Source organism: Momordica charantia, assembly GCF_013281855.1.
Source record: "Momordica charantia cultivar OHB3-1 chromosome 5 unlocalized genomic scaffold, Mcharantia_2.0 BLBB01000005.1, whole genome shotgun sequence".
NCBI lineage: Eukaryota > Viridiplantae > Streptophyta > Magnoliopsida > Cucurbitales > Cucurbitaceae > Momordica > Momordica charantia.
This window is the reverse complement of record NW_028275163.1, coordinates 10150690-10294868: the sequence shown is the minus strand read 5'-3', so window position 1 is coordinate 10294868 and position 144179 is coordinate 10150690. Positions and strand designations below refer to the sequence as shown.

General features: G+C 34.6%; 5 protein-coding genes, 3 long non-coding RNA genes and 2 pseudogenes across 17 annotated transcripts; 5 read left to right on the top strand and 5 right to left on the bottom strand.

Annotated features, from left to right (window-relative positions):
- Positions 1-5969: 5969 nt before the first annotated feature.
- Positions 5970-7043, bottom strand: LOC148211283 (uncharacterized; annotated as a pseudogene).
- Positions 7044-30553: 23510 nt separating this feature from the next.
- LOC148211282 (uncharacterized) lies at positions 30554-30985 on the top strand. Its single transcript, XM_088124356.1, has one exon. The coding sequence runs from the start codon at positions 30554-30556 to the stop codon at positions 30983-30985; it is 432 nt and encodes a 143-aa protein (XP_087980482.1).
- Positions 30986-50577: 19592 nt separating this feature from the next.
- On the top strand, positions 50578-57213 carry LOC111020147 (heparan-alpha-glucosaminide N-acetyltransferase-like protein (DUF1624)). Its single transcript, XM_022296716.2, has 13 exons — positions 50578-51135; positions 53565-53702; positions 54032-54113; positions 54349-54425; positions 54566-54672; positions 55172-55295; positions 55399-55515; positions 55604-55695; positions 55878-55944; positions 56250-56328; positions 56415-56506; positions 56600-56743; positions 56833-57213. The coding sequence occupies exons 1-13, from the start codon at positions 50809-50811 to the stop codon at positions 56857-56859; spliced, it is 1473 nt and encodes a 490-aa protein (XP_022152408.1). The 5' UTR covers positions 50578-50808; the 3' UTR covers positions 56860-57213.
- A 9419-nt stretch (positions 57214-66632) lies between these two features.
- LOC148211281 (uncharacterized) lies at positions 66633-68187 on the bottom strand. The gene is made up of 3 exons (XR_015791058.1): positions 68032-68187; positions 67903-67961; positions 66633-66814 (listed from the first exon to the last, which is right to left on the bottom strand). It is a non-coding gene; the product is annotated as an uncharacterized LOC148211281 (long non-coding RNA).
- Positions 68188-71009: 2822 nt separating this feature from the next.
- Positions 71010-72309, bottom strand: LOC148211280 (xyloglucan endotransglucosylase protein 2). The gene has a single exon (XM_088124161.1). It carries the CDS (start codon positions 72193-72195, stop codon positions 71314-71316), a length of 882 nt encoding a protein of 293 aa, XP_087980287.1. The 5' UTR covers positions 72196-72309; the 3' UTR covers positions 71010-71313.
- A 16541-nt stretch (positions 72310-88850) lies between these two features.
- On the top strand, positions 88851-89507 carry LOC148211279 (uncharacterized). Its single transcript, XR_015791035.1, has 2 exons — positions 88851-89140; positions 89250-89507. It is a non-coding gene; the product is annotated as an uncharacterized LOC148211279 (long non-coding RNA).
- An 818-nt stretch (positions 89508-90325) lies between these two features.
- LOC111020129 (uncharacterized) lies at positions 90326-99083 on the top strand. Of its 9 annotated transcripts, none has more exons than XR_015791034.1 (9): positions 90326-93380; positions 94000-94132; positions 94245-94332; positions 94434-94490; positions 97184-97348; positions 97426-97625; positions 97724-97813; positions 97885-97981; positions 98358-99082. It is a non-coding gene; the product is annotated as an uncharacterized LOC111020129 (long non-coding RNA). The 9 variants fall into 9 exon arrangements; XR_015791033.1 differs by having other exon boundaries at positions 94431-94490; XR_015791029.1 differs by having other exon boundaries at positions 94434-97348; positions 98358-99083.
- A 15947-nt stretch (positions 99084-115030) lies between these two features.
- Positions 115031-115804, bottom strand: LOC111020140 (pentatricopeptide repeat-containing protein At3g16610-like). Its single transcript, XM_022296711.1, has one exon. The coding sequence runs from the start codon at positions 115802-115804 to the stop codon at positions 115031-115033; it is 774 nt and encodes a 257-aa protein (XP_022152403.1).
- A 2310-nt stretch (positions 115805-118114) lies between these two features.
- On the bottom strand, positions 118115-118755 carry LOC148211278 (uncharacterized; annotated as a pseudogene).
- An 18865-nt stretch (positions 118756-137620) lies between these two features.
- LOC111020153 (Tetratricopeptide repeat (TPR)-like superfamily protein) lies at positions 137621-144168 on the top strand. Of its 2 annotated transcripts, XM_022296725.2 has the most exons (4): positions 137621-137936; positions 139833-139961; positions 141097-141133; positions 141789-144168. In XM_022296725.2, exon 4 carries the CDS (start codon positions 141792-141794, stop codon positions 143967-143969), a length of 2178 nt encoding a protein of 725 aa, XP_022152417.1. In that variant the 5' UTR covers positions 137621-137936; positions 139833-139961; positions 141097-141133; positions 141789-141791; the 3' UTR covers positions 143970-144168. The 2 variants fall into 2 exon arrangements, with proteins under 2 accessions (XP_022152417.1, XP_022152416.1); XM_022296724.2 differs by lacking the exon at positions 139833-139961.
- The last annotated feature ends 11 nt before the right edge of the window (positions 144169-144179 follow it).

Sequence of the window (144179 nt, the reverse complement as noted above, 5' to 3'; positions counted from 1 at the left end):
TCCGATCAGAGAATTCCGTCTTGTTCCCAATGGGATCGAAATGGAGAAAAAATCTCCAACGGGACGGGAATGCCCCGAGTCACGCCCTGTTACCATCCCTAATTACAAGGAAAGAGAATCTAACAATGATAAAATCAGAGAGGCAGGGGAAGGACTAAGGAGTAGGTTGATTATTGGGGTTTCCAAGAAGGTTTTCCTCTTAATTTAATTTCTTCTTTTTGTTTGGTTGTTATAGAAAGGTGTAAAACCTTTTTCTCTCTCTCTTTTCAGAGTTCTATTTATATGGGAACACAAAACGAGGGCCAATTAAAGCTTCTCCAGTCAAGCCAGAAGCTGGCCTTTTCTGTCATTTTGTTCCAAGTTGAGTCCTCATAAAAAGTTGTCTTTTTTACATGCTACTTTCTTTTTGCAAACACATAGTACAATCTTTCTTCAACACACTTTATCAATCGTTTCTTATAGCAGACATATACTGCAATAATTAATTTCTTTTGTAAAATTAATCGAAGTACGTACAAATTGATTTCGATATTTTTTGGAGTACAACATGTGAGAGTGTGGATCGAACTCACAATCTCTTAGTTGAAGATATATACCAATTACCATTGATTTATGCTCATTTTGACAAAATAAGGTGGTATAGAATTTAAAAACTATTTTATATTTTCAGTAACATTAAAAACATGGGATATTTAAAACGCGAGAAATTTTGAAAATAGAATTTGGAGGTACAATCACAAACTGAAACCAAAATTTTGAAAATGCGTAATGTCGATGTAGAAATTTGGCCTCCTAGGATCTCGCCAAACTCGCACTAATCTTCTATAACAAAAGGATCGACGAGACCTGAGAATTGGAGGAGTCGAATATAGAGTGTAGGGTATTGTGAGCATAGCAAACAGTAGAGATTTGTAACATACCTGTATTTTCCTTCTATTTATAGAGGGAAAAACCTACTAGAATATCTTATCTGAATCTAGGAAGAATCTTAAGGTCATCAAGAGATATTCTTCTTTTGAATATATGATATGTTCTATTGAAGCTTAAGGAGTCAAGATATTTTCCCCTCTTGAATCCTTAAATAAAGGCAATTTGAATTGTAGAAAATAAGGATTTTCTCACCCTTATAGCTCCCACTTCAAAGTTGAAGATACAAGTCTCCTGCTTTGAGAACCTATTTGACTTCTACAGGTTTTTTACCCTGAGTTTAATCAATACCTTTGGGTTTCTAACCTATTTTGGCTGACATTTTTGCTTTCTGTTTTAACATTTCTGAGCTTGTACGCATGCCTTTCATCACCTTTGGGATTCTCTTCTCCGGTTTCACTAACTGACTTTTAGCTTATCGCCTGCTTCTAGGTTTGTCCCAATTCGAGTTCTTTGACCAGCTATTGATTAACTTACCTAGGATCTGTCCCGGAATTTGTTGATTCGTTTGTTCTGGGTCTTGCCTAAAAACTTATTGATTTGTTTTTCCCTGGGCTACCTCAGGTAGGGGCAGCCTTCGAGTTGTATGACATTCGTCGTCAAAGAGTTGTTTTCAGTCTCCAGAATCCATGTTGATTTGTTTTTCCCAAGATCTCTTCGGATTCGAGTAGTTCTCGGTCAACTAGTTGTCAATCGTCTTGACTTTTAGATCTTAGTCGTCCCCACAGACGACACCAATTGTTGATGCAGAAATTTGGCCTCTTGGGATTCGCCAAACTTGCACCAATCTTCTACAATAAAGGGATCGACGAGATCTACAAAATATAATAGCACTATTTTTAATTTTTAAAAGTATTTTACTAAAATTTTAAATTTTAAAAAATTAATAGATTTTAAGAATGTTGTCATGCTTGATCTATTATATCAATATTATGTAGCAAGACTATATTGCAACTATTATTATTATTGTTATAGTAAAAGACTCTAATACATAGGATTATAATATAACTCATTTTATATTTTATAAAAGTAAAATAATATATTATGCTATAAGTGGTATGATATTTGTAATTATGTAATTAAATAAATTTTATAATTCAAAAAATAATAATATATTTATTAATAAAACTTTAAGCCCAATCAAAACGATTACGTGACCTATTTTATTTTCATTGTTGCGAGTACATTACCAAACACAAATTTTGCTATGGGTAAAGTAAAACAAGACCAAGAATACAATTTGAATGATTAAACCATGACAAGCCAAAGCTTAAATATCAAGTAGTCACCTGAGAATTCAAAAGTCAAGACACAAGAAGCAGACTTGGCCCAAGGACCAAGGCCAAGTCCATGGACCAACTGGTTGGCTTGACCAAGTCGTGATCGACCTTGATCGAGTCAACTGCAAGGCCGACCAACCAAGGTCGACTTAACCACCACAAGGCTGACCAATCGTGCCCACAACCCTTTCAAAGGAAATCAGTCTTCTCAAGAAGAAAGTCACAGTCACACTGTTGGTCAGCTCGACCAAGTCTAGAGGTTGACCAACCTTTGGTTGGCTGGTTGGCTCAACAAAGCCACAAGGTCGATCAACCTTGGCCAGTTGGTCGGCTCAACCTGGCCACAAGGCCCACTAACCTTGGTTGGCTGGTCGGCTTGGCCAACTACGCTAGCTCGGCCTGTCACTCGATCAACCATTCCCTGGTTAGTCACTATTGGGAAATTAATGGCCCTGCATAATTTCTCATTCCACAGAAATATCCAAACACACACCACAATATGCAAATAAGGAAGAAACTGTAAAACACAAGAATGCGACACATCAAAATTATATTGGTTTACCACTCACTAAGGGCTACGTCCAGTCTTCAACTCATTTTTGGGTAATTGACTAATATTGTCAACGATTGGATTACAATAACTCTCCCCCAAAATATCCCGAGAGGTCCCAATAAAAGTCCTCTAGCTTCTAAGTATTTTAAACCCAATAATACTTAGGTACAAGAATGAAAAATACTCACTAAACTCACGGGAGATAGACTTCTAATTTTCAACACTATCCACAACCACTCAAGTCTCTTTTATTTGGATTTCGTACAAATGAAACCTTAACATAGGGGCTCTATTTATAAGATGTCAAATATCCTAATTCTTATGTGAAAACAGTATTGTAATCCTTATAAGACAATAATATCCTACTAGCTGTTTATAGGAATTGGTAGTAGTGTTAAAAATTCTTTTTCTTCATAGGACATGAGTTTTCCGTTTTGGCTTTATTACCCCAACAGTCATAGATCGAGACAATTAGCCCAGACTCGGCTTGAACTTGTCTGACCTTGATAGCCTCCCAGTACATTGCAGAATAAACCCACCATAGTAGAAGATCCAGAGATCTAAAGAATTGAAATTGCAAGGAAATCAAATTGCCCATACCTAAAGATTTCAAATTTTCATTATCTAAGGAATTCAAAATACTTTTTTTTTTCGTATGATCTCAATAATTCAAAAGGAGAAGATATCCCCTTACTCTAGCTTTTTTCTCAAATACATAAAAGGATAAACCTCCAAAACTGCAAAACCGTAATTCTTACCACACTTAACTAAAATCCCAATTTTGAGTTAAGTATTTGAGTGTATGTGGCTAGTGTGTTACAATCTCAATTTGCTGAGACTCGCGAAGAGAGTATGTGGCACTTGCTTTCGCCCACAAGCAAGTCAACCAATTAAAAATCGGATAGTTGGTGTCATAATGACTATATACTGCAACATCCACCCCCGTTCTCGAGAAAACATTTTTGGAAAATGGGGTTACAGAAAATTTTTTTGGAAAACATTTGAAAGCAAGAGAATAGATAGAGGCAAGACAAAAATACTACTATTTGTAGGAAGGTGACTAGATGTACCCGTGGTACATTTTGGAGCATTTTGCTATGGCAGACTTGAACGTAATAAGTGGCGATCACTCACCACCAAAGTTACATGGAAAAAAAAAATAAGCATGCAAACTAAATATAAAATAAGAAAGTATATGGAATGAGGTTGTCATATGGGCATGCAGTCGGGCAACATGCGTGGGACAAGCATGAGTATGGCAGCTAGCACTAGAGCATCGGTCAGTAGGGATCCGTTTTTGCCGACCCCGATGTCGAAAATCGATATCGTCGGTTTCAAAATAGGGAAATCAACGATTTACCTACAGCAATTGGTGCCGAATGAACCGACTCTCGATTTGGTCGGCTAGTTTGTCGGAGACCGATAAAGTTGTATTTTTTCAATTTTATTTTTTAATTTATTCCCATCTTTTTCATTACTTCTATTCAATTTCTCTTGTATATATTGTTTTTCATTATTATTTACATTCAAGTTCAAATTCTATTCCACCTTAACTGACTTAAGTGATAATGTTTGTTCCCTTTGTGCAGATTTTCATTCACATAACTCGTTCCAAATAGCTTGGCCATACCCGTCCCTTTATTTGACTCTTGGATGGAAAATAGTTTCCAAGAATTTAGCTTTATATTTCGAAATTTAGCTAATGAAAAATTAAGAAGCAGAAAGTTTGAAAAGAATAATCAGGTTTTTGCTCTACTTTATTTAGTTGCATGTGCTGTGTTCATGTAGCCTAACAATGATTAATGGAGTCGACAAATAAAGGAAAAATTGGAACGAATATTTTTTTTTCGCTTTATATAAATTAAACTAAAGGGTGGGCACCGTAAATTCCTTTTTTTTTTTTTTTTTTTTTTTTTCATTTTTTATGCTTTGGATCCACTGATCCCATTGCCTCCCTTGTCGCTGTCGGTCCACCTGTCATATTTTTGCTTTTTATTTTTTTTTATTTTTATAATTATTCCGCTTCATACTTAATTTTCTAATATGCTTATTTGGATCCACATACCTTTTCTTATGCCTACTATAAATAAATATTATTAATTATTTAATGCAATATACCGTTTTCATCCTTCTATTTTTAATCATTTTTCACTATTTTAAAATTATGATGGGTTATCCGTACCATAGTTAATATTAATTTTTTTTATTTTGAATTAAATTATAAAAATTGTAGGTCAAAGAGTCTTGACACTGATAATTATTTGAGGGCTAAATTTCAAAAACTATAATATTATGTATGATAGATCTCCAACCTATAAATGTTTAAACATGTCTCTGAACTTTTAATTTTGTTTCCAATATAAATTTCTAAATCTTCAATTTTGCGACCAATAGATCTACGTCATACTAGATATTTTCAAAATCCAAGAACTTAGTAGACAAAAAAAAATAATTGAAAGTTCAAAGACTAATTAATTAGACACTTTTTAAAAATTTAGTTACTTATTGAAGGTAACATTAAAAGTTTAGAGGCTATTAGATATCTTAGAAATGCGTACCCGAAAATTTTCGGGGATAAGCACTAAAATGATTGAATATATCTTCCGTTCTCCTTCCTTACCTAAAAAAGTAGAATAAAAAAAAAAAAAAAAAAGGGGCAAGAAAGTGTATACTAACTAGGCACTGTAAACTTCATGTGATCAGAAAGGAGAGAGAATGGGCATTGGAATGGGACAGTGGATGAGTTGAGAAACACATGGGGAAAGTTATTTATTAATTAAAATTTGGTAGCTTTGGTGTGGCATTACATTCTACAATTTTAACTTTCCATTTTCATCTGTCTTCAAATTCCATCCTTTGTCAATTTGTGTGTGGTGGACTAGAGTAGACTAGAATCTCACATCTCACTCTTCTTTTGTGTGCCTAATTGATCACAACCATTACTTCCTAACAACTCATTTCCACCATCCCTTTTCATCTACCTATTCTCTTTCTAAAGTTCTATGTCCTTTTCTTTTGACTCAAAACTTTAGGTTAAAAATCATATCGCATGATTTTTTGTCGCGATAAACGCGTAAAATATAGTAAATATACCACAGATGAAAAAGTAAATCCAAATATTTTTTCTAACTCTTAAATTTTTTGTTTCTTTTTTTTTTTATAAAAAAATGTACATATTAACTCCAAAATAATAATAAAAAAAAAATCTATCATTCAAATGGTGCCCAAATTTGATCTGTCGTCTCTTACTCGAGTCATTCGCCTTAAATAATGAGTTACATCTACCTCAATTAGACTACTCTATTCTGACAAACTTTGTAAATCTTCAACGATCATTGATTCATTGCTATAGTCATTAAAGAGATCATCTTCATGATCATTTAGTCTAAAATAATTGTGAAGAGTATAACCTGCTATTGGTATATATTTTTGTGTATCAACTGGGTAAGGAGACATTTGTTTAAGAATAGGAAATCAAGCTTTCAACACGCCAAAAACATTTCGTAGTGAAAAATGTTGATAGTTAAACACCTCTTCCATACCTCGAGCATGCTACCGCCTTTCTAGATGGGTATCTTTGACTGCGATATGGTGCTAGAAACCTAGGCATATTTGTATACTCCAGAATCAACAAAATAGTATTTTTCTACATGATAATAGAAACTTATGATAACCCAAACGTTGGATTAAACCATAACAAACACATATAATTATATATCTTCTTTAGCCATAAGAAATTTATTCTCAAGATGCCTTATATATTCCAGAAGTATGCGAGAATCATTGGCCGATCCTTCCCAACTAGACATGACGACGTAGGTGAATAGTATAGACACTGTATCTGGTCCGGATTCATTTTAATTTTAATTTTAATTATTTAATTCTTATTTTATTAAGTTTTATTTTGATTATTTTAGTTTGAAATAGTATAAGATTACTTTATATTGGTTATAAGCTAAGGTTTAAATTAAATTAAAAAAATATATAGATTTTGTTTTAAAGAATTTGATTTAATATTAAAATAAAAGAAATAAAAAGATTTGATTTTAATTAAATAATTTTGTTTTAAATAAAGGTTTTTTTTAATTAAAAAAATTAGATTATGTTTTTGGTTAAAAATAAACATTTTGTTTCTCCTCCTATTTTTCCTTCGTTATTTTTTTCTCGTATTTAAGGGGGCAATAGACGGAACACAGAGGGGAGGGGCAGAGAGTTAGAAACTCATCACCGTATCTTCTTCTCTTCATCTCTCTTATCCCACCATCACCACTTTTCTCTTTCATACCCACGACCTCCGACAACGCAAGGGAACGGTGCGAACGACAGCAGCAACAACTTTCTTCACAGCTTCTTTCAAGCCCACTGGCACTCCGACGATCTCCTTCCCGGTGGTGCGTTTTAAGTAAGTATCAAATACGTTGGAAATAACTTTTTTTTTTAAATAAGGGAAAATTGTTTTTGGAAATCATGCTTTTAATTTGAAACATATTCTTTTGTTTCTATAAAAAAAATATATTTTTCTTAGAAAAAATGTTTTTTTAAGAAAAAGTTTTTTTTTTTTACTTTTTTTAAAAAGAAAATGCTTTTAATAAGAAACTTTTTTTTAAGATACAAAAAAAAGTCTTCTAAATTAATTTTAAATAAGTTTTTGAAAATAAAATAAGGATTTTGATATTTTAAAATTTGTTTTAAAATAAAAAGGTTTTTTTTTTCTAATAAAGAAGAGTTTTTTTTAATGAAATAAATATAAACTTAATTTATTTTAATAAAAGATTTTACTTTAAAATTTTGGTTAAAATGCATTGAAAAAAATAGGAGTTTTATAAAATAAATCTTGTTTAAAAAAAAAATTTGGATTCTTTTAAATTTGGATTCAAAGTTTAAGAGACAGTTTTTATTTAAAAGGAATTTTTTTTAACAAGGTTTACTTTTTTTGGTGTCAACTTTGTTTTATTTTTTCATTAAAAAAAGAATCTTCTGCTGTAGGATTTAAAAAAAAAAGAGATAAAAACAGAGTCTTTTAGAATAAAATCTATTTTTTTAAAAAAATTCTTTTAATGGTTTGGTGGGGTTTTGAAAAAAATCTTAAAAAAAATCAATTTTTTAGCAAATAAGTTTTTGTTAAAGTAAATTTGACTTTATTTTTAAATAAAAATTTTTTTCTTTTAAATAATCTCATTAATTTCGAAATAAATAAAAAAGTTATTTATTTTTTATTTTAATTTAACAAAATTCGTAATTTTTTTTAATTTAAAAAAAGTAAATTAAAGCTTTTGTTTGTGTAAAAGAATACAATGTTTACATCTTAAAATGTTGGCATAGTGGTAAGAGGTTTGATTTTTAATATACATGACCCAAATTCGAGTCTTTGAATGCCTCATTTTATCATTGTTTTTACTAAATAATTATTTTAAATAAAAGTTTTCATTTAGAGTTTTTTTTAAAACAAAATTCAAAAATACAAAATATGTACTTTAAAAAGGATCATAACTTATATCTCAAAGTGGTGGCACGTTGGTGTGATGCTTTAGTGTCAACACTCATGTCGCAAATTCAAGTCTTGATGTTCCATAAAATTTAAATGATTTTTATTGATTTTTTTTCTAAATAATTATTTCAAAAACTCCAATGACGGGAATTGGAGCCTTGTATTCTCGAGGTGCTTAATTTTCCTAATGACCTTCATGCCACTCATACCTATTAATTCATATCTTCAAAATGTGAATTAATATAATATGAGACATTTAAAATAAAATAAAAACATTTTTTTGGACAAAATAAAATAATAGGATAATTTTTGACAAAATGTGGTACCATTTTCAAACGGGTGTCGTAGGGTGCTAACACCTCCCTACGCTCAGTCGACTCCCGAACCAACAATCTGTTTTCGCAGACATTGTCTTTATTTTTAGGTGACCAATCACACCTCGTAGATGATTGGTGACGACTCCAAACCCTTATCTCGAAAGAGACCCTTCAGGGGATGACGTCGGCGGCTCCGCATCGCGATGACGTTGCGACAAATAGCATATCAAACGAATAGGCACACATTATAACATCGTGTTAGTATTTCTACCACGGAATGAAAATTTTTCACTTTGTGGAATGCATGCAACAATATGAGCATCATTAATCGTACCAATACAATACTAAAAAATAAGCATAAGCATAGGCATATTATTCAAAAAATTATTTATTCAAAATATTTGTGGGGGAAAAAAATGTAATTCATTACCTTAAAGAAAAGATAATATTTAGGCTTAGATATGATATCCATGATACAATAGTTGGGTGGACAAATAATTTCTACCACAAGCTTGCAAAAACCTTCTTTAAAACATGGTTGAAGAATCGAGAGATATTTCTGCTACCATAAAATTCCTTTCAATATGTGATATGATCAACAAAAAAAAAAAATGCAACTTGCTCTGCAACGGCAAGATTCATAGATGCTTTCAAATTTGTCTTAGCTTTTAATTCTTCGCAAAATGCCATGAATGTATCTTTTTTCATTCTAAAACAATCAAAATATCTTGTGCCATTGTCATTTAACAACTCAATCACATAATCATGACCTTTGAGTGAAGAAGTTCTACATTGTTGTTTAGAGGATTGCATCTTGTAGACGTCAACGCACAATAAACCTATAAAGATGTATAAAAACTCATCATCTTCATCCTAATAATCCTCAAAGTCATAATCTCCAATCAAATCTTTCCCGTTTTGTTGAAATAGTTCCCAACTTCTCTACACAAGATAGGAGTAAAAGCAACTTTCAAAACATAAATAAATAAAAGTGAGGAAAATAAAAATAAATCAAATTCGAAATATTTATCTTATAAACCAAAAATGATAACTACATCGTTCGAACTTTGAGTTTCAATTAAAAGAAAATAACAAAACCACAGAAGCTAACCACAAATTCAATCTTTGAGTTTCAATCAGAATAAAAGTAAGTGACATCTAAATACTACGAATGAAGTCTTTCCTTCTTGACTCAGGTATGAGTAAAAACATTTTTCTTCAAGCGATATCTCCATACAAAAGTTTCAATACTTTAGTATAAGTTTATCTATCAATATCTTCCATTGCATTTAAAACTTGGAAGCATTCCATCAACTTTTCATTCATAGAATCACTACAAGAAATTTCAGATTTGGCGATGGAAGGAATTGTTGCTAAAGGTCAAAAAATTGTCGGCAAAAGGTTTTGGCGACGAATTTTTTTCGTTACCATCATCGTCGCTATAGCCCTGTCACAAAATGTCTATGGCGACGAAATCAGAACTGCAGGACAGCCATACACAATTCCAAAACAAACCATGACATTAAATTTTTTAGACAAAACTTTTTTAGACATTAAATGTAATATTCGTCGCCCTAGGGTACTTTTGGCGACAATATGTAATTTTCGTCGCCAAAAGTACCATATGGTGACCAAATTTCTATTTGTCGCTAAAAGTTCCGTCGCCAAAAAATAAAATTCTTGTAGTGAATCTGTTATAGGAAGATAAAACGAGATCAGATTGGACAAGTAGAAGACAAGAGTTGGGCCGGATGGGGAGCGAGCTCACTAGGTAAGGAGGCTGAAACCTGGGGTCGGCGCCGAGACCTTCTCAGCTCGAGGAGTTCTCAGCCCCCCGACTGAGAAACCCGATGGTTCTCTCCCGACCCTCGTGCAACTTACCTTGTCTCTGTTGGATGTGTTGCCCTAAACTCGTAGTTTGTATTTATGTAAAAACAAATTTATATTCAATAAATTTGTTGTTGAATTCGTTGCAATTATCTAATCTAATAAACTAAACATCCAAGGTTATTGTCATATAATCGGGACTATATATATACTAGGTATATATTTAATATACCATCGATATACAAGTGGATAATGTCCCGAGAATAACCTAAAGGGTTTATAGTATATGGATAAGTTGGGTCTCTTATCCTGTTTGTAAATGTTACGGACGACTCGATCCAGATCGTTCGTATAGAGACATGAGAGTGGGGGTATCCTATACAATGAGTTTGTATAAAATTGGATTACGAAATAGTTAATCTTTAGATATAACACCGTTGACTAATAGATTACTATTTCATAAGGATGATCAGACAACTTGATATGGAACCCTAGAAAATTGCAGATAAAAACCGTTCCACCTAAGGAGGATCCTTAACTGTCAATTTCAAAAAAACCCCAGGTCAAATAGCACAATCCCAAGAGAAGATTAGATGAGGATTACCTTGATGATCGAAGACCAAGAGGTAAGAAGAACTGGTTCCCTACTCAAGGTTGAACACTCCACAAGAAGGTTGATTAAACCTAACTTGAATGTTCCGTGTTTGCAACCTAGATCAAGAATTGCAAAGTTGATGAACCCTTAGTCATCACGATAAAACACTCCAAATTCATTCTGTGAAAAATTGATCGTTCTGTTCACAAGATTAAATTCCTAATCTCAAAGGAAGTTAAAAGACTATACTACCCCTAATTAAATGTGACATAGTTAAATTAAAAAAAAAAACACCTAAAAATTGATAAATTAAATGCACACATCATTGTGCTAAAAATATAAAAGGCCTACAAATGAGATAGATAACCATTTAAAATAATAATAATAATAATAAATAATTAATAACTTTGTAAAGTTCCGTCATCTTCTTTTCGTGTCTTCATTTGGCTTCATCTTCGTCTCGTATATTCATTTGGCACCATGAATAAAGTTTTGTCCTATCTTTATCCTCTTGATGTCCATTAGTGGAGCTCACTACTGCTTGGATGTGAGAATCAAATGCTAGCTGTAACTGTTTGGACCTTGAACGAGTGATTGGTCCTGGCGGCAAGGCTAATGCATCTTGGTTCATATCATCTTCTCCCCCTTTTGAAGGATTCGTCCTCAAATCAAAATCATCACCTACATCAAAAGGAGTCAAGTCAGACACATTAAAAGTAGCACTCACGCCATACTTACCTTGGAGGTCAATTTGATAGGCATTGTCATTGATTTGCTTCGACACTTGGAAAGGTCCATCTCCCCTTGGGTTTAACTTAGACTCTCGCTGATGTGGGAATCGCTCCTTTCGAAAGTGAACCCAGACCCAATCTCCCTCTTTGAATACAATAGGCTTTCGGTGTTGATTGACTCTCGCTGCTACTTTGGTGTTTTGTTTCTCAATCCTTTCCTTAACCTCTTTATGTAGCTCCCGAATGGTTGTTGCATTTTTGTCAGCTTGAAAATTCACAACCTCGTTAGAAGGCCAAGGTAATAAATCAAGTGGTGATAAAGGATTAAATCCATAAACAATCTCAAAAGGAGTACATCTAGTGACACTATGCACAACCCTATTATATGCGAATTCAATGAATGGTAAACAATCCTCCCAAGTTTTGAGGTTTCTATCAATTATAGCCCTAAGCATTGTCACCATTGTTCTATTAACTACCTCAGTTTGTCCATCAGTTTGAGGATGACATGTAGTGGAGTAGACTAATTTAGTGCCTAGTTTTCCCCACAGTATTCTCCAAAAGTGACTTAAAAACTTAACATCCCTATCACTAACAATACTTTTAGGAATGCCATGTAATTTAACTACATCCTTGAAGAACAAGTCAGCCACATGTTTAGCATCATTAGTTTTATTACATGGAATGAAATGTGTCATCTTGCTAAACCTGTCAACTACTACGGATATGCTATCCTTTCCTTTTTTAGATCGTGGTAAGCCAAGTACAAAATCAATTGAAATATCTAACCATGGTCCGCTAGGAGTTGGTAAAGGCAAATAAAATCCATGTGGTTTTGACCTAGACTTCGCTTCCTTGCATGCAATGCATCTCTTACACTCCTTATGTATGTCATGTCTCATTTTAGGCCAATAGAAATGTTCAGTCAACATGTCATATGTTTTGCTACCCCAAAATGCCCCATTAAACCTCCTCCATGAGCTTCTTTAACTAGCAATTCACGAATAGAACAAGTAGGAATGCAAAGTTTATCCTTTCTATACAGGAAACCATCAAATAACATAAAATCATTTACCACACGTTTTTGCAGAAGAGATTCAACAATAGGTGCAAAATGAGTGTCTTGAGAATACAAGGTCTTAATATGTTCAAAGCCAAGCAATTTAGTTTGAAGGGAGTTCAGTAAAACATACCTCCGAGATAGTGCATCGGCTACCACATTTTCCTTACCTTTCTTATATCGTATCATGTAGGGAAAAGTTTCTATAAACTCCAACCATTTGGCATGCCTTTTATTTAGCTTTTGTTGGCCCTTCAAATGCTGTAAGCTTTGGTGGTTAGTGTGAATAACAAATTCCTTTGGCCACAAATAGTGCTGCCACGGTTGCAGTGCTCTCACCAAGGCATAAAGCTCTTTGTCATATGTAGAGTACTTCAGAGTTGCACCACTCAACTTTTCACTGAAGTACATAATGGCCTTTGGTTCTGCATTAAAACAGCTCCAATCCCTATTCCACTTGCATCACACTCAATTTCAAACGTTAGTTCAAAGTTAGGTAAGACAAGTAAAGGTGCATTACATAATTTATCTTTCAACTCATTGAATGCACAGTCTTGAGCTTTACCCCACTTAAATTTCATATTTTTCTTAATAAGCTCATTAAGTGGTGCAGCTATGGAACTAAAGTCTCTAATGAACCGCCTATAGAAACCAGCTAGTCCATGAAAGCTCCTAATTTCACTAGCATTCTTAGGTGTGGGCCACTCCCTAATGGCTTTAACCTTCTCAGTATCAACTTCCACTCCCTGTTTAGATATAACAAATCCTAGGAAGTTTATCCTTTCCATACCAAAATTACACTTTTTAAGATTAGCATAAAGTTTTTCTTTTCGAAGTGCAATCAGAACATACCTAACATGCTTAACATGATCCTCTAGTGTCCTAGAATATATCAGAATGTCATCAAAATAAACCACAACAAACTCTCCCAAAAAGTCACGCAATACATGGTTCATAAGTCGCATAAAAGTACTAGGTGCATTGGTCAAGCCAAATGGCATAACCAACCATTCATATAATCCATGTTTAGTTTTAAATGCAGTTTTCCATTCATCTCCCACATTCATCCTAATTTGATGGTACCTAGATTTTAAATCAATTTTTGTAAACAGGCTACATCCATATAATTCATCAAGCATGTCATCCAACCTAGGAATAGGGTGTCTATACTTAATGGTAATTTTGTTTATAACCCTACAATCTACGCACATTCTCCAAGACCCATCTTTTTTAGGTGCCAGCAAGACAGGAACACTACAAGGACTCAAACTTTCTCGTACGTACCCTTGGGCAAGCAACTCGTCTATTTGCCTTTGAATCTCTTTAGCCTCTTGTGGATTTGTCCGGTATGCTGGTCGATTTGGAATTTGAGCACCGGGGATGAAGTCAATCTTGTGTTCTATGCCTCGCAAAGGTGGTAGCTCCTTAGGCAACTCCTCGGGAAATACACTTTTGAATTCCTGCAAAAGAGACACGAAAACACTAGGCAAAGAGGATTCAAGCTCCTCGGTTAGTAAGTTAACTTCTTTAAACATAACCATGAGTATGGTTCGTTTTGAAAACATAGCTTTTCTAACCTCACAAGTTCTAGCACTCCAGCTAATTATTTTTTTCTCTTTTTTCTCATTAGGTCGCGAGTTATGCCCTTGCTTTTCTCTCAAACTCTCATTTTCTCTCGAGCTATCTTTTTGTTTTCTTTTCTCTTTTTTGTTTCCTTCATTTGCTTTTGCTGAGACCTCGACCTTTCTTTTCTCTAATTTTTCTTGATCAATAAGTACTTCTTTGGGGGATAGGGGAACAAGTACAATTTTCTTACCATTGTGTGTGAATGTGTAACGATTAAGAAAACCATCATGATGAACTCTCCTGTCAAACTGCCAAGGCCTACCAAGGAGCATATCACCTGCATGCATCGGTAACACATCACATAGTACCTCGTCCTCGTATCTTCCAATGGCAAAAAGAATTTTCATCTGCTTAGTCACCCTGAGTTCACCACAATCATTAAGCCACTGTAGTTTATAAGGTTGTGGGTGGGGTTTAGTATCTAGGCTCAGTCGTGAGACCAAGCTAGAATTTACTACATTCGTACAACTCCCACTATCAATCACTACACTACAGGGTATGGTTTGCACAAGGCAACGTGTATGAAATAAGTTCTCCCTTTGATCCTCCAAGTTATCTTCCCTCATGTGAGTACTGAGAGCCCTCCTAGTGACTAAGGATAAGTATGTAGTATCCTCCACTTCTTCCTCACTCCCTAGGTCATTCATGGACTCATCCCTTTCTTCATCTACCTCGCTTGCATCTGTTACTATCTCTTCTTCTCTAAGGATCATAGTTCTCTTATTAGGGCATTCCCGACTTATATGTCCCACCCCATGGAATTTCCAACATTTAAGATCTCGACTCCTACCTGTGGGTGTGTCAGTTTTAGGTTTGGGTTTGGATGAAGTTTCCCCCTTATCTTTAGGTTTTTCACTACCCACTTTAAATTTAGAGTCAGTTGATTTGCCATCCTTTTTCCAAGACGAAGTTGAGTTTGAAAAAGGTTTCTTAGTAGCGTACCTCAACTTACGCCTTTGAATTTGCTTTTCAATTTTCACCGAAAAGTGCACCAACTCCTCCATATCCTCATACATCTGCAAATCAACACGATCGGCCACTTCTATGTTTAACCCATTCATAAATCGTGCCATGGTGTTCTCCTCATTCTCATCAATGTCTAATCTTTCCATCAATGTTTCCATCTCTTTATAATATTCTTCAACACTCTTGTTTCCTTGGCGAAGAGCTTGAAGCTTCTGTGCACAATCTCTCAAGAAGTGTGGTGGTATGAACCGCCTCCTCATAAGCTCCTTCAGTTCCAACCAAGTTTCCACTCGACCTTCTTGTCGTCTCCTTCTCCTAGAACACACCTTATCCCACCAAGTCTGTGCATAACTCTTAAAATGCGTAACAGAGATAGTTACATTTTTCTCTTCTGTGAGGTTGTTGCCATAAAATATATGCTCAGCTTCTTGTTCCCATTCTAAATAATCTTCTGGGTTGGAAGTGCCATGGAACTTGGGAAATTTAACCTTAATGTTTCCAAAGCCCCGATCTACATGGTTGTCTTCTCTCCTCCCTTGTTGCCTTCTATTATGGAGACCTCCTCTTCCTCTCACTCCTCGGCGTTCTCCTCTTCTAGGTACTGCAACCTCCGGCTCCTCATCTTCATCTTCTTGCCCTAAGTCTTCTTCCTCCTCCAAAACTTCTTCAGGCTGCCTTCTTCCTTGAGGTCTATCCCTAGCTTGAAGTCTTTGCTCCATCCTATCTATTTGATCCATCCTATCTAACCTCTCATTGATCATGGTCTCCACATTTTGCATGACTCTCGCAAGGAGTTGTTCTTGTGGTTCCATCCCTTCTACATCTCCATTAGTAGGTCTATCTCCTAAGTTTGACATTGCTGCAAAAGAGAAAACAATTAAAGAAAAAGTGGACCTCACAATTCACTCTCTCACGTGTTCACTCAATTGATGTGGTTCGCTCGTGTTTACGCTCAAAATGATGCTCTCTCACAAGGATACAATCTCTTTCAAGTACAGGGTGATGATCCAAGCGTTTGCAACCAATAAGCTAATGAAGCAAACAAATAACAATTCAAATAGGAATGATTGTAAAGTGTCAAACTTAAGTAAGAAACAAGTAGAACCCACGAAATAAGAAAACTAAGAATCAAGAACCTAATATTCAAGATCCAACAAACTAGAATAGAGAACAATGAAAATAAGATATATGGAATTAAGAATCAAAGACTCAAAATCCAAAGAATTATGCAAGATGAACAAAAAAAAAACAAACAACTAGACAAGAATATTAAGGTAAAATTAACAAAGAAACAATGAAAATTTAAGAAGCAACAAAACTCACAAATTCTCCCCGACTAAAAGAAATTGGCCAAGATAAAACTTGAATGATTGGTAGAGCTTTATTTTGCAAATTAACTGGCTTAATTCCATGGAGTTGCTTCAGCTACCTCAATAATATCCCTTCACCAAAAATCACTGCAAAAACCAATTCATCTCATTCAAACAAATTTGACCACCCTGCTACATTTAATGATCATCTGCTTGTTTGACACATCTTTTGTCAATATCCATCATGAATTTATCAAAAACAAAGAACAAAACAATTCTCTTCCTTAATTATAAATTAACCTGCATGCTCCAATAATAAAATTAAGCTGTTTGCTTAATTTAATTTTCAGCTGCTTCAATTCACAATTAATGTCTTCGATTTTCACAACCAAATCTGCCGCTCCTTGCACAGATTGAACTCCTTTTGTTTTTTTTTTCTTCAATTCAAATTCAACCGACAACACTTCTCCCGCATTAAGTAGCCACCGTAGAAACTCAAACCACAGTCATCGCACTGAATTTTTTTCCCCTCTTCTCTGATACCACGCCGCAGATCACAATATTTTCCCTTTTTTTTTGCTGCAGATCACAATATTTTCCACGCTGCAGAGCACAATATTTCCCTTTTTTTTTCCACAAATTACAGAACCAATTAATTCCTATTTGTGCTAGACTCAACCAGAAAAAGGAAACAATAATATAAAAATCAAAGTCACAGATATACCCAATCTAGAGCCTATGCTCTGATACCAAATGATATGGAACCCTAGAAAATTGCAGATAAAAACCGTTCCACCTAAGGAGGACCCTTAACTGTCAATTTCAAAAAAACCCCAGGTCAAATAGCACAATCCCAAGGGAAGATTAGACGAGGATTACCTTGATGATCGAAGACCAAGAGGTAAGGAGAACTGGTTCCCTACTCAAGGTTGAACACTCCACAAGAAGGTTGATCAAACCTAACTTGAATGTTCCGTGTTTGCAACCTAGATCAAGAATTGCAAAGTTGATGAACCCTTAGTCATCACGATAAAACACTCCAAATTCATTCTGTGAAAAATTGATCGTTCTGTTCACAAGATTAAATCCCGAATCTCAAAGGAAGTTAAAAGACTATACTACCCCCAATTAAATGTGACATAGTTAAATTAAAAAAAACACCTAAAAATTGATAAATTAAATGCCCACATCATTGTGCTAAAAATATAAAAGGCCTACAAATGAGATAGATAACCATTTAAAATAATAATAATAATAATAATAATTAATAATTAATAACTTTGTAAAGTTCCGTCATCTTCTTTTCGTGTCTTCATTTGGCTTCATCTTCGTCTCGTGTATTCATTTGGCACCATGAATAAAGTTTTGTCCCATCTTTATCCTCTTGATGTCCATTAGTGGAGCTCACTACTGCTTGGATGTGAGAATCAAATGCTAGCTGTAACTGTTTGGCCCTTGGCGGCAAGGCTAATGCATCTTGGTTCATATCACAACTCATTCTCAATCTTGAGTGAATTATGGATTTTTGCCCATAAGGGCTCGTCCTTTGATCTATATGGGTGAGAGTGGCCCAAGTCGCCGACTCAACATTCCTACCATTTTGGAGACGAGACGGGAGCTGGAAACATAACTTCACAAGATGGAATTCACTCCTCCCCAACTTTAGGGGAGTAGATGAGTGTTCTCTTAAATGCCGACTTTGTGACTTGAACAAGGGCTCCACTCTCTCACTGGCCCGAGAGGAACTTCTGATTATTGGTCGGATCATAACTGGGTTGTTCATTACAGGAGCAGTGGTATTTAAGGAGCAAGATATAACTCAGGGGTAAAACAGTAATTTCACCCAGCTTGAGTTACAAGCACACGTGAATGATTAACTTGTCATTAATGGTCGTATATCCGTGGACATGAAAACATTCTGCAATGAGAAGAGTGCAGCTGCAGGTCTTTAGTGGAGTGACCCGTAGTTAACGAATGTTGATTAATTTGGTTAATGAGTTTGACCGATTAATCTCGTATCGTTGGAGCTCTGATCTGTAGGTCCATTAGGTCCCCTAGCTAGCTCACAACGGGTAAAACGAGGATCAAGTTTTTGGAAAATTTTGAAATGTTCAAATTGCTCAAGAGAATATATATGTACGTTGATACATTATAATATATATAGTTAATTCTAATTAAAATTATATATTATCAGAGAAATTATTTGAATGAGATTCAAATAAAATTACTATGAATATGATTCATATTAAAATTATAGGTTAAAAATAATGTGCATAAGATGTAGGTTATACGAGAGAAATGCTTTTAGAATATGATTCTATTTTAATAATAAATAATTAAGTGTTAATTATTTATTTAGTTAATATATATATATATATATATTATTTATTAATATTAATTTAATTAATAATAAATAAAATAAAACTCCTCTGCAAAACTCCAAGAGAGTGGGGGAGTTATGTGAGATGGGGTAACTCTCCACGTCTTTCTGCAAAAACAGAACATTCATTCCAAGAAACTCAAAGGCATTCTCTCAAGCTCTCTAGGAAATTAGGATTTATGACTCCTTCGATAATTGATTTCGTATTTATGACCCCTTTTGAAAAAACCTATTTTGTGACACATTTCATTCTAATTTGTGACCCTTTTCCACGTTTTGCCTTTTAAAATTATCAAAATATCTTTATTTTTTAAAGTAAAATTCTCCACCAATCTCTCCCTTTAAACCTCACAATTTCCTTTTAATTTGAATCTAATATGGAAAAAAATATTAACATTTTAATTTAAGAATAGAACCAACAAACAAATCGACCAAAAATCTTCCGTAAATAAACAGAATCCACATAAATTAAAATTATTTTTTATTTCTTTTGTTTCTCAACCCATCTTCCCTTTCTTAAAATTGTTTTAAGGTCTTCAATTTTTAATTGAAGAATAAACAAAATAAGACCTATAAATTGTTTTTCCATTACCCATAAAAAAATTACATATAGAAAATACCCACCAAATTCCCAAATTTTTTTTTAATCAAAATCTAACTCATCAACTCAATTTTTATTTTAAGATGGAAGAAGATTTTAATTTAATTTAATGAGGAATGAAGAAGGGAGGAGAAAACAAGAGAAGGAAGGAAGAAGGAAAAAAAAACAAAAGTGGCATCCCGGGTCGGGATTGTTCGGACCGAGATTGATTACCCGGATCAAGGTTAGTATTTTTTAATACCATCCCGGTCCGAGTATGCAATCTCGGTCTGGGACTATGCAATCCTACTCCAAGATCCACGCAGGTTTTTTTTTTCTTCCTTCATTATTGGTCTTCTCTTGCCCTTCTTTTTTCAATTAAATCTTGGAGCATTTAATGTCCGAGATTTATGGAATGTTGACCTTTTTTTAAAATTAAATCCGTACAAATTTTGAGATGTAATTATGTACATTCGATATTCTATATTAAACAATTAAATATTTAATATTCCATTTTGTAATTTCAACTTTTCTTGAATATATTTGTTCCATATTAATTTTATAATTAACTATTTTTTAGTTAGATTTTTTTCAATTCGTAATTTATTTTTCATATTTAAAAGTTAGATTTTAAGTTTGTAATTGATTGTTGTTAGAGATTTGTAGGGGGAATAAAGATGAAAAATAAATTTGTTTTTTTTTAATAATTAAGAGGGAGGGATTGTTGATTTTGAAACATGATCGTACTACAGTAATTTTACATTTAAAAATTATGAAACGGGTTAAAAAATAAGGGAAGTGGGGTCACATATTAGTTTTTTTTCAAAAATTGGTCATAAATCCAAAGTGATTAATGAGAGAGGTCATATATTCAAATTTTCCAAGCTCTCTCTCAATTTCCTCTTAGTTTCCAAAACAAAGCTCCCACAAGCGAGATCACCGTTCCCAGAGGATAGCAAGAAAGATCACTTGGTGGTATTCAGTTGGTGATTACTTGAAGAAAGATTATTCAAAGGTAAAGAAAAACTTTCTCCTATATTTTTCTCTTCGTTTTAGTGGGTTTTTTGTTCCTAAAAATTCAAGAACAAAGATCGTCGTTTCCGCTGCCAGATTTATGTCCCATCAGTCTCAACCCTAGATTCTACATTGGGCCAATTACGAAACACACAAGCATAGAAGTCCACATCTCCTGGACACACTAGGATTCAACTTTGGTAATTCCTGAAGGATTAGGGTTCGACTTCTATAAATAGAAGAGTAAACCAAACTGTAGAGGTATGCTTACAATACCCTACCCTTTATACTGAACTACTCCGATCCTAACTTAAGCATCGGAGCCAGTGTGGCAAGAGTCACGTCGATCTTAGTACTATTCTGTTTTGCAGGTTTCGTTGATCCCATCATTTTAGAAGATTGGTGTGAATTTGGCAAAATCCTAAGAGACCAAATTTCTGCATCAAAATCATTTTCAAAATTTTGAAATTTTAATTTATCAGAATTAAAGGACACAATTTAAATTTATCAGAATTAAAGGACACGATTTAAATTTCCAACTTTGGATTTAAAGACTATGGAGGGACTCATGAACGTCAAAATTATTAATATATATATATTACGGCGAATTTCAAAGAGGTTCACTGTCTCTCGAATGCCGATGCGGTGTCCCGCCTAATACACTCTGATGCTCAAGTCAGTAATTAGAGTCAAGAAAATAAGAGTAGATACCTTAGCATTTAAGTGATAGGTTTTTCACTTACTTGGTGTTGATGAGGGTCTTTCTCTTTTATAGGCACGAGAGGCCGACCAGGAAGGACAACGGTTGCGGTGGCAGAAGTGCGTCAAGTTGTACAAGGCTTTGACAGAGGCACGGACATCCTCGACAAACAGTGGGTGGTGCCTCCATTTTCAGGTCTGCAACCTGCAGCTCGTGGGCCCCAGGTTATAGTCCTCGGCGTCCTCCTCGTACAGTTTTGGTAGCGACGCACCTGCATGCCAACGTAGTATATGGTGGTAACTGTTTGTGGTCTCGCGCCTTACTGTCACTCCCGGAATCCGACGCGTGTCTTGCTCTGATTTATCCACAACAATATATATCTTATACTCACTTGTGTGTTTTTAAATAACGTAATCAAAGACTTTTAACACTCAAAATTCGAATTCACAAGGAAAACATTTCAAGACAGAACTTGAAATCGTGGGGGCGCACAGACAGGGGTTGACTGAAACTCAATAATCAATCAAAATCTTCGAATAACCACATAATAGATGAAAAAAATCAGAAAAATCGTTCAAAGTAAATAAATAGATAGAGAGTTTCGAAAATGAGAAAGGACATGTAATTTGTGTAAGCTCCCCTGAGGTATTTGTATGACAAAATTATAACTTTTCAAAAAATATACGAGTTGGAAAGAATGTGAAATTCATAAAGGATTTGGAAAGAAAAAATAATTACTTTTCGTGACAATTAAAAAAATGTCATAAATATGGTTTGAAAAATAATTTTTCTAAAAAAAAAACAATTATGATATTTCGTGACAGTTAAAAAATGTCATAAATGATCTACAAATGCTTAAAAATAATTATGACATTTCGTGACGTTTATAAAATGTCATAAAATGTAGAAAATTTCATATATCTCTATTTTTTTCCGCCAAAATCGTGTTTCACATTTTAATGACAGTTTAAAACTATCATTGATTTATCAATTCCTTTTTCAATTTTCGTGACAGTTATAAATTGTCATAAATTTTTAAAAAATCCGTAAATCAAGATTTTTTCCTGCCAAATTCGCGCTTGCAGTATTCGTGACAGTTTTTTCTTTCTTTCCAACTTTTGTTACTATTCATAATTGTCATAGAAGTCTAGTTTTCTAGTAGTGTGAACATTTTGGTCCCTAAGATTTTAGAAATAGTTCTATGGTCCCTAAACTTCTTTGACCACTAATATTAAAATTACATGGTCGTTACATTGCTAATTGTGTTTGTTGATTTGGAAAATATATTAATTTAGTAATATATTTTTAGGGGATAAGGACGTTCTCTATTCTTTACTCTTTATCTTTCTCTATCCTCCTTCTCCTCTTCTTATTCTCCAGCGAGCTTCTCGACAAGCCTCGCCATCGTTGTCGTCCCTGATCGTCGTTGGCTAGAATCAGATGCTAGCATACATCAAGATTGGCTTCACAGGAAAAGGTAAAGAGAAAAAGATCATCCAACAAGTATCGATGGAGAAGCTCGTCAAAGAAGAGGGAGTGGAAAAGGAGGAGAGAGAAAGAGAAACAGGAAAAGATAGAGAAAGTCCTAAGCACCAACAAATGTATTTCTTCATGTGTGCAGACTGTTTGTATCCTTAGTAACCTTTCGTTTGCATGAAATCTTTCTTCTTCTTACAATTGCTACCTACTAGTGCTGAATGTTCCTATGAAGTACGCCCTTCACTCTTCAGCCTTATTTCTTTTAACAAGGTTTACTAATAACCTCAGAAAAATTCAAAACTTTTTTCTCGTACATCACGATCGACTTCATGTGTTTATAAGAAGGTGGAAGTGATGAGATGAGCCTGAGTGTCTTACTTCGTCATCTATCTTCACTTCGGTTGACTCTAGCTCAGAGGTGATACTATTGAGAATACACAAATGGTCTGAGATTTTTGTACCTTCCTCCATTCACAACATGTAAAATTGCTCTTTTGGGTACAATCGATTTGAGATGTCCTTTTGCTGATACATCGCTTCGAGCTTCTGTAAAAGTTCTTTGACTATCGAAATTCCATGAACATTTACAACGATATTTTTAATCAAACTTATTCTTATCGCACTTGCAGCCGTCAAATTCATTTCCTCTCAATCTTAATCACTCATGCTAAACTTCTTAGAACTTCTGTTGGAAGCACCGTGGACTCTACTGGACCAGCATTACATCTTAGCTTTTCAGAAGCATTATCACTCGGTCTTCCCACCTTGTGTATCCCAGATTGTGTTAGCAAATCTTTGACTTTCACTTGCCACAAGCCAAAGTTGATCACTTGGATTTGGTTTGTAATGTTTCTTTCATATGTTGCTGGCTTGCTTAGCTATGTTGTTAATGTTGCATTAATGTATCCTGGGATTATTATTATTATTATTATTTTTTTTGTCTAGCTGATCTCCTCAATTGTGACACTTGATCATGTAAATGACTCTACTAAGGACTCTATGTTCTTAATTGTTCTTCTTCCTCTCCCTCTTTTCTTTCGGAATATTTTCTTCTTCTATTGTAGCTTGTTGCACTTGACTAGTCTATTATTTTGATCATTTTTTGAATGGACTTATGTTTCTAGGTGTCTTTTCTGATTATAGTGACCATCATTCATAAAATATAATATTTCTTGATGTATAGCATCTTTCAGTGATAGGATCAATGCACCCCACCATTTTCTTAGACTCAAATACCCACCCTAGGAGACTCAAATCATTGAAGTTCAATCAAGTATGGGTTAAAGACTTTGATTCTCTTAAGATCAAAGCCTCTGAGACAAACAAACAAGATTCAAACACGATAGGAGAAGGGTGCAATAAGGCACTCAACTTAGTTAATAAGAAATAAATATATATACAATTTACAACTTAAAGGCAAGACTTCATATAAGCCTTTCAAAGTAACCTCCCTAGGTGGCCGCATAAATAAACACTAATCTTATCCATAATTGAAGATAAGGAAACATAAGGGAAAGAAACCCTAATTTATGACACGTCCCCAACTAAATAAAAAGACTAAAATGCCCCTATTTAAACATATCTTAGAAGTACAAAATTGAAGTTCTCGTTAGTCATTTCTTGCTGTACAGTATCTTCACTTGGCGACACTTGTAAAGCCAAATTCCATACATCTTCTCACGTAGTTTTGGTAATCACTTGGTCCTCCTTGGCTCAAGTTGACAAGATTGGTCCTTCCATGAATAGTTTATCCTTCATCATTGGTGTGTGGTTGCGAGGGCGCTCTTGATTTATATGAACATTTCGATTGTTTAGTTTAGGGTAAATTTAGTAACGTTTTCGTTTCTTGATTTTTTGTTTTCAATTTAAGCATGTTGGAAACAACAAAAAAACAAATTTCTTATTTATTATTCAGGTCCATGGGTGTTTGGATCACAAAATTCTATTTTTATTTATAAAAAATAAAGAAATAAAAATCAGAAACGGGAACATTACCAAGCCCTAACATTCTCGTTTCTTATTTTATTGAGAAATCTAAGTATTTGGTAACTATTAATTAAGTTTTCTGTTACTCATTTTCTTAAAAGCATTTTCAAAATTGTATAGAATTTTTGAAAATAACAAAATCAATATTCATGAGATTCTACCACAAAACCAATCAATTGGCAATGAGAGGAGTAACAGATGAAATCTCAATTTTGTGAACTGGATGCTTATTTGAGTTTGTTGAGCTCTGATATCATATTAATATTCACGAGGTTCCATCTCAAAACCAATTGACAATGGGAGATCCATTTCTATTATAACTAGGTCATTATCTTTTCAATGTGAGATCCATTTCTTGTTCTCATTTTCAATTCTTTTCAAAAACATAAATAAAAATATTATTTCATCATTTTTTACTTATAAAATGCATAATAAATATTAAAAATTAGTAATAACATAAAACGTTTGAATATTTAATTTAAAATTTTAACTTCTATATAAAATTTTTACTTTTTCAATTTAAAATTTAATGGCTACCCTATTTTTTTTCATAGAAAAAAGATCAAGAAACAAATTCAATAATATTTGTTTTATAAAAAAGAAAAAAAACGAAAAACGAAAAAATGTACGTCTTGGCATTGCTATAAAAACAACTTACATGTACGGCTAAAAGGAAGTAAGAATTATTTATTGCACCATTGTTATAAAAACAATTTACATCGACTAAAAGGGTCTGAATTCGAATTTTCACCTTTAAATTTTCTTTCTTTTGTTCCATTATTAATTCTTCTGTGTTTATCAAAATAACATATAACAAAAGATATGATTTTTTACCAAAAAAATAATAATAAAATATAAAAATTAAATTAAATAATATTAAATCTATTATTTAATATTAAAATATAAAAAGTACATTAAGTTACTAGCTGTTCCTCTACCATTTTCATATTAAATCTATAAAAGAAACCTCCAAACTAAATAAATAAAAAAGCATATATTCTTTAAATCATTACTTTGACTTTTTTATTTTTAAAATTTTAGTTCTAATGTTACCGTTAAATAACAGAGAAATTTGAATGGGAAGCAAACTTTTCTAAAATATTTAGATCGATCCTTACAAAAATAATTACGAATATAGCATATTTCAAATAAATAATTCTAAATAAAATATATTTTAAAAAGAACTTGTTAATTATTGGCTGACTTTAATAATGATAAACACATGTCTTTCTATTAATAACTTAGATATTTATTAACTATAATCTTAACCATCACTGATTAACTTATATATGAATTAATATTTTTTTAATACAACATGTAGAGGTGGGGATTCAAACTCACGACCTATTGGTTGTAGATAGGTATCTTAATCATTTGAGCTATACTTAGGTTGGCATATATCGATTAATGTTAGTTCATTAATCAATGAACATGTTGGAGAGATAAATATAACATGATATGTGGACCAATCAACTTGGCTCAGTATTATCGGACTCGTCCAACTAAGCCAACAGAGAAGAATGACCTATACTAGAGATCGAACTGAAGACTTGAAATCAACCAAGAGAATCACTCAAGTTCTCTTCAACCCACCTGAGAACTCCAACCTGAGGCCCGAAAACCGACGTGGGGTCCGATAGCCATAACCGTCGATCGAAGCTCCACTGGCCTTCCTCCCCTCCTTATAAAACAGACATCCGCCATTTTGCATTTTGCTCTGAGAACAAATTACATAAGCTTGCACCATGCTAACTTGAGCGTCAAAGTGTTTGTTCCTTTTTGTAGGTTCTTCTTGCTTAAAGGTCGCACCTCACTAGTTAACCCCCGTTGCCACGTGGCCGACCTTCGGTAGCTTTGCAAAATCATACATCAACATTTGGCGCAATCTATGGGAACCGACATAATAAAGCTATTGTGCTTTAGAAATGGCTGACAATTCCCAAGGTTCAAGTTACAATCACCTCGGAGGTCTGAATCTACCAAACAATGGCAGACCTAACAAGGAGGCACCCAGACATCCAAAGCCCACGAAGCCGAGAACATGAGCAAATGTTTGAAAGACCAAATCTACACCAGTAGAGGAGGTCTCATCATTTGAGCTACAATCTCAGATAGCTCAAATGCAGGCAAGGATGGACGCCATGGCATAAGCTTTGTTAAATGTCGAGGTTCCTTCCCCCAAACTACCTGAGCCTGAGATCTCACGTGATTCTAGGAGGGCAAGCAAAAGGTGGACAACTACCCTAAAAAGAAGCCGACCTATAAACCTGTTGAGAAGTTGGTACTCGGCGGCAATGACAACCCTCGTCTCGAGAAAGATCTCCGATCAGTGCTCTCTGCCTAACCTTCCCCAAGAGAAAAGGAAAGAAATCTGCGAGATACCACCATCTGGAACCAAGCTCGTAGACAAGAAGAGCTGGAGGGGTCGCAGCTAAAGAGTCAATAGGCAACCTAAGCCTACAAATTCAGTTTGACTAGTTGAGGAAAGAGATGCTTAGTGAACTCAAAGGTGACCTGAAGAATGTCTGCAAGTCGACTTCCGAAGATCTTGAGCTTGAAGACCCACCCTTCATTCAGGTCGTTCTCGACCTCCCGATCCAACCAAAAAGTTGTTTGACGACCTTCAACAAATATGATGGTTTTACCGACCTACTGGACCATACAGAAACCTACAAATCCATAATGGATTTTCATGCATACTCTGATGCAATGAAATGCAGGACATTCTCCATCACTCTGCAAGGCTCCGCCATAAAGTGGTATAGGCAGCTCACACTTTACTCAATAACGACTTAAGAGCAGTTGCGAAAGGCTTTCGTAACTCAGTTCGCAGCTCATCAAGACGCGAAGCATTCCAACACCTATATATTTTCTGTAAGGCATAAACCAAATTAATCTCTCTGAGACTACATCAAGAGGTTCATAACCAAGTATATTAAAGTGGAAAACTGCACCGACTTCCTTGCCCGAACAACTTTTTGTAACGGGGTAACTCACAAAAAGCTGAGTTAGTCGTTGGCAAAGAAATTCGAGCCTACTTTGAAGGGTTGTCTTCAGCAAGTTAGAAAGTTCATCGATGTTGTAGATGTTATCCGATCTAAGACAGACAAGGCCAATAGGTGTAGTCCAACGTCTATATCAAAAGACCGGCACAAAGATAGGAAGGAAAACAAGTCTTACACCTCTCATATACCTGACAACGACCGACGCAATGAGCAACAGCCAGAACAACCTGATAAGCACAACAAATTCACTCCTCTCAACGCACAATCTCTATGATCTTGGCGACTATCCAAGACCTTAAGCTCGACCAGCTCAAAGATTTACCTACTATGTTGGGATCCTGACATAAGAGACCGATCAAAATATTGCCTCTTCCGCCAAGACCACGGCCATCTCACCTGAACTACTATGACCTGAAGGAGCAAATTGAGGGACTTATCCAACAAGGCTACTTTAAGAAATATGTTGGAAAGAAGGATCGAGGTAGCAGCTCGAAAGGGTCCAACGGTAAAAAGGATGAGAAAAGGGAAAGGTCAAGGACCCTCCAAAATGTGATGACCAACCTCGAGTGATCAACACAATCCATGGAGAACTTATTGAGGGCAAATATAGCCACAAGCGCAAAGAGCTTGCTCGTGAAGCTCGACAGGAGATCTGCTCGCTGTAGGCAAGGCCAAAAGCATGCCCCATCACTTTTACAGATGTCGATCTTTAAGGCATCCACCACCCATACAATGACGCCCTCGTCATAGCTTCATAGATAGACCACGTCACAGTTTGGTGTGTCCTAGCCAATCGCGGAGCCTCTGCCAACATCCTCTCATGATCGGCGTACATTTTATTGGATGGGGCATAGCTTAACTGAAGAAGAGTCTGACACCTTTGATCAATTTTGTAGTAGAGAGCACTACTTCTGAATGATGTATCAAACGCCATATTACAGTTGGCGAGAGTGATGCTTGGATCACCCAAGTAGTAAAATTCGTAGTGATCGATGATAGGTCAAGTTATAATGTTATCTTTGGCCGACCTATCCTCCATGCTCTATAGGCCTCAACATATCATAATGTCTTGAAATATCCGATTTCCAAGGGAGTCGAAGTTGTACAAGGGGAACAAACCTCACGGGAGTGCTATGCAACCGCCCTCAAATGATCCTCATCTTGTGCAACCATCTCTGAAGAATCTGAGCTGGATAGAGACGACCTCACCATCAACAGAGGCACGTTGTTGAAGAGCTCGACCTAGTCCCATTGCACAGTCCAAACCGACAAATAAGCATTGGCACCAAGGTGAGGGCTACTTACAGGAACGACCTTATCAACTTCATGAGAGCTAACACCGACGTGTTCGCCTGGTAGCATGAAGGCATTCCAAGCATTGATTCGTGTATCATGGTTCACCGCCTCAACATATAACCCTCTTCTCGACCTATTAAACAGAAATACTAACCTGTAAATAGTGAAATGAGTGCAATTATTGTAGTGAAAGTGAACAAACGTTTATGAGTTGAATGTATTAAAGAAATTCTATAACCTGACTAGCTTTCTAGTGTCGTTTTAGTAGAAAATAATATAAGAGTAAATGGAGGGTGTGTATTGACTTTACGAGCTTAAATAAGTAATGTCTTAAAGATAGTTTTCCTTTATTGCGCATAGATCAACTAGTCGACGCTACAATCGGGCACGAGCTGCTGACCTTCACATGGATGCCTACTCTGGCTACAGCCAAATCAAAATGCACGAGTTCGACCAACCGCATACTTTTTTTCATTATCGATCAAGTGTTTTACTGCTACTAGGTAATGTCTTTGGGGTTGTAGAATGCTTGAGCGACATACCAGCGCATGTTCAGCAAGATGTTCGCCAAACAACTAGGTCACAACTTGGAAGTCTACGTTAACGATATGCTCTTCAAAAGTAAAAAACCAAGCTCTAATATTGTCGGCCTAATGGGAGCCTTTAGTCGTTTGACAATATCAAATTAAGCTCAATCCAGCCAAATGTGTCTTTGGGATATCATCAAGGAAGTTTCTCGATTTGATGATTAATGAACGAGGAATAGAAGCCAACCCAAAAAAGATCCAAGTTGTGCTCGACATGAAACCCCCAAAGAACATTAAGCAATTGTAATGCTTGAATGACCTAATTGCTGCCCTTAATAGGTTTGCTTCTCGCTCACCAGAAAAATGTCTCCCTATCTTTAAGGTGTTGAAGAGCAAAAGGCAATTTGAGTGGACTCTAAAGTGTCAAGCTGCCTTCGACCAGCTCAAAACCTATCTAAGCTCGGCAACCTTGTTATCAAAGCCAATCTAAGGCAACAAACTCTTCCTAAATAACTTGGCCGTCTCAAAGAAGGCAGTGAGGTCGGCCTTAATATGAAGCATGAGAAAGGATGCCATAGTCAATTTACTATACCAGCAAGGCAATGATGGATGCTAAAACTCGGTATTTATGTATTGAGAAGCTCACACTTGCTCTAGTCACCTTAGTTCAGCAACTTCGTCCATACTTCCAAGCTGACTTAGTCACAGCATTGACAAATTTCCCTCTCACCAGATCTTCACAAGCCAGAAACCTTCGCAGATTAATGAAGTAAGCAGTCGAGCTTGGTGAATATAACATTCACTTTTGAGCCTATAATTGTAATTAAAGGTCAAGTCCTTGCAAAATTCATTCCTGAGCTAACATCCCAGACCAAAACTAATCCAGAAGCCCCAGAGCTACGAACCATGTATGTTGACGAATCTGCCAACAACAAAGGATGTGGTGCAGGAGTGTTGCTCACTATACCTGGCGGTCTAAGGTTCAAATACGCGCTACGCTTCAAGTTCCAAGCTTCAAACAACAAAGCAGAGTATGAAGCACTCCTTACCGACCTACAGATGGCAAGGAGCCTTGGAATTCAGCATTTCCTCATCTATAGTGATTCACAACTCATAGTGAATCAAACTACCGAGGAATACCAAGCAAAAGACCCCAAGATGGAGAAGTACCTAAGTAAAGTCAAAGAACTTCTTGTCAAACTAGGCAAGTACGAAATTCATCAAGTCTCGAAGTTCGAGAACACAAATGATGATGCTCTTGTAAAGTTATCATCTGCACACGGAAACGACCTGGTGAGCTTGTTGCCCGTGGAGATTCTCAACCACCATCCATCTTGAAGCCAGACCTCATGGACATAAAAGCTCAATATCTGACTTGGATGGATCCAATCAATGAATTTCTCAAAGGCAACGAACCACAAGGCCGAGCTGAATGACGAAATCTCGAACCAAAAGTAGCTCATTATGTGCTTAGCAATGAGAAGCTCTACAAGTGCGACTTCTCTTTTCCCTTACTTAGATGTATTGCTCTAGATGAGGCACACTATCTTATGCACCAGGTATATGAAGAAGTCTCCAATCTGATGACCAATCTATGGCCATGAAAATAATCAAGTAAGGGTATTATTGGCCGACCTTAAGCCAAGATACCAAAGATTTTGCTTGGAAGTGCGACAGGTGCCAGAAGTTCTCTAGTGTGCTCCTTCAGCTGCTTGAGCTACTGACACCTATTGTCGCAATTCAAGACTTTGCTTGGTCTATTACCTCGAGGGTGAGGTCAAACTAAGTTCTCTATTGTCGCTGTTGACTACTTTACCATGGGAAGAGGCTGAGCCACTCACAACCGTGATAGAGGCCAAGGTCACTAACTTTATTTGCCACTTTGGTATTCCATACGCAATCATCACAAATAATGCAAGGCAATTTAACAATGCAAAGTTCACGATTTTTGCGCTAAGCTCGACATAAAACACTTTAGCTCGTCCCTAGCACACCCGCAAGCCAATGGTTAAGTTGAGCTGTCAACAAGATTATTAAGCAAGGGCTAAAGTTAAGGCTCGAAGGTCGCAAAGGCAGGTGAGTGGAAGAGTTGCCTAAGGTCCTTTGGTTGTACCGAACCACACCTCGAGGCTTGATCGATAAGACTTTCTTCTTGCTAGTCTTTGGCTCGAAGGCCGTCACACACGTAGAGATTGGCATGCCTAAAACTTGAGTTGAAGAATTCATTATAGAGGCAAACAATGAAGCTCTTAAGCTCAACCTTGACTTAGTGGAAGAACGGCGAACAACTTCACAGCTCCAGCTCACTAAATACCATAACCGCATAACTTGGTAATACAATTCTAAAGTCAAGCTGTGTAGTTTCAAAGTAGACGATCTAGTTCTTCAAAAGGTTCAATAACATGTTGGGGTCCTTAAGCCGACCTGGGAAGGCCCTACCAAGTAAAGGATATCATACGCCTAGGCACGGGCCAACCGCAAGGTAAGCTACTACCTCATCCGTAGAATGTAGAACACTTATGATTTTACTTTCACTAAGTGTAAAATCCCTTTCTCTAAAGGAAGTGTATTTGTAATTCTTTCTACAAAAATAATAAAAGCACGACTTATTTGAGCACAACGTCACATGGTCCAAACTGAGCTGAGCTCAAATGAGGGCCAAGGTGCATGCTTACTACCAAACTCTCTTGTTCATATTTTACTGAGCTACGAGCTCCCTTTCTAGCTTATGGTTGAGCTTCGAGTTCTCTTTTAAATAAGTTAATTGTTTTGTGAATGTTCTACTTCACCGATCTATCGCGAAATGTAAAAATAATGTACGTTAAACATCCAAATCCAACCTAAAATAGCTAAGTTATCAAAATTGCTAATAAGGAAAAAAGGGTAAGTACATTGGAACCGACCTCAAAGTTAAAAGTTCTCAAGCTTTTAATTGATAAGGGTTGAAGTTCGACTTAAATTTTAAACACAGAACGAGCTTAGCAACATGAAGTCAACACTTAGAAAAATAATAACTTTATTAATTCAATAGGTCGAAGTGCATAGGCCCCAGCCTACAAAATATTATATTTAAAATTCATAAGTATAAGCAAAATAAGGTGCAATGAAAGGGCTGGGAGGCCTATCGTAAGGCTAAGTTGGGTTATCTTGGGAGCTCGTCTCAAGGATGCCAACATCTTCTTCTTCGGAGTTCAGCTCAGCGGCGTAGGACTTAATGACAACATCAGAGACCTTGGACCCATTAGGCCAAGTGGTCCAGTCTTCAACTTGTTGGGTTTTATGCCTTAAACTCGTGGTTTGTAAACATAAAACAAATATTTATTCAATAAAGTTTTTATTGATGTTTCATTTAAAATTGCATTAACCCAAATCCAATAAACTAACATTCGAGGTTATGTCATGTAACGGGAACAGTATACAACATATATACAGTATATATTTAATAAACAGCGTATATATTAGATATACAGGTGGATAATGTTCTGGTAATAACCTAAAGGGTCTATAGTATATGGGTAAGGTTGGGTACCTTATCTTGGTAACATTATGGATACAACCCACTTTATAATAGTTACGAATGACTTGATCTAGGTCGTTCGTGTGGAGACATGTTAGTGGGGGTATCCTATATAATGAGTTTGTCTAAACCAGACCGCGAAATAATTAATCTTTAGTTGTAACACCGTTAGCTAATAGATTACTATTTTAATAAGATGACCAGGTAACTCAACCTCAATCTAGAGTGAGTTATGGACTCCTACCTGCTAGGGCTCGTCCATTGATTTGTATGGGTGAGAGTGGCCCGAGTCACCAACTCAATATTTCTACCATTTTGGGGACAAGACCGAATAGGGAGTTGGGAACATAACTACACAAGATGAAATTCACTACTTCTCGAATTTAGGTTAAGTAGATGAGTGTTCTCTTAAATGCTGATTCTGGGACTTGAACAAGGGGCCCTACCCTCTCACTGGCCCGAAAGGGACTTTCGGTTATTAGTCGGACCATAACCGGGTTGTTCATTAGAGGATCAGTGGTACTTAAGGTACAAGATGTAACACAGGGGTAAAACGATAATTTGACCCAGCTGTGGTTACGAACACTCATGAAGGATTAACTTGCCATTAATGGTCAATATCCATGGACACAAAATATTCTACAGTGAGAAGAGTCCAACTGTGGGTCTTTAGTGGAGTGACCGACAGTTAACGAATGTTGATTAATATGGTAATTTGTTTAGTCAATTAATCTCGTATTGTTGGAGCTTCCGATCTATAGGTCCATTAGGTCCCCTTGCTAGCTCATAAATGATAGTTAAGAATATTTAGTGTTGAAAATAATTTAAATTGTTCAAATTTGTTAAAGAGAATTAAAGTTAATTGTATGAGATACAATTAATATAATGTATGTTGATACATTATAATAGAAAGTTAATTTTGAATTGGATTCAAAATTATGAGAGATGGATAATAGAATTTGATTCTAATATGGTTGATTAATTTAAGTTTAATTTAATTAAATTGATTAAATTAATGGGATATGTTAATTTGGTTAAATTAAATTATTTAATTAAATTTTTTTAATTAAATAAAAGAAGAACAAAATGGGAGATAACCTCCCACCATTAAAATTAATGGGAGTTTTTCCTACTTCCCACCATTGAGTGGGGAAGTGGTAACTTCCCTCACTCCTCCTCCCTTTAAAAAGGGAGGTTCTCCCCTTCCCTTTTTGGTCGGTCGAATGAGTTTCTGAAACTCTAGCAAAAAACCACTCTCCCAATCTCTCGATCTCCCTCTCAGTTTTAAGACGGTTCCCACAAACCGATTTCTTTACATCTAGAGGAGTTCGAGGAAGGCTTTTTGGTGGCGTTTGTGTCTACATTGAAGAAGTGTCTTCAAAGATATGTTTCACTACTTATGTCTTTTCTTTGTTGTAATTCCAAAACAAGATCGAAGCACACGCGTTCACGGGCTTCCGATGCATGATTCGATCTCTTCACAAGTATGACCTCTTCAGGTCAATTAGATTGACCTGTGGATGACTCTTCTTCAACTTACTCAGAACAAACTTGAACCCACTGTCCAGTCCTTAGGAAAGGACGAGAAGGTTGAGGTATTCCTCAAAGTTTCCTCCATAAAAGCTTCATCCTCGAGCTTTCTCTGAAGAGTTGTGAGCTCCTGCTTTGAAGCCTCTAGCTAAACCTCGAAATCTCGAGTTCTTTCTTCGTGACCTCCGAGCTCTCTTTCAGCTCTTCACAGGCCTTAGTAAGTCAGTTGAAATCTTGGAGCTTCTCCATGACCTCTTTGAGCATCTGCTCGTAGCTCACAATTTACTACGACGATTCGACCAAGGTTTCATTAGACGCTTTCAATTTGTCCTTCACTTTCACTAGCTCATCTCGCGTCACCTTAGCATTAAGCACCGCAGTCTTGCAAGACTCCTTCTCGGTGTGGAGCATCTCGTCATGCCAATCAAGTTCAAGCTTAGTCTGCATGACAGCCTAACAGACAGTCATATATACCTGAAAGCGAAAATCATCAGCTCGGGCATATTAATAACCAATAAGTATAAAGTTAAAGCTACTCACATCGACAGCCATGACGATCGCCCTTTGTAGATTACTTGCAGCATGCATCATGGCAAGGTTTTGTAGCTGAACTGACCTCTCAAGGCTTCCCTTTACGACCTTCTCAACAGCCTCTTTAATCCCTTCATCAACTGTTTTAGCTCAAAAGTGTAGCTTGAAGTCCGAGCGGGCTTCAATCCGAGCTTTCTTTGAGGCAAGCTCCATTTGCTCGACCTCGACAGTCGTAGCCTCCGACTCTCGTTGCTTCTTCTTCTCCTTCATCTTCTTATCCTTCTTAGAAGAACTGTCAGTCACTACCTGAAAAGGAGGTTCAATCGCGACCTCATCCTCAATGACCATGGTCTCAAGCACCAAGCTTAAGACCATAAGAGGTGGTGTCGAGCTGAACTCCTTGGGCTCCTTTCTCTTCACCTTAGAAAAGATATTAGGCAACATCTCTAAAAAGGAACCAAGTGTTAGAAACCAACTTGAAAAGATATAATTAAGCAAATGAAGTTAGAGTTATACATTGCTTGATGGTTTGATCCTCTAAATCCGAGAAGTCTTCTATGAATTCGTGCAAGAGGTGAATCAGTGAGCAACAACTTCACCATGCGCGTCTTCACTAGAAAAGCTTGAATGAATTTAAGGTATGCCTTCATCAGCTTGGTCGCCTTTGGCGTCAGCTTCAGCAGAACTGCAAGCAAAGTCAATTAAAAACTACCGAGCTGCAATTGAAACCAAGCTAAAAAAAGACGACTTTACCTAAATTGCTGAAGCTAGGCGGCACGGTATGGATGTGTTCTCCACTCCTACAAGCCAGTCTCCATATACTTTAAAACCACTAGGTCTTCTAGTCTTTGATCGAGGAAGAACCCTTAATGACCAGCCCTATCCCTTTTCAAGTACAAATGAAGTGCCTAGACTCGATCTTAAGGATGGACTTGACGGTATGAGTCTCGAGTAGTTGATCCACATTTAAGAGCTTGATGTGGCTCTTGCCCTCACGCTCTCTCCTCTCACTTTCCTCCACTAAAGGCAATAACACCAGTACAAAGTGCCCCACTTATTGGGAGCAAGCTGTGCGGGCACTATGGTTATCTTGTTTAGGAATTCGTGAACGAAGGCAGGATGTAGGAGACGCACGTCGAACTCGAACATCTACAAATAAAAGTCGACGTGTCCAGCGGGTGGCTCCTCCAACTTCTCACCCTTCTCAGGGTATCTCATGCCTATGCAAAAGGGTACCTCGTACTTAGCCTGATAAAGTCTCATTACCCCCTTTTTAGCTTCAACGGACAGTCTACTTTCCTAAGAGTCTCCTTCCGACCTGTGGGAAGAAGAGCTGAATCTAAACTAGAATATGGCTCGACGACGAGCAACCACTGGACCTACCGTTCTCCAAGCTACTCTTACTACTATTAGCCCTAGACATGACTACTAAAGCAACTAAAGAAAAGAAAAAGCAAAAAAAGAGAAAACTAACATCTAAGAGGGGAGCACCCAGTAGCTCAGCTCGGCTTGAGAGCAAAATGTCCGAAAGCGTGAGAAATGAAGACCTAAAAGGGTGCCTTATATGTAGAACCCATGATTCAATCGCTACCGTCCATGTATCACCAAAAAAACGGCCCATATTGCACTGTAGATCGACGGTTCATTACTCGAGTGCACCGCCTTGTCAGAGCAACGTTCCATCTTCTGTCAGAAGGTTGAATTTACAAGTCAACTCAGTGTGCCGCAATTTGACTAAATCAGAATTCTATTCCATCAGTATCCTCTGCTATGTTGGAGCTCAAACCTACCAGAGAATGAGCCAATGTTGGAGGGAAAAATACAACATGACACGTGGACCAATCAACTCAATTCGGTATTATCGAATCCATCCAACTAAGCCAACGAAGAAGACCGACCTATACTCGAGATCAAGCTGGAGACCTGACACTACAAGAAAAATGAGCTTTTCTGATATTTTTTCCCGACACAACCACAGTCTTTGGGCAAACATCTTGTTCCCAACTGGATAAAAAAAAAGTCGAGACTTTAGCAGATGGTTTCTTAAAATAGTCGAAAAAGGTATGCATCTCGCGACTATTTTAAGAAATCGTCGGGCCATATTGTCCTTTAATATTTTTTTACATAATGTAACTCCCGACTATGTTCATGAACTCAACCAAGAGAATCACTCAAGTTCTCTTCGACCGACCTAAGAACTCGGCCTCAAGCTCGACAATCGACCTAGGGGTCCGACAGCCATAACCGGCAACTACCTATAAAAGGGACACTACGCCACTTTGCTCAGGTATGCAATTCTCCCTCCTGAAATAACTTACCTAAGCTCACGCCATACTAACTTGAGCGTTAGAGTATTTGTTCATTTTTGTAGGTCCTTTTTGCTTAAAGATCGAACATTGCTAGCTCCTCCCTATTACCACGTGGCCAACCTTCGATAATTTAGCAGAATCTTGCATCTAACACAACATATTACCTACATGTTGATTAATTTTACTATTGATTTTCATTAACCTACCTATTGATTAAACCGTCCTCATTAATATAGGTGTGTTTTAACTTTTACATTAATATTTTAGTTACTGCTTTTATAATAACAAAAAATCAATTTCTTTTTTCTGGTTTCCATTTAGAGTTTCTTCCAAACGATAAATAAATACATTACTTTATCATTCTTACTTATAAAATTCATAATAAATATATTAAAATATAATATAAATTTTTTAATTTTTTAATTTTTTAATTTAAAATTTTTAATCTCATATAATTTTTTTAGTTTAAAATCACAGAGAAAGAAAAACATGTCCATAGTTACCCTCAATAATATTGGTCATTTCCCAGAAAATGCAACTGAGTTTTGTTTGGAAAATTACATCTTTTTATTGTTATGAATATTCTTCAACTAATTATTAAAGGTATGTTTGATCCTGTCAATTAAAATTTGTAGTTCAACTGCTTTTGGTTGTCAGCCAATTAAAAGACGCAAGTTGTTTGAAAAAGTTGGAAATTTTGAAAATTCCGCTATGCCCAACTCCAACTCACATCTTGTATATAAATTTTCTTTTTTCTATACAAATTCACATCATAATAAATCAAGCCTTCGAAAAATCTTCGTGAATATTGGAGATTTTGTTGACATCTCCATTATATTTAATATGATTTTGAAAAAGTCTCTTTTTTTTTCCATAATGTTTTAAATGTATTTTGAGATTGTCTTTTCAAATAATATCCATTCAATGTCGGTTGAATTTTGTGTCACAACATTAGGAAAAAAGAGATTAATTTTCTTTCGGAAAAAACAAAGATCAAAAGATAATTAACTCCTAATATTCGTCAATTTTTGCGTTATAAAAGATTTCTCTAGATAAAAAAATAAAGTAACATTTTTTTCCAAATTTAGAATGAATATATAATACTTAAAAATTCCCTTTATGTTCTCTATTAAAGTTGCTAGAGGTGAAATTACCCTATCAAATCTCTATGAATGGAAGTTAGGAAAATGAGATGGGTCGAGCTATTCAAGCTAGACAGTGATCAAACCAGACTTGAGCTAATCGAACTCGATTGAGCTGGTCCATCTGAATCAATTCAAGGAGACTCCCTTTATAAATAAGATGATCAGAGACCCGACACGAGGTATGCTCTCATATCCTGATTTTTTGTTTCTCAACGAAATCATTTGCTAATTAGACGTTGGAGTGTGTTTGGTGTAGAACCACACCTGGTATGCATATTTCTTTGTTTGCAAGTTTTCATTGAACCTATGGATCCAGAGAGGAACAAATTCCTACATCAACAAAAGTAATATAAATAGGTATAGATAGATTTTTAAGAAGCTTTATTACCAAGACAGTTATTTAACTCCTACTTATACATTTATATATTTGTAGAGGGATAGATAGAAGCCCAGTCAAGATTTTAAATGTTTTTTTCCTAATGTCAAGATTTTAAATGTTGGCAAAAAGTGTCGTCTTCACCGGTGACCACACCCCACTCTCTATTTCATACATTGGTACGATCTCTTTCTTTATCATTTCGTTCTGGCAATGTTCTTCATCTCAATGATGCTATATTGGTTCCTAAAGTCAGTCTCTCAAAAAATAGGATCGGTTGGACAACTTTGTGATGATCGCCAAAGCTATGCGCCATCTTTACTCCGACTTCCTCTGTGTTGTCACTTTTTTTTGAGAAAAGGTATGAAATGCATTGAATAGATATCTTCATTTTTATATTCATTATTCGGATTAATGAACTAAATCAGATAGTTATATGAGTGAAAGAAAACACCCGAGATGCTCACAACGTCAGTCAGTGCTTCTGCCGCTGCCATAAGAAATGCTACTTAGACTAATACTGCGAATATTACCGAGCTCTGGCGGCAGGAGCTTTAATAATTGAATATCAAGTGAAGGGGACTCTATCATGATCTTACGAATCTAAAGATCTCAAAATAGAAGAACGAGCTCTTTTGCTCGCCCCTATCTCTAAAGGGGCGTAAGCACTTCACTGCAATATGATGAGAGGCTATTCTACCCGGAACAAAAGGATCAAACCGGGGGCAGAGTTTTGCCTTCCACCGAATATAAAAAACCTTACAACTGCCTAACCTGCTGACATCCCGACAAAGAGAGTCATTATTTGTGTCACATCCTCTCATTTGGGAGAAGGATTTCCAGTTATCTCTCTCGCTGCCATCGCTTCGATCCACCCCCTCGGTGAAAAACCGTACTACGTCCTGAGGAATTCCTACCAGCAGACTTTCCTGTACTCAAAGTGAATTGTCTAAGTGCTCTCCCCGTGCGATAAAAATGTTGAGATCTTAATGTTATGGAAATATCGATGTTGATAAATATTCCTAAAAGAATTATAAAAATAAAAAAAATTTAACCAATATTTAAAATAATAAATATTATGTTTACATTTTTATATTTTATCAAACTTTTTCCCTGAAAATATATATTCACCCCAAGAGACATAATGGGAATTTCAATTCACGTACAAGTCAAACATGTTTAAATTGGGACATTTCAAAGTCTTGTAGTTGCGTTCAGACTTGGCATCTCAAAGCTGACGTGGTTTGAAATTTGCTTGGAAGTTGACGCGGTTTGAAATTTTCTTGGTTGGGGAGGAGATAAGCTAAATTCTTAAAAGATTGAATAAATAATTTAGAAACTTTTTATTTTTTATTTTTGAAAACCATGAGTGTTTAATAACAATTGATGTTTCTCATTTGTGAAACTGTTTCTACAATTTTCAATATTGGAAAGAAACAAGATTAAAGTTTTTGTTTCTTATTTTTGTTTCTAATTCTTTTCCAAAACCATAAGTAAGATTGTTATTTTAATTCTTTGACTTTTAAAATTCATCATAAAAATTAAAAATATATATATATAACATAAAAATTAAATATTTAATTTTAGAATTAATTCTTATATCAAAGTATTTTTTTAATTTAAAAATTTAGAGAACGGAAACGAGAAATTGTTATCCAACATATTTTTAATTTATATTTCAATTAAAAATAAGAAACTTTTACCAAACGTAGTTCTATTTTTATTTATTAAAAAAGATGAAACGAGAAACACAAAATAGAAATACAAAAAAAAAAAAAAATAAGCAACAAGGATGTCAAAAAATTGATCCTTGAGGGCTTATTTGGTAACGTTCTCGTTTCTAATTTCTTGTTTCCAATTTTCTGAAGAAATATAAGTATTTTAAACTAACTTTGTTTCTTGTTCCTCTTTTGCTGGAAACATTCTCACAGTTTTATAGAAATTTTGGAAACAACCAAAATAAGTTTCTCCTTTGTTCCCACGCTACAGGAGAATTTGTCTTTCGCGTTTGTAGAAAGTGTTGCAACAATAGTATAGGTCACCACAACTATTGCAACATTTAAAAAATGATTCTAATGATGATATAAATTGTTGCAAAGTAGCAGCGATAAACAAATTGCTACAATAAAGATCAAAAACCGCTGCAAAAATGACAACTATTGCAGCAAATATCTAATGTTCGTTGCGCTTCTACAATCGCTGCATGGTACCAGTCGTCTATGAAGTGCTACTAAATGGTCTAAAAAAGTGTTGCTACATGATCATAAAGTGTTGCTATAATATAAACAATTGTAGCAGTTATAATAGAGTTCCAGCAGTTAATAAATTGTTGTTCAACTTCCAATAGCGATTGTGAAAAGTGTTGTCGTAAATGAAACAAAATGTTGCAATAGGGAATTCTATGCTAGTGGTTATTGAGAGGCACTTTCAACGGTTGTAAAAACTGTTGTGATAGCGCTTGTAACACTGGTTCTGCCAGCGGTTTGTAGACCGCTGTGAAAAATGTTGCAGCAGTTAAAAACCGCCACTATAGACCAATATAACCGCTGCAATAGACCCACCTTCCTGTAGGGTCATTTCTAATTTATTCCAAAACATAAATAAAAAGATTGTTTTATCTTATTTGAATTCTTAGATATTGGAACCATGTAATACATTTTTTCTTATTAAAAAACAATAAACATAAACGTTTACCAAACAGGCCCTTGATTTCTCCGACTAGCTAATTATCTTTGTGTATTTTGTTAATTTATACTCTTCATTGCCAACACTTCTTTTAAATTGATCTCATGTAAAATTTTAAGCAGTCTATTGGAAATTTGAATTTTGTCAAATAAAGAATCTTATATTCATTTGTAAGATCTCGATCGAGTATATTATTATTTAAAGAATAAGAAAGGTTGAAAATATCATGCTTTTGAGTTTTATCTCTGGAAGTTTTTTATAAGCAGAACATGATGCTACACTAAAAAAAGAAAGAAAAACTTCATACCTTGGTACATGTTTCTGTCTCTGTCTCATTTGTTTGTTTTGTTTTTATCTATTTATCATTATTATAGGAGTAGGGGATTCAAACTCATGACCTCTTGGTCAAAAGTAGGTATCAAATTACTACTAAACTCATAGCTACTATTAATTAGTTGTTTGTTACTTATTAAATTAATTTTAATTTTGATGTTTGGTCGACTAAAGATGTTCGATGGAGAGACTAATCCTCTTTGTTGTTTTTTCTTCTCTCAAAGTTATATATTCCTTCTCAAATATATACGGTGTGTAAGAGATTTTATTTTAATGTCAAAATCACTACTGTTGATGCGTGAATTATGCTCCCCAATTCCTTTCCAGGTTCGCACCAAACTTGATAATCAGGGAACAGAGAACCTGCAAAACCAATCAAACCTAAACCAGTGTGACTCTAGTCACACGGGCTCCGATGCCTAAGTTAGCAAGGAGAGTAGATGGATAATGGAGTCAGAGTGTAGAGAGTAGGGTGTTTTGACATACCTCTAGGGTTTGGCTCCCCCCTCCATTTATAGAAGTTGAGTTCTAATCCCCTTAGGGTTTACCCCAGTCGAATTCCCATACATCTCAATATTCAGGCCCGCTCGTTCGTTGTGGGCTTTAGGTCAAATCGAGAATCAAGGCGGGATACTTCGAGTGGGACTGCGAAACGGTCCTGAGAACTGCTCGGCGCCAAGGCCTGGTCGGCTAGGGGCCGGCCCAAGTCGTCAGGTGCCGGCCCCCCTTTTCTGGTTCGTGCTTTCTCTCGGGTTTCCTCCGACTCCCGTCGCTTGGTCTATTCTTCTTTTATCTCCCTATAACAGTAGCCTCCACTCTCAAAATAGAAGGCAAGAGCATGCTAAGGCTTCTATATTGAGAGTATTTGTTATCTTGCGTGGATGACTACTTTTGTGGATAGCCCTATTTTAGTCATGTTGATTGTTGTCTCAATTAAACTGACTTTCGTAGCCCCTATTCTCTTTTGTTGTAGTTGTCTACCATCAAGTCTCTTAACATTGAGAGTACTTGTCGTTGTCAGTTGTCGCTTTTTATGGGCTGGCCTGTTGTAGCCCCCATACCCTTTTGTCGTAGTTGGCCGTAGTCAAGTCACTTGGTTTACTCTTGGGTTTCCAACTTACTTGGCGTTTGCCAATGGTTTTGTACCCTGAGTCCAATCAATATCCTTTTGTTGTTGTCGGTTGTGGTTTTATGGGCTGCATGTCATAGCTCCATTATCCTCTGTTGTAGTTGGCTGAATCAAGTCTCTTAGGCACTACTATACGGTTAGTTTTAACCGTTAGATTCTGGCCTTGGGATCTAACTTCCAACAGGGCCAGTAGTACTTCCTTTGGGTTTCTAACCTCTTTAGCTTTTGCCGCTTTTTTACCCCCAAATTAAATCAACACCCCTGGGTTTCTAATTTATTTTGGCTTTTGCCACATGGTTTTTTACCCATGGATTTCATTGATTGGTTAGGCTTGCTTTCTTTCTGTTGTAACCTTGTTGGGCCTGTACGCATGTCTTTTTCAGCACCTCGGGATTCTTTTCCCTGGTTTCACTGATTGGCTTTTAGCTTATCGGCCTACTTCTAGGTCTGTCCCTGTTTGAGTTCCTTGACCAGCTATTGACTAATCTACTCATGCCCCCACTTGAAGAGTTTTCATGTAGAACAAAGATAAATGCTCAAGTAGTAAAGAATTAATCAAATATCATATGCTAGAACCAAAAGCAAGTAAATATTTTCTGAAATGTAGGGTCAAATGCGATTTGAAACGAAGTAAACGATAACTTATATAAGCAATTGTCAAAAAATTAAGTCTAAACTATTAACCAGGAAAAAAGGAAAAAAATATTGTCCTGTGCGATTAGGTCGTCACGCGTCATCTTGAGATGGCGTAGTAGCATCAGTCCAAGAGTCACTGCTCTCTCCCGATTCTTGCTCGGGTGAGTCTGTCGTTGGAGTAAATTTCTCCAAAGGGTCTCGTTGATACAACCGATCTTGAGTTTTGTCAAGATCCCGTTTTGAATGGAGTAGTTCTTCTGTGCTCATATATTTTTGAGCTCGAGTCAATGTTTCTGAGAAGGTTGTTGGAGCTCTCTTTCTAAAAGAGAATGACAGTTCTTTATCTCTTATGCCAGATAAGAAAGCGAGTAGTGATATTCCGTCGGTAAGATCTTTGACTAGTAGTCTTTTCTCGTTGAAGCGAACCACATATTCTCTGAGGCTCTTAGTTGATTCTTGCTTTATGGCCAGGAGGTAAGTCACAGGTTGGCTCATATTCTGCCATCCAACGAATTACGTGACAAATGCTTCGGCCAGTTTTTTGAAGGGGAAGATTGATTTTCTTCTTAATTGTCGAAACCAGACACGAGCAGTGCCCGTTAACGTGAAAGAGAACACTCTGCACTTGATTGTTTGTGTCATCCCGTAGAGATCCATCCATTCTCTATACACGTCCAAATGGTCAAAAGGTTCTGTTGAGCCGTCATATTGTTTTATAGTAGGGAGTTTGAACTTTGGAGGGATCTTTTCTCTCATTATTTCTTCCACGAATGGGGAATCTGTTTGCTCTATAATCTCCTCAAGATCGTATCTTCTGTCTTTTCGTTTTTTACTGCCTTTTGTGATCTTTCTGTATGCTCATGTCGACTAAGCGATATTTCTTTATGTAGTGTGGTGTTCTTGAGGCTTGGTCGGGTTTCCCGTCGACGGTAAGTATCATTTTGTGATTTGTCGTTCCCTCCCATTAACAGTTTACTCCGTGCCAATGGGCTGTTCGTCGACTCCTTCGCGTCTCCACTTGTGGGAGCTTTGCCCTTTCGTGGATCTCATACCAGTGTTGGTGGACTCTCCTCTTATTGCTCAAGTCTCTCAAGAATGAGAGACGTGTTTCGGTTCACTCCTGCAATCTTCTTTTCTAAAGTAGCCCACTTGTTCTCCTGTAGTTCAGGAATTCCTGTCTGTTGCTCTTTCTGCCTTGGAACCTGTCGCCTTGTATCATATAGGGACTGCTCGGAAAATTGTCGACCTGTTTCACCCTCGGCTGTCTCGGGTAAAGGCAATCTCCTAGTTGAATGACGTTCGTTGCCCGCATGTTGTGGTCTATTTCCAGAATTCATGTCGATTTACTTTTCTCAGGATCTGTCCTAGATTTTGTCGATTCATTCACCCTGACCTTCTCGGATCCTGAGCAGCTCTCGGTCGATTTGTTGATCGTCTCGACTTCTAGACTTGAATTGTCCCTTCTCGAATCCGAGCAGTTCTCGGTCTACTTGTCGATCGTCTCAACTTTTGGATCTGAATCGTCCCTTCTGGATCCGAAGAGTTCTCAGTTGACTTCATATCATTTAATAAAGTAATTCGTGGGTCAATTACTTGGGAGGTGATTCTAAGTGATTTTTTAAAAAAAGAAATTATAGGAAATTAGTTTTTTAAATGATTATTATTTTAAATTTCAAATTTGTCTTTGTATTTCATCTTATTTTTACCTTGAGATTTGAAAATTTTTAATTTTCTTATTTCTAAAATTTAGTGGCTCTCTAACTTTGGTTATCTTTTAATTTTGTTTATTTTTTCCCTAAATTTTTTTGTCTCCCCCTCTAAAATTTTTCTCTAAGATTTTTCTCATCTCTAACTTTTCTCTCTCTAAAATTTTTGCCAAATTCTCTATTTAAAGTTCAAATATTGATCATTCAAAATGCATTTTTAAGTGTGTAACTAAATCATTATATAAAAATCATTTTCACAAAATAAATTATCATTAAACCTCTTTTGCTAAAATCGCTCATTTTAAAATCATTACCAAGGAGGCACCTAACTTGTGGCTAGTTAGGACCTGTTTGGTAATCATAATGTTTATTGTTTCTCATTTCCAATTTTCTTAAGAAATCTAAAACATTTTGCAACTAACTATGCTTCTTGATTCTCCTTTTTTTTGAACATTTTCAAAGTTATATTGTACAGAGATTTTAGAAAGAATCAAAACAATTTTCTTCTTTCTTATTTTCATTTCTAATTTATTCCAAAATATAAATAAAATAATTATTTTATTATAATTGAATTCATGGATGTTGGAGTCATACAATTCATTTTCTCTTTATAAAAAAATGAAGAAACAAGAACGTGACGATACAAATCCTTAGTTTCTAAGAAGGCAACTACGCTCCTACTATTGTCGGGCTATTACTTGGCTTTTGGTTTTAGTATTATTTCTCCTAGTTGAGGCAAACTTTTTGAATTTTTAAACTACTTTCCTTTCGTTGGTTGATAGAGATGACGAAGATATTGAAACTCCACCATAATGGTCATGACTATGAAATTAAAATAATGTTGTAGAATGTGTCAATATCACTTTTAAGAACCTTTTCAATGGGTTAACATTTGTTTAGAATAAAGTGTTGCTTGTATTAGCATAGATAATAAATAAACAATTTGGAGGATAAAATGGCATGTCTGTGGAATGGGAAAATTGGTAGCAGACAGATCATGCATGTGAAGAAGGTGAATAAATTAATAAAATAGAGCCTCTAGAGAGAGAGGTGCATGGGAATGAGATATTGGAATATATGGTAAAGAGATAAGTCGGTAGGTTGTAATTTTGTGGCCAAATTTAGTGGGTTTGGTCGAGCCATTAACATAAAAAAATGGTTTAACAAATCATAAATAATACTAATAAGGCTGCCGAACCGAACATAACTCAAGTGGTTATGGTTAAGACACGTATCTCTGATTAGTATTAGTGCATCGAATGAGAGAGAGCTGTGATTGACGTGAAAGGACATATTAAGCATCGCACCAAAACCAACGGTTGGATGTTAAATAAGTCTCATCAACGGATTTGCAATTGATGTCAACTTGTATTATAGTATGCTGTTTTCGATCAAGCAGATTACGAAGTTCTCAAAAATTGTGGAAGGAAGACATTAGTAACTGTTACATAAATATTTTTTCTGTTTTTGTTCTCTTTCGCAGATTCAATCGTGTACGATTACGAGGAGCACATAAAATGGCGGGATAACAACACAACTAAACGTTTTTAAGCACCTAATTATATTGATGTCTAAAAACTTTAATATTTACAGATTTATCAAAGATAGAGGTCCGTTTATGATGAGTCATGTGAAACTTATCAAGCTATCTATATTCATATATTTTTAATAAATAAATAAAGTTATAAATCTTGAAATCCTAAGCCCTCCCCCAATTGAGACAATTTCTCTGTTTAATAATGAAATAAAACCCTAAATCCTAAATCTCAAACCTTAAAACCTTAAAAATATATATGCCGGAAAATTTAGAGAAGAACCTTAGGAAGGTTAAGCAAGAATGAGTGCGTCGAAGAGTTACTATATTTATTTAATTATTTATTTAAATATCATTAATGTAAGTGTTTACATTAAATGACCCTAAATTCTCTTTTTTTTAAGGAAAATCGAAAATAATAAATTTTAAAATATAATGATATTTACAGAAGACAAATTTAAAAAATAAAAAAGACTTATTTAAATCTTGAAAATGTAGATTAGACATTTGTAAAATATGGGCTCGTTTAGTAACATTCTCGTTTCTTGTTTCTCGTGTACAATTTTCTTAAGAAATCTAAGTATTTTTCAATTAACTTTGTTTATTGTTTCTCCCATCTTGGAACATTCTATTTTAGAAACAATCAAAACTAGTTCTCTTTTACTGTTCTCATTTTTAATTTGTTCCAAAACATAAATAAAAAGATTGTCTTATTGAATTCTTAAAAGTTGAAACCATGCAATATATAAAATAGAAACAAGAAACAGAACGATACCAAACGAGCCCCGAAAGACAATTTCTATAGAATGTTGGAAATGGAATCGAAAACTGAATATGATTATGATCTAATCTAATGGCCTTTGAGAGGCTGCGAATGGGAGCAGTTGATAAAAGAAAAGACAGCATGAAACTTGCAACGCCTTCACAATGAATGTGAATCGTCCCTTTTTCCCCCCTTAAAAGGCTTTTTCTTTTAAATAATGGTTTGGTTTTAAACGAAGGGAAGAGTCAAGAAGGAATGCAATTTGCGCCCCTTAATTTGAAAGGTTATTTTTAATTAAATAATGGTTTGGTTTAAATTAGCTACTCAAAAAAAAAAAAAAAGTTTGGTTTAAATTAGGGCTACGGTGCCTCCTCTAAATTTGTCTTTAATCCAAAAAGTATATATAAAATAGTGATGTATTTTCAAATATAGCCTACATTTTAAAATTTTATAAAAATAGCACAAATTTAAACTCAAATGTAATATTAAACACACCAAGAAAAATTAAATTTATGCTATATTTGGAAACAAAATGACATGTTTAAAAATACCTATTAAATTTATGCTATATAGTGTAATTTCACAAAAAGGAAAAAATATGGAAAATTTAAAATCTTTTAAATATCTGTTTTAGTATTTTAATTTTATATTTTATTATATTTTAAATTTGGATAAAAAAACTATTTTAATTATTGACATTTATTTAGTAATAAATTATTCAGCAAAGATCTAACACATAGATACATGTCCATTTTTTGTTTATATACCTAATTTAGAGTCTCTATCTAGATAAGTGTACGAAGGCACATGCAATAGGTTGTGTGGTATTTCCGCTGTTTGTTTCCTTTTTTAAAATGTTTTTATTAAATGATTAAGGAAAGATTAACGGGAAGAATTAAAGTATTGCTGTAAGATCTTATTTGGTAACAATTTCGTTTTTAGTTTTTTATGGTTAAAAATTATTTGCTTCCACACAATTTCTTTAATAGATTTATCACATTTTAAAAAATAGATATGAATTATTAGCTAAATTTTAAAAGAAAAACAACTTTTTAAATTCTGACTGGTTTGTAGTTTTACATTTTAAAAAACAATAATAGAAGAAAAAGAATAAAAATTTAAACAATACCAAAAAAGTACAAGACAAAAAGAAAAAAGTGAAACAACAAAACTATGATATTGTTGCATAAAGTATATAATTTAAACATCTCTATTGATATTTAATTGTAATTAAGAACAGTCTAATCTTTTACGAAACAATTAAAATAAATATAGATTAGTGATTTTTTCTTTTCTTTTCTGTTTGACATGGAATGGATTGATTCTGTCAGCAAAATAAAATTATATGTATATTTGTTTTGATACAGGAAAATAAAATTATATATGAATTTCTTATTCCATATGAAAGTATATTTTACCAAGCAAATAATTTTACTTTATATGTTTCTAAATTCATTAAAAAAATTTCAAATTATGAATTTAAAATTAAAAATTGTCGGTCTACAACTAAGAATTTTTCTTAACTTGAATGATTGGAAGAGTGAAAGATTACTTTCAACCTTAATAATAATTAGTATTTTATTCACTGAGTTATGTTCCAACTTGCTAGGTTAATCAAACATGTTTTCAAAGCATAGTAAATAAAAAAGTTCATTTTTGTTTTCTATTAAATTTTTGTTGTTTAAAAAAAAATCAAAGGAGCCCAACATTATTTTTAGTTTCCAAATTTTACTTTAGATTTTGAAAACGTTTTAAACAATTAATAAATATATAAAATTGTAGTAGTATTTATAGGATAATCAAATGGATCTAAATTATGCATAAATACAAACCAATTGAACCGATATTTTGGGTCTTGGCTTTGGTACCCCTAAATAAAAATATCAAAATAAGATTTAAGTGCAATGAAATTTAAAGAAAAAGGAAAAGTAAAAAAAAAAAAAGAAAAGAAAAGAAAATATCAAAATAAGATTTAAATGCAAGAGAATTTTAAAAAGAAAATAATAAAAAAGGAAGAGGAAAGAAGAAAAGAAAAGAAAAGGGAGATAAAGGGGAAGTGGAGGGAGGGAGAAGGCGCCGTATCCACCGCCAGTGGTAGATAGGCCAATCGAGAAAACGGACGAATCAACAAGCGCCACGTCAAGCAATCGGAGAACAATTCCCACAAAATAAATAAATTGGCCTTCATTAATGAATTAGTAAATTATAAAATACCAAAACAATACGATAAAAAAATTGAAGGCTTCGTGACAAACGTCTCCTTCAGTTGAAGTGTGAAGGGCAGGGGTCAGAATCAGATGAGGCGTCAGGCGAGAGGATTTTGCCCCCCGCCCCTGCCCGGCTCCTCCATCCCATCACGTGACCCTCACGCCCCCAACAAAATCATGATTATCATAATTAATGCCCCTCAAATCTCACCCCCATCTTTCAGTTTTACTTTTACTTATTATTATTCCCATATTCCTATTCCCACAAATTACACTACTATAAATTTCAACCCATCACGGAAAAGGGAAAAAAGGAGAACATAATAATAATAATAATTATTATTATTATTATAGCTGTACTCTGAGTGGAGTCGACATAATTTTTTTTTTTCTCTCATAAAATGCAATTCCGAAAAAACTTTGCAGTTAGAAAAAGAGGAGATTAGGATATTTTAATTTTTTTAAAAAAATTTAATTTATGTGATATTCGCTTCAGTTTGGTTCCAACTATAAATAAGCAAGAAGGGAGCAGCCAGTCCAATGGAACTTCTTTGAGAGAAAAGGAAGACAAGAAGAAGAAGGAGTTGCAGAAGGAAAGCAAAGTATTTGCAGGGAAAAACTACGGGGGAGGCTTTTTCTTCTCCTCTCCCCTTTTTCCCTTGATCCTTCTCCTTCCACTTCTTTTTCTCTCTTTTTTCCCCTTCCAATCTCTCGATCTCTGCGTTTTTCTGGGCTTCATTCGGTGTATGCTGCGTCTCTAATGGCAATCCGGAAGGAGATGGGGAAGTACGAGCCTGTCAAAGCAACCGACGACTGTGATCTACCCAATGACACTGCTGTTCTCATCAATCCCGGTTCCGTCACTCTTGTTTCGCTCTCCAAGCACTGTAATCGGACTGATGAAGACCTTGAGATGGCTCTTCCCGATTCCCACTCGAGATCTTCTCTCCCGCTCCACAATGCCGCTCCCGCTCCTTCTAAAGTCGATGATGCCCAATTTTCATCCACTGCCAGGCCCATTCATAGATCTCCGGAGCAGTGCCACCGTCTCGTTTCCCTCGACGTCTTTCGCGGCATTACTGTTGCGGTAATCCTTTCTTTTCCCCTACCTGATTGCTTCCGTTATGTGCTTCGTTTGTTAGGTTTTGTTATTCGTGTGGTGTTCTTCGATTGGATGCTAGGATTTGTTTGTTATTCGTGTTATTGGCCATTAGGATTTATCGTAATCACGTATATTATTTCACTGGGGAAAAATATAAAACATTGTTCTCGCTGTGGACTTGTTTTACTATTTTTTGAAAAAAAAAATATATAAGCATTTGACTTGTGGAATTTTACTGCCCTTCGGTGGAGATTGATGAAATAATATCTGTTTGACTTTTAAAATTGAAGTATTTAATGGGGGGTTTCGGTTTTCAGAAAACCCCTCACGCCAGTTTTAATCGCAGTTTTGTTCGTCGAACGATTATATGAGTTCCTTCTTTTGGGGCGGAATTAGGGGAAGGGATGAAGCCTAATTTTGACCATGTTTCCGAATTTTTCAGAATTACAAATCAATTATTTTCTCCAATCTGGTTTCCTTTCAAATAGAAAAAGTTTTTACCATTATTTCTAGTTATTCCCCTCTGATTTGTTTGTTTGTTTTTTTTTATAAAAATAAATAATGTTCTACAATCTATCACCATCCATCTGTCGTCCCTTGTAATTAAACAAAGGATGTTGACTGGTGAAGCACTACTTTGGTAGTGCAGAAACAGGGGGGCCATTGCTTGCGTTAGAGATGGACAATATTATACAAAACCGCGTGCAATTAAGCCATATTATTTCTGTAGGACATGCATAATAGAATTAGAAGGTGTGCATGATGACGCAGCAAGTTTCAATGGCGCCTGCTTTAGAAGGTGTTTGAAGTAGAACTCTTCTGTTTTCTCTTGCTTTCTGTCAGTCAGGCTTTGCCCTGAAGAAATCAAAAAGAAAATCACTGCCTTGCGGCAACTTTACTCTTTATGCACATATTTTAAGACGGACACGCAAAGATCTTTTGCATCTTATGAGTCGACTCTTTGATGTGATTTTTCACCGGTGTCTCTTTTAGGTGTAGGTGTTGTTCAAGACCTGTCTGATGCTTTCAATTATTTTAACATTCCGATTAGGCAAGCTTTCTTTTTATCGGTTAGGTTATTTGTCCAACCTTCCGTTGATGGCTGACATGCTTGGACTCTTTACATGTTGCCATGCCCAACTAAGGGGGAACTGATGCTATAGTTGGATTTCTCTGGAAGAAAGTGGTTGGCCTTCAATTTGGGATTTTTGAAATAGCTTATAGAGGGGGTTACACAGACTGCTGAAAGTTTGCGACACTAGCATGGTTTGAGCCAGAAAGAGGGAAATTCTTTTAATATTATAACTTGAAAAATTAGAGAGAATTTTAAAATCTTTTTATTTTTTGGTTAATGTAATTTTGACTTTTTGTGTTTATTTTAGCTTTTTTTTTTTCTAACTTTTGTTCAGCTTTCAATCATTTGGTCCATTTATTTTCATCATTTTGATCTTTTTTTTTCCATCATAATTTTAGCATGACCTGTACTAAATTTCGATAAATTTGATTAAAAAGTTTCAATTGAGTATAAAATTTACATTAAAATTTTGTAAATAGGGATTAAATTGGTACAAGTGGAGTTTTTGAAAGTAGTCAAAGTTGAAAAATACAAGGACGGATAATATTTAAATCTAACATTTTTATATAATATAACTTTTTTAGTGCAAGACGAACTTTTACCATCTTCCCTTCAACCCTGCCCCTAAATATCAGAGTGCCCCCAAAACTTCTGCTGCCTGCCTTTGGCCCATGCGTTTACCACGTCCTCTAATCACACACAGATCATTATGGTTTTGAAAGAACCGAAGTGACATAAGAACATCTTTCCTGTCTGCTTTATTTTTTGTAATACCCGGTAAACAATGGAAGGTAAGAAGATCTGGGGTTGTATGCAGCAACTGAACCGACGTTAGTTTTGTTAAGAGAGATGTTAATGCTAACTAGTAAGTAGCTAAGCTTAGCTTGCCTTCCAACCATTGATAGGAACAAATTGAATAGCTTAGATTCCACGAGTTTTACTTTGTTTTTAAGTATGTTTGTTGAATGAAGCATGGAAATGCTCCGTGGGAAACCAATGTAATTCTTCATTGTGAAGTCTACATGACGACATCACTGAACTTATGATGAGTGTATTATGTTTTGTTTTGATTTCACGTGTAGAAGCCATGTTTCTATTGTATTGTATAATGTATCTCAAGCAGTTACAGGGTTAATGCCTGTTCTGTTGGTCACTATAAAAATTGCCATAACCAAGCGTGATCTGTCTGTGCAGTACAGAGACTTTCAAAGACAAAATATTATGAATGATTGATTATATGAACTTAATTCTATAGATTAATTGGTAGACGCATAAGGACTAAACCACAGTAAAAAAAAAAGAAATTAATCGCTTCAGTTTATCCATCTTTGATTTGCAGCTAATGATAGTGGTGGAATATGCTGGTGGGGTTATGCCTGCAATAAATCATTCACCATGGAATGGGTTAACCCTCGCAGATCTTGTGATGCCATTTTTCCTATTCATTGTTGGAGTTTCACTTGCGCTTGCATACAAGGTATAATCCTTCGTTAATTGACATTTAACTTCTAAGCAATTGAAATACGCACAGCACAATTTTTTTTAAATGGAAAGTATCATGTTTGAAATTTAAATTAGGTTCTTATTTTACATTGGCATATCACAACTAATCCTCTACTAAGGTTCAGAATTTCAAGAACAGTTTTAATGATTTGGAGTATTGTAGCAGGCAACCCACCTGCTACTTCCTCCAAACTATTCCAACTATTTTTTTCCCCAAAATCAAGAGGATTTTATTGTTGTGTTTCCTTTTCCTTTTCCCCCACGTCAAGAAGTTTATTTTTATTTCCCTCTCCCCTTTCCCAGAAAATTCCAAGCCGAGGCATTGCAACTCAGAAGGCCGTGTTGCGGATGTTGAAGCTTTTGTTCTTAGGCCTTTTTTTTCAAGGTAATTTTTGAGAAGTATAATATTTATTCAACTGTTGTCTATGGCTTTTAACACTGCAGAAATTTGAGCATGTGTTCTCTCATCTGGAAGGGAATTGATCAAAACTAGTAAAATTTAAAGTTTACGAAATTGAGATTGCTTTAAATATTCAAATGAGTTAGGTACATTACCTTACATTACCTTACATTACCTTATTCTGTGAGGACTATGGTTAAAAGTACTCTTCTCTGTTCAGGAGGCTTTCTTCATGGCATAAACAATCTAACTTATGGAGTGGATATTCAGAAAATTAGATGGATGGGAATCTTACAGGTAATTACTTTCTCTGACTGGTCTATACTTTCTACGTACTACATTGATGGTTTAACTTTTTCTTCAATTATTTGCTGTTTACTCGTTACTCTTTTCAGTTATTTGATAGCTTTTATTTCTCTTGTCTTCCCCTCCGACAGAGAATTGCAATAGCATATTTTCTTGCAGCACTGTGTGAGATATGGCTAAAGGGAAGTGATTATGTGAATTCTGAAGCTGCATTGCGTAGAAAGTATCAATGGCAGTTGTGAGATTCTTGTCCTCGATTGCCTTTTCTTGTTCCTCATTAAATGAGCTATTCTTCAGCACAATTTGGCTAGTATGTCGTAATTATCAGCATTTCTGATCTTATAATCTCTCTTTAACCATAAAGTTAAAGATATCTCACATTGTAATTGATGAGAAGTCCAAGAGAAATGATATGCTTCTATAGACAATGAGAGGAGAAAGAAAAGTATACTTATTTTCCTTCTCATTTTTTTATCTTTTGATTTGCATTTTTATCCCATAGAGGGAGAAAATTGCACTAACAAATTATTTGACCTTGCATCACCTATTAATTCCTTTGAAAAGTTTGTATAATTTAAGCATTCAACTCATGCTGGTCGGTACTGCTTGATATGTGGGGCAAAAATTGTTTGTTTATACATGCACCGTGGACAAGAGTGAAGATTTTGAATTCAGAATGAAGATTAGTATTGCATTCTGCTTTTTAGTTTTGAATTTTACCAACTTCCTCTCAACAGGTTTGTGGCGGTCTTCCTCACGACGTTATATCTTGTCCTGTCATATGGGCTGTATGTTCCTGATTGGGAATACCAAGTTCCAAGTCAAACTACTACTCATTTGGCTTCTTCAAAGATACTTTATGTAAGCATTAAATCTTTTGGTCATATTATTTTTATTCAACGGCTCAGAATAGTTAAATAATTTGGTGTCTGAATGGCTGATTTATCAAATGCCCCAATTGCAGGTGAAATGTGGCACACGTGGCGACACTGGACCAGCGTGCAATGCTGTCGGAATGATAGATCGTAAGATATTTGGAACTCAGCATCTGTATAAAAGACCTGTTTATGCACGGTCTGAGGTAAATATTTGAGGAGACTATTATCTTTTCCCCCCTAAATGGTGTGCTTATCCTGAAAACTCATGTGTCTTTGTTTGTCTGTTCTTAGCAATGCAGCATTAATTCACCAGACTCTGGTCCACTGCCTCCTGATGCTCCTTCTTGGTGTCAAGCACCTTTTGATCCAGAAGGACTTTTAAGGTAGGTTTCCCCAATGTTGCTTCTGATTCTTTGGAAAGTCATGGCAATGAACTGGAAGTAATGTACAAAATTTATTGTGATTACATTTTGAAGGAATCTTCATTCTCGAACCCATTTCCTATTTCTTGTGGTTTTCTGTTTGTTTGTTTGTTAATCTCATCGCTTCTCGTTGTGTTTTGTAGTTCAGTGATGGCTGTTGTGACTTGCTTGGTCGGCTTGCATTTTGGGCACATCATTGTCCATTTCAAGGTCAGTGATATGGAAAGTGCCGTGGCCTATAGTATTAATAGGAAATTATTAGGAAGGTTATTAGGATATTAGTAGTGACAAAATTTCTTGATAGTTTGCTAGGGTGGGTGATCATAAATAGAAGAGGTCAAGGGAGTTGAGGGTTAGGCATATTTTGGGAAGTTAGCCCGGGGATGGATTGTGGGAGAGATATAGCTCTCTTGAAAAGTTATTGATATTATAATTTCTCTTTGATATGACAATATAATTAGATTACCGTTTGGATCCTAACACCGTACATGTATGTGTAAAATAACTACTTGCAGGATCACCGAGACAGAATGCTTCATTGGATCATTCCTTCTTCTTGTCTAGTTTTGCTGGCCATTGGATTGGACTTCTTAGGTGAGTGAGAATTCTACCCCCAACCATGATTTGGTACAGAGAGAATTAATGAGTACATAATGAACTGAAAACTCATTCATTTGCAGGAATGCATATAAACAAGGTTCTTTATACAGTTAGTTACATGAGTGTCACTGCCGGTGCAGCTGGACTTCTCTTAACCGGGATATACTTGATGGTATAAAACAATCTCCTTGTTGATCTACCCACAATTCGTTTAATAATAACATCTACAAGCACGGTTAATTCTTGGTTGTGTGTGTTTGTGCAGGTCGATGTGTATAGATGGAGGCGGATGTGTGTGGTGATGGAGTGGATGGGAAAGCATGCATTGGTGATATACATTCTTGCTGCCTGCAATGTGCTGCCTGTGGTTCTCCAAGGCTTCTACTGGGGGCAGCCTCAGAACAACATCGTAAGTTTCACACTAAACTAATCTAATCTAATCTGCATTGTTAACAAGTGGGTGATCCTGAGATGTCATATTTTATGGCCTACTTCCAGCTGAGATTCATCGGAATTCAAACATGAAGAGAAGACGACGGTGTTGCAGCGGCCGTATATAGCATTTTGAGAGTGGTAGTCCAAATGCTGCGAAGGTCTGTGGCCTTGGCCTTGGCCTTTGGAATATATATAACACAAAACCACAGCCTAGCCTGTCCATTGGTGGTTGGATCGATATCTTCTATTGGAAAAGGGGAATGAATAATAATAAAATAGAGACGAAACCTATGCTTTGCTCGGTCGCTCAGCTCTGCTCGTCTCGTCTCGTCTTGATAGAGATTAGTTCAGTTTAGTTTAGTTCTGTGTAAAATATTTAGATGGAACGGAATCGAAGTTTATATATTATTTTGGTGCTGCCTGCTTAAACAAACACCACCCTCAGCTCATTGTATACCAAATTCCTACGCCCGCCCTCCCTCCCTCCCGATCCCGTATATACATATACATATATATATATATATTTACAGAAGCAAAACTGAGTGGCCGGATTTAAAAGAAAATGAGATGACCTTTTCAAAATCTTTCCTCTGTTTATGCAAGAAAGCTATATGAATGAATGATATCATTGATTGATTGATTGAATGGATATGAATGAATGATGATTTTTCTTTCGTTTCAATTCCAACATATTTCTGAGTCTCTCTTTAGTTAATGATTAGCTCTCTTTCAGAATAATCCACTTTTCTTTTGGGAGTTGACTCATCTTTCAAGAATCTGATTCACTTTTAAGAAAGTGGAGTACCAAACTCCTTTCTAATCCCTTTTCCCATAATCACACTCCTTCCAAAGCTTGATTAGAAGATGCTTTCAATCTCAAAAAAACAGCCATTCATGTTGCAACATGCCATGTTTTGCTTCCATTGCTGACTTTTTTTTTTTTATTTAAATAAGCAATTTAAGAAATGGGTTCTAGAAAACAAAAAAAGAAACGTGTTTAAAATAGTTTACTAAAATTATATTCTTTCTATTGTCTAATACTAAAATTAGTTAAATTAAAGCCTTTTAAACTATAAGAACTACAATTAAGGAAAAATAAAATCTACAACATATATTTAGTCTAAAAATATGTCTTTTTTCTTCTAGTACAAATTTGCGGACTGCTAAAATATGCTCACTTTGGTTAAAAATATGTCTTTTTCAAGTTCGGATTAAATAATTTATATTTATAAAAAAGTTAATGTGAATCACTAAAATGATCTTTTGTGCTTTTAGTACAATCTAGGGACATGATTGATTGTAGGCTATATGCTCCATTAATGGAATCAACACTCTATAATGACTTAATCATGTGATTGAAAAGAGGGCACTACATGAATGATCAAATCCACAAAGTTGTTGGATTATGAAAGGAATTCTAAGCTTTATCATATAAAGCATATGCGCCAAGAAAATGTCCCAAGCTACTACATACCAAATCTTGTGGTTCTTCTACTTTTACCAGCTCCAAATTCCAAATTAAATTTCTTCTTAATGAAAAAAATACCCCAAATTTTTGTAATCAATCTAAAGATCTCATATAAGTAATAATACCTCCAAATGCTATCAGAAATGGTTGGGTAAAATTATATTTATAATCCAAATATTTGATCCATAAGGTTTGGATTTTGTTTATATTTGGTCAAATGTCATATTTGGTTCTTAAATTTCAAAAGTGACACTTTTGGTCCATAAAATTTGGTTTTTGTTTATATTTGGACCATGAATTGAGTTGTCTATTAATCGACTTAATAGAAAGATGACGTGACAGTTAATATGCTAAGTAAAGTTATGAATGAACGAGGAATTCTTCATCAGCTACAAAGTCATCAACTTCTTTAATGTTCAAATGGGTTGAGAATGACAATGGACAATGTCGTCTCACCCAACCATGGAGTCACATGCCAACTCATGGAAGAGCAAGCTAGACAAGCTCAAGGGAGAATTGAAAAATGAGCGTAGGAACGATCTTCGGGCCCAAACAAAGACGGTCATGGTAGGAACCACCTCGCCAAAAATTGCAAAGGTTCGGTCAAGACCCGTTCACAGACGACATCATGAGCATCCCGCTCCCAGACAAGTTCAAAGCTCCAATGGTGGTCAAATACAACGAGTTAGAGGATCTGATGAAGAGGCTTATTCATGTTGGATGGACCTCCATGGTTTCGACGAAGTTGTTGTCATAGCAACCCTAATGCCTAATCACGTGAGGTTGTAGCAAGTCATAAAAGATTGTCTCCCCAAAGATTGTATCACTATTTTGCTCTAAATTTTAACCTAAGAATTATGTGACTAAATAAAGTATTCTTTTGTTATATACTTGATATTAATGCTGATATACCATTGATATACTTGAATGTTGATAGGTTATGTTTTACCTCAAAAACAAACTTTATTTGGAATTCTGTATTATTACATAGATAAAAATGTTCAAATAATGATCCTTTTGACATTTTCTATATATCCCTCGTAATAAAGAGACGTTCTTCACAATTGTTGGTACATTTAATCAGAGGTGATCTAATGAATGATCAAGTGATACATTTTGCCTTTAACATTCAAGGACATATAGTAAGGTTTGGCCTAAAAGAATTATATTTGATCACTAGTTTAAATAATGGTGAATACCCCAAATTTGATGAGATTTATCGAGAAAATGAAATAACTTTCACATTAGGAACATATATTTCAAGTAGTGTGAATCAATTGATAGAAAGGATATCATAATAGTTTTTAGGGTAAAATACTCCTTTAGTCCCTGAGTTAGTCCATGAGTTACAAGATAGATTTCGATTTGTTCTTAAGTTTCAAAAAGTGAAAATTTGGTACCCGACCTTTAAAAAAAAGTTCTAAATGGTCATTAAGCAAAATTGACTGTTAGTTGACTAACGTAAAAATGACATAACATTGTTAAGTTAACCATTTTAAATGATGTGTCAAGATTTATTATTTTTATACTATCTGTATGTTGTGTGGATATTTTTCCCTCTTGATCTCTTCTCTCCTATCTCGTCCCTCCCCCATTCTTCTTCTCCAGTTCTATTCAGATAGGTATCATAGCCACCTACGGAAGCTCTTGCTGGTTTTAGTTTAAGAGATTTAGACGAGTTCTCCAAATAAGGTGGCTTAGAAATCAAAGATAAATCTTGTGGATTTAGGGTCGTTTGATAACGATCTCGTTTCTTGTTTCTGTTTGTTATTTTTTTAATAAAAAAAATATAATTGCATGACTCCCAACACCCATAGATTCAAGAATGATGAAACAATATATTTATTTATGTTGGAACAAATTGGAAATAGAAACAAGAAACAAGAAACTTGTTTTTGTTGTTTCCGAAATTTCCATAGAATTTTGAGAATATTTCTAAAAAAATGAAAAACAAGAAATATAAGTAATTGTCAAATGCTTAGATTTTTTAATAAATTAGAAACGAGAGACAAGAAACACTAAAGTTACCAAATAGGTCTTTAGAAGCTTTGTATTTCTATCACTACAATTTGATGGGCTTAGAGTACAGAAACCGAAAAAAGTGAAGATGGGTAAGAGGAGAGGTTGCAGGAAGCAACTGAGATGAAGTCATGGGTGCTTCAATTCTAGGGTCTATTCATAATTTTCAGCAAAATTTGTAGCTAATATTCTAAAGGCAAGAAATAAATTGCCACTTTTTGAAATTTAAGGACCAAATAGAAACATATCTTCAAATTCAATAACTAAAAATGTATTATACCCTAACTTTTAGCATGGGTTCTGAAAACCATGAAATGGTGGTGTTGAGGGCAAAAACTGAGCAAGACGAGTGTCCACCTCAGGAGAGGGACGAGACCACATACGATTACAGATCTTATGGGGATGCTACCAAGCAGGACGCGTGCCCCCTGCAAAAGAGTGCGGGACCACACACGGTTATATACCGTGTGAATTGGCAGCATGAGACGTGCATTTCCAATATGGGTGGTGCGTCTCCCAGTTGCAGGCGACAAGCCTCAGAACTGCAGGGGTGGCCTCACCTACCAGTTGTCGGATCGTACACCCTCAACAGTTACGGTACCATGCGGCACGCCCCTGCCACCCTCAACTATTGTCATTCCTAGTCAGCGATGCCCAAGGCTATATAAGGAGGGACCCTCACCTTCGTCAAGTAAGTGAAAAACCTATCACTCACACTTACGGTATTTTTTTTCTTATTTCTCATTTCGATTACTAACTTAACCATCAGAGTGTCTTAGGCAAGACACCACACCGGCGTCGAGTTATTTGTTGCAGGTTCAACTGTTCTCAGGCGAACCTACTCGTCCGTAGGACACGTAGCCTCTTCCCGAAATTCGCCGTCAATAGATGGTACAAATTACCAATTTGATGAACCTTTATGTACTTCCTATTAGGTACATCAAGTATATCGCTAATATGTAATATAAGTTATATCAGTTATAATTGATATACCTTAGTATGTAGTACATCAAGGTATATGAATTAGCTGATATATATTGTATGAAGTATATTATTGATGTCATGTTATTTATCACTTATATACTTTGTATAAGATATGCCAATGATGTACTTAACATGTCTTATACGTTAAGTATATCAAAGTGTATCTATATACCTTAAGATATATTTCATACAAGGTTGATATACCTTGATGTATCTGGTATGAATTAGATTAATAATTGATATAGCTTAGTATGAAGTACATTAAAGTAAATCCGTATAATGATATACCCGAATTGATATATTGTTGATATATCTAAAATTTTGGAAGGTTAAAATCGGATTAATTAAATATTCAAATATCAGATTTAAAGTATTTTGTCATATTTGCAAAACTCAAACGTTGTTGCTATATATATATATATATTCATTTATATTCCTAAATAAACATGTGAGGGTGAGGATCAAACTCACAATCTCTTAGTTTGAGATATATGCAAATTACTGAACTATGCTCGCTTTGACAAGTTGTTGCTATATTTGCACAAACGACGAATATTTTGCTATCGATTACAAATTTCAAAGCACTATTAGATAATGGGCCAACTTAGGGCCCAATTAGATATGGGAAGGGCGATTGAATTTAGAAGCCTTGATAAAATCCGTAAAAAGAGTTTATGGGCATAATTATGAAATTATTGGAGTTAAGAAAAGCTTTTAAATCTTTAAAGGGTATTTTAATCAACTCATTGTAGTTTTGATCTGAATCTTACGTTTAGGGACTTAAAATTCAAGCCCTGGGTTTTTAATTACCATCACACTTTAAAAGTGCTGAAATTTTTTCTCTCCCTCCCACTATAGTAGCTAAAGAAACTCAAAAACCTCTAAGCGGATTGTGCCCATATCCCTTATGGAACTTGGCATGAGCGTGGAGGGGCACCGACCAAAGAACTACTGAGGCAAACTCTTTGAACACAACACTTCAACTCCAAAATCAATTTAATTTTGACCCCAATGAAAGGTTTCGATTCAAATTACCTTAGGGGCTTTTGGTCCACAGGTTCGAAATCAGTAGCCTGAGCGTTTGATATTGGAGTGTTGTATAGTCTGGATTTGGACCGCCTATGTTTGGGATGCAGGGTTGTGTAGACAAACCCTGTGTTTGGGGTGTAGGGTAGCCTTAGTCAATTTTTTTTTTCTTTTTTTTTCTTTCTATTGTTTAGGAAAATGTTTAATACTTATATAATCTAGTTAAATTTATAAACCATCTTCTAGGAGATAATTAATTCATCTATTTTGAATTTTCTATTTCTTAATTTAAATTTATAAACCATCTTCCAGGAGATAATTAATTCATCTATTTTGAATTTTCTATTTTTTAATTTTGTAGGTGTGGATGAGATTAGCCTCAATTGACTCTCTCCTCTCTCCTCTCTCCTCTCTCCTCTCTCCATCCACATTCCCATTAATTTTTTATTTTCTTTATTTCTCGATTTTACTTTTTACCTTATTTGTTTTGTAAAAATAATAATTTAAACAAAATCTTTCCGATTTTTATATTTCGTTTTTTTAATTACTATATTAGATATTTAAATATGTATACTCATATATTTATACTAAAATTATTATTAGTTATAAAAATATTGAAATTATTTCTATAATGTGAAATTATAAAATTATTTCATTTTTTAATAATTTAAAAAATATCAACATAAATTTATAAATTTGAAGATTGAAATGGTTTAATTTTAGTCTAATTCAGCTACAATTAAATTTTCATTTATTAACTAAACAATTTCTATAAGTTTTCGTGATTTTCACAAATGTTCTAAAATTTTTTTATTGGCATTTCGTAAAATTGGAAGTTTAACATTTCCCTCGATATAAACATTTTAAATCTTTCTTAAATATGCCGTTATTATAACTTAAATTTTAGTCTAATTAAGCCACAATTAAACTCTCAATGGTAAATTGAAACAATTTTCACCAATTTTCACATCTCTCTAGGGTTATTTATGGAATTTTTTATGACATCAATATTTCAATATACATATTACTTAAATGCTTAGATATGATGATTAAAAAATTTCACTTATAACCTAATTATACAATTAAACTCTCATTTACTAATTTAAATAATTTATGTTGATTTCCACCGATTACAAGTTTCTTGTTGAAATATTTGTCGATATCGATATTTCCATCGTGCAACATTTCAAATCTCGGTAAGAAAGACATTTAAAAAAATAAATAAATATAAATATATTAAAAAAATAAAGATGTGTGACCATAAGGCTGTTCATGAGGTTAAAAGTAAGAAGCCGTGGATTCCAAACCCATGGACCAAACAAAGAATTGGCTTAGGAGACCAAACTCATCCCAAGGCATCCCATTGAGCCAAACATAATCAGGTAAAAGAAACCAACAACTGAAAATTGAGGTGAGGCTAAAAGGTGAAAAGCATTATTACTTTTATTAATCATCAAAGCCTAAAAATATTAGACTCAATAGAGCTATCTATAGCCATTTAGCTAGCCTACCCCTTTTCCTACCAGGAGTAGGTTTCGTAATTGGCCTACGAAATCCTAATTCAATAATATAATATATTGGAGGTAATTTATCGACTGCGACGTGTCAATATCAAAGATCATCGGTTATTAGGATGATCGGGAGAAGCAGTTAAAAAGATTCGACAAAGGCAAGTTTCATCAGCTCGGCCTTCGAAACAAAGCCGATCTACGGTCTACCTACTGGCCAACTTATGTCAGGTGCGAATCGAAGTTAACGGGTATTTGCAGGGCATCAACTGGCAAACATGTTCTTCGATACGATAGTTCGGTCCTAGGTTGTCAAAAGCCCTATCAGAAGCCTTGTCGGGTGCTCGCCTATATAGATAGAGAACACCACCTCACATAAAGTACGCAAAACTATATTCTATCTCGAGTATAGATCGATTTTGTACTTACTAGAGAGTCAGAGTGCTGGTTTGTAGGTCCTTCCTATGACAGTTACCGAGTTCGAGCTTCACGAGCCTAATCAACTTTGTGATCAAACATAATAGTTAGGGTCCGTTTGGTAACTGTTCAGTTTCTTGTTTCTATTTTCTTCTTTTTAATAAAGAAATAATTGCATAGCTCCAATACACATGGATTCAAGAATGAGTAAACAATATTTTTATTTATGTTTTGGAACAAAAATTATAAACACAAGCAATAAACAATAAACTTGTTTTTTTTGTTGTTTCTAAAATTTTGATATAGTTTTGATCATGTTTCTAAAAAAAAATGAGAAACAAGAAACATAAATAGTTGTCAAATACTTAATTTCTTGATAAAATTGGAAACAAGAAACGAATCTATTAGGACTCGTTTAATAGCGTTCTTGTTTCTTGTTCCCATTCCTTCATTTTTAATAAAGAAAAATGAATTGCATGAACTCAACATCTATGAATTCAAGTATGATTAAAACAATTTTTTACTTATATTTTGAAACAAATTGGAATTGGAATTGGAAACAAGAAACTTGTTTTTATTGTTTCCAAAATTCCTATAGAGAATGTTTGTAAAAAACGAGAAATAAGAAACATTAGATTTCTTAAGAAAATTGAAAACGAGAAAAAAAAAAAGATAGCCCTGATAACAACTTCTTTTTATATCTAAAAGCAGTAAAGAATAAAATTAAGCAGGACTTGCCCGCCATATCAAATAACTAAAATACCCCTACACTCCGAAGGGCAAAATTGGAAAATATTAAAATTGCATTGAAAACTCTTATCTCTCGATTGAAAAGTTTTGGGGTGCAGTTAGATCCCAAAGCTAAATTCCCTCAAGTTATATCTCCAAGAGAGGAAATAAATTGTCAATTTTTTTGGTTCACTTCTTCATCATATTTCTAGCACACGTCTTCTTTTTCTTTTTCTTTTTTTTTTACTTTTATTTATTTATTTCTTTCTTTCTTCCCTCCCTGGGATGATGGCTCGTTCTACATTGTTCATTCTCTCACTAATATACTGTAAGTTCGTCGCAGATGGAGGATATATAACAAAAAAAAATAAAAAATCTCATGAAATTCATCTCACGTGTTTGTCATCCCAAAGATAGGATATAATATAATCTCTATTTTTTGAGAATGTTCTTTTAATTAAAAGTTATCATTAATGTCGTGAGGTCGAATACGATTGGGGTTTCAACACTAACATTTAAAATTGTTATAGGAAGAAAATAGAGATCAGGCTAAGCAACCGAAAAGAGGAAAGAGAGCCGAAGAAGGAGCGCATCCGGAGAGAGGTAAGCGCGTCGGAACCCAACGACCCAGGCCGCCCGTAGCCGACCTGGGGCGGCGTCGAGCAGTGTGATTCCCGACCCCCGTGTAAGCCCAATCCGAGTCGACTTGGTCTTGGCCCTGAATAGTACAGCAGCCACTGCCCGACGAAACAGCGGTTTACAACAGCGCGACCCGAGACATCGAGCGAAGAGCTCCAATGCGCGTATTCGAAGCTACGCGGATGTTGTAGTCGCAGAAGCCGGATCAACATCATGACAACGACATTCTGGAAACTGTTGGGCCAACCACAATTGGTGTAATGTCTGGGTGCGTATGGCGGTACACTGAGAGCACCTTTCAAGTCGGCTGACAAAGAAAGAAAAAAGGGTTTCGTCGTCTTTTTCCCACTTTCACCTTCGATTGCGAAGGGATTTGAGACCGGTTTTCAATTCGCTTCGTGAGGCCCATTCTGTGATCTACTGAGTGCATGAGGATTCGACGAATGTAAACCCTAGGAGGTTACGATTCAACTGACCCTGAAGGGATTAGAGGTCGACCATTATAAATATAAGGATAATCCAAACCCTAGAGCTATGCCTAACAACCTCAATCTTTATACCCGACTACTCCGATACTAACTTAAGCATCGGAGTCTCGGTGTTGCGTCTTTTTGAAACGAGTCCGTTGGGACTAAAGAGACGCATCTAGCTTCACATCTCATCCTAATTTTTATTAAACACCATAATTACAATATTCGTATTAAACAACTTCACTCGCATCTCATTTTAGAGGGATACATACGTTGCCAGTGTTTGTTGAATGGACATCACTACGTTTTTTTTCCTTTTGAATTTATTGTTTTATCGATTTATATTATTTTGTGAGTATTTTAGGTCAAGAGTTTATTACTTTATATTAATAAATATTCAAAATTTAATGACATACTTTTTTAAAAATATTTTCTTTTTTAAATAAATATTTTATTCTTTTATATTAATATGTATTTCATATTCTTATTAACTTAATAATTAAAATTTTTTATAATAAAATCTAAACTCAAACTTCGTAACTAATTTTTAAATTTTCGATTAAATATATTTCATAAATACGAACATCAAAATTCATAAAAAATAAATACATAGTTAAAATTGAAATTGCATGTCTTGAAATTTCATTGATTACAATAAAACAAACCTCAAAATTCTTAGAAAAAAATTAAGACTTAACCTAATTCCTATTCTTGGTCATTTGGATCATCATCAAGGATATTAGCTCCTCTTCGTTGTCGTCTTCTCCTACGATCTGGTATCACTCCTTCAAATTGCATCGATCGATATATTTCGGTAATATTAGATAAATGTATTCTACCGCTATCAATCATATTGGGCATGACATTATGGAAAAAAGATGAAAACAAGTTTAATACGGATAAATAAGGTGGTATAAAAATTTAATAACGTTTTAATATTGAGTCTGTAATAAGTGAGAAAAGCATATTAACGTTTCTAAAAGAGATGAAGATCCAAACTCACAATATTTTAATCGATGATATACGTTTTAATGCTAGGGTTAGATTGGATTCATATATTTACATTTTTTTTGTTGTAGGTTTATCACCATAAATCAATTAATAAGGTTATGTATAATAAATTTTGAAAAGTGATAAAAACAACAAACTTATACTTTCTCTAAAAAAAAAGTTATAAAGTAAATCATCATCCTTCTGTTTTCAATATCATATATATATATATATATATACCATTTTAAATACTATTTTAATTTAGTCCCTAAATACTTTTTTTTTACTATTTTGGTATTAGTAGTTTCAATTTTTGTTCCTTTTAATCTTTAAATTTTTGAAATGTTTGAGAGGTATTTTGAAACTAAAGTATAATATGATATCTTTTACAAATTTCCGAAACTTCTAAAATCTTTAAAACCAAACATAATATTTCAAATATATATAATATCTTTAAAAACAAATCTGTAAAACTTTTTTTATAACCGTATGAATTTATTTTTTTGTCTTTTAACACATACATGCTCCAAAGTAAAAATACTTTTTTTTTAGTTTTCGCTTAAATTTTACAAATGTTTTTAAAAAGTAAATAAACTCACAAACTTACAAAAAAACGTGTGGCACTATATATATTTTTTAATTTTCACTATTTTTTCCCTTTTCATTTATCAAAACCCACGAACCAAAAAAGAAAAAAAAACAATTTCATAATCCATGTTAGTTCTAAAAAACAATGAAATACACGTGCACTTTTGAACTTCAATTACTAAAACAAAAATATGCAAAGACATGCCTCAAATAAAGTTCATATTGAAAAATATTTCCATATCTCAACAATCATATGTAATATTTTAAATATATATAATAAAATAATTAAAGATACCTGTGTTGTAGACAAAATCTCGCTCGAAGTTTGCTATTTCTATTAAATTTGAACGGTTCCTAAACAAAAGAAAATTAATAATGAAACTAAAAATTAAAAAAAATAAACAATAAAATAATTAACAATTACCTTAGAAGAATGATGGTGAAGATAAAATTGAAGGGAAGAAAGGAAGGAAAGAAAAAATGGAAGGGAAGAAGGGAAGGAAACAAAAATAGTATTAGAATGAGAGTGATGGTGAAGATAAAATAAGAGGAAGAATGAGGGAGTGAGAGGAAGAATGGAAACTCACGGAGTTTTGAAGGGAAATAAAATGAAATTTGAAGGGAAATAAAAAAATAAAAAATGGAATACTAGAATCGTGGTGCAGAAGAGGTTTCTTGCAAGGAACCTCTACACCCGCCGAACCGTCGAAAGTGGATTCCCTGCATGTCCTTGTATTTCCAATACGGATGCGTCTTCCCTAGTAACCTCGTCAGAACTCAATTGACGTAGTCTGTTCCGTTACAAAAAGACACAACACCCTAAAAATTCAAATACTTTAAAACTCATCAGTTTTTTTCAATTTACTTTGAAAATGTTTTCAATTTTCAAAAATCCCGGCAAAAGCTACACCGATCTTAGTGTTTACTGTTTTGTAGGTCTCATAAATTCCTTTGTTTTAGAAGATTTGTACGAATTCGACGAGATCCCAATAGGCCAAATTTCTGCACCATCATTTGCTAACAAAATGACAGTAAATGTGATTTAATATCTTAAATGGTTTGAAAAACACTTCTGGTTCTTTTGGTGTTTTTTGTTTTTCCATACTTTTATGAGATCTTGGCAGTAGGATTAGGATATGGATGAGATTCTCAACATAAACATAATTTTTGAACCTCTCGAAAATGTCAGTTGCCTGCTTTTACTCACACATCACATGGATATCTAAAATCGGATAGAACGTGGTATATGCTCATTTCTAGTAACTCTGCACTATATTAGGATTTAAATATTATATTATCTTTTCTCAAATTTAAATAAACAAATGTTACTGTTCACATATTTTTTCTAAGAAAAATTATCCTTCAACCATGGATATTTAAATATATAGATAATGTTCGATGCAGAAATTTAGAAAATTGTTACACAACCTTTGTGTATTTTTTATGTATTCGTAACCTTAACGCTGTGTGGAAACATTTTTCCGGATGTCCCAAAGGGGGATTTTTTAGAATTTCATCAAGTTAAAAAATACTTCACACCCCCCTTCACTTGTGGAGGGAGGGTTCGAACACTGGACTTACTGCTCTAATATCATATTAAGGATGAATAAACTACCACTCAATCTAAAACTAATTGATTTTGGTAAATTTAATTCATATATTAGATATCTAACAAAGTCGAAGGCGCCAACCTCCTTGAATCGGGAACAAGTTCACAAACCCTCGAATCTAAGTTTGCATCCAAGAGAAAGCATAGGAAATTGTAACACTCACAACATAAATATAAATCAAGTACATTAAATTATTTGAGTTTCTCTTCTTACATAAATTCATCATGAACACACGTCATTTTTTCCTGGTAGGAGTTATTTTCGAGTAGCGGGAATTTTGTCTCAATGTCATAAACATAGTTCAATTAGTTAAGATTTTACTTTCCTAAAAATTGGATATTCAAATCTTCAGTCCAATGCAAAAGATTTATCTATGCTAAGAACTTGATGTAAAATAAACATAAAGAATACAATTGAAAATGACATAAATATTAGAGACTAAATTATCCAACTTGATTACCTCTCTTTATTTTGTAAAATGATACAGCTTTTCTTAAGAAGGGTCCCCCCATGTTGTCGTAATTAATTAATGTGTTGAGCTTTTTAAAACGCTAACTTTGGACATAAGTGAAAATTATGATTTATTGAGTGCCATCAACTTTCGCATTTATGAAAACTTAAAAGCAGGATGAGGAGGCAATTAAATTAAATGGATAATTTTACTATTTTAGCGGTTTTGGGCTTCAAAAAGAAGGCAGCAATAATTGAAGGGCAGGGCCTGGGCTATATTAATAAATTATTAAGCCAGATGTCACGTGACACTGCCAATTGCCGTCACATGGTATGGCTCTATTCTGATTCCTGCCATACGTATAACTGCAATATCCAATAACTTTTATTTATAGAAAACAAAAATTATGAGTCTAAATGAAATAAGATTTATTTTTGAAAATTGTTATAAGATTTTATCGTCTAAATAGTAAAAGTACTGAAAACAATTGTGATTTCAATTTGAAATTTAAAACTTTATTAAATTTATTATGCAAAGTACTTGACTTCATCCTAGGGAGAGAGACCATCGTTCAAAAAATTGATAACATCTGAAGATTATTATTAAAAATTTCATAACTCATCATATTTTCCTTTCAAAGAAAAAATTCCATTTTTACTTTATATTTTTCTTTTAGTTTGTTAAATATTTAACTACTTAATAATGGGGTTGGGTTGGGGTACAAATTTCTCCCTTAATGGTTGATAACTCACTAATTTTGATAAAAATCTATATTTTTACATTTGTCTTTTTAGTTGTCAAATATTTAGTGATCATAAGAATAAAATTTCTCATTACACTTACAAAGCCAAGGATTTTTTATTTTTTTTTTATATTCGTGAGTGTTCGGACTAGTTTATGCACATCTCGACTAATCTCGTGATTGTGAATTACTAATGCATAGGATAGGTGTCATCCTGGAATTTAAACTTATTGTCTTAATGAGTACTATTCCTTTGGACCAATGAAGCACCAACAAAGATTTTCCCATCTTTAATAGTGGTTAGAACAAGATTGATTCTCAATGGTAAGGAATGAAATATTTTCCATATATTATTTTATCTTATAAATATATTTCATATTTTCCAAAATTAAACCAGGTAAATTACGAATTAGGTAATATCGCAAAATAATAATGATACAAAATTTACAACATACATGTTAATAAATTAATTAATAATATTATAAATTATACTAAATATTTAATCATTATATACCACTAGTTTATAAATGCATTACAAAACTCACCTTTAACAATTTATTAAACAAAATTTAATTTCCAAATTTGCTGCGAAATAAATATTCTAAAACATAAAATCCAACTCTATTTTATTTTTTTCATATTACACCATAAATATTCAGACTTTTACAAATAAAATTTTCATTTATATATTTTTATAATAATAATAAATTGAAAAGGGAAAAAAAGTGGAAAACGTATTCCAGGATGGGAGGAGCAGGAGGCGACAGCGACAGTGAAGAAAAACATCAAATACACGAGTAAGGATAAAGAAATCGAAGCAAAACGACAAAATACAATTTACCCAGTAGTTTCCCTTTCCGTTTTCCCCACAAATCAAATCACAGCCGTTGGATGAAGTCGGAATCAGATATCCCTATCCCGCTTGCACTCCGGCGGCAGCGTGGGGTAGCGCTTCCGGTCGTTGCAGTAGTTGTAAATGGTGTACTTCTGGCGAACCCAGGCGAGCCTCCGGTACTGCAGCGCGTCCAGGTCCTGGAACTCCTTCTGGTCCCACCAGCGCTTCCCTTGCGTGGCGCAGAACTTGGCCTGCACCGACGACTCGCAGCCGTCGACGTGGAAGCCCTTGTAGGAGGCGACGAAGGGCGCCTTGGACCAGTCCGTCTTCTCGAGGCCCCCCCTGGTGGCCCAGTCGTCGGCGTTCCACAGGCTGGAGTAGATCTTCATGGGCTGGTCGAAGGGGAACTTGACGCCCAAATCCTTGCTGTTCTTGAAGACGCGGATGGGGACGTCGTCGACGAAGAACACGATCATGAACATGTTCCAGAGGACGGAGTAGGAGTGGTAGTCCTTGGAGGGGTCGAACCAGAGGTAGATCCGCTGCTCCCGGTCGCCCTTCCCGCCGGTGAAGACGTTGGTCTGGAGGATCGGCGGCTGCCCGGATCTGTTGCCGAGGAACTCGAAGTCGATCTCGTCGTGCTCGGCGTTCTGGGAGGAGAGGTAGAAGGCGGTGACGACGCCGGCCGAGTCGCCGCCGACGAGCTTCATGCGCATGCTGAAGTGGCCGAAGAGGTAGGAGCCCTTGGACTGGAAGCCGGTGCCGGTGTACTTGTCGAGGACGAGTGCGACCTCGGTGCCGCCGTTGGTGTACTTGATGTGGTCGAAGGCCCACGTGGGGACGTAGTTGCGCCCGAATGGGACGTCCACGGGCCTCCTCGGCACGGCGCCGAAGGCTCCGCAGGCCATGGCCAGGAGGGCTACCAGGGAAATGTGGAGATTGGAGGCCATGTTTGTGTCCTAACTTGTAAGGAGAGAGGGGAGTGGAGAAGGTGCTTTTATAGAGTGGGATTTGGCGCACGGTTTTACGCCAATGACGATTTCGAGAGCCGCAGTTGGGTCAGTAGATGGCGGTGCTGTGGTGAGTGGCTAAACAATAATTAATAATAATAATATTATTATTATTATTATTATCTGTTATTTATTGGCCTTGAATTGTGAGAAAGGCTCTGCGACTCTGCGCGGGTGCACGTTATTCGGGGATTTAAGACGAGGAAATTTCAAACATTTTAAGTTTATAATTTTATTTTAATTGAAGGGTTAAATTAATTTTTGTAAAGGAGGGGTTTTTTCTAGTGAGAGATTCAACCATGATCTTAAAGGTGGTTGCTGTCTTTTCCATTTGAAATAAAAGGTTGAATTCTGTGAAATATGTTTGACCATATAGTTCAAGTGAAAATAGTAATCTTTTTTAATTCAATAATTGTGTAGGTAGAATCATCCAACTTTTAAAATAGTAATATGTATGTTTTATTCTTAGGTTTGACCAAGTGTTATTGTGTTGTAAAAGTTTGGTTAAATTAGGGTCTTAATCAATTTTGTAATTATATTTTCAAGTTTTATATTTATTCTTCTTGCACTTTTAGTTAAAAATTGGCTCTATGATGTGAAACTTTGTTTCCCTTTATTTTATAATATCACATATCACAAATACAAGCTTCACTCTTGAATTATGCCAATAATGCGAGGTTTCCATGCTTATTTTATGAAACTTGTTTCAATAATGCGAGGTTTGACAAGTCATATTAATTTAGAAAAAAATATATATAATTTTATTTGAAAGACAGACCAATAATTCTGTCTTTTGGTACAAGTGGAAATGAAAGGATTCAATTCATAGTGTCTTAACTAGACACAAGTGTCAATTACAGTTGAGTTGAACTGAGTTCATATTGGCATAAACCAATAACTCTTAATGAATAGTGGGCTATAAATAGTATGACAATTTGTCATATTAAAGTATTCCTAATATTTAAAACATCTAGTTAGTTTGGTAATTATATAATATACAAAATGTATATTTGATTATTTAGGTAAAAAGAATAATAATTAAAAGTATTGATATGGTACAACATATAATGACATTGTGACGTCAATAAAAAGAGATGGAAATAAGAAAGTGAAATTGAGAAAGAAAAAAAAAATGTGAATGTTGATTTTGGATGGATGTCTGTCGGCGTGGTGCAAAGCAGCGTGTGTGGGGAAACTGCTGCGAATGGGAAGGGAAATAAGTAGGGAGGTGCGTGGAGGAGTGAGAGATACATAGAATTTGTATATATAATATGGTCCAAAAGTGAGAAATCACAAATGATGGTTGCTTTTAATACTTGATGGGACCAAAACAAATACGACGCAATCCTCTTTGGATATATCTGTAAAATAATGTTACCTTGGAAAGAAAAAGAGAAGATATTTTACGTTTTTAAAATTTTTAAAAAGTGTCAAAATTTTATTGGTAATAAAAATAGATGTGAAAATATATTAAAAAAATCGACGAAACATAATTAGGCTCGTTGATGGGAGAAAAGAGAACGGTGGTTGGATAAAGGGAAAGTGAAAATGAAAAAAAGGAGGGAGGTTGGCCTTTGTGATCATAACACGTGGCTGGTCTCCCAACACTCCTTACCTGAGCACATGGCTTTGAATTTCGCGTTCTACGCGCTCAATCCGCTTTCCGCCCTTTCTTTTTTACTTGTAAATTATAATTATAACATTTAGATTCTTAAGGTAAACTTTCCTGTAAAAATATTGCTTTCTCCGTAGGTTTAGTATAATGTGTAGGGATGGGAGGAATCATCCAACTTACAATTTTATTATTAGAGATATGTGTCAATTACTGCTAAGTTATGTTCATTTTGACTTTCCTTCCTAGATTTGAGGTAAGGCTTCAATTAGTTTCATAATATAAAATATTAGTCGGTATTTCAACATTTTACTTCGACATTTCTATCGATATCGATATTTAAAATATTAGTTAGTTCAAAATCTTTTACCTTTTATTCTCGAGATGTGAGATAAGTTTTTTAAAGACTAAATATAAATATATCTCACACCTTAGGAATCAGTGTAATATTTGAAAATTTAAGGACAAATCAAAAGGGTAAGATTTTGAAAATTTATCTCAAATCTTAAGCCCAAAAGGGTTTTTTTTCCCTTTTTTATTTTATACTCAGTATTCTAAAAATGTTTATTTTAATATTTTAACTTTCAAGTTTAAACATTTTGTTCCATGGATTTTTAAAATAGGAGTGGAGGATTGAATTGTAACATTTATGGAACTTGACTTGTTGAGCTATAATCATATTGGCATTCTTTTCCTATTAATTTTTTAGTAGTTCGGTAATGTGACTTATGTGAACATAACCATATAAATTATCAGAAATGGGACGAGGTATTGAGTGAGTGGTTATTATGAAGTGACGTAATAATTAAAGACAAGAGTGGTTAATTTTTTTAAAAAATTTAGATACTAAAATAAATAACCAAACATGTGTAGTTCAACAATTAAAAGTATTAATTTTAATTGGAGGTTGAAATTCATACCTTTACCTCTGTTGTATTAAATGGAAAAAGAATACTAAAATAGACCCTTTAAATTTTCAAGAAAATCAAATTATAATAAACTAATATGAAATTAAAACTTAGTTATGATTTCAAAAGAGTATTGATTAAAGAGGTAAAGGGCATTATAAGTTATAACCATAAAATAAATAATAACAAAAATGTAGTAAAAAAGGTAACCAAAAAATTTCCACAAACGTCTTCGCAGATTTTTTTTATTTGTTATTTTATTTTTTCTAAGATCGTCTTTGTAGATTGCTCTACTGTCGGCCATTATTTTACCATTCCTCAACATCATCACTGCTAATATAATTAAGTTTGAAAAAAGAGTAATTCCTCTCGACATCATCACATTTCAATCCTTCCTTAAAAAATAAAAGTTGGAATCTTCACTCTATTCTTGTTGAATTCAAGAAGGGAAAAAAAATTTTATATAAAACTTTATTTGTCATTAAAAACAAAAAGAGGGTAAAATAAAGGAAGAGTAATATCAATTTTGAATAAGCAGATCTGCACATCTATTGATGCTATTTTTCGATCGAACTCACACGTCGGTGACGAGCTGACGTAGACAATGTGTCAAGGTACTCACAAGTGAACCTGCACAGGAAACAAACATTCTGACGCCCAAGTCAACGCGAGCTCAAAAGTCTCAGATCGTTCTTAGAGAGAATTGCATACTTGGTTTGTGGGCGGAGTGTCCCTTTTATAGGCAGACTAGGGGACACAGTATTGTTAGTTTGTTACGACATACAATTATGACTATCGGGCCCCCTAGGACGGTGGTCGGATCTGAGGTCGGAGTCCTCAGGTCGGCTAAGTTCATTTCCTCACCTCAGCTCGATAGTGAATGTCGAGCTCCAACGGTTTGTCCGTCATCTACATTGTCTCGAGCTGAGCATATGTCTAAACGTGTCGATTCGATTTTTGACCATCAATAACATCTATACATAATTTTCTACTTCAAATATTTGTAACCACTAAGCATAAGAATGCACTAGTAGAAATTTTGTTTATCGTGACGTTTTTTAAACGTCACAAAAACCTTTCGTGACGTTTTTTACGCCGTTACCTATATGGCCATCACGAAAGGTATACATGACGTTTAAAAAACGTCACGAAAATTAGCACACGTGACGGTTAAAGACCGTCATGCAAAACATAGACTTCCGTGATGTTTGATAAACATCATGAAAATGATTTCGTGACGTTTTAAGACTGTCACGATTAAGACTTTTCGTGATATTTAAAACAAGTCACCGTAAATGAGTAATCGTGACGGCATTTGATTTCGTGACAGTTATATAATGTCACTGAAAGATCTTGAGTAGCGAGGAAAGGTCACGTGACATCCTTTCATGGCCTTTTTTAAACGTCACAAAAAAAAAATTTCATGACGTTCAATAATCGTCTTAGAAACATTTTTGTGACGGTTTAAAACCGTCACGAATGATATTATTTTGTGACGATAGAAAAAAAATCATCGAAAATATATTTGATTTTGCTTGCAGATGTCGCGTAAAAGAAATATCATATAATCAAATTGTAGATCGAAATCGCAAATACATTAATTTAGATAACAAAGTTGAAATATAGTATTCTTAAAGTATTCTCGGACTTGCTAGTACATTATATTAAACATGTTCAAATTCCTACAAACACAAATTACATAATTAAACAAGTCTCACACACCAACTCCAACAAGGAAGCTCATCCATCAATTATTTGCATTCTTAATTGTCGACTTCTTTGGATTTATGAAAGACCTAATGAAAAAACCAATACTCAAGTTAGATAAATGAATAACGAAAGATACATAAGGGAAGAAAGTCACTTCTAAAAGAATGTGTCTATCTATTAAAAATTGAAAAGGATCGTGATCTTTGCAAATAACATTCTTAAATAAGCCTATCATAATAGTAATGTTTGCAAATACATATCCCAACACAACAAAATTGATTAAACAAAAACCAACCTACGTACACTTCTTCTACATTCTTTAGTAATATCGCATAAAATTTAAAAATTTAAACAAGTATCACAATGATTGAAAACGTACATTAATCTTCTACAACACTACAAATAATCAACATTCATAGTCTGTCTTATCAACTTACTCAATAATCTGATAAAATAACCAACATAACGACCAAGCAAAGATAGAAGCGCAATTAAAATAAACAACATGCCTACACTTTTTCTACATCCTTGAATTACATAGCACACAAAATATCAGTATAATCATAAGGTCTGCTCCACCTGTCGTGCACTGCCGCCGATGTGTGGTCGTGGAGGAAGGAGCGACGCCGTGGGACATCAGAACACGAAGTTGTCGCCACTGCTGGAGGTCACACCACCGCACCGGAAGGGAGAACGCTATGGATCTGCTGAAGTTCGTCGCAGAGTTGCTGCTGCAAGCTGTTGGGATGCCGCCGCCGTGGGGATGCTGGAACGTCGGAAAATCTACGCTGCTACTAGTGTAGAAGATGTTGCTGTTTGGATAGTGAGCTGCCGCCGCAAGCCGTGTACCCACGCCGGGATCGTGCTGCAGTTAGCTGCTGTAGGAGGACACCAACCACCGCTCGTGCTGCTTGCTGTCGTTGTCGGAGAAGACACTGGAGGAGGAGACTAGGGTGGGTGTTTGACGGTTGATCAATAGAGAGGGAAAGAGTTGGGGTTGCTAGAATTTTTTTTGTTCTTTTCTTTTCCCTTTTTCTTTTTAAAACATAGTTTTCCAAAATAATAAATAAAATAAGATTTATAATCTTATGAATAAAAGAGGATTTTTTCCTCATCATTTTCCAAAAAGAAAATTTATTTTAAAAATATTTGGAAATTTATTTAATAGATAAACTTAATTTAAAACTCAAAAATAAAATCAAAAGGGAAAAATTAAATTTCCAAACTTTGAATTAAGATTTAATTAAAATCTATTTCCAAAATTTGAAAACTAAATTTATCTTAATCCAACGAAATTAAACTCAAATTCTAATTTACTAGAACTTCAAATTAGAAAAATCCAAGAATTAAAATTATCAGCTTAGGGGAAAAATTCAAAGGCACAATTTAAATCTTAAAATAAAAATAACCAGAAAACTCCGGACGTTACAGTGGTGGTCTGCAGTACTTCGCATGTGGTGGTTAGCAGCAGTTTCAATGCTTACCGATTGAAGCTGCTATCTCGACTTTCACCGACTGAAATGGTAGCTTCGACCCTCACCGACGTTGGATTCAACTGGTAGCGTTCGATTTCACCATCGGAGGCCTTTGATTTGACCGCAGCGCTCGATTCCACACGAGGCGTTTGGTCTGGCGGCATGGAGGTCAAAATCGTGTAAAGGGTGAAGGGAGATTTAGGGATTTAGTGTAAAGAAGATTTTTTTACAAAGGGGTAAAAGATATTTCTAGAGAATACAAAACAATTTTTAAATTCCAACAAATTAGTTTAAAAGATTTTTTAGTTAATTTTAATTTTTCTCATTTATTTTTCTCTATGTTTTGAGATTTATATACTCCATAAAAAATTTCATTTTTTTTTCAAAATTTGCAATATGTAAGCATTCATTAAATCTTTTTGGATGGAAGGAAAAAAATCTATGAAAATTTTGGGTATTAAAATATATAGGTAAAATTGATAAGTAAAAAGAAAAACTGCAATTATTTGGCCCTCAATATTTAAATAATATTATGAATGCAAAATTTCGAATAAATTATAGGCTTTTTGAGGAGTGATGTTTTAAGTTTCATGAAATCTCAAAATTTTATGACCTTTCGTGACGTTTAAAAATCATAATAAAGTACCAAAAATCATGCATCTATAAATATATGTTGTTTCACTATAGTTCAATATTTTACAACATTTTTTAAAATATAATAAAAATTTTAAATTTTATAGTCACTCTAATTCAATATAAATATCTGTTGTTTCATAAATTGATAAAAAAAATTTGTGACGATGAATAGAGATGTACTTTCTTGCTTAAAAACATGGAAGTTTAAAAAATGTCACAAATGACGGCAAATTCGTTAGTCGTCATGTTTTCCCACAGAAAATATCGCTCCACCATGTCATGACGTTTTTTAAACATCACGAAAAGCAATTTTTCCTGACGTTTAATAAAAAGTCACTAAAATATAGTTTTCCAACTTATGGTGACGTATAAACAACGTCACGAAAAGCATTACCTTTTCATGAATAAGCAAAAAATCTTCTTATCGTGATGATTCTAAAACGTCATGAAAAATAATATTCCGTGACGTTTTTTACGTGTCATGAAAAAGCCGGCAATTAAAAGAACTCTGCTTTTCCCGCGAAAAACGTGCCTCTTCATTTCATCACGTTTAATAAACGTCACGAAAAATATATTTACTTTCCAATTTTTGTGACGGTTACAAAAATGTCACAAAAACACGAAATTCGGAACATTTCTGTCATTTCCCGCAAAAAACGTGCCTCAAGTTTTTCGTAACGTTTTTTAAACGTCACGAAAAACTAACTTTTGGTCAACTTATCGTGACAGGTAAACTCGTCACGAAAACACGACAATCCAGAACACTCCGTCATTTCTCGCCAAAAACGCGCCTCCAGTTTTTTGTGACGTTTAAAAAACGTCATGAAAGGCCAAAAACCCGGAACTCTCCGTTTTTCCTCCAAAAATACGTTTTTTTACCTTTCGTGACATATTTAAACAATGTTGAACAGTATTTTACTGTTTTTGAGCGTCACAAAATCTCAATATTCTAGGAGTGATGATAAGTTTTAAGCATAGGAAGAGTGAATGGACTGAAAAATTAACTATGGGAAATGAAGTAAGTTAAAAAATTAAAGATTACTTTTTGATAAAATTGTTGAGTTCATTTCTAGTAATTGTCACCAATTTTTAAGGGTGAAAATTTAGACTTGCATATTAAATTTTGTTAGATGAGAAAGAAAAAGAAAAATTCCCTCCTAAAAATTTATTTTCTTACCATGTTTTTCTCTTTTAAAAATTGTCTCCTCCTCTCTCCATCTCATAATTCTCTAACAAAAAGGCTTCCTTTCTTTTTCAGCTTTTGTCCCTACGGTGATGCACTTTAGTCTCTAAAAATCTTCACGGAGAATTCAATTTCATCGGGTCCATGTCGGAGACAGCGGGACAGTCGTTACACCATTCGTGCAGGTCGCTACGGGAAAGCAGAGGTAGTACTTCGAATGGCGAAGAGAGGCGGCTCGGCAAAGAAGGAATGGGAAATCGTCAAAGATGACTTCTTTGTTGGCGAAACGAAGGGTTAAATAAATCGTCTATTCCTCGAAATTTCAAATATCGATAAAAATGTCAAGATCTAAATTTTATAGGAATGTCGATTGAAATGTCGATGTCAATAAATATTTCTGAAAAGATTATAAAAATAAAAAATTCGTAAAAAAAATATAAATTAACAAGCAAGCATAATTAAAAACGAATTATATCAATTCTATGTCTATATTAGTGATATTTTTCATATATATATTTTTCAATGTTATGGAAATGTTGATTTATTCCTCATATTAATACTGAATCCATGGGTTATATGGAAATATCGATACATCGAAGAATATTTAATTCAGTATTTTTCCTCTCGTTTAACAAGAGGTCTCTTGTACCAAAAGATTAAAAAAAAAAATCACTAAAATGTTCTATATATCTCCCAAATATTGGATCAACTCCAAGAACTTACTATTTTAGGTGAGGAAAAAATCTCTGAGAAGAAAAAGAAAACTTGCATAAAGACAAAGATGGTTGGGTAGTACAAGAGGCAATTAGGTAAATAACATAAAATAAATATGTACTTTTAATTATAACATAAAGTTAAAAATTTTATAAAAATAGCATAATTCAAATTAAAGTTTTTAAATTAAATTTATGCAATGTAGTGTAATTTATTTTCTTGTTTATTACAATAATTTATTTCAGTGAAGGAAAAATATGATTTGTAAGATTTACTAGTTTATTAATTATCTTTTTTTTTTAATTTAATTATCAAATGGCGAAAGGACTAAATTTGTTAAAGAAGGGTGTGATAGAGAGAGAAAAGATCTTTGTTTTTCTAAGTAAGAAGTGTGTTTGAGATAAAATGAGACATCTCCAAGAGGAAGACAGAAACATTTTAGGTTTAATTTTTACCATTAAAAGTTTAGGTTTATTTTTATTCTAAGATGATAATATAAAATATATTTATAAACTTAACTAAAGAACATGAGATAATATAATATATGATAAATCTTTTATTTTATAAAATTTTCATTAAGTTTTGATCGAGATGTGTAATGTCCCAAACAAAAAATTGTGTTAAGTGATATAATTCAGTGAAGAGGATATTAGCATGTTGGGCAACCGAATTTGGGGTTGGGTTGATTTGGAGAAGATTTTATTCCACTAAATTGATTTTATTAAGTGTAATCCTACTAATCAAATGATTAATACAATGATTATAACGCATTCATTTTCCTTCAATAAAAAAATTTGAAACTATTAACAATTAATAAGAATTTACACATAAATTTTAGTTCTATCTATTTTGAGTCTCGGTTCATTTTGGTCCTTATACTTTCAAAATTTTCATTTTGGTCTCTATTTTTGATTCGTTTTAGTCCATATTTGTAAAATTTTAATACAAATTCTACACATAACAAGATTAAAAATAAAATTAAGCGACAAAAATTGTTACCTTTTAAACATACAGGGATCGACATGAATATTAATTTTAATAAGAAGGTCCGGATAAATGTAACACAGAATTCCAGATTGTAGTAAAAAAAAAACGTTGTGGTCTGCGAAGTAGAATAATTAAATACAATAAATTGATTCCCAGATTGGAAAGCAGGATCCATTTTTGCCGTCCCGTTTCTGTATAATGTCAGGCATCGATAAAATTACTGGTATATTTATGGAAGTTGGAATTTGATCTTTAATTTACTCTACTAACATTTTCGATTTCGAGAAATATGTCTGGAGAAATAAAAGTGATTGATAATTGTTTCGATTTTTTATTTTTTATTTTAAAAAACGATTTTTTAAAATTGCGTGGAAATTTTGGAAACAACAAAATTAAATGTCTTATTTCTTCTTTCAGTTTCCAATTTTTTAAAATATAAATAAATGTATTGCTTTATTATTACTTATAAAATTCATAATAAATATTGTAACAAACCTGCCAATTTTTTTAGCAAAAATGGGAGTTTCGGTGCAGCAACATCTTTTTGGTCTTCAAATTACCCTCAGGGCCGTTTGTTTAGTGGGAATCTGAGATTCCTGTGAGACGGACATCTGGATTCACACGTTTGTTTTGTAGTGATGTAAGATATCTGGGTATCTTGAGATGCCCATACGGGAGGCATCTTACGCGTCTTGGATGCCCTTTTGAAATGCGGGTTTCCAAGATTCCCGTGTTGATTGCCCTCCATTTTTTTCTCCATCTATTTTCTTTCATCAATTTTTTTACATTTTTCCTAAAAATTTTCTTTATTTTTATTTTTAAATTTATAATTAAAATAAATTAATATTCTCATCCTCTAATAAATAACTTTATGCAATTAAGTATATTTGTACATTAGATTTACATGTAAAATAAACTACAATTAAATTATATAATATCTCCATTTATTTTTAATATTGTCTAGGAATTACATTATTAATAATATTTATTATCATAAATATATAATTGTAAAGCAAAATTTTTTTTTACCACCAACATATCCATGATATTTTTCCTCTTAAAAAAAATAATATAATGTGATGATAGGATAAATAAATTTTAAACAAGATAACATAAATTATATAATTGTCGTTTTAGAAAACTATTAAAGTTGAAAATGAAACTTACATAAATTAATAGAATTAATTTGTTCTACGAAATAACATATAAAAATACAAATATTAAATTAATTCAAATAAATCTATTATATTAGATGAATTTATAAATTATATGAATATTTGTGAGGCCATTTTAGAACATTCTATCAATTTAATAAAGGATTATAATAAACCCTGCCACACAAACGTGGTTATCCAAATATTCCCCCATATCTTTAAAAATATTCCTACGAAACAAACGTGGTTATTTGAAGATGTCGGACATCTAACATTTCGGGCATCTGAAATTCCGAACATCTCTAGATGCCGATCATCCACATTCCCGAAAAACAAACGGCACCTAAGGACTTTTGGAATGTGTAATGGGAGATTTCCCTTCAATTATTGCCCAAAAAGCTTAATTTAATTTAACTCTATTCCTTTCAACCAAAAAAAAAATGTATTTTCATATAAAAATTTTACTTTCTATATATAACTAAAGTGGTAGAGTACAAAAAGTAATAAATGTTATCAAATAGGTTTTCTTTTTCTTTTTTTTTTATCGTTTTTATTAATAAAAAATCAGAAACAAAACAGTTACCAAATACATTTATATTTTCTTTAATTAAACGAGAAATAAGAAATAGGAAATAGAAAATAAGAAAGAGGAATGTTTCAAACCAGTCCTAATTATCAACATTATTTTGGATTCTTATGGATAGACTCCTTTGCAGTTAAATATGAGTATAACTCAGCAGTTAAAATATCTCGTTCTTTCCCCAAAGATAAAAATTCTTATGGATAGACTCCTTTGCAGTTAAATATGAGTATAACTCAGCAGTTAAAATATCTCGTTCTTTCCCCAAAGATAAAAATTCAATTACATCCCCATCCATTGGTCTATTGAAAGAAGAAAAAAAAACTACCTTTGAAATTCACGACCAATTTTCACTTCTTTCCATCATACTATATATTTTTATAATATTTACTTATCTAAAAATTATGAAGTATATGATCTTTTTTATCAGGGATAAACAAAAAAACTTTAGTCAGTTATAGTTTTAAAAAGTTATTAAACTCTCACTAAAAAAAGCCCTGGTTAAAGTTTAATTAAAAAAATTTAGTAATTAATTAAAAAGATTACTCTAAATAATATTAATTAGATGTATACATTCCACGAGAAATTACATTTTTTTAATATGTTTTTTTGTGTGTGTAGTGTAGTTATTATGATTTAATTTGGTTTCATTTCATTTAGTAGGAGAGATTTCTTTTTTTTTTTTTTTGCTAGATTTACTAAGAGAGAGTTGGGCATTCTTTTTTTTTTTTTTCTAGATTTACTAAGAGAGAGTTGGGCATTCTTTTAGTTTAAAACATTTTAAAAAATATTCTTAGCACACTTTTAATAAAAATAATTTTAATTACATTTATGTGGTTGCTTACATCTCCTTTAAAAATAATTTTAATAATAAATTTATTTGGTTGTACTATATCTATATCTAAAAGTAAAATTACTATGAAATAATTCTCAGTCAATCATTCCAACTCTAAATTGTTTTTTAAAAAGAAAAAAAAACACTAATAATAAGAAATACTAATGATGCAATTTTCATCCAATTTTTTGGTGAATTTTTTTAGTACAATATGTAGGAATAGAGATTTAAACTCACACTTTCTTGGTTGAAAATATATGTCAATTATCATTAATTATGCTTGCTTTAGCAGCTTTTTAGGAGATATTTATTAATGAATAATTTTTTTTTTAATTTACCCAAACATAAAATAAAATAGGAGTTATGTTTAGCAGTTTAGATATTCACATGGAGGAAGATAAGAGAAGACATGTTAAGACTCACATGGAGAGTGATAAAAGATTTGATAAGATGTCTTGAGTTATCATAAATAATAATTAATATTTAGTAGCTCCACGCCCTAGTTTGAGTTGGACAGCAATTTGGTTTAATTAGGTATGTTGGCACACTCAACACTCTTCTATTTTACTACCTAATTCCTATTTATTTTTAGAGCTAATTTAAAATATAAAGATTAATTAATTTAACATAATTAGGACAAAGTTGATTTTTGTATTTATGATATTGTTAACTTTAGACATAAACTGCCAAATCGATTGTAACTCAACTAGTTAAAAGATCTATCTCCAACAAATTGTAGGTTTGAATTCTCACCCGACATGTTTGTACTAAAAAAAACTTTAGGCATAAGCTTCAACAGATTTGTTTTTGAAAGGTTTAAAATTTTCTCCAATAGATATATCGTTCTCTTGTATAGAGACGGTCTTTTTTTTTTTTTTAAATAGATGTGAGATAGACTCCATTTGAGATTGATTTTGAAGGCTTTAGAGTGATTCTCGAAGAATTTTAACCGTTGTTTCTTTTTTAATTTAAATAGAATTACTTTTTTAATTAGGTTGATTTACAAAATTCCGACTCGCTTTTGAAGTTGGGTTTACCTAATATGATGTACTCGCTAACAAACTTTTAAAATTTATTATTTTCTCTATCACACATCAATTTCTTCTACCCTCTTCATCATTTTTCTTTTCTTTGAACTTTTTCGTATTTTTTAAACAATTTGTTCAACACATTTTTTTTTATAACAATTGTTTTTCTTAATCTTTTATCAAAGAACTTAAAATAAACAAATTATAATTTATAATTTATATTATATAAAATTTTAAATAAATATCTTATAAAAACTTTTAAAAATTCAACACCAACACAGCATTATACATAATTAATTTAGTTATTGTAGCTAAATCAACAACTAAATATTAATTTACTAAACACTCAGGCATACTTTTTCATTTTCAAAAAAATTACCAACAATAATTTACTTCACAAAATACCAAAATACCCTAAGTATCAATAAAATGACATTGTTAGTTAGTTTCACCGAAAATGCCTCATACAATTTGAGATAACTGTCCTCATCTATATACTATAGATCACTCTCTTCCTCAACTTTTGCGAGATTTTGTTTGCACACAGCTTTGCAACCCGGTTTAATAGCCCGATTTAATATTTTAAAACACGAGTAACAACAATTATTTAAGTAGCTACATCAAATCCAAACTAAGGTAGATTAATGTGAGAAATAAATATTTGATGAGAGATGGGCAGAAAAAGGCATAATTTGAATAGAGTATTGGATGTTGCAAATCTTGAAGTGGACCTGAGGGTGTCGGAGGTTGCATTAAGGACAGCATGTGGTATATATATAATTGAATTATTATTTGGTTTGGTTGCGTTGGGTATTTATATCATCCTTATAATTAACAACTATGTATTATACACTTGCTAATTAATGAAGTGAAGTGAACACTGCTGGATTTATTGGGTTTCTGTTAGGACTATGCCTAAATCGAAGCTGGAAAATGGATTTGTAGAGCCTAAACACATGTGCCCATTAATGTCTTGACAGCTCTTATCCACCTTACTCATTATTATTGCCCTTCAATTTACTCTCAATATATGCATTTCTTCTCTCAAATGTCAATGAGGAGAATTTTATAATGAGTTAGAATTCATTTCATATCACTTTGCTCTTCTATTTGGCAGATATGTTTGTGGCAATTTTTGGTATAGGTGGGAAGTAGTGGAGGGTGAGGATTGAACTTGGATGTCACTTGGTTAGGACGATCTGTACAAGAGAGACAAGCACTTTGACGCTTAAGTTAGTGGGAGTTTGACCTTTAGTGTAAGACTGAGTTAGATTGTGTACCTGATGCCATAAATTGGGTTCTCTATTTATAGGTTGAGAATTCGAGGGGGCTTTCTGACTATCGGCTGGACTTGTTGGAAAGTTTGTTACCATAGGTCGGCATGTTGGAGTCCGCAAGGTCCGAGTTGGGCTAAACCTTTAACCAAATGGAACTCAGTATCTACCTTTTGACTAAGTGTGTGAAGGTTGGCCATTGGATCACTCTAAGCTTATGTTGTCTTGCCAGCTCCCAACGTTCTCCATGTGGCAAAACTATTTTTATACCCCAACAGGCTAAATTATAAAATAAAAAAAATACCCCTTAACTTTGTCATCTGTTGTTGGGAAAAATATGCCTAATGCGCAATTCACCTAGTCCTCAATAAAAGCAATGCAACAGATTCTAACTAGGATTTTCCCCCTCCCACAGTTATGAGCAAGTCGTAGTCAAACAACACAATAGAGGAATATGAGAGAAATAAAACAACACAAAGATTTATACTAGTTTAGCCCAAGCACGAGCTACATCTAGTATTTCGCGATGTGCGGGTTTTACTATGATTGAGATAATACAATGAGCCTTACAAAACGCTCTATAAAACGTAATTCTCTCTAAATGCCTCAACAATGGCCACATACCTTCTAGGCGCTATAACAATAGGTACTTAGAAATACAAGAGTAAAAAACTCATAATGGACACGAGCACATATTGCCGACGATGCACTACAACCCAAAAGGTCTCGTTCTTCCTCAACACTGCCAAACTGTTGTTGCACCTCTTAATTTTCGCCACTAAACCCTAAACGCTAAAAACAACCCTTTATAATATCACTACATTGCCATGGTGCTTTAGACGTAAAACTGCGTCATGCGCGCACCTGTGCAGCGTCGCGGCACTATGTTGTAGCCGCGGTGCTGCCTCCTCTACCAAGATGGCCTGCTACAGCCCGCTTCAGACTTTTTTTCATTCTTGATTCGTCTCAACTCCATTTTGGCTCCACATTCCCAACAATCTCCCACTTGGAGACAAAACGCAATCTGCCTCCCATTGTAACAATAGTGTCGATTTTCATGGCAAACCACCAACGTTCCACTCCCACTGCAACAACAACTTCTAATCATTTTCTTGACAACAACCAAAGTTCCATATATGCTTGCCCTGAGACTGCGTTGTAGGATCGATATGGCAACACTAGAGGGGGGTAAATAGGGTTGCTAACGAACTTGTAGATTTGAAAAAAATAAATTTAAGAATAACAAAAAATCAAATGAAAATTTAAATGCATAAACTAAAGGGTAGACAGAGAGATGACACCATGAATTTTTATAGTGGTTCGGTAATCTCTACTTCATTTCTTAGGTATTTTACTGCAACGACTCTCTTGCAGGTGAGAACCAAACCGATCGACCCTTTTTGTGTCCTAGGCTAAAGAGAAACCCACGATCATTTTTACTGGTTTAGGATCCAACCAATTGTGTTTTCTCACAACGTGTGCCCACACCTTAATACAAAACCCAAAATATGAAATAAGCAATAAAAATAAAATACCTCGCTAAGGTAGATTTACAAATTTCGCACTAAAGTAATAGCTAAAAAAGCTAGACTCTAATGTATCTGTCACAAATAAATATGGACAAATTTTTGTGTGGAGAGAACCAAATTTGAGAGCACAATAACTTGAAGGGAGAAGATGTTTGCTTTGATAATTGGTGTATGAAGAAAGGTGAATTTGCACTACAACAAAGTTGAGCTGTTTCGACCAACTATGACCAACTATTATCGAAGGTTATTGAAACCCTTTGAAAAACAGTACATTTATCAACAAGTTTTAAAGTATTTGAAAAATATATGATTTTTTATCAAAGGTTTTTAGAAAACATTCGAAAATTGTGCCTTTTATTATCAAAGGTTATTAAAAACCTTAGAAAAAGATACACATTTATCAACAAATTTACAAACCTTTAGAAATTGTTTTATCTTTTACCAAAAGTATATTGAAGACATTCGAAAATTATTATTTCATCAAAGGTTATTCAAAACATTTGAAAAACAATACATTTATTAACAAATATTTAAACAACCTTTGAAAATTATGCAACCTTTTATAAAAAATTATTTAAAACCGTTGAAAAAGATACACATTTATCATTTTAAACAACCTTTGAAAATTATGCAACCTTTTATAAAAAATTATTTAAAACCGTTGAAAAAGATACACATTTATCAATAAGTTTCACAAACCTTTGGAAATTGTGTTTTGAAAACCTTTATAAAATATTTTTATTAATTTCTTTTTATCGAAGGTAACAAAAACCTTAGAACAATATTGAAAACATATTTAAAAATTTATTCCAAATTATTTATTTAGATTTTAATCGAAGGTTTTTAAAACTTTCGAAAAAGATAAGCTTTTATTGAAGGTTATTGAAAACCGTCAAATAAGATCTATAATATTATATTATTATTAAGAATAATATCATTTACTTTAATTAAATAAGTTACGTTTCAACAGACTGAAACGTAAACCCAGACCTAATTCGTACTTTCTGTTGCATTTGCCGTTGAGCCACCGCACCCTACATCATCCCGTCCAGCCGCCACTGTTCGTTTGGTTTTTGAAAATTTTATGGATGATCGCTGGTGGTTTATGGAAATTGTTCGTTCTTCTTGCTTGTTCTAATTTGGATTCAACCGGAAGTTTTATGGAAATCGTTGTTGGATCATGGAAATCGTTCTCTACGATTCATTCCTGTTTGGTTGAGAAACATTTCTCTCTCTTTTGCTCGCGCTGAGGAGCAGAAGGTTTGTCTATTCGCTCTTAATCGAACTTAGTCCAACGAATTTGCATCCATATTCTTCGTCTATTATCGTTTTTTTTCATTTACTCTTATGTTGTACCACTCAAAATTAGTCCAACGAATTATGGTTCGAGCTTTCGCCCTTATTGGGGATATTTAATTGCTGGAGAATGTGAAGTATTCGGGAGATACAATCTTTAACTTGGTGCAAACCATTCTTGTGAGTAGATTGCCATCGCAATTCCCACAATCTGGCAAGTAGGGACAGCCTCTCCATGCTCTATCATCAATAGATTCAACACAAATGTTAATTTCTATTCACAATATCAGTTTCCAACACTAATAGCCTTTTATGGATAAACTTTCCATTATATTATGATCTTTCCCCTATTTTTTATTTTGTTTCAGTCATTATGAGTCAAATAAGTGTATTACCATAATCTAGATATAAACTAGTTTGGTATTGCAGCTTAATGATCATGACTTGTGCTTGTGAATGGAATTAGAGATGCTTAATTTAAATGATATATGGGCTTGTTGGGTAGACTTGTATTTTAGTTTAAACGGACATTGTAAAGACTTTGACCTTCATTCTCAGTTTGTAATAATGTGAATTCATAATAACTTAATTCAGAGATTTACTTGCCTTTCAGGAGTACTTGATAAAGAGGTTTATCTATTTTTGGTACTTTAAAATTATATGTTATTAGGCAAGATGTCACTGAGACTGCTTGATGTGATCATAATTGGCTTCAAGTCATTGGAACTAAGTTGAGCCAAGATGAGAGCATCACCGCACACTCAAACGCAACAAGCGCATACAAACCTCGCATGGATACGCCCTTCGCGGGCGCGCCTACGCTCCGCACACATTCGTGCCCTTGCACGCCTAACCAGACGCAGGAGGCGCATGCCCCACCGCACGCGCATCTCTGCCGCATGACTACGCCACCAGCGGTGGACTAACCTCACAAGACACTGTCTCACGCGCGCCCGCCAGCGTCCAGTCCGAGCACGCCTTCGCCCGCGCCCTCACCTATTGACAGCGCCCACGCGTGCCCTAGCCATGCCAGTGCCTGTGCGCCCCTACCGTGCTAACCTTATAATAGGCAAGTGCCCCCACCAGCACACGTGTACGCCTGATGCCAGCGCTGCCTGCCGCCCACGTCGAATGATCTTGCCGCACGTCCCCGGCGCCCCTGTCCGCATTCAAGCATACAACAAGTTTTCCAAAATGTCTTCAAACGTTTTCCAAATCTTTTTTCTCTAACCCCGTTTTCTAGAGAACGGGGGTGGAGGTTGCGATATATAGCCGTGGTGCCGCCGACTATCTGATTCTCGTTGGCTGATTTGCTCGTGGGCAAGAGCAAGTGCCGCACAATCGCTTCGTGAGTTCTTTGGAAAGTGCGATTGTGACACCACACACACCATGTCAATGCCGCCTTCGCCCAACGCCAACTTCCTTGCGTGCGCACCACAACTCCATGGGCTCCCACCACTTGATGTTGCCACCCTTCATGGGTGCCCCCAACTTGCTTTGCCACCCATTCCATATCTTTTAAGAAAAAGATTTCGGATTATTTTTAGTGGATTTGTTTAGGATTTTATCTTTGATTTATTTGTTTTATTTATCATTTTTAAAATTCAAATTTAGGCAAGTTTTTTACATTTTAAGAATTTATCATTTTTAATTTTCTTTTTAATTTTGTTATTTTCCTTAAAAGGTCATGAGCCTTAGCCTATAAATAGGCTGGTACCCCCTCATTGTAAAACACCTTAGACTTTTCGTGTTTTAACCCTCAGAGCATGCTTGTTTGATTGGTCATCAAACTCGTGGAGTGTTTTCGGCCTTGAGCATAGTGAGTATTCAATCTGCTCAAGGTAACGACTGCAAAGATAATCCCTCTAACCTTGACCTTTCGGGTTGAACCATCTCTACGATTGGATTCAAGTGACTTGTGGATCGAGTAGCTCAATACGCTTGGGTTGTCGCGTATTATTTGGTATCAGAGCTTAGGCTTTAGACCGAGATATATGTTTATTTTCTGTCTTTAAATTCTTGTCATTGTCTTTACATTCCTTTATTCAAAAATCTTACAAAAAAATTCCATTGTTCTTGTCTTCCGCGTGCCATTCCATCTATCTATCTTGCAAGAGAATTTTTTATTTTGAAAATTTCTTTAAAGTGTCCAAAACTTGTTTGTTTGTGTTCTGCACCTGAAAAGTTTTCCAACAAACCAAGTCTCACTTTAATCCGAGCCCTATAGCCAAAGTTATCAACTTTTCTTGGAACCCCAGAAATTGAGAGAAACCTGCAGAGAGCACAAAACCAGCGCCAACTTTAAAAATCCATAACTTTTTGCTCAGAGTCCAAATTGAGTGAAACCAGTGCCATTCTAAAGATCTATGTGTTAGCTTTTCATAGAGTACAGAATCGATAATTTTCGATAAGTGGTTTCAAAGTTATCGCTTTTTTGAAAACACTGCACATTTTGGAAATCTTGCAGCCGCCGAAGAAACAGTGTCCCAACTTCAACGATTGATATCTTGCCAACTTTTTTACTGAATATAGTCAAATCAAGTACTAAATTAAAGGTCTTTGAAAGAGCTTTCCAGGAACATATAGATTGTCGCCAACAAAGGTCTGTAGCCGAAGTTATCGACCAAAGAAGAGAAGGTGTCCAAGCAAAAAACTTTCCATATTTGAAGCTAGACGTTTTTTGGAAAAATTATTTGGACTATCAAATCTTGTCCAAATGTATTTCATTTTGACAAATAATTCTAACACTAATTATACATTGATTTAAAATTATTGTTGGATTACTTTGACCTAATTGGAGAGCCCAAAAGAAGGAGGACAGCCGCCACCTCCACTGGACCACCCGAAAGAGTCCATTGTGCAACCCCAGAATTTTCTCTGAGAGAGCAGCCCTCTCCAACGAAATCCAAACCTTTTGGCAGCCTATACACTCTAAGTACACTTGTTGTGCTAACATTTACCACTGGTTGGAGCCCCATCCAAATTGTATACATCACACACCCCTCGCCCAAAGCTACCCCATTTACCGCAAAGTCCACTGTTTTGTTGGTAATTTTACTTTTGTGTGTGTTTGCACTACAAATATGATTTTGTACATCTTTTTAGTTTATTTTTTATTTCATTGATTTTGTTTTCATATTTCTTTCTTTTTTTAACTTTAACTTCAATTTGCATATTGTAGTTGAGTCTTTTGAACCAAGAGCATTAGACTTAAGGTTGTCTTTATCCATCTTGTTTATATCTAGCCTTATACTTCATAATATCATTTAGAATCATTTATAACTATCATTTGGTATTCTTTTTAGTCTTGTCTTTGGTGTCTTCTATACCATTGATCCCTAGTAAAAAAAAAAAAAAAAGAAGGATATTTTTGCAAGTTGCTTGTAGACTTATACTCACTTGTTCTAAGACCGATTCGCCATGAGCATTCAAGTGAGCATCTCCAAAAGGTATCCACACCAATATCCACCCTACCAAAGGAGAGAAGCCGAGAGGTTAAGTAAGGGAGTAAGAATAATTTTTCCTTGTTTATACTAACCTTTACTTGTGTAGTTATGGAGCAACAAAGAAAATCTCACAAACCTCAAGGAGAAGGAACAAGTCCACGATGCGAGAATTATAATAACCATATCTTTAATGTAACTCATCAAATGAGTGAAGATCACCATACTAGTGGCTACCTTGGACACACAACTCCTAAACTTCCTAAGTTCCATGGAAGTACAAAGCAACAAGAATATCTTCATTGGGAGGACCAAATCGAGAGCATCTTTGCAAAACACCATTGGAGTAAAAGCATCAAGAAAAATCTTATTACTACTTGTTTTAAAGATTATGCTATAACATGGTGGGATGCTTTGTTTTTTAATAGGAAAAAGAATCTAGAAAGTCGAATCACCTCATGGAGAGAACTCAAGCCATTAATGAGGAGATAATTTGTTCCTAAGTCATTAGTCAAGTTGAAAAACTTGAGACAAAGGGACAAAAGTGTTGAAGCTTACTACGACGAGATGTGCTCATTGCTTGAGGAGCTTAACATATATGAAGATGAGGAAACCAACATGGATCGATTCTTCAATGGACTCAATGGAGAGATTGCCAAGGTGATTGTGGAAAAAGAAGAAATTCGACCTTGTACTAGGTTGGAAGAAATGTTGCACCTTGCCAAAAGAGTCGAGAGAAGGCATCAAAGAGAATCATCGAGGTATGTTGACCCTAAACCTATTCCTCGTGTAATTCCAAATTTTGGAAAGGTTAGTGTACCTACTTTAGTCCCAATGGTAGAAATTAATGAGCATGATATACTTTGTGAAACTATGTATGGAATGCCTACTACTAGTACTAGAGAAGTATTGCATGACTTAAATTCTATTGATAAGGAAGAAAGTAAGATGATTGATGAGATGCTTTGTGATAATATGCATGTTGATCCTATTTCATTAGATTGCAAAGTATTACATGATTCTATGCCTATTGTTGAAAAGGTAAGTGGTTTAGTTGAATATAAAATAACTTGTGAATCTAAACATGAAATTCCTAATCCCATAGATTACAAGTTGTTGCATGACATCTTACCTATTATTGAGGAACAGTGTGGTGAGAAAGAAGAAGACATGTTGTGTGAAACCATGCATGAAGTTTATATTCCCATTAGTAACAAAGTAGTACATGAAGTAAATGAGAATGAGAGTAGTATGGTAGAAAAAGTGATACTTAGTGATTCTATGCACAACATTTTTAATTGCTTAGATCACAAAGATTCTTTTGATTGTGAAATACCTACTTTTGGTTTGGGTATGGTCTAACAATCGAGTTTTTTGCAGACCACTCCCATTTTCTATCGGTGATTGGGCAGCTGAAAGAAATTGCTAATAAGGCAAAACAGGAGGCTAATCAAGATGAGTTGACTGAAAATACTAGGGATGAGGAACTGCCAGAGTTGTCTCCTGAAAATACGTATGTTTGCTTTCTCTAGTCTTAAGCTTTTGGGTTGATTTATGATTTAATATCTATAAGATGCAACTGTGTTATATGATGTGTAAGCCGGTCTGTTTGGGTCGATTTTTAGCAAAAATTGATGCGAAACCATTGAACAAAAGCTGAGAATATCTATCCAAGCTGAACCATCAAACTATTTTGTGCTTTTATATTTTGAGGTACGAAATTCTCTCCATATCAACCATGATCGAATTTATCTTCAATCTAACTCTTCCGGTTGGTACTTAAATTTCAATGATCGCTATATTCTTGACAGAAGATTCATGCCTTGAAGTTTAACAGAGATAAAATTAAACAATAGAAGTTCCCACTACAAGTGAGATATGATCACTATGTTATATATTTTCAATTAATTTCTTTGTTACTTGGCTGCTGTAATGTTGTTTTGGCGGAGTACTCTATACTTCGAGCTTCTTAATTAGAAAGTTTAATGCAGTTGTTTTTTGTTAAACCTAGAAGGTTAGTGTTCAAAATTGTTAGTCGCATTGTAAGGCCAGAACGAACCCATAATGTATAGGCTCATTAACATTAAAGAAAAATAAAAGGTTCTAGTACTTGATTCTGAAATGAAATGCATTGTTTTCATTTTCCTGTGTGTGCTCTTTGTTGATGGAATTTTGTTTCCTTTCCTCTTGTATCTAGGGATTTTTGCTACAACTACAACAAATAGATCTTTTTGAGGATAAATTGTCAATAGAGATCTCATTCAAATCACATACAAAATTGAAAAGCTTGAGATAACTTCTTGTATTTGTTCCCTCTCTCTCCCTCTCTTTGTTGTGGGTTGCAATTCTAGTATGAACACTGGCATTAATTTGAAAGCTTTGTTTGGAAGAACAAGTAGGTATCGGGGGTTGAGGAACATTAACATTTGAATAGAAATAGCCACCAGATTTTGAATGCTTTTGAATGAAAAAGTCTTCGAAATTAGTTCACTTCTCTTTGTATCAATAAAGTGTTTGTGTATTGTTATTGTACTTGTAGCCATTTTGACTGATCTGATTTTGGAATTTTTATGTATTTGGTTTAAGTAATATGAGATCATAATTCTCATTCTACCAACTGAACATGAAACTGGCTTCACTATAAAGCAATCCTACATAAAGTTTCATTATATACGCTTTTATGCTCTCATTTGTTTCATTTTGTCTCATTTGTGAGTATATATATATATTATTCTTTACTAGAGCTAATACTGAGGGTAACCTTATTTTAAGGGTTACGTAAATTTGATTTTTTTTAATCACTTACCTCTTAGATTTGGAAATTATCCTTGAGCAAATTATAGGTACAATAGTGAAATTATTAAAGACATAGGAGCTAAGTTGAAATTTCAAGGCTGTCTCAAATCAATGGATTTCAATTTCAATGCTTTTGATAAGAATGAGTGAAATCCTAAGATGTTTGATCTCTTTTTGGTCTTGTCACTGAATAGCTGAGTTAGCTCTTTTTATGCTATGTTTTGTGTGATATTAATTTCTATTTACTTAATTTATTTTTTAGCTTAAGATCTATTTTTGTTTTCTAGGTAGTCGTTTACTTTAACATAGAAGCGTGTCACATTATTCTTATCACAAGCTCATTGTATAACATGGATAAAAGTTGGATGGAAATTGGAAATCGAGCATTGCAAGAATATAGAAATGAAGTAAGAAGCTTTACAGATTTTGCATTTATGCATACGACATCCAATTAGATTTCTTGTCCATGTAAGAGATGCAATAATGCAATACTTAAAACTCGTGAGGATGTTGAAGCAGATTTGTTAATGTTTGGGATAGTTCTAAGTTACACTCGATGGACAACGCATGGTGAAGAAAATTTATCATAAGGATTAGGAGAAAATGATAATGGCTCTGGTGAAGAAGATATTTTTTAGATATTAGAGAATCACTTTGGTGTTTTTAACACCAATAATTGGACCGAGAAAGGAGAATCAAGTAAATATAGTTATAATGAAGAACAAATGAAGAAGCTTCTAAGTTTTATAGGTTGTTAAATGATGCAGAAAAGAAACTTTATCCTGGGTGTAAGAGATATTATAAGTTGTCTTTCATTATGAAATTGTTTCACCTAAAGTGTCTTGGAAATTGGAGTAATAAATCATTTACTTTATTACTCAACTTATTAAAAGATGTATTTCCATGAGGCACTAATCTACCTAATAATTACTATGAGACAAGAAAGATCATTAGGGACCTAGGACTTATGTACTCTAAGAAAGATGCATGCTTGAACAATTGCATGCTATATTAGAAGGAAAATGCAAGATACAGTTCACTCAACGATTGCCTTTGGGTTCCGAACTCCATATGGGGAAGGATCGTTATTGTTTGCAAGGATAATTCAGAAGAATATGTGAGTGATTCATATACAACATCTCTTTCTTTTATCAATGGTTCTACCAATTTATATGTTTCCACAAATAATTGAAATTCAATTTCTTGATCTGTCGCAGGCAGATCAATGTTCAGTTTGTGAAGAATCTTAGATAGAAGCTAGAAAAAACCTCTAAGAAGAAGAAGGTTCAAAAGTTCTTATTAAAAAACAAGAAGAAGGTTCCACAAAAGATTTTGAGATATTTTCCTCTAACTCCAAGATTAAAAATATTATATATGTCAAGAAAGACAACATCAAGTATGACATGACATTTTAGTGGACAGGTAGATGATGGAGTTTTTAAGCATCCTGCTGATTTTATAGCCTGAAAAACACTTGATGAATCATATAGTTTATTTGCTACAGAGCCTCGGAATGTTTGACTTGGTTTGGCCAGTGATGGATTTAATCCATTTGGAAATATGAGTCTCTATTATAGTGTATAGCCTGTCATTCTTACTCCGTATAATTTGCCACCATAGATGTGTATGAAAGAGCCTTATTTCATACTATCATTACTCATTCCTGGACCTAAAGGTGCTGGTAATGACATTGATATCTTTTTACAACCATTACTCATTCATGCTATCTATAAGTCTCTCTTATAGTGTATCGACCTCATGAAATTAGATTTGAAGTATCATGGAGGAACAAAAGACCAATTGGAGATAATGCTGATATTTTCAAAAGCCAATGCACTATTTGGCTCAACAAGTCAACTTTACACCTCTACAAGTGAAAAGTTGGAGAGATATTGACCTGACAAGAAAAAGAAAACTATTTGAGCTTACATTAGTATGTGATATAAAAACTTAATATTTATTTTATTTACTTATTACTTGCTTTAATTGCCATTGTTTTTTTCCACGTAGGAGCGATTTAAAGTCGAAAGCCATGAGACTTCTGTTTTACATCAACTTAATCGATCTTATAATAATTGGAGAGATAGCTTGAAGAAAAAATGGTTGTACAAATACGATACAATTGCACAAGCTTTGACTAATTTTCCACAAGAAATTACAAGAGAAGATGCAGAATATCTTGCAAACTTGTGGAAGCAACTGAATATCAAGTTATATTCTAAAACTTGTTTTCTTGTACATATAACAAAAATATGTTTATCTCTTTAAATGGTAATCATTTTCATTTTTTATTTTTGAAATGTAGTAGATGTGTGAAAGGAACAAAGTGAACCGTTCTAAATTGAACGTATATCACACATGCGGTTCACAAAGTATACAACAAAGGGTTAATAAAGAGGTAAATGAATAATCACATAAACTTCTTTTAATCTAGTACAATCATCTAATATGTATTTTTCATTTAAATAGGTTGTGACACTAATAATGAACATGCATAAGAATTTGGGAGATAACTCATTTGAGAAACGATGGGATGATGGTGAATGAAACTACATAAGAAAAATTGGTAAGTACATTATATGAGTTTATATTTCATAAGTTAAAATGATTCTTGTCTTGTGTAGCAATTAGTTAACCTGGTTTTTTGGTAAAAGATGATTAATGTTGAGTTATAATTGTATATTCGGCTCATATTCTGCTGCTTGCCTTCTAAACTTGATTTTTGGATTTGAGTAGATGTGGTGCATTGTGGGACTGTGTTAAATATGGTGTATTGTGCATTAAAGTTAGAGTTATTTGTTTGTGTGGTACAACTTAGAAGTGAGGTGTGAAGTGATAATGAAATAATTGGGAGTGGAAGCATAGTAGGAGGATAGTAATAACAACCATATGTGTGTTACTGTTAAGTAAAGTAAAGAGGAATAATAAATAATTAATTTCAGGGTCGTCCCGAGAAATCAGATAGAATGACAGGGTTGATGCGAATGATGGTGGATTGAATGAATGTGTTAGGCTTGGGTGGCAACAAGGGGTGCAACGCTAGTTTTATCTTTGGAGGTTAGAGTGAGATCTAATTTAAGGGGGGCCCTCCTTGATTTGATCCTTGTGTTATCTTTTGTGTTCTTGATATCTTTTAAATGTTTAAAACCAATTTGAAATCTCTTGCAAACCATTCGTTGCAATTTGATATTTCTTGAGCAATATTTGAGATGATCTTCTTTGATATTTGTTTTGCAATTTTTACTCGGTATTACTTTCATGTTACTAGTAAATGTCTTATTTTCGTCTTTAAACTTTTTATTTATATCTTTAGTCAGAACTCAAATCATATGCCTCTTAAGTGACTGATAGTACACTTGACATGAACAATGACGAGATTTTTGTGCAAGTCTTTGGACTAGAGAAACATGGGTGTGTTCGAGGTTATGGAGTTGGTGTTACTCCTTCTAAGTTGTTTAGATCATCTTTCAAAGTTCATGATTTTGAGCGACGCCTTAACGAGTCAGAACAACGTTTTCAAGAATTTGAACGGTAAAGAAAAATTGAGGTACAAGGACTCAAAGATCAAATTATTGAATTTGAAAATCGTTTTGAGCATCGATTTCAAGCAATGATGGTTTAGATGATGCGAAAAACATCATAATGTAGGGGTTAGAAAATTTTTTTGTTTTAGGTATTTGAAGTATTTGTATTATTTGGATTAGTTTTAGAAATATCGTGACTACTTGTTGATTGTTTTTGCAGTAACTATTGGTTATAGTAAATAATATTTTACTTCTGTTGAATATAGTTTTGAAATTATAAATTTTAACTAGGAAAAGTAATTTCATTTTTCCAAACAAATAATATTAAATTAATATTAATTTCAAATGCTATTATTCTATTTGATTTTTTTTTGAAGGATTTACAATTGTCAATAAAGAACTTTTTTTGAAGGTTTAAAGATGGTTGGAGATAAGATTATGATCCTTGGAAAATAATGAAAACCTTCGAAAAAAGTAATTTAAATTAACTAATTATTGACAACTAATTTAAGAATTATCGAACGCTTATAACTTTTGAAAAATATAAATTTTTGAAGGCTAACTGAACCTTTGAAAAATATGAATTTTCGAGGGTTAACAAAACTTTCAAAAAAGGTTTTTTGATGGGACATATAAGAAAACTTTCAAAAAAGGTTTTTTGATGGGATCTATTTCGACACTTTTTGAAGGCTGAGTGAACCTTCGAAAAAAGATTTATCGAAAGCTTATTTTATACTTTTTCAAAGGTTGTGACCTTTGAAAATACTCAACTTTCTTATAGTGATTCTTCAAATCCTGGTTGTTTCACTAGAACCGACTCCCACCAATCACCAGCTCTTCTTCTAGCAAAAAAAGTAGCCAGCCTGACTTTTATTAGTTTCAATTTTAAAACTAAAGAATCTAGATTTTATAAATATTTTATTTGAAATGGATGCTACTTGATATGTAGTTTCTAACATTTCCGAAGCTTACTTGTAGTGTCCTCACTATGCATTTGGTGTATGACACTGTCTGTCAAGTGGAGGATGATCAAGCTATGGCCACCCTATCCATTTCTTTAAGATTATCTTTGTCCTTGTTGACATTTGCTGAAATTTTCTTAGGATCTATTAGCACGTAGTCAACTTTCTGTTGCCTTAACACGACCATCATTTTGATTTTCCAGAGACCGAAATCTCCTTTACCATCAAAACACTCCACCTCGAACTTAGTACCCATCCTACACAAAAACAAGACTGAAAAGTTTGTGCTTCAAACCTTTTTTTCATTCTTGCTTTGTCTCTGTTGGGATAAACACTTAAATTTATGGACCAATTATCCCCTCTTGTGTGAACCTAATAGGAAATAGCAAGTAAAAATAATAATTCAAACAAGCATAAGACACAAGCAATTTTAACGTGGAAAAACCTCCTCAATGTGAGGAGTAAAAAACCACGGACCGAAGTCAAAATCTCCACTATAATCAATAATAGGTACACCAAGGTCCTCCCTAGCAACAACTAGAGACATACAATAATAATATCTCGAGACAATAAATCTCGGCAAACAAACATGCTGTCAAAATTTCACCTCGATCGGACCACGGATCGACCTCGGATCATGCAAAAAACGTTACTGTACAGAATGAATTTCTTTTTCTTTTTCTTTTATGTTTTCTCTCCTCGATCTGCATGGAGAGACTCTTTCCTCTCTCTCCTCAATTGTTATATTGAGCTGTATATATATATATATATATATATATATATATATATATATATATATATATATAAACCCTAAACATAATGGCCCATGTGGGCCTTAAAGTTGTTGGGCTTTCACACATGTGAAAAATATCCAACAAATCTCCCCATTTTCACTGTGTGAAAGAAATTGTCATCCTAGCAACGGAACGACAAAACTTAAGTTTTTCTCTCGGTAGATTCTTTGTCAACGTATCAGATCCATTACGATCAGTACGTATCTTCTCAAGTTCAAACAGTCCATCATTGAGAGCATCTCTCATCCAGTGATTCCTCACATCAATATGTTTCGTTCTCGAATGAAATGTTGAATTCTTACAAAGATGAATAGCACTTTGATTATTGCAGAATATCACATACTGTTGTTGCTTGAAAGCCGAGCTCCTATATAAATCGCTTCATCCACAATATCTCCTTGCACGCCTCTGCTGCTGCAATATATTCTGCCTTAGTTGTATAAAGTGCAACACACTTTTGTAATCTTGACTGCCATGACACTGCACCACCTGCAAATGTCATCAAATATCTTGAAGTAGACTTTCGGTTATCTAAATCTCATGCCATATTTGAATCAGTGTAACTGACAAGCACTGGATTTCCATTTCCAAAAGTGAGCTTCAAACTGGAAGTACCCTGCAAATATTTCATGATCAATTTTACTGCTTCCCAATGTTGTTTTCCTAGATTGGACATAAACCGACTAACAACACCAACAACATAAGCAATATTTGGTCTAGTACATACCATGACGTTCGGCCTCATCATCCGGCCCAGCCCAAAGAAGTAATGGCCCAAGCTTGGCTCAGGCCCAAGCCCTACGGGCCTCAAGTATTGTTTGGGTTGGGCTTGGGCCGGCCCAACCACTCAAACTTAGGCTCATAGCCCAATCCATGGGCCTAAGTTGATGAGCCAAAGTTGGATCGGGTTTGGATCGGCCTTTTGGATCGGGCTTGGATCGGCCCGTATATTAATATATTTTTAATTATTAAATTTTAAAATTTAAATAATTTCCAAACTAAGTTTTTTATTTTTAAATTCTAGAATATGTGTTTTTATATAATTTTTGGTACATTTTTTTTGTTCTTTTTATAATCTTATAAATTTTATTATGTCATATGTTACAAATTTAAGTTGCCTTATTTTTAAAAATTATATTTTTTATTTTTAAAATTAAATTTATAATTTTTAACTTTATTAATATAAACCTATCTAAACAAAACTACAAAAAAATAATGACAAAAAAATATAATAGATGCTTTTATTATTTGTTTATTTATATTTTGTTTTGAGAATTATTGCATCACTACAATATGAGTACATCCCAACTAGGTTGGCACCTACTCATTTGCTAATCATGTGCATTTTCTCAAATAAAATAAATAAATACAATGAAATCTAATATTAAAAAAAAACATTCTTCGAAAGAACTATTGTCCTTAAATTCCAACACCGATGATTTCAACTTTTTCATTTCTTCAGCCACTTTTTTTTAATATTTTCTTCTTCCTGCATTCTTTTCTCCGCTAGACCCCAGTCTTTTAGACATATTAATGCTTCAACGGTCGAAGGTGATAAGCTGTTTCTAGTGTCTGATATAACTCGACCACCTGCACTAAAAGCTGATTCTGATGCTACAGTCGAAGCAGGAGTTGTTAGTATATCCCGTGCCATAAGAGAGAGTACGGGATAAGTATTTTCATATAATTTCCACCAATCCAAAATATTAAAAGGTTCAATAGTATCCATAGATATTGTGGGTAAATCTATATAATTTTTTAAATCAAGAGCTTCAAAATTTTTTGAAGAATCAATTTTCTTCTTTTTAGAAAGTATCATGGCAACATTTAAATGTGATGTTGAGAAATTATCAAGATTTATTGAATATGTAGATGAAGAAGAAGATGCACCAACAGTAGCAGTAGAATTATTTACCGTTTTCTTATAAAAATCATATATCTCATATAATTTAGAATTAAATGAATTTATAGTATCATTAATTTTATCAGTATTACTATCGAACAACAAATCTAAATAAGTATCAAAAAAATGATTTTTATATCTAGGATCAAAAAACATTCAAAGCAAAAACGTAATATGCAAATCATCAAAATATTTATTAAACTTTTCTTTCATTTTTTCAATCACAGATTTAAATAAGTCTACATTTGAATAATTCTTAAATATAAAGCAAATATTAAGTAAATTTGGTATAACTTGACAAATATTAGAAGAATATACCGAACAAAAATATTTTGTCGAAGTATCAAAAACATTTAAAAAATCTCGAACAACTGATGCATATCTCCAATCAAGCTCAGTAAGTTGTACAATATTTACATGATGAGAACTATTATGCAATTCAATACAATACAAATCTAAAACTTCTTTATATGCTACTGCCACTTTCAACATTTCAAATGTTGAATTCCATCTATGAGGTAAATCAATTCTAATATTTCTTCTCTTTTTGTTTAATTGTTTACAACATTTAAAATATAATTCATGTCTAAATTGAGAACTATTAATATTACGAACTAAAGATCTTAACTTTGAAATAGAATAAAAAAGAATCGACAAACCATCCTGTACAATTAAATTTAAACACATGGGCATAACAACGAATACGAAAATTAATGCCTAGTGGTGATTTCAAATAATGACTTAAAAATGAAGTAGCTATATCATTATTACTAGCATTATCTAGAGATTCTAATATGCATTTTCTATTATATAACTAGTATGAGGAGACTCAACCATTTTAAATGATATAATTTGTTTGCATAATTTCCAATCAGCATCAATATAATGTGCAGTTAAACAAAGATAGCCCTGTTGATGACAAGAAGTCCACATATCAGATGTCAAACAAATTCGTCCCTTAAAATTAGAAAAATAAGTTTTTAAAACACTTTTTTTGGCCAAATTTTTTTCATAACATCTCTTTTTGCAGTAGAAGCCGAAAAACCTTCATATTGTGGATTAAACGATCTCTGAATAGTACCAGTAAAATCATGATTATCTATAAAAGTAAAAGGGAGTTCTGCTCTAATCATGTAATCTACTAATTCAGATCTAGCATATTCCTTATTATAAGAAAAATTAGTTAAATTACCTAATTGATCTTTACCTAATTGCATGTATTTTCCAATATCTACATTGTGTTTTTGACTACAAAATCTCATGTGCCTAATAAGATGACTAGAACCATCTTTTGAAAAAAAATTACCACAAGTTTTGCACTTTGGTCTCAATTCTAGTTTTCCGTTATCTAACTTTTTTTCTACCTTTTCAAAATATTCCCAAACAGAAGATGCTGCTCTCTTAGCTGTATTTCGTTGAACAAGTTCAACACTTACACTTGTAGTAGTTGCGTCTGTACTTCGAGATTGTGAGCCGACACCTTAAATAAATTCAACTTCATCATCATTGGCAATGGTGAGAGGAAGATTATTTTCATGAATATGGCTATGAGCCATTTAAAAAAAATACTGTAAATGAGAGAAGATTTAGGAAATAGTTAAACAAACAAGTCTCGAAGATATGAAATCTTTTTTTTTTTTTTAACTCGAAACAGAATATTGGAAGATTTGAAAAAATTTGAGATGAATAGAGGTAAAATACAAGAGAAATTGAAAATTTAAACACTTTGAATTGGAACTGGAGAGAATTTGAGATTGAGAATTAGAATTAGAATTTGAGTGAAGAAAAAGAAAAGAAGGTTGATATTTATAAGAAAATTTTGTATTAAAAAATTTTAAAAATTACAACCTAAATATTAGATATGTTTAAAATAATTTTAAATTTTGAATTTGGGAAGTTGGAGAGTTTCTTCGTAATATGTTTCAAAACAATGATTTAAATGAGATATTGGAAAGTGGTAGAGTCTCTTCGTAATATGCACTTATTAAAGAGGGAGAAACAAAAGATCTTACTTCCTACATGTTAGCCTACCATATCTAATTTATTTTTTATAATAAATAAATAATAAATAAATATATTAATATTGTATAATATAAATATTAATAAATATTGGATCAGGCTTTTGGGCCGGCCATACGGGCCAATCCAAATACGTCTCAAACGGGCCGGCCCAAATTAAAAAATGAATATCCATATCAAATCCAATTAATAGAAGGATTGGATTGGGTCGGGCCAGTCAAACGTTGACCTTGGATCGAGCTTGAATCGGGCTTGGGCTGAGCCTGGGCCGGCCTTTAGGCCTCGGGCCCGATGATGAGGCTGAAATGGCGTACATCAAACTTCCAACTGCTGAAGCATATGGAACTATGCTCATCTCTTCCTTCTCTTTATCTGTAGAAGGACTCTGCTTGCTACTCAGTTTAAAATAATTGGATAGAGGAGAACTTACTGCTTTAGCCTTGCTCATGTTGAATTTTTCAAGCAGCTTCTCTATGTAATGCTCCTGTGACATATACAATTTTTTGGATGCTTTGTCTCGTGCTATACGAATTCCAAGAATCTTCTTCGCTGGCCCCAAATCCTTCATGGCAAAGTATTTGCTCTACTGTTTCTTCAACGTGTCAATTGTTGAAATATTTCTGCCAACAATCAAAATGTCATCAACATAAAACAACAGTATAATAAAGTCATTATTAGAAAACTTCTGCACAAATATGCAATGATCAGAAGTAGTCTTTTTGAATCCTTGCTCCCCCATAACTGACTCAAACTTCTTGTACCACTGCCTCGGTGCCTGTTTCAACCCATAAAGATTTTTATTCAACTTGAACACAAGATTTTCCTTGCCTTTCTCCTCAAATCCCTCTGCCTGTTCCATATAAATCTCTTTATCTAATCACCATGCAAAAATGCAGTCTTGACGTTCATCTGCTCAACCTCCAAGTCAAGGCTCGCTGCCAAACCCATAACTACACGTATAAAAGACATCTTCACAACAGGAGCAAAAATTTCATCAAAGTCAACACCTTTCTTCTTACTGAACCCTTTGACAACTAGTCTCGCTTTGTAACGCGGTCGTGAGATGTATTCTTCTTGTTTCACTAGATAAACCCACTTATTTTTCAGTGTGGTTTTTCCTTTAGGCAACTTAACAAGATCAAAAGTATGGTTTTCATGCAATGATTTCATTTCATCTTTCATTGCATCAATCCACTCTCTTTTGTGCTCATCTTCCAAGGCCTCCTCATACTCTCAAGCTCTCCCTCATCAGACAATAACACATACTCATCAACTGGATACCGTGTGGAAGAATGTCGATTTCTGGTAGATCTTCTAAGTGAAACCTCTGTAGGAACCTCTTCAGGAACTTCTGTTTCTGCCGGCTGTTCATGAACATCATCATCTACCTCAACCTGTTCTGGACTCTCTACTGTACCATCAAACTGACCCTAAAGCTCATTCTCAGTTTGCGTAGAAGGTTGTGTCAAAGGAACGGAATCCAAGTCAATCAAACCATCACTGTGCTGAAACTCTGTTTTATCTGTCTTCTCAATATCTTCTATGGTTTGGTCTTCAACAAATACAACATCCTGACTTCTTATGAGCTAATTCTATACTGGATCATAAAGTTTATAATTGAACTCATCTTGGTCATAGCCAAGGAACACACATGGTCTTGTCTTTGCATCAAACTTCGATCTCTCATCTTTAGGAATATGTACGAAAGCTTTACACCCAAAGACACGCATGTGATTATAGGATATCTCCTTATCTGGCCAAATTCTGTCTAGGACTTCAAAATTCAAAGGAACACGTGGCGTGAGATTCAAAACATGCACAACTGTGTTTAATGCTTCACCTCAAAACGATCTTGGCAACTCTGACTATGAAAGCAAACATCTCACCCGCTCAACTAGTGTTATGTTCATTCTCTCAGCTAGCTCATTCAACTAAAGAGTCTTTGGAGTTGTCTTTTGATGTCAAATACCATGACTTCTGCAATATTCATCAAAAGGTCCACAATACTCATTAGTGAGAAGGGATTGATGATTTTAGTCAAGAAAGATGATTTTTCTTGACTAAAATCATCAATCCCTTCTCACTAATGTGACTAAGTCTCTTATGCGATAATTCAACACTTTTTTCATCATCCACTGTATTTATTACAGAATCAATAATCTTTACTTGCATCAAATAAGTGAGGTACACTTCTCTCCCTTAGCTACAATCATTGAGCCTCTAGTAAGCTTCCATTTGCCATTGTAGAAGGTATTGAAGAAACCTTCGTCATCAAGCTTACCTATAGAAATTAAATTCATGCGAATATTAGGGATATGTTTCACATTCTTCAAAACCAGCGTAGTACCATTCTTGGTCTCCAAGTGCACATCACCAACACCAATGACTTTTGTTGATCCATCATTACCCATCCTAAGACAGCGAAATCACCAGATGTGTAGGATGCAAAGAAATCCCTCCTGAATGTAGCATGAATTGACGCGCCACTATCAATCACTCAATTGCTCTGCTGTGTAGCTAGATTAATAACATCACCATCAAATAAGATAAGGAAATCCTCGGTAGTTCCAACAACTAAGTTTGCGTAATTATCATCATCATTTTTCTTTTCCTTACCTTTATCCTTTTTATTTTCTCTCTTCAATTGTCGACAATACTTCTTTATATACTCTTTCATGCCACAACGATAACACTCAACTTTGGATAACCGGCCGCTCTTACTTTTGCTTTTATCTCTACCCCTCAGACCTTTACTCTTATTCCTCCCCCTTCTTTCAGTAACAAGAACCTCTGACTGTGATGAAGAGCCCTGTGATTCTTCTCATCTCTTCATTTAAAACACTGCTTTTCACCATGTCCATACTTATTACTCCATTTGGGACTGAGTTCGATAACGAAGTTCTGAAAGTCTCCCACAAGTCCGGTAATGTACCAAGAAGCCATAACCCTTGTATTTCATCTTCAAACTTTATTTTCATTCCAACAAGATGATTAATGATACCTTGGACTGTATTCAAGTGATCTGACACAGGTGTTCCATCTTGATACTTCAAAGCCATCATTTGCTTTATTAGAAACAATTTATTATTGCCAGTTTTCGGGGCATATAACGACTCAAGTGATCTGACACAGGTGTTCCATCTTGATACTTCCACATAGTCCGTGCATGTGTTTCTTCTCCAATATGATTTAGAATATTTTCTTCTACCCAATGTCTAATAAAACCACAAACTTTTCTATGACATATTTCTCATTCTAAATCAGTTTTATCTTCAGGCTTCTCATGTGAAAAAACAAGAAGATAAAAATCCTTCACATGTAAAACATCTTCCATCTTCCTTTTCCAAACTTGATAATTTGAGTCATTCAAGGTCACCATTCTACTTGTACTAGTTTTCATTGTTCAACACAAGGCCTAATTAATTTTTAACCTCACTCTGATACTAGTTTGTTGGGATAAACACTTAAATTTATGGACCAATTATCCCCTCTTGTGTGAACCTAATAGGAAATAGCAAGTAAAAATAATAATCCAAACAAACACAGGACACAAGCAATTTTAACGTGGAAAAACCCCTTCAATGTGAGGAGTAAAAAACCACGGACCGAAGTCAAAATCTCCACTATAATCAATAATGGGTACACGAAGTTCTCCCTAGCAATAACTAGAGACATACAACAATAATATCTTGAGACAATAAATCTTGACAAACAAAGGGAATAAACCGAGGAAGAAAATTAGAAAGGTCTCACTTAGAAAGTGACACAAACTACCCACTGTATCTGACTGTAGGCATCTCCAAAAGAAATATCCACCGTCCAGATTGAATACTCTCATGTTACAAACACGCTTTCAAAATTTCACCTCGATCGAACCACGGATCGACCTCCAATCGTGCAAAAAATGTTATTGTACGTAATGAACTTCCTTTCCTTTTTCTTTTCTGTTTTCTCTCCGCGATCTACGTGCAGAGACTTTTCCCTCTCTCTCCTCAATTGTTATATTTGGCTATACCTTAATGGCCCATGTGGGCCTTAAAGTTGTTGGGTTTCACACATGTGAAAAATACCCAACAGTCTCGACCCATTTTGGCTCTACATTCCCAACATCTGTTTCAAAATTACCTCAATTGTCTCAGAAGTTTAAATACTATCTTTGGCGTTTCATAAGCATTTCAAAAATACACTTTTAATAAACATCTATTAATATTTTGAACGAAAAGTTGACATGATAGAGTATAGAATGACGTGAAAATTAACATGGAAGTTTTCCTAGATTACGTCTGCAAAGAGAAAAAATGTTGAAGAAGCCATCGTTTTTAAAGGGATATTAGTGTAAAATTAGGTAGATAATGAAGAAGTAAACTCTCTTGTAAATAGAGGAAGAAGGCTTTTAGGACAAAGTTAGACGTTAATTTCCATGTCGTTCCAGATTCTTCCACATCAACTTTCCGTTTAAAATATTAATGAATGTTTGGTAAAATGATATTTTTGATATATTTATGGAAGGTGAAGGATAACATTCAAACTTTTGAAAGGATAAGGGTATTTTTCAAACAAATGGCAAATCTCATTGGTATTTTTTTTTAATTGAGGCGTTGTTATTATTACTTAGAAAATAAAATTTTAGTGGTTGTTGCTCCTGTGTACTCGAAGTTGGAGCGGAGAACCTATCAAGCTCAGTAAAAAAACGCGCTTTTAGAATGGTAAAGTGGGTCGCATTGGTGTGGATTTGAATAAAAAAGTATGTAAAAAAAAACAAGAATATGATCAGAGAGGGACAGAGTCTATGTATTTTCAAGAGAATGTTTTTTTTAAAGGGAACTGCAGGAATGTCCAAAATAAATAAGACATTTTAAAAAATGACCAAACATGTCAGATATTGCCCAAATGGCTAAACGAATTTTTTTTAGAATCCTGAATAATATTTTAGACAAATATATCCCTGTAACAAATTAGGTATATGTGCTTGATTTTAGGGGCTTATTTGTAGAACAAATAGCAAAAACAAGCAACGGTAACAAATCAAAAAATGAAAAATAAAATTTAAACAACTAAAATCTAATTTTGAAATTGATTCTCTATCTTTTGAAATCAAATTTTTAAAGTAGATAAATGAAGAATTGTTAAAATTTAGTTAAGGTAAATTTTTAAATTTCATAGTTTTAACCTTTAAAGTATAAAATCTAAACTTTACAATTCTTAGGTGGGAGAGGTAAATATGATTACTGATATCTAATCTTGTAGATTGATTGGTTTTTTTCAATTTTCCCATCTTCTCCTTCCTTTTTCACATTAGGGTTTCTTAATTTTTGCCCACATCTTCGCCTTCTTTCTACTGCTGTTGCTCCTGGTGTCTCATTCCGTCGCCTGCCACCACCAGTAGTCTCGTCCCGTCGCCCATCGACTGTCGTCCAACGCCATCACATGTGGTCTCGCCCCGTCACCCATCACAGCAAGCATCGTACCACCTCAGATGCTGTGCCCGCCGACCATTGCTCGCTGCAGCAAACATCGCGCCCGCCTCAAACGTTGTAGCAAGGAACTCTACCGCCCCCTAGTCGTCCCATCTCGCTGCTTACTGCCTGCCGCACGCCCCATTCCTTTTCGTCAGTCGCACGCCCTATTCTATTAGATTTGGGATTTTGTTGATTAGATTTATGAAAGGTAGATAACAAACAAAAATTCAATTTTATAAATAAAGTTTAAATTTAATTGTTGTTTTTGGCCTTTGTATATTTTAGGGATATTTTATAAATAAAAAACAACTGGAACCGACCACATGGGCGTGTCAATTAGAATCAAATCTGAGGAGTATATCTACTTAAGTCCAACAACTTTCTATATTTCAATTGAATTAAATCTAGCTAGAATGAGTAGATATTGGTGTACACATGTATTGACATTCTAATTATAATAATTAAGGTGCATAGTGATTGATATATATATATATATATATATATTGACCTTCTAATTTTGATAATTGAGTTGCATAGTGATATACACACATTATTGACCTTTTGTTTTTACAAATATTCAATTGGTATATATATTGACCTTCTAATTTTGATAATTTAGTTACATAGTGATAAATAGTAAATACATGTATTGACCTTCTAATTTTGATAATTGAGTTGCATAGTCATATATTCATGTATTGATTTCTAATTTGGATAATTATTTAATTGGTTTATACATTTATTGACCTTCTAATTTTTATAATTTTTCAACTATTTGAAAGTATGATACCGTTGAAGGATAAATTTTGGCCAATTAATAAATGTCATATTACAATTTAAAATTACATTTATGACCAATCATAAAATTACACGTGTCCTAAATTAATTTTAAAATTGACGAATCAAATTATGCCATATGTCTCTCTCATGGCCGTTCGATGACATCAGCTAATTGGATCGACTCGTAGAGCTCAAGCCCATTAAGCCCATGACCCACCAAAACTTTATAAAAAGAGGGGGTCACCTCTCGTTTGTTGTAGGAGAACAAGAATTCAGAATGATTGAGAAGAATTGAAGATTTTGAGCCATCAACGCATTCAGAATCGTCTACAGAGTCATCCACAAGCTACAAGTTGAACAAGCTGCATAGCTGAAGAACTTCAAGAAACCGAAGAACTTCGTAATGCAACGAGTTAAAGACTTCATCAAACTGGGAACTTCATCCAGTTGTGGATTTCGCCAAGCAAGTCGAAGAACTTCAACAAACTGCATAGCTAAAGAACTTCAACAAGCCGAAGAACTTCACAAGCTACAAGCTGAAGAACTTCATAAAACTACAAGCCTAAGAACTTCATCAAGAATCCGAAGATCTTCAACAAGCTCAAAGCTGAAGACTTCAAAGATTCTTCAACAGCGCAAAGCCGAAGACTTCAAATATTCGTCAACAAGCTCAAATCCTGAGACTTTAAAGATTTTTCAACAAGCAAGAAGCAGAAGACATCAACCTCATTATATTGATTCAAGAACAAGCTCACAATCCTTAAATTAAAGTTTACATCCAAGAGAATTAATATGAGGATTATACATTAGAAATTGTATATTACATACATAAATACAAATACAAGTTCATTAATTCGTCCATTCTTTGAATTTCTCATCGAACAAATATAAAATCCGATGAGGATAATGAAAGAATGAATAATGAGTCTAGGGATGAAGATAAGAGAAATAACTCAATATTTAAAGAAGATTCAAAAACTAAATGTGATGACAATACACACTCAAAGAAGGCTACAATGGCAAATCAATGATAGAGAGACCTTAACAAATCGTTTAAATTAATTAAAATTCAAAACCATTTAAGAGATTTTAAGTTGTTTTGAAATTGAATTATTTGAATTAATTCAAATAATTCAATTTCAAAACAACTTAAAATCTCTTAAATGTAGGAAAAGAAACTGATTTCAAATCCTTCAAAATTTGTTAAGTGGTTCCAAACGAGAAAAACAAAAAATATATGGTCAAGGGCAAAGTTGGAAAATATCTATTTTCTAAAATTCTTAAAATTTGATTTGATCATTTGTGCAAAATATAGAACTAATGACCATTTTATGACCATTTATTAAAATGGGTGCTTAAATCTAGCCACACACTTAAATTTTTTTTTTATTTATTTTTTGTATTACCTTATGGTCTGGCCCATGAGTATCTTTGTATAGATTTGGCTCAAAACCATGATGGGATTAATGAATTTTATGAGAATTAAAAACTCAATTTTTATTTGCTTAATTACTTTGTTGATTGTTCCATCTCATGAGATTGAGTCCATGAACTCACCATACACCATAAGCCAAGTCATATCTCATTGGGCTTCTAAAATCCAAATGAACCATTTTCTGATCCAATTGGATCTAAAGATGATCCCAACTATCTAATTGGGTTTCAAAAATTCAATTGGCCCATTATGCATTAAATTATAATAAATTATTTATTATTAAGAGCCAAATTAAACAATTTAATTCTAAATTAAATAATCAACATTATTTATTTTTCTCTCAACCAAGTGTTCACCGGAGAAGTTAACAAACAAATAGAAGGACCTTATAAGTCTACAACTTTGAACTCCAGTGGTAAAAAGTTGATTAATTAAACTCTTGAATTAACAAATTTTACCATCAACCCAAAGTGACTCTACGATAGATCGAAAGTCGCACTCCCGTTCGCCGTAGATGAGTTATATATACAGATATGATCGTAACTGCTCATCTAATCCTTCACAAAGTAACTCCCGTGCGCCTTGGGATTGATCATCAACCACCAAAAATTAGAGCTTTTGGGAGTCAATCTTGACGAACAGGAGCTGCATCTTTTAACTCTGGAGTTTGCCTGCAACTAGGAATCACCGACATGTAGAAAATCGCCAAGTGTCGGTGTTAGTTCGATGTCAGTTGTTAGACACCGACACGCTCTAACACATGCCCAACATCTGTCCGACATGCTAGTTAGAATGTCATGAGTTTTTTTATTTTTATTTTTCTTTCCAACATGCCTGTGACACCTTAGGACACAGCAGAGACACAAGGACACAATACTTAGAAAAATGACATTCAGGTAAATAAAAAAATCCAATAATAGAAGATGATGAATGTTGTTGAGGCGGGCCATTCATGGCTCAAAGGTGTGCATGGCAGAGTCTCCGAGTGTTGTTGAGGCGAGCCCTTGGCCCTCAAAGGTATCAATGGCATAGTCGGAGTAAGGAATAAGTAAAAATGGGAGAGGAAGATGAGTCCAAAGAGAATCAATAAGAAAGAAGATAAACTAGAGAAAATAAGTAGAACAACAAGAAAGAAGAAAGGATAAGAGCGAAAGAAAATTTAATGCTACCTGTATGTGGGAGGTGTTCGAGTTTCTTCAAATCAGGCACAACATCTATGTCTACCTTTAAAGGGCCTGGAAATCCATTTTGGTCCACAACAAGCTGGAATGCAAGATTGGTGATGGGAGAAACACCTCATTTTGGCTTGGATGTTTCCTCTACTTTTCCATCAAACAAAGTAGAGGAACCTTTGCTTCTGATACTCATACCACTATCTGGAAGCTAGAAACAGGGGAACATCTCACAAATACTCGCTGATTTTTTTTCTCTCTCTCTATTGTGATAGGTTTCTCCAGATGAGATGGATAGTTTTGGAGAGATACAATCTTTTCTGAGAGCTGATGGGATATACAGACATTATTGTTCCATTTCCATTACATACTGAGAATGGAGTAGAGTCTTTACGTTGTAGAGCTGAGGTTTGTGTGATGCACATCAGCATATTTCTTAGGGATGGTCGTTTAAATATTAAACTATGTCATGATTGATGTGTTCAGCGTATCTTTGTAGGATGTTTCAAAGAGTGACAAAACTTGCTTTTACAGAATCTTTGGCTCAAGATTTGAGGAATGAGATTCTCAACTCTGAGAAGTAGATGGTACACTTCTGTTCACATTTCTTTCCAAGAAATGTAGTTTCCAATTACCACACAATATAAGTTGTAATCATTTCCATTTAACGGGCATTCACACATCTTTTCGTGTGCATAATTCAATTGAACTTGTAAAGTAGGAGGTTTATTGTGTTCATACTTGCATCCATAGACTAACTTCATAATTTGTTTTCTCGTTCTACTTCATGTTTAGATTAAAAGCCCATTTTGAAGCTAACATTTGTTTTGCTGAACTTCTAGTTGTTTGTACCTACAGTTACCCATTTATGCTTGCATAAGTTCATTGGACTTTCTTGGGAAATACACATACTGGTCGTGGGCATGGGTTCTGAAATCATCTTCTGTTAGAGGTATGACTCTGCTTGTTTCTATCTTAATTCATTTTCAATCAACGGAAATCACAGAATAGTGATTGCTAATGGCTCTGTTGCTTTGTTTCAATAAAAAACAAATTTTTTTGATGATTAGGAATCAATGTCGGGTGGCTTCGCCAGTTGAATCCCTATAACGGGGGGTGTCGACAGCCACCCAACACTGTAACCGACGTTGCAGAACTCGTCCCCAAATTGGGGGAGCCCCAGCCATGAGTTTCCCCATTCGGTCACAAACCCACTACACCACCACCCCGGTGGTTGCTTTGTTTCAACAATTTGATTGCCCTCTGATCCTACTAAACTACCGATTACTAATATCTGATTGGTTTCTATTTGTTTCGGAATAGGCTCCAAAGAAATCTCGAATAGATGGAGGAAAAGAGAAGGATAAAACAATGATAAAAACAACAGCCAATGCTCTTTGGCTTGTCGCTTCAGAATGGCCAATAGTTGGAGGATCACACAATTTTGTATTGAAATAGTAGCAATTTTTCATTAAGCAATTCTATCATAGTGATTTTGATTGAAAAAAGAAGAAGCATAATTGACATTAATTACTGTATAAACAATACATCTAATCCAACCCAGATTTCAATTTAGCCCTCCAATCCAACTGTAGCCCGGCTGTTTTGTTACACCAGTTTTTTTCATCAATTCCCTCACATTGGCAAATTCTTGCCAACGCCCAACAGTGGCATATATATTTGACAGAACCACATACATAGATGGATTGTTGCCCTCCTCCTCCAAAAGGATTCCGGCGATAGTTCTTCCTAGCTTCAAGTTTCCTTGAGCTACACAAGCACTAAACAATGCCCACCAAACATGGGTATGCGCTTCGAATTGTGCGCTTTCTATTACACTTTCAGCCTGATCAATATACCCAGATCGACCTAAAAGGTCAGTGATGCAAGATAACTGATCCACGCTTGGAACAATGCTATAATCTGTTAACATTGTGTTGAAAATCCGACTGGCTTCGTCAACCAGCCACGCATGGCTGCAAGCAGAAAGAAGAGCGATGAATGTGGCTTGATCCGGCTTGATTGGGGACATGTCTTGCATAGCCTTGAAACAACGCACGACTTCCTTCCCCTGCCAATGTTGTGCATAAGCAGATACTACAGAATTCCACGACACCACGTCCATTTTGGTCATGGCATTGAAAACTCTCAAGGACCAATCGAACACCCCACATTTAGAATACATTGTGATAAGGGCATTACATACAGATGTTTCTGAGAACTTTCCCGATCTGAGAATGTAACCATGAATCTGTTTCCCCATGTTAAAGGCTGAGATGCTTGCACATATGCTCAGGACGATGCTGAGTGTAAATGCGATTGGCTCGAGTTTCGACGTCATAAGCATTGAAAAATGCTCCAACCCTTGCAACGGATGCCCATTCAGGAGAAAACTAGAAATGATGGTGTTCCAAGAGATCAAATTTTTTGGACTGATTCCATTGAAAATTTAATAAGTCTGTGTTATCTTCCCACGCTTCGAGCACTAAAACATGAAAAATGAATCTATATAATTATAAATATCAAAGCACAACTACATCATGACATTAACTCGCTACTTATTACTTCCTTAGAAAGAAACATCCGAAATAAATAGATATTTGGTTGACAATACTAAAATAAATTTACAAACTGGAACGAATGGAAAAATGACACCGTACCTTTCCACTTGATTGTCCATAGCCAGACTGATCATACCTACATAAAATACAGAATAAAGGATCATGAGTCAATTCTGCAGTTGGGTGCAATGTGTACAATATTTCAAGAAATTCACAGTATTATGAAAGTAGCAGAGCAACTTTCGAGCAACTTTCCTTGTTTTCAACAGTTACAAATGGTAAAGGGGTATTTTTTTATTATGAAAACCGAGCTTCTATTGAGATGAATGAAACAAAAAATTGCAAAAAAAAAAAGCTCAACAAAGGGGAGCCAATTAAAAGAATGAGCTTCAATCAGCAGCAAAATCAAACCTAAAGAGTATAAAAAATAAAGTTAAACTATTTTGAATACTTTTTCGATCTTGTACAGTTTATGACCTTGAACTGGAGTGCTCAAACAAGATTTTTTGTAATTACTCGACCTGTACTATTGGATTAGATTGGAAGATGTAATTCTCCTTCAAAACAAAAACACCTTGTCCCGAGGTACACTAGTTTGCATTTCACCTTTCTTTGGGCTCTTTGAATTAAAGTCTCCCTTGTTTCTTATCGAAAAGAAAAGATAGGAAAAACTACTCTTAAAACATAGTTCGAGCACATTCTTAATGATGTCATCATGTGATCAGAATAGTGATTCCCAATGTAAACATGATCGAGAGATGTATAAATCCTGGTTTAATGACTGCTTCTAAAGTATGTATTTCAGCCATAACTGTTAGAGTGCTAAATGCCTAATTGCATTGAGAAAAATCCACTATTCTCCCATCCGATCATCCATCTTCTCCCACTTCCATGGAGAAAAACGATGCTAAAAGTATAGGTATTAGTATATTTTATATTCTTGTATTAATATTAATTTTTCATTTACCTTCTCCTTATAGGATTAGGTCAACCTTGTATATTTGTTTATATATATAGACCTTGATAATGAGAATAGATTACATTGGATTCTCTCCAACCTTAGTATCTACATGGTATTAGAGATCTAGGTTTCTTCTAAATTTTTTTTTAATTTAGGTTTTGGTGCCCATTAGGGTTTTGTGCTTATTAAGGTTTTGGCCCATTTGTGTTTTGTCCATTAGGGTTCTGTTCATTACTATCCAACTCAACTCACTACTACCGTCGCCCACTACTGCCACCGCCGTTGCCCACTATCGTTGCTCCGCCGTCGTTTTGGCTTGTTTCTGTTTGCTATTCGTGGGTTTCGTCTCGCCGCCCTTTGCACCTCTGTCACTGCCCCGTCGCTGTTGTCGTCGCTGTGCGCATCCATCACCGCCAGTCGCCACCTGTTGCCTTCGCCCCTCTAGTTGTCGTGGGTTAGCACTTAGGGTTTCTGATTTCAGAAAACACCTAATCTGGTTCAAGCAGTCCGGTTCAAGCGGTCCAATTCACCCGGCTTGGTTTCATCCGATTCGGTTCATCTGGTTTGGTTCAAGCAGTTTGGTTTATCCAGTTTGGTTCAGGTGGTCTGGTTCATCTGGTTTAGTTCAAGCAGTTCGGTTCATCTCTTTTGTCTGGTTTGGGTGGTTTGGTTTGGTTTGGTTTTGTTGTTTTGTTCAAATAAGTTCGTTTGTTTGTTATGGTTGAGAAGAAATCAATCGTAACTTTTTAGGTTATCCCAATGATATCAAAAATCATAGAACATAAGTTGAATGGATCAAACTATTCTTCATGGAAAATGAATGTTCGTCTTTTTTTGCGAAGTATTGATATGGACGATCACATAATTGAGGATCCTCTTAAGGGTGAGAGCAAGAAAGCTTGGTTGCGGGATAATGCTCGCTGGTTCTCCAGATCAAGAATTCAATCGAGGGTGACATTATTGGCTTAGTCAATGAGTGTGAGTATGTTAAAGAGTTGCTTAAATATTTAGAATTCCTTTATTCTGGAAGAGGAAATGTTAGTCGAATATTTGAAATCTACAAGCGCTTCTACCAACTTGAGTTTGGTGACCAATCGCTTACAAATTACTTTATGGAACACAAACGAATTTATGCAGAGTTTAATGTATTACTCCCATATAGTAATGATGCAAAAGTTCGGCTTGCCCAACGCGAACAAGAGCAGTCATCAATTTCTGAACCAGAGAGTAATTGGTCTTTGGCCACATCAAATCTAGGTGGAAGACTAAGAAGAAAACTGATAACTGCTAGTTGTTCGCGTTGGGCAAGCCGAACTTTCGCATCATTACTATATGGGAGTAATGCATTAAACTCTGCATAAATTCGTTTGTGTTCCATAAAGTAATTTGTAAGCGATTGGCCAAACTCAGGCTGGTAGAAGCGCTTGCAGATTTCAAATATTCGACTAACATTTCCTTTTCCAGAATAAAGGAATTCTAAATATTTAAACAACTCTTTAACATACTCACACTCATTGACTAAGCCAATAATGTCACCTTCGATTGAACTCTTGATCTGCAGAACCAATCGAGCATCATCCCGCAACCAAGCTTTCTTGCTCTCATCCTTAGGAGGATCCTCAGTTATGTGATCGTCATATCAATACTTCGCAAAAAAAGACGAACATTGATTTTCCATGAAGAATAGTTTGATCCATTCAACTTATGTTCTGTGATTTTTGATATCATTGGGATCACCTCAGAAATTACGATTGATTTCTTCTCAACCATAACAAACAAACGAACTTATTTGAACAAAATAGCAAACCCAGACCAAACCACCCAAACCAGACAAAAGAGATGAACCGAACTGCTTGAACTAAACCAGATGAACCAGACCACTTGAACCAAACCGGATGAACCGAATCGGCTGAACCAAACTACTTGAACCAAACCAGATGAACCAGACCGATTGAAACCAAACTGGCTGAATTGGACTGCTTGAACTAGACCACGTGTTTTCTGAAATCAGAAACCCTAAGTGCTAACCCACAACAACCAGAGCGGCGAAGGCGACGAGTGGCAACGACAACGGTGACGGGGCGGTGACGGAGGTGCGAAGGACGACAAGACGAAACGCACAAACAACAAACAGAAACAACCCAAAACGACGGTGGAGCAATGGCAGTGGGCGATGGCAGCGACGGTAGTAGTGAGTTGAGTTGGATAACAATGAACAAAACCCTAATGGCCAAAACCTTAATGGGCCAAAACCCTAATGGGCACAAAACCCTAATGGGTACCAAAACCTAATCGAGCAATCATCTCGCAACCAAGCTTTCTTGCTCTCATCCTTAGGAGGATCCTCAGTTATGTGTCGTCCATATCAATACTTCGCAAAAAAGACGAACATTGATTTTCCATGAAGAATAGTTTGATCCATTCAACTTATGTTCTGTGATTTTTGATATCATTGGGATCACCTCAGAAGTTACGATTGATTTCTTCTCAACCATAATAAACAAACGAACTTATTTGAACAAAATAGCAAAACCAGACCAAACCACCCAAACCAGACAAAAGAAATGAACCGAACTGCTTGAACTAAACCAGATGAACCAGACCACTTGAACCAAATCGGATGAACCAGACCGATTGAAACCAAACTGGCTGAATTGGACTGCTTGAACTAGACCAAGTGTTTTCTGAAATCAGAAACCCTAAGTGCTAACCCAAGACAACCAGAGGGGCGAAGGCGACGAGTGGCGACGACGATGGTGACGGGGCGGTGACGGAGGTACGAAGGACGACAAGACGAAACGCATGAACAGCAAACAGAAACAACCCAAAACGACGGTGGAGCAACGACAATGGGCGATGGCGACGACAGTAGTAGTGAGTTGAGTTTGATAGCAATGAACAAAACCCTAATGGCCAAAATCCTAATGGGTCAAAACCCTAATGGGCACAAAACCCTAATGGGTACCAAAACCTAAGTTAAAAAAAAAATTAGAACAAACCTAGATCTTTGATACCATGTAGAGACTAAGGTTGGAGAGAATCCAATGTAATCTATTCTCATTATCAAGGTCTATATATATAAACAAATATACAAGGTTGACCTAATCCTATAAGGAGAAGGTAAATGACAAATTAATATTAATACAAGAATATGAAATATACTAATACCTATACTCTAACAATTTGAAGTGTTTTTTCCCTCCAAAAAGTCATCATCTAAGTATCAATTATAGAACTTGAAAGGTATTCTCTATCTCTCTTTCTCCTTTCTATAAAATTTTCATCCCATGGAAAGCCCCTCATTCGTTAGTTCCATAATAGTCGTCGCAATTGTTAATCTATATTCTACTACAATCTTCTCAAAATGTTCTCTCAATTTCGATGAAGGTTTATTATGTGACGATCTTTTTAGCGAATACTATATGCACCGTAATTTCTCCACTCACGTTGTTGTCGATGGACCTTAACAAGGACGAACCCTCCTTCGTATGATCAATTGAAGAAATTAGTGAAAATTGCGTGGGTTGAAATCTCAATTGGTTGGTTGCCTTGCTGAAGCTGTCGTGTGTGGCAGTAGAATGGACAGGAGCAATCTGGTAGATGAAAAGAGGATGAGAGAGATTAGGACGATCGGGATATTAATGGTGGGTTAATTCTTGGCCAATGTTAAAAATTAAAAAAGTAGCAACTTATTCCTATTGTTTTTCTTTTTATTCTTTATTTGCTCTTTTTTTCCTCTCAAAATTAAGAATATAATAATTTTGTAAATTTGAAGTTGTGATTAGTATATTATGAGTTTATTTTTTTAATCCAATCATAGTCTATTAGATTTTTTTTTGTTACATTATATATACAAGAACTTTAATGATATTATATTATATTATTTCAATAATATATTTATTTATAATTGATTTTAAATTATATTATATTGGATGAAATTAAACATAGCATTATATATGAAAGATTTCAGGAAAAAAAATGAAATTAGACTTAGCATTGTATAAGAAAGATTTCACAAAAGAATATATATATATATATAGTTTAACATTCCTATGACACAGTATATATTCATTTAAATTGTAAGAAAACTTTCTTTATAAAACGTAAAATTAATTTATCAAAAGATAAATGTAAATAAGAATGAAATATATGTCTTCCACTTTTAAAAAATTAATTTAATATTTTCTTTATACTTTAAAATAAACCATGCAAGTTTCACTCGCATGTATTTCTTACCTGTTGTCTTTCAAATGACCAAAATATATTAAGACATTATATTTCAATTTATTTTCTTTTACTTTTACTTTTTTTTTTGTTATTGTAAAAAAATATTTCAAATTTCCTTCCAGAATTCCACCTCGCACTTTAATTATAATTAAATTATAGAATTTCAAAATTTTTAGAAGTTTTCGTCTAATACTATAAATATAGATTTTATTTCAACATTTTTTTATCAACACTTAAAACTTTATTCTTTATTTATTTATAATCATGGTTTCAAAGACTTTTTGTTAGTACCAGCAAAATAATAATAATAATAATAATAATAATAATAAATATTAGTAAAGTTGCTCATCAAGAAGAATATCAATAGCTAAAGTTGGAAGAGTCCGAAGAGGATGTCCTCCAACCAAATCTTTGAGAAGTGATTTTTTCTTGCATGTACGACTGAAGTGTTTGCGACTTCATTACAGAGGTGATTGTGAATCCTTCGACTACTTTCTGATTTTATTTTTTATTTATTTCATCGATTACCAACTATGTTTTATTTTAAAAAATACACTCTTTATAAATTATTTTTCAAATGATTTTAGAATTGATTTTTGCCCGCAAAGTGTTGGGAAAATTTACTTACCAAATAATATTTTTCCCTTTCAGCGATAACTAAGGTTCACACAACTATGGGCTACATCCAGTTTTCTGCGACAATAAGTTCTACTATGATATTAGATAAATACAATGGGTAATTATAATACTCTCAAATCTAGAGGCCCCACCTAACTTCTACTATAATATTTAAGATAAATACAATGGGCAATTACAATACTCTCAAATCTAGAAGTGTCGACAAAAGTCACCTAGCTTTTACACTAGTAGAAAAGTGGTCTTCCATGACAGTTGCGAACAGTAAAAAAGTTTTGAGGAAAAAAAACTGTCATAAATGATGGGGGCACGTTTTTTTGTAGGAAAAAACACTATTTTTTCGGATTTTATAAGTTTTATGACAGTTAAAAACTGTCACAAAAACCGAATTTTCAATGAAAGTGAAAAACTATCACGAAATGGTAGAGGCGCGATTTTGGCCGAAAAAAACGGCAATTTACGAAAATTTTCATGCTTTATAACATTTTATAATTGTCAAGAAAAATAAAAAATTTTCACGTATTCCATCACAATTACCTAAACCATCTTGAGAATATATGACATACAAAAAGTGTCACAAATGATTTTGAGCGCGTTTCATTTCTGTCGGAAAAATTGCAGCTTTATTAATGATATTAATTATTTTGGGATTGTCCGGTCGAATCCATGAAATAAGTAGAGAATGGTATTTGGTATGGTGGTATGCTTATCCTGCATAATCTAATTGTGCCCTTCCTCTTCTCGGTCCCTAGTTTGAGCCCTTATTTTTTCAACCCTCTATTATTATATATTTTATAAAAAATAATATAAGTTAACTCTAGTTTCACCAAGCATTTCGTAAACAAAATATTCATATTTAAATTATACCCGAGTTTTTTTTATTAGAATGAAAGGTAGTCAACTTAATCGAACGCTAAGGAATTATTTTGGGTTTAAATTAGAACTTGTTAGGCTTGTTGGAGACTATTTATCGCCGGCCACGTGTCGACAAAAGAAATGCGTTGGGAAATTTGAATTTGTAACCCCTTCAATAACTGAAACTGGATAAATGACTCAATTTTCAAAAAACCTAATTTGTGACCCCTCCACCCCTTATTTATGATCCCTTAAATATTTTATTCATGGGAAAAGACCAATTTACCCTCATTGTTAATAAATGTGCATTTATGATTTCCACCTAACCATTTCACCAAACTGTAAACCCATATTTTACATATGTTTGAACTTGTTAATATTTTAGATTATATATAACTCACAGATCACGTTTTCAAAATCCGCTCAAAGCATCAACGTTTTTTATCTTTCTTTGTCCCCACACTATCCAAATTCATTGTCCCCACAATTTCACTTGAGGTATGTTACCTTTACACAAACTTTTGTACTCTATAATTGTTGAACTTTATTGAAATATTTTCCCATTAATGGGTTTAACTACTAGATTTGGTTGTTGACAAGAAAAAAAAAATCAGATTGTTGTAATTACTTCAATCCCGGATCGATACCTGGTCCGGGATTGAACGTAAACAATCCCGGTGCATCACGTATCGGGACTGTCTCGGATATATCTCGGACCTATCTTGGTTTGAGACATGTCCTGGACTAATCTCGAAGCATATTTAGTCCGGGACATGTCTTGGACCAGTCTTGCTTCGAGATTTGTCCGAGACATGTCTCGGACCAAGACTGGTCCAAGATTCATCCGAGACATTTATTTTTTTTATTTTCTTAATTTTTAATATTTTATTTTTGAATGATCGATTTTCCTATCTCACTTAGTTTTATCTATTTGCAGGATGCCTCGTGTTTTCATAACATTCGGTGGAGAATGGAATGATAGTGAAAAAGATTATGTCGGGGGTCGTACGAGGGGATTGACAGTGGATAGTACAATCACGTACAGAGAATTTCTAGGTCACGTGTATAGATTGAGTAACATTAACCCCCTACAGTTTGATATTATAATTAGACGCGTGTATCATTTTAAAACCAAAGTTTGTGTGATGGAAATAACTGATGACGATGACTTGCGTTTTTTTTTTTACTGGTGAGGATGTATTTGAATTGCCTATATATATATATATATATCTAATGTGTCAAAGCAGGTACATGGCAATGAAACGTACATGCCTTCTTTCCCATATTATGTAGGCCAAAACGTGTCCTCGATTCCTATTTCTGCAGCTTGTATTCCTCCATTCCAGAGACCCACATATCCTATACCCTCATTTCCTTCCTCATCATCTAACCCCTTTTCTTCTCGACAGCCACACCCCTCCTACGGGCATATAGGTCATGATGTAGAGGGTTTAACACCATTGGGGTCAGATGTTATTCCATGTAATCTGGGAGATGATAGAGTGTGTGCTTGGGATGTGCCGGGAGTATGGAATGATAACGAAGATGAAAGTGGTGAATCATATGACCCGTTGGCAGAGTTTGAAGAAGGACACTCTCAAGCAGAATATGGGAACGAAGAGCATGTTGATGCGCTTGATGATGAGCTTGAGCCTGATGTGGAACAGGTGCACAATGAGATTCGCAGGGATGAAGAAGCGGTCTGGCCACCGGGATGTAATGGTCTCACCGGACACCCTAATGATGAGAAATTGCAACTCATAGTACAGTCTTCTGGGACAAATGATGTTAATGAGGGCGATGTATTTGATAATAAAAAGTTGAGTTTGAAAATGCATTTAGTTGCAATGCGGAAGAATTTTCAGTTTAAAGTAAAAAAGTCGACACCGGAGCTATATATACTGCGGTGAATTCATGCTGATTGCACATGGAGACTTCGAGCTACCAAGCTAAAGGAATGCATTTTGTTCAAGATAAAAAAATATTGTGCTGACCATACGTGCTATGGTGGGGCTTTAAAACATGATCATAGGCAAGCCAAAAGTTGGGTGGTAGGACATCTTGTGCAGGAGAAGTTCACAGACGTCTCCCGCACGTATAGACCGAAGGACATTATACAAGACATGAGGAAAGAGTATGGTGTCAATTTAAGTTATGATAGAGCATGACGTTCAAGTGAAGAAGCACTCCGGCTTATAAGAGGTGATCCAGCATCGTCATATGGTCTACTTCCAACTTATGGTGAAGCTTTGAAAATCATGAACCTAGGTACTATTTTTGAATTAGAACTAGAAGGTGGCAAATATTTCAAATATGTATTTATGACATTGGGTCAATTGATTCGAGGTTTTCTGGGTTGTATTAGACCAATGTTGGTTGTTGACGGGACCCACCTAAAGGGAAAGTTCAGAGAGGTATTATTATCAGCTTCTAGTGTCGATGCGAATAACCAGATTTACCCGGTATCATTTGCGATTGTGGACGGTGAGATGGTAGCATCATGGGTGTGGTTTATGACTCAAATAAAACGTGCGCTCGTCGGAGTTGATAATTTGGTTTTCGTTTCTGATAGACATCAAACCATTTGCAAGGCAATCGACAAGGTATTTCCTACTGCATTTCATTGCTTTCGTATACAGCATATCAAGGTTAACTTGATAGCAAAATTTAAAAACGATGCTAAGGCAGTCGAGGAACTATTATTAAAGGCTGCAAAGGTGTATCGTGAGTCATATTTCAACTCGATCTAGGCCCAACTTCGTGCATACCCCGGTGTGCGGGAATATCTAGACGATATTGGGAAGGAGCGTTGGGCTCGTTGTTTCCAATCTCAATTGAGGTACACACAGATTACTACAAATATCGCAGAGTTTGTAAATGCCCTCTTCAGGCATGCCCGTAAGTTGCCGGTTACCGCCTTACCTGACCATATTAGAGGTAAGTTACAGAATTGGTTCTATGATCGACGGACGTTTGCAGCTTCCCGATCAACCACATTGTCCGACTATGCAGAAAACATGTATGCCGAATATTCAGATAGTGCGTGGAGACACGTTGTAGACAACATTGACCAGTTCCATTTCAAGGTACGGGATGGCAACCTTGACGGGATTGTTGATTTGAACGCTATGACGTGTAGTTGTCGTGAGTTTGATTACTTTAAGATTCTGTGCTCTCATGCTATCGCGGCGGTAACGATGCGAAATATAAATCCATACAGTCTGTGCAACGAGGCATATACGACGAACTCCTAAATATTGGCTTATGCAGAACCCATATTTCCAGTTGGACACGTCTCGACATGGAACAGTTCGCCAGAGTTTGTCAACATACCGGTGGAACCATCTAAGACTGTTCCAAGAGTTGGGAGGAGGAAGACGGCTAGGATTCCTTCCACGGGCGAGGTACGACAAACACATAAGTGTGGTTCGCTGTGGTGCGTGGGGACATAATCACAAAACATGTAGTGAACGCCTTACCACATTGTGAATGTATGCTTCTGTTGTTCATTTACTTTTAAACATGTATAAAGTGGATTTTAAAGAAATTGGTAAGGTAACTTGTATCTCAAGAAACCAACCATGCATGCATGCATTTGCAACTCTATGTATTCTACTACTATTATTATTATTGTGGGGATTGGATTGTATTATTATTGTGTGTTTCATGTATCATGCATCGAGAATGAAATACGAATTAGAAAAGACAATATCGGAATTTCATAAATATTCAAAAAATGGGACGGCGCGCCCATATCTGTACAGCGTACTGATGCCTAAAAAATACAATATTATCTTGGGTCAAAGTGTCCAGCTTTGACAGGGTAACATCGTACTCGAAGAAGCGTACACAGAAAATCCCGCAATTTGTGGCGTTACTCTGTTGGGGTGTGCGAACCCGACGCACCCTCCATGGCACTACTGGTAGGTCCAGTCGTGCTGCAAATATCCCGCCATGATGCGGTATCGCAGGTAGGATCGTACAAATGGGCTTCAGCTCCTTCTCGAGTGAATCTAGTGGAGTGGCCGATTGGAGTGAATCCCATACGGTTAAGTCACCTTCCACAAGATCAATCCCGAGCATCACCCAGTGGTTCCCACCTATGTTGATCGGGGTGTACACAATGTCTGCATCAGTCCAAGCCACATTCTGGTCCGACTGCCTACCGAAGACGAAATATGGTATTCTCTTGGCTCCAGGGGTATTCGATTCTCGTAGACAGGACCCCTGGTTTCATGGCCGCATACGGACCGTCTGTTCGGTTCAGTAGAGTCTGTACAAGAAGTCCAAAATGATATTACTTACACAGATAATTAAAATATTATTTTTTAGTTCAAACGAAGAGCGGTAAAAAGTATGTACCGAAAGTAGCACATCGCCTATCGCAAACTTTTTGCGACACAGATGTAGACACTTCTCCAACTTTTTGGCCGTAAATAGGACGAGAGCATCAAATACCTATTGCATTTAAGAAATACAAGTTGATATTGGAATATTATTGACAAATTTAGTACTAGATAGTGGAATAAGAGGTACGGAATATTATTGACAAATTTAGTACTAGATAGTGGAATAAGAGGTACTTACCTCGTCCTTCAATTGGACAGTAGGGTCTAGTAGATCACGATACCATTCCTTCCCTTGTAAGCCAGTTGCAGTAGACCGATTTCGTCCATCGGTGTCTGGGTCATCCATCCATGTCTGGAACTGACCGTCCAGCTGTAGAGGAATTGGACATGCTGGGTCATATGCGTCCACGGTAATCCTACGCCGGCCGGTTGGTGTGTATATACTCTTCAGTTTCCACGAATAATGGCGCTTGCGTAGCCCCCAGCCAGTTGGGGCATGCTGAAGGTCAGTTTCGTCCTGGTCAAGGTACGGTTCAACCTAAACCACAATAAACACGTAAGGTCAAGTAATGACAACTGATGAAATGCATGACGTTAAGTTTACCTTAACGATTGCGTCGGGTGCCCAGTCCTTATATGGACGCCTAACTCGTCGTCTCATGGGCTGTGTATCTGGCTGAGCATCCGGCTCTTGCCTGCCAACGGTGAGATCCTAATGCACAAGAAATATTAATCACATTACAATATGTGAATCAGGAATGTATATTAGCATTACAGAAGGTGGTTACCTGAACGCCTAACTCATGGGCTGTGTAACGATTGCGTCGGGTGCCCAGTCCTTATATGGACGCCTAACTCGTCGTCTCATGGGCTGTGTATCTGGCTGAGCATCCGGCTCTTGCCTGCCAACGGTGAGATCCTAATGCACAAGAAATATTAATCACATTACAATATGTGAATCAGGAATGTATATTAGCATTACAGAAGGTGGTTACCTGAATTACGGCCACCCGAGGTCCATGGTCATCTGCATGATCCACTTCCGAGCCATCAGGCGGTCTCCCGATCGTAATGTCTTGATATTAAATAACATGATGTAAGACAAGGTCATAAATAATCTGACGAGGAAAATAAGTACGAGTTACCTGATTTGGATCCTCGTCCCCATCCGTTATCATACCGTCGTCCTCCTCCGTTATCATTGGATCATCGTCCCTTCTCTTCGGATCCTCGTCGATACTATTCGGACCATGTCCCAACGTCAGTTCATTTTCAGTCTCCAGGTCTTCATCCGTCCTCTGGTTCTCATCAGGCCTCTAGTCCTCGTCCATACTCTTCTGACCTCCATCTGGCTTTGGGGACTCATCAGGCCTTTGATCTGATGTACCATCATCATCGGGCCCACCCTCACCTCCGAAATACTTGCTCGATCAAGGAATTTACCCTGCACCCAAACACTGGCCCATGAGCATGATTGTAATAATTAAAAACAAATTTGTATACATATTAAATCAGTACCTTCGCCATTTTCTTTAGGTATCTTTGAATACCTTTCAGGGTGACTCCAAAGTCACCCAGTGTGTCCTCGATAGCACCGACACGGTTATCCAGCCTCTTCAACCGTCTGCTGATCCTCTTCTTGAATTTATTCTTCTTCGACCTCTTCTCTAACCCTTCACCGTTGTTTGCACTAGGTCCAGCCTCGTCTACCGCATGTGCCTCTACTACCAAATCCTCTAGAGGACCCATTTCCAATCAGCGGGCGGATCAGGTACAACAACCCAATCATGTGAAGTAGGCGGATCAGGTACAACAGCCCAATCAGGTACAACAGCCCGATCAGGTACAGCAGGCGGATCAGGTATAACACGGGCTTCTGGTGGAAGAATGACATGAACCATGTGTTGTTCCTTAGCATCTGTCGCCAACAAGTGTTCCTTAACCTTAGACTGCAAAAAACCTATGATTAGATCGAAATGAAAAACCAAATATGAACCATACGGCCAAAAGAGAATTACTTACCCGCGTGTTATCGAAAACCTCACTCGCCAGCACACAAAACCCGCGCGAATAAGTGCACGACCACCTGAGAAGTCGAGGAATGGCGTCATCGCTCAACCTCGTTGCTACTCGCAGTCTCAACGTCGAGATCGTCTCATACGCCCATACCTGGAATCCAGGGAAGGCAAATAAATGGTGCAGTTAAATAATGTATAAAATTATACAGTTGACTTAAACCTCGCTAACCTGAAATGCGTACGGAAACCCGTACAGACTATAAGTCTCAACGTGTGTGGGGTCCGCTCTTGCATTCTGTTGGTATGCCGACAGTTTATCCTTCAGGGCGTTCTTGAGACTCCAAATCGTCCTATAAAAAATCATCGAACTCTAGTCATAGTTGCAGAACGCCTCCCACCGATCCACAACACCTAACAGGGTCGTATTTATGAACTGCTTCCTCTCCTTCCCCATCATGGCAAGTTCTATGAAGTAAAATATGCCAACCTTCACAACATCATCGTCGTCGTAAAAAACATCCTCCAAAAAAATCTTCTCCAGCTCACTGCCCTATTCATCCTATGACTGAGCCCGGTGATTAGGTCGAACTCTCGCTTACCAAAAGACACCCTCTTCCCAAACAAGTCAAAGCTAATGACATCCTGTCTAGGCTCTTCAACCTCTCTCAACAACAGGTGATGGATCAATGAACCGTTGAAAACAACGTCCATGTCCAAAATATGACCGAAACATGTTTGCCTAAACATGTCTAACTGGGTTGGAGTGAGCCTGGCCTTAATCCTAGTAGTGGTTTTATCAACATGGGCAAGGTTCGTCAACGTGGCCGGAAACCAGTCATTACGATCTAGGATGAGTCTTAAATCCATTCTACGTTCATAACAAAGTTGAAATAAAACATATTAGATACAGACTAATGCTAAGTGACAAGGAACTTAAAAAAAAACTAAACAAAACAGCATTCTGCCTTTCATCTTGGACTTGTCCCGGTTCGGTTCGATCTAGGATGAAGGTCGATCTCGGACACGTCCCGGTCCTGTTCGGGTCATAGATGAGAGGCAGATTCAATCTTGGATTCAATCTGCATCTCATCTCGGATCCGAACAGGACCAGGACGTGTCCAAGATCGACCTTCATCCCGGACCGAACCTGACCGGGACAAGTCCGAGATGAAAGGCAGTCCCGGACCCTCGAAGGCTTCAATCTTGGATGCGATCAGTATTCAATCCCGGACCACTGAGGTCTGGGATGAATACGAGATAGAATCTGAGATTGAAGCAATCTCTGGATTTTTTATTCTCCTACAATCACAACGTCAAACTAAACCTAAATCTATAAGGCCGCTTCAGATAGCGCCGGTCATGCTAATACAACAAAGAATAGCAACTTTCGTTACATTGTAAAAGATAGAAACTAACCTTGCAGCCTCCGAGATGAATCCGACGCTTACAAATGAGTGCGAAAGAATGATATTCAGAAAAAATGGATGAGTGCGAAATGGATTCTCCGAGACGGGGGTTTAGGGTTTTACTTGGGATGAGAGTGCCACGAAACGTCCGAGACGAAAGATGGGTTTAGGGAGGGGATGAAATTTTTAAAACAGGGGTACAATGGTAATTTCATTATGTCATATTTTGAGAGGCGTCATAATTAATAGAATATGGGGTCAGAAATTAGGTTTTTTGAAAATGGGATCATTTATTCAGTTATTGAAGGGGTCACGAATTCAAATTTCCCAAATGTATTGTTAATCGAATGCTTAGGAATTATTATATTTTTATAAAAACAATATAAGTTAATTCTAGTTTCACCCAGCATTCCGTAAATAAAATATTCATATTAAATTATACCCTAATTTTTTAAAAAAAAATTGGAATGAAAGGTAGTCAACTAAATCGAATGCTTAGGAATTAATTTGGATTTAAATTGGAACTAGTTAGGTTCATGAACCTTTAAATTTTGTATAACATAAAATTTTGAATTTTAGATAGAAATTTTTAATTAAATCTTAGTTTGGAAAATTTGTTTTATTTTCATTAGATTCTTACCCAAATTTTTAAGAATATTAATAGGAACTTTTTGAAAGAAAATAGAAACAAGTCATAATTTTTCTCAATAAAATGAAAAATAAAAATAAAATATATAAACGATAACATATTTAGTTATGTGTGTGAATTGAACTCAAGACCAGTGAGACTTATGGACACACTAAACACCAACAAAATAAGCTAATTTTATGAAAGGTTCAAGTATAATATTAATATAGTAATCACTTTCTCCACGCGATTTCATCTCTCGCAAACACGACTCTTGTTTGATCAGAAAAATGACCAACACTGCGAACCTCAGTCTAGATTGAGAGCTACTCGAAGGGTGAGCTGGACGGGTGACCTGCAAAATCGAATACACTCTGATGCTAAAGTCAGTAACTGGCCGAACTAAACTCGAATAAAATCTAGTATTCACGTACATGAAAATGGAGTGAGTGAGGTCTATTTATAGGAGAATTCCCCGACAATATTCCCGACAATGCCTCAACGACTCTTTAAGGTGGTCGTGAATCACGGTGTGTTGTCGTGGAGTCTGTTGGAGATTAGGCTGAGCCGAGATGTTGCCAATTAGATCAGCAAACAACAATGAGTGCTTTTCCATGAAATTAGATCGGCTCGGCCACGCAAGATGTCTGTTCGGTCGAGGAACGTATGACCAAGATGATGAACTTGAAGCTTGTCAATGATTGCCACGTGTAACCCTTCTCTTCCAACCAACATGTGCCATGAAACGTTATAGTTGGTTTGAATTGTGTCAGGAATGTCAAGAACCAATTGATTCCATCTGATTTGTTGGAGTTTTAAACATTTGAACCAGACCAATTTTATTCTATTACTTATTATTATTATTTTTTTACTTAGAGTTTCTTGGAGCAGTCGTCCGCCTCACTTTCTCTATGCGATTTCATCTCTCGCAAACACGACTCTCTTCCCTCCCAAACACATCTTTTGATCTCCTCTCTTCTTTAATGGTAAATTATCTCTCTTACTAATAATCTGATTTGACCATTATATTATTTATTATTTATTTATTTTTTGTTATTTAAATTTTGTTTAAACTTCTCCATGTACTTTCCTTTAAACTTAATTTTTTTATTGTTATTTAAAATGTTATTAACTTTTAGTTAGATACACCACCAAATAACATTTTTTTATAGTTTTTTATTATAACATTAAATTTATATTAAAAAAAAAAGAGAAAACATCAAAATTGGAACAGTTTCACATTTTCCCCCATTTTCACACTAGTGTGCTGCCACATGTGTTTTATCCATACAAACTTCATAAATAAATAAATAAGCATGTATATATATTGTTTTCTATTAAGGATTTGGCTCAGTATTTTGTCTGTTTTTAATTTCAAGTTTTCTATGAATTTTAATGTTATCACTTACTTATCATATAAGGCTGAATCGAACTAAATTCATAGCGCATTTCACCATGTCCCATCTTTAAAATTAGTATCTTATTATTGCAAGATAAACATATCTAGCTTCAAAATCAAATTGTAACATCTAAAATCTATAATTCATAATATATATTGACTCATGTATCATATTCCCTTGTACACACCATCGTAAATTGCTTTTGAGTTTATGGATACCGAAAAATGAAGGAAATGAGAGAGAATAAAAATAGACAAAATAAAACAAGGCTCATATTGTGAGTAGAACAATGTGGAAGAACTCTTTTTCATAATAAGAGAATAAAATAGTAACAAAAAAAAATCAAATCCCAACTATACACTCATCTTTTTGGTACATCAAACTTCATGAAATATATGCCACCAACATATTGAGATGTTTTCGAGATTCAATAATATTTGAAAGATGTTTTGAGAAAACTAAAAATAAAGAAATAGTGAAAAGTGTTGTGGAAAAAATGGTGGAAGAAACCTATTTTTATATTAGTAGAGAATAAAAAGTTACAAAAGCTTTTGTAATTATTAAACTCTTCAAATTGGAGTATGAATTACAATTAAAGAAAAAATTAATTTTATGTTGTAGGAAAACTTTTTGCATTCTAGTAGTAATAATTAAAGGAAAAAATTAATTTTATGTTATAAGAAAACTTTTTGCATTCGAATCCTTTAAATTCTATAAATTTATTAGTATTAACAATTAATAATTAATAAAAAGCTTTTGAAATTCTTAAACTCTTCGAATTCTAGTATGAATTACAATTAAAGAAAAATTAATTTTATGTGGTAGGAAAACTCGAACCTTTTAAATTCTATAAATTTATTAATATTAATAATTAATAATTAATTTAATATTTATAATAATGTTTAATGACATAATTTGTAAATTAGTAAATTTAGTTTGGGACAAAAGTGCCCAAGAATATTTTTCCTACATTCTCCCTTTTTAATATAGTATAGATAAAATTTTGTGCCGACTTGAACTTAACATGTATATCCTGACTCTTAAAGTTTTTCATTTATGTATTCTAACTTTTTAGATTTCATGTTGTCCTAAAAAAAATAACTTTTTAAATACCATGCAAATGTCAGGGTCGATATATACTATTTATAATTTATTAATTAATTTACTGTTTACCATTAATTTAGAATAAAATACCCATCTGTGTGAGTAGAAGATGAAAATTTACAAAATTTTTGAAATTTTATTATCAGTTATTATTAATGAAATAATTAAGCTCTTCGTAAATTAAACAACTTTTTACATATTCTAATTTTTTAGATTACATGTTATCCTAAAAAATAAACTTTTTGTGACGATTTGACAATAAAGACGATATTGGTGGGTTCTATTTTGTTAATTTTTTTCCCTACGATCTTGTATTTTTGGGTTTTACTCGTATGTGATAGCTACTATTCTAGATTTTTTTTTTCTTTTTTTCTCTTAAAAATAAATGCGATTTGTTTCTTTTAACTTTTTCTTTAGGATTTTTTATTTTTTCTTTGTTTTAAGATAATTTGTTGTATTCTTTTTATTTGAAAGTTCTGATTTTTATAATAACTAATAATAGTTTATTTTTATGTTAGTGCTTAAATATAATTTTTTTGTTTCGTTTTTTTTTTTTTTCTGTAATTTATTTAGATTTTGTAAAATTTTATATGATTAATTTAGGTTTGAATATAAAAATATATTTTGTCTAAGCTATTGAATCTCATCCCCAACTACCCTAAATCCATACCATTATTTAGTTCAAAGTTGCAGAAGGAAGAGAAATTTGTAGTGAAAAGTAGAGGAAGGGAAAAAAGAGAGATTAGTTGTGCAATAATTTAGTATCAAGAGCAGTTGAGATTCATTCATCTATGTCTGTCTTTTAATATCATACTTGTCACTTGTTAACGGTAGATGGGTGAGAAATGTCTGTTTTCTCGCTTTCTATTGTCTCTTATCTATAAAAGTTGGAATTTGATGCTTTCTTTCCTACTTATGCACCAACCCAATTGTTGAATTTGGATCATCTTAACAATTTGATTCTCCCCTCTCTAACAGGTCGATAGTAAAGGTCTACCCCATAGCGAACCCTAATTTCTCCCTCGCCATCCGCCACAGCAAAGTCGTTCGCTTCCCTTCTGATCCTACGACCCAACTCAAAGTAAGTCAAATCCTCAAGCCACTACAAGAATTTATTGTTTTTCCAATGAAATTATTCCCAACATTAAAAATATTGTCGGGAGAAGTCAGTTTCTCCCGACGAAAATAAAATCGTGGGGATAATTATAAGTTTTACCAACGTTTCCACAAAAACGTTGGGAAAAAGTCTATATTTGCCGAAAAGCGTCGACAAATATTCGATTTCTTCTGACGTTTAACAAAAAATGTTGTAAATATTGGTGGATAAATTCAAACATGCAAAAGTTACATAATAAATATTACGACGTTTGAATAAAAAGGTGGGACAAAGATCCCTTCTCCTGATGTTTTTACAAAAACATTGTAAGAAGATCACTCATCCTTTTATTAAAAATGTGGGTCATTTTCTCCCGACGAAAATAAAATCATGGGGACAATTATAAGTTTTGCCAACATTTCCACAAAAACATTGGGAAAAAGTTTATATTTGCTGATGTTTTATACCAAATGTCGGCAAATATTCGATTTCTTTTGACGTTTAACAAAAAATGTTGTAAATATTGGTGGATAAATTCAAACACACGCCAAAGTTACATACTAATTATTCTGACGTTTGAATAAAAACGTGGGACAAAGATCCCTTCTCCCGATGTTTTTACAAAAACGTTGGAAGAAGATCACCCATCCCCACGTTTTATTAAAAACGTGGGTCATTTTCTCCCGACGAAAATAAAATCGTAAGGACAATTATAAATTTTGCCGACTTTTTCTACAAAAACATTGGGAAAAATTCAATTTCTTGTGACGTTTTACAAAAAACGTTGGAAATATGGATGGACAAATTCAACACACCAAAATTATAAAATAAATATTTCGACATTTTTTGAAACCTGTTGAGCAAAGTTGATTTTTCCCGACATCATAGAGAAAACGTTGCAACAATAAATTAAAACATACTAATATTGCCCAAATTGTACTTTTCTCGACATTTTAAAAAACATTGGAAAAAGATAATTTATCCAACGTTTGTGCGTGGGGGCGAAGCAATCTTTTGTAAATGTTAGTTTAAGAGTGTTGGGTAGATAACTTATCCCAACCTTTTTAGAAAACATTGTGAGAAATCTTTTAAATTACTAAATCTCATCTTTTCCAAAGTTATTATAAAATGTTGGGAAAGGTTCTCGGATACCGACGTTCATTAGACGTTGGGAGAGATTTTCACATACCAACATTTGTTAGAAAACATGGGGAGAGGATAATTTGTCCCAACGTTTTAAAAAACGTTGAGATAATCTTTTAAAACTTTTTTTAGATAATCTTTTAAAACGATTAAAATCTCCAATATTCTATATTTCCCAACATGAATTTAAAAAATGTGGGAAGCTGATAACTTATCTTTTTTAAAAAGTTGGGAGATATGATAATTTTTTCCAACATTATTTTAAAATTGTTGGGATATGTTCAAGTATACCCACGTTTTGTTAAAAACGTTGAGAGATATAACCTTATCCCAAACGTTTTATAAAAATGTCGGGTATTATTTTAAAATAAATTTGAAAGTTATAATATTTTAAAAATTAGATTTGAAAATAGTAATATTTAAAAAAAATAAAACATTGAAAATGGCTACCACATTCATCACCGTTTTAAAAGATTTATCACAAAGTTTTTGTAAAAACGCCGGGATAACATAATATATCCCAATGTTTTATAAAAATGTTGAGAGAAGTAACCTTATCCCAACCTTTTTATAAAAACTTGGGATAACATAATGTATCTCAAAGTTTTATAAAAATGTTGGGGGTATTATTTTAAAATAAATTTGAAAGTTAGAATATTTTAAAAAGTAGTTTTGAAAATAGTAATATTTAAAAAAATAAAACTTTGAAAATGGCTGCCACATCCATCAAACGTTTTTAAATATTTCTCCAAATGTTTGTGTATATACGTTGGGATAATACAATGTATCCCAACGTTTAAAAAAAAACATGGGAGAAAGATAATCTATCCCTTTTTAAGAAAACGTTGGGAGAAATCTTTTAAATTCATAAATCCCATCTTTTCCCAAAGTTATTATAAAATGTTGGGATAGGTTAGTTGGAAAGCGTGGGAGAGATTCTCCAATACCAACAGTTTGTTAGAAAACGAAGGGAGGAGGATAACTTATCCCAACGTTTTTTAAAAAATTGGAAGATATGATAATCTTTTCCAACATTATTTTAAAATTGTTGGGATATGTTGAAGTATCCCAACGTTTTAATAAACGTGGAGACTCTTCTAAAATTGCTAATTTTCATCCACCTGCGCCCCAGACTTTTTGTGAAGGTGCGAGAGATTTTAAAAAGAATTAGGAAAAATTTGATACAAAATTTGAATGATGAATTGTTATGTCTTGTTTTTAATTATTTTTGTTTTTAAACTTTTCCTAAAGGCATCTTTTAAAAATCTAAAAAAAATTATTATTATTATTATTTTAAGTATAATATAACAAAACTTATTTAGTAATTTATCTTTCAAATAAGTCCTGGATTCCACAAAAGTAATAATTTTTTTAATTACAATATAGTTTACTAGATTTAATCTAGTAATGTATTTTCAAATGAGTTGTGTGACCTCAAATTTAATTTGATAATATATTATCATTTAAGTTGTTTGAAATATTTGATAAGTTTTGAGTCAAGTTTTCTCAATTTTTAAGTTAAATATTTTTATTATTATAATAATATTTTTTCTACTTCGAAAGTTAAATACTTTTATTGTTATCTTAATTCAAAGTTTTTGAAATTTAATTTTTCTTTTGATTTAGATGATTGGGTTTTAAAAATTAAGTTAATCCATCAAATAAAGATTTCCAAACCTTTTTAAAGTGGTTCCTTTTAATACAAGGATTAGGAAAAGAAATAAATCTCTCTTATTTAAGGGCATTGACCATATCTTTGGTTCAATAATATTATTGTTCTCTTTTGGTTAATAAGAAGAAAAGAAAAGAAAAGAAAAGGAAAAAAGAGAGAGACAAATTAGCGCTTCCACCACCCAAGCCGCCACACCCCTCCCTCTCTCACGTGTTCCTCCTCCGGCCAACGATTCAGCGTTTTTCGACGAGATTTTCGAGCAGATCCGGCGACTCCCTTGCAGTGGTGCGGCGCTCTTCAAGCAACATCGGCGGCCACCCTCCTCCACGAACGACCGACGAAGACCTTCGGCAGCGGCTCAGCGAACGGTCGATTGCGGCAATTCTCCTCTACCCTCGACGGCGCGCCATTTCAGAGGTTTGCTTTCTGTAATCTTTATTCCGCATTCTAGTACATGTGATGTCGAACAGTGAAAAAAACCAGGAAATTAAGACATGGCAACCCAAGCAGCTAGTTCTTTCAATGGCAACATGAAGGAAATGTTTCTTTTCTTCAACACTTATATGCTTATTACTTGTCGGAAATGGTTGTGTAATGCGTATTTGTGTTCATTATATGTTAAAAAACTGGCTTCCTTCTTACTGCACGCCAACTGTTTGTAGAATTTACTCGTGAATTCTCTTTCCATTTATGATGCAATCAATTGATGAGATTGTGAAGTTTGACAATTTGTTTTGCTGTTGGATGTGCCATTAAGTTGTGCTTGAGGTTTTGGATGATTCATGAAGAAAAGTTTGTATAGTAGCTGAAGAAGCTCTTGATTTCTATTGCTTAAGTTACTTTGTCTGATTGACTCTGATTCTGTCTTCGGAGTAGTAGAAGAAAGGTCAAAGATTCTTTGTTGGACTTGATACCTTTATCCTTCAAGGATCCAAGGTTATGTTGTGAAGTATCCCACATTGAAAAGAAAAGGAAACTTAATTACTATGGTTTATAATAGACTTGACCTACTCTATTGCTAATCAGTTTTGCGATGGGGGAGATTAGTTAAGTAGGTCTCGATTCTTGCAAGAAAAACAAACAAACAAAAAATAAAAAAGTTGAAACTTTTATAGTAAATTCATTTGTTCTTGGGGAAGAAAATTATTGAGAAGGAAAAAATGAAAAGAGGAGGGATGTATGTGGAGGGGGTGGGAAGTTGGAAAGGATTGTTTGTTTGGTTGGACTGATAATTATAATTGTGGCCGATTCTCGAGTTGGGATGGATTTATTAGCATCGAGTTTTGTTGGTGTGTAGAATTTAAAATGGTTTTTATAACTCTTCAACTTACCACCTTCGTGCTTATTCTACCTCATCTGGATTTAATTAGGTGTTTACTCTAGTGAAGATGATGCTTTTAGATTTCTACAAATCCAATGGTGGTGAGAGAGAGTTATGATGATGATGGATGATTCCAGTCTGAGTTCATCAGGCAACGTCCCCATGTTTCATCATACAATACAATTTGAGAAATTTGCTAAAGTCCAGAATAGAAAGTAAATGACAATTGAAATGTAGTCGGTAGGAAATCTATGAGTTTAGATATTGTGAGCCATGGAATGAAAATTAATGCTTATCTATGGTCATGAACAACTGGAAAGTCATCATTTGATGTTTTTTGGGAGGGGTTCTCTTTACCCAGCCCTAGGCTGTTTCTGGCCCTTTTGTTTATAATATATCAGTTTCTTATAAATAAAATGGAAAATTGATGCTTGCTTTGAATACATGTTGTTTTGTTGGTAAAACGAGTTTATTGAAATGAGATCTATTGTACTGAAACTTAAGAAGACGTGTTTAGCAAAAGAGATTCAAATTTGTATGAGGTGGATGTAACTTCAGGTTAAGCAAATCTGTAGGTGAAGCTTAGAATGATTTGTTTTTTTCCTTTCTTCTTTTTTCCTCAATTTCCATTCTTTTATTTGTTATTGTTTTGCTGAATTTGAATGTTATTTACCAAACATGTTTTAATTTTCTCCATCAATTTTACTTCTTGCTATTTTGATCACTGATGGGAAAATGAATTCTCAATGGTGTAAAAATATGCAACTTTTGGCACCAAATCTTCTATTAGTTTCCAATCTCTTCTGTTTGTTTTTTGAGTTCTACAAGAGTGTCAAATATTTTATTATCATTGACTTTGGCCATAATTGTTCTTATCATTGTTTTTATGTGCTTTGTACTCGATCGAGTTAATTTGATTGCAGTTATTAGCAACTACTATTAATCTTCTAACTTATTTCCATTCTTTGTTTTAACTTATCCATACGTCTCAGTTGCTGGATATGACATACAAAGAGTGGTTGATCATGCTAATAATCTTGCTTATAAATTCGTAGTAACTTGACCAACTCAATGAAAGCCCTTAGAGTAAGCATATACTGACAGGTGTTCGTACAATCTTTGTAAGTTTCACTTGCTCATGAAAGGAAAATTAATTTCTTTGGTTGTTTTAAATGAATCGATAGTAGCCATTATTTCTCATATCACTGGTCAAGTTGTAAAATCTCAATATAAAAATTTTTGGTTCTTGAGTCTTGACCACTTGACCCGTTCCTTGAAATTTGTTATCTTGAACTTTGAATATAACTTCGTGCGAATTTTAGCCATCAAGGTCTTCTAACTAATTCCTTCTTATAATCTTGCTAGTGATTTTTTTTCCATTATTGTCCATTCCCCCAGTATCTCTCATGTCATTTATTGAAGTACTTCTAATTTTGGACAGTATCATATAGAAATGAAATGAGAAATCGATTGTCTTAGCGTCGTTTTTCTCCATGAAAGTGGGAGAATAGGAATGGCCGGATGGGAGAATAGTGAATTTTTCTCAATGCAATTAGGCATTTAGCGCTCTAACAGTTATGGCTGAAATACATACTTCAGAAGTAGTCGTTAAACAAGGATTTATACGTCTCTCGATCATGTTTACATTGGGAATCACTATTCTGATCACATGATGACATCATTAAGAATGTGCTCGAACTATGTTTTAAGAGTAGTTTTTCCTATCTTTTTTTTTCAATAAGAAACAAGGGAGACTTTAATTCAAAGAGCCCAAAAAAAGGTGAAATACAACCTAGTGGACCTCGGGACAAGGTGTTTTTGTTTTGAAGGAGGATTACATAAAAGCCTTCCAAATCTAATCCAATAGTACATGTCGAGTAATTACAAAAAATCTTGTTTGAGCACTCCAGTTCAAGGCCATAAACTGTACAAGATCGAAAAAGTATTCAAAATAGTTGAACTTATTTTATATACCCTTTAGGTTTGATTTTGCTGTTGATTGAAGCTCATTCTTTTAGTTTGGTTCCCCTTTGTTGAGCTGTTTTTTTTTGCTATTTTTTTTCATTCATCTCAATAAAAGCTCAGTTTTCTTAATAAAAAAAATACCCCTTTACCATTTGTAACTGCTGAAAGCAAGGAAAGTTGCTCGAAAGTTGCTCTACTACTTTCCTAATACCGTGAATTTCTTGAAATATTGTACACATTGCACCCAACTGCAGAATTGGCTCATGATCCTTTATTCTGTATTTTATGTAGGTATGATTATTCTGCCGATGGACAATCAAGTGGAAAGGTACAATGTCGTTTCTCCATTTGTTCCGGTTTGTAAATTTATTTTAGTATTGTCAACCAAATATCTATTTATTTCGGATGTTTCTTTCTAAGGAAGTAACAAGTAATGAGTTAATGTCATGATGTACTTGTGCTTTGATATTTATAATTATATAGATTCATTTTTCAAGTTTTGGTGCTCGCTTATTTTAGCGCTATTAGCTAAGCCTACTTCTCATCCATCTTTAATGCTTAATGAGACTGTTGTTTTGTTCCTCTAGTGAAGTGCATATAAAAATTTGCTTATGTTTCGACTTATAAGTACATCAATTTTAGAAAATAGTTAATACTTTGTGTGTTCACTGTTAAATATAATTTTTTGATTAGATTGTTTTCTTTCAACTCTAATACATTCTGAAGTCTGGACTAATAGGTTTGAGTACGTAGCTGAGCGTATAGCTGTTTTGCACATGAACTTCATGAAAATGAATTCAATATTCCCTTTGCACTTATTTCAATTGGATAATTGTGTGGCTATCCTGCAGCAAAGATAGCCAATTAAAACTTAGTGTTTATATTTGTGTCATGCATATAGTTTAAAATCTAGTTGGATAATTGTGTGGCTATCCTGCAGCAAAGATAACCAATTAAGACGTGGTGTTTATATGTGTCATTAGGTAATGCATGTTGGAGTTAGTGCTTCCGAAAGGCTCCTTAAATACAACCGCTTGCTCTCACACCTCAAATCCTCTAATCTCTACTTCGACGCTCTGCAACTCTTCACTCAAATCCATTCATCGCTCTGCTTCAGGCCTGACCACTACAATCTCTCCACCGCCCTCGCCGTCTGTGCCAACGTTCGCGACATTGCCTTCGGCTCTCAACTCCATGCTCACGCTGTCCGCTCAGGGCTCAAATCCTTCCCTCATGTCGCCAATACCATCCTTTCACTCTATGCAAAAGTGGGGGATTTTGAATCTCTGAAGACGGGTTTTCAAGAGATCGAGATCCCAGATGTCTACTCCTGGACTACCCTTTTGTCAGCTTGTACGAAATTGGGACATGTTGGATATGCACATGAGGTGTTTGATGTAATGCCGAAGAGTAATGTTGCCTGTTGGAATGCTGTAATAACTGGTTGTGCAGAGAGTGGACACCATGGGGTTGCCATTAACATGTTTCGCGAAATGTACAGAATGTGTGTTAAGCCTGATAATTACTCCTTCGCTTGCATCTTGAGTTTGTGTACTAAGGAGATTGAAGATTTGGGAAGACTGGTTCATTCTCTGGTGATTAAATCCGGGTTCATTAGCAGAGCTTCTGTGATTAACGCTTTGATTACTATGTATTTCAGCACCGAGAATCTCGGGGATGCTTATGAGGTTTTTGAGGGAACTGAAGCTGAGGTCCATGATCAAATTACTTATAATGTGATGATAGATGGCTTGGTCGGCGTCGGAAGGGAAGAAGAGGCCTTGATTATGTTCAGGGATATGCTACGGGCATGTCTCGATCCTACCGAGCTCACACTGGTGAGCGTTATGAGCTCATGTTCATTTATACGAGTTGCCCAACAGGTGCACTCCCAAGCAATTAAGTTGGGTTTTGAATCTTTTACTTCGGTCGGAAATTCGGCCATAGCCATGTATTCTTCTTGTGGGGAGTTCCAGGCAGCCAATGCAGTTTTCGAGGCACTGGAGAAGAAGGATATCGTATCATGGAACGCCATGATCTCAAGCTATGTTCGGGGGAATTTTAGCAAATCAGCAGTTCTTTCTTTCCTGCAAATGCAGAGGACTGGGATTCGGCCAGATGAGTTTACTTTTGGAAGTTTATTAGGAGTTTCAGAGTTCATTGAGATAGTCGAGATGGTTAACGCCTTCGTCTTTAAAAGTGGGTTGATCCTCATGATTGAAGTTCTAAACGCATTAGTTTCTGCATACTCGAAGTGTGGGAAGATAACACAGGCTTATCAAATTTTCAATGGAATCAGTCCAAAAAATTTGATCTCTTGGAACACCATCATTTCTAGTTTTCTCCTAAATGGGCATCCGTTGCAAGGGTTGGAGCATTTTTCAATGCTTATGACGTCGAAACTCGAGCCAAACGCATTTACACTAAGCATCGTCCTGAGCATATGTGCAAGCATCTCAGCCTTTAACATGGGCAAACAGATTCATGGTTACATTCTCAGATCGAGAAAGTTCTCAGAAACATCTGTATGTAATGCGCTTATCACAATGTATTCTAAATGTGGGGTGTTGGATTGGTCCTTGAGAGTTTTCAACGCCATGATCAAAAGGGACGTGGTGTCGTGGAATTCTGTAGTATCTGCTTATGCGCAACATGGGCAGGGGAAGGAAGCCGTGCGTTGTTTCAAGGCTATGCAAGACATGTCCCCAATCAAGCCGGATCAAGCCACATTCACCGCTCTTCTTTCTGCTTGCAGCCATGCGGGGCTGGTTGACGAAGCCAGTCGGATTTTCAACACAATGTTAACAGATTATAGCATTGTTCCGAGTGTGGATCAGTTATCTTGCATCGCTGACCTTCTAGGTCGATCTGGGTATGTTGATCAGGCTGAAAGTGTAATAGAAAGCGCACAATTCGAAGCGCATACCCATGTTTGGTGGGCATTGTTTAGTGCTTGTGCAGCTCAAGGAAACTTGAAGCTAGGAAGAACTATCGCCGGAATCCTTTTAGAGGAGGAGGGCAGCAATCCATCTGTGTATGTGGTTCTGTCAAATATATATGCCACTGTTGGGCGTTGGCAAGAATCTGCCAATGTGAGGGAATTGATGAAAAAAACTGGTGTAACAAAACAGCCAGGCTACAGTTGGATTGGAGGGCTAAATTGAAATCTGGGTTGGATTAGATGTATTTAATACAGTAATTAATGTCAATTATACTTCTTTTTTTTTTAATCAAAATCACTATGATAGAATTGCTTAATGAAAAATCGTTACTATTTCAATACAAAATTGTGTGATCCTCTGACTATTGGCCAGTTTGAAGTGACCAGCCAAAGAACATTAAATCAGATGGATTTTTTCTTCTTGCGGCTGTTG

Excerpts from the sequence above, each read along its gene's own strand:
- LOC148211282 (XM_088124356.1), top strand. The coding sequence starts at position 30,554 with ATGTATGTTGACGAATCTGCCAACAACAAAGGATGTGGTGCAGGAGTG.
- LOC111020147 (XM_022296716.2), top strand. The coding sequence starts at position 50,809 with ATGGCAATCCGGAAGGAGATGGGGAAGTACGAGCCTGTCAAAGCAACC. Across the intron at positions 54,673-55,171 it reads AGAAAGTATCAATGGCAGTT|GTTTGTGGCGGTCTTCCTCA; the intron begins GTGAGATTCTTG and ends TCCTCTCAACAG. Across the intron at positions 56,744-56,832 it reads GGCAGCCTCAGAACAACATC|CTGAGATTCATCGGAATTCA; the intron begins GTAAGTTTCACA and ends GCCTACTTCCAG.
- LOC148211280 (XM_088124161.1), bottom strand. The coding sequence starts at position 72,195 with ATGGCCTCCAATCTCCACATTTCCCTGGTAGCCCTCCTGGCCATGGCC.
- LOC111020140 (XM_022296711.1), bottom strand. The coding sequence starts at position 115,804 with ATGACGTCGAAACTCGAGCCAATCGCATTTACACTCAGCATCGTCCTG.
- LOC111020153 (XM_022296724.2), top strand. The coding sequence starts at position 141,792 with ATGCATGTTGGAGTTAGTGCTTCCGAAAGGCTCCTTAAATACAACCGC.